The following is a 141,497-nucleotide window of genomic DNA, read 5'->3' as shown; positions in this document are numbered from 1 at the left end:
TTGAAGGGAAAGAGAATTTTTGAGCAAGGTGTTCTGGGACGAAGGAGGGAGAGAAAAGACTGGGATCCATCTTGGGCAGGCTGGCTGAAGGCTGGCTGCACTGCTGTGGGAGATGGACTCCCTCTGTGCATATTGAAGGTGTAAATAGGTGAATAAGCCATATTTCTTAAAGCTATGACAGTCTCTGTCGTGTCTCAGTTCTCCAAAGGAACACAGACTCTGAGTATCTGGAGCCCCATGGACTCTTGCTATTGCTCGGCAGTGAGAGTGGTGGCACCCAACTGCAACAATATTTTGTGCTTCTACAAACCTGGGGGGGGGGGTCCCCTTGAGATGATCCCACCCTTTCCTTCCCATTGGCACCATCAAAGGAAGTGATTTGGGACAACAGAAGGAGGTAATCCCAAACCAGCCTCACTCTGAGCAGACCATAAGAGAGCAGAGAAAGGCAAGGGATAGAAAAAGTTACATGAATAAAATAAAATCCACCTTGGAGGGGGGGGGGAAGTTCTTTTAATACCCTGGACACGCCAAGCCATCAAGCAATGGGCAGTGGGCATTTTCCTTGGTATGGCAAAGAACCAAATTAGCAAGAGTCTTGCTATGCAGCGTAAGATAAGCTTCAAATGAAGATGTTTGGGAGATAAGCAGTACAAATGCTTGATAAGAAAGCAATTAGAATTAACAAAGAGTTTGCTAATCACGCACCCACCAGTGACGCAGAAGGAAGGTGTGTGTCTCTCTGCGTGTGTCTAAATATATACCTATGTGGACCCCATGAGAAAGATTAAAAACACATACATTTCCTTCCCCCCCCCCACCCCATACGTTCCTGTTGCTTCATGGTAAACAAATATCCTCACACTGATCCTGGGTGTGCATTGCACATTTGGTACAGGTCACAGGCTGCAAGAAGCACATTTAAAGTTTGGACCCCTCATCCTACTCATCATGGACTAGTTGAATGCAGAGGGAGGGAGGAAGCAGTTGGGGGACCCCCCCCCCCAAGGGAAGAAAGCTCAGAGCCTTGGGAATGATGGCGAGACAATAAGTGACCACTGAAGACGTAATAGGACTTAGTGAGCTGGGAAAATTTGTGGCAGAGAAGTCCAGGATCAGGCAGATTTGTGTGTCGAGGTCCCCAAGCCACCCTAAATAAATTCACACCATAATTTTTTTAAAGGTTTTTGGCATAATTTTGGCCACAACTTTATTAAAATACAAACAAAGTGAGTGGTTGCTTAGGCATTGGTTATGCCTATCTGTCCCCACCCAGGGACAGAACTGACATCTGCAATCCTGCAAAGTCAGTAAGGGAAAACATTTTATGGGGAGTAAATGGAGCTGGGTACCAGACCCTCACCTCTCCCCAAATGCTCCCAGGGGCTCTTGTGTGGCCCTAGCCCCCTTTACAGGGGTGTGGACAAAAGCATAGTGAGCCCCTGGATTCCTTTAACGGAGCCCCTGGATTCCTTTCCTTTGCAGCAACAACATTGTAGGGGTAGGCACAGCCAATCCATACCCCTCCACCAACCCATTTTTCTAAAAACCAATGCCTAACCGCAACCTTACAAGTTGTGACAATTTGCTATGCAAAAACCAAATGGAACCAGCCAGTCAGCCAAATGGACAAAATTCATACCAGGCCCCTGCCCCCAAAGCAGGTGACCCCATGATAGGCATAGCAAGCTCAAACGCAACAAACTCCCTAAAATTAAGGGAGGGTGGGTGGGTGATCCGATGCGCGCAGCAAGAAAGAGGAAGCTCAATGCTGCGCGCAGGGAATATATATCAACCGAGGCTGTCAATCTATATTAGCAACATCACACTCTCCCCAGCAACCCAAGGAGTCCAATCACACAGTGGGCCAACCAAACCAACTTGCCCAGCAACAGGGGGTGTCTGGTTAACCCCACTGCAACCCATGCTCTCCATGAAGGAGAACATGCTTAATAAAACAATGAAAAATGGAAGAGCATCTTTGGTAGGTCCTGGCACACGTAAGGGCGCTGAGCCGACCCAGGGATGGCTGTGGACAGGATTCCTTTATTGCAGAGGGTTGGACTAGATGACTCTCAAGGTCCCTTCCACCTCTACGATTCCATGATTCTAAATCAGGGCACCCTCTTGCCCAGACTGGCTGTCTAGCCATGATGCTCGCTCGCCACACACAGCACCTCCCTCCCCCTGACCTTCTCCGCCATTTATTTAAGGCTACAGCTCTTTAAAAATGTATAAAATACAGGAGTCATGGTGGAACACAATCGGCTCCCCAGTTGGGCTGTGGTTCAGTGATATGGATGGAGTGACAAAAAGCAGCCAGGGAGGAGAGACTTTGGCATCTAAGCCTCCCGAGGGAGCCTCATGCATTTATCGGTGTCACAAGAGCTAAAAAGATAGGCAGGGAAGAGACTTCTAGGAAGGTTAAACCTACAACGTGAATTGTGTTTGGGAGAGCTTTTCTACCATGCCTTGTGCAGTTGAGCACAAAACCCTCTGAATCTGTTCAAAATGCCGTTTGTGATGACAGAGGGGTTAGCTGACAGCGTGCACGCTCTGTCTGGATCAAATAAACAAGGCTTTTAGTGGAAATTCAGAAGGATGGGGAGAAGATCTTCTTTTACTGCTAGGGAGTCTAGAAGGCTCAAGGTCACCTTCTCAGGACCTCAAGGTAAAGCACACTTTCAGGCTTGATCTCGCAGCAAGGGTTGCCAGCTTTTCAAGGGGCCCCTGCAGAAGTAGCATGAGCAATGGTTTATATGGTAGCACCTTGTTGTTGTTGTTTAGTCGTTTAGTCGTGTCCGACTCTTCGTGACCCCATGGACCAGAGCACGCCAGACACTCCCGTCTTCCACTGCCTCCCGCAGTTTGATCAAACTCATGCTGGTAGCTTCCAGAACACTGTCCAACCATCTCGTCCTCTGTCGTCCCCTTCTCCTTGTGCCCTCCATCTTTCCCAACATCAGGGTCTTTTCCAGGGAGTCTTCTCTTCTCATGAGGTGGCCAGAGTATTGGAGCCTCAGCTTCAGGATGTGTCCTTCCAGTGAGCACTCAGGGCTGATTTCCTTAAGAATGGAGAGGTTTGATCTTCTTGCAGTCCATGGGACTCTCAAGAGTCTCCTCCAGCACCATAATTCAAAAGCATCAATTCTTTGGCGATCAGCCTTCTTCATGGTCCACCACTCACTTCTGTAGCAGGAAACACCCCCCCCCCATCATTTAGTTTGTACAAACTTCACACACACTCACACTCACACACTACATACGCTACACTTCTGTTATAAATTCATAGAAAATCAACCATACATCGGATTTGCACTGTTCCACTTTTATTTTACTCCATGAAGGAAGGACTACAAAATGGGGAAGGTTTGATGCAGGCCAGCCCAGCACATCCACAGAAGCCCTGCCCAGTTGCTATGTCAACCTTGATGGTCCTAGACAGAAGACAATCAAGATCACAAAGAACTTGCACATGGGAGTGGATTCAGCATGGACTGGAACAAAGGACAATGATCAGATCTTCCCTCAGGGGGCAGGAAACTGTGACTACCTTTTGTCTTCAGAAAATGACTCATGGGGAGGAGGAGAAGGGAACCAGCCAGGTGACAGGACACTCAGGTTACCACCACAACTCCTCCCTCAACTCCTCCTTTCTGTAATGTATGCATGATGTTTCTGGGGGTGGGCTTGACTTAGAGGAGGGGAATTTCAAAAGTTTTTATAAGGTCTTGCACACCATTTTTCTGTGTCTTTCCTCTCACCTGCAAGTGAGGGGAGCACCCTGTTGCAACAGTCAATAAAGGCCAAGCCTACAGGCTGCTGATTTGCTCCAATTTACTCTGGTTGGTGTCTTTACTTTTTGTCCAAGGGAGCCCTCGGATTTTTCCGGTAACACTTCCATACATCACTACTGGGAAAACCATAACTTTAACTATATGGACCTTTGTTGGCAAGGTGATGATGTCCCTGCTTTTTAAGATGCTGTCTTTGTTTGTCATTGCTTTTCTCCCAAGAAGCAGGCGTCTTTTAATTTTGTGGCTGCTGTCACCATCTGCAGTGATCATGTAGCCCAAGAAAGTACATCTTGGCAAAAAAGAGGAGGGGCATGACCCCAAAGACAACAGGTACGGGGGGGGGGGGAGAGGGAAGATTCAATACCAAAAGGGAAACCCCTTCAGTTTCCCCTTTCCAAAACAATATGTGAACCAAAACACAGCCACCCTTCTTCTAAACTTGCGCTTCTCTGAATTTGGCAATGTGGTTCTTTGGCCAAATATTTTTTTTTGCAGTATTCCATATACTAGCGTAAAGTGTGCATAAAGAGGCATGGAGAAATAGGAGAAATTCGCTGGTGACTTAAAGAGAAAACTGCAAGAAAACTGAACTTAATTAATACTGGGAAAATGAGAAACCAAAGTTGAAAGATTTGTCCAGCCCTATTGAGAAGACATATATTTCTTTCACATATTCCACCTCAATCACTGAGATCAATGGGGGTGTTTCAGTGCCGCCCCCCATGCCTTAGATGCACATCCAGAAATATATTTAAGGTAAAGTTAAAGGGACCCCTGACCGTTAGGTCCAGTCGCTGACGACTCTGGGGTTGCAGCGCTCATCTCGCTTTATTGGCCGAGGGAGCCAGCGTACAGCTTCCGGGTCATGTGGCCAGCATGACTAAGCCACTTCTGGCAAACCAGAGCAGTGCATGGAAATGCCATTTACCTTCCCGCCAGAGCAGTACCTATTTATCTACTTGCACTTTGACGTGCTTTCGAACTGCTAGGCTGGCAGGAGCAGGGAGCGAGCAACGGGAGCTCACCCTGTCGCGGGGATTTGAACCTCCAACCTTCTGATTGGCAAGTCCTAGGCTCTGTGGTTTAGACCACAGCGCCACCAGCTTCCCCTAGAAATATATTTATGAGAGGGAAAATGGGGCGATTTCCCAGGGCAGTGAATTTGAAGGGGCATGATTTGCAATACCAGCAGAAGGGCCTAGAGTCTTAGCCTTCACTTAAAAGAAGACGAAGAAGCTGCTATTTGCTATATAGGACAAAACTACAAACCTAAATCCTGTGTGTTTTTACTCACAAGTAAGTCTTACAGCAAAAGGGACGCGGGTGGCGCTGTGGTCTAAACCACAGAGCCTAGGACTTGCCGATCAGAAGGTCGGTGGTTCGAATCCCCGCGATGGGGCGAACTCCTGTTGCTCGGTCCCTGCTCCTGCCAACCTAGCAGTTCGAAAGCACATCAAAGTGCAAGTAGATAAATAGGTACCGCTCCGGCGAGAAGGTAAACGGCATTTCTGTGCACTGCTCTGGTTCGCCAGAAGCTGCTTAGTCATGCTGGCCACATGACCTGGAAGCTGTACGCCGGCTCCCCCGGCCAATAAAGCGAGATGAGCGCCACAACCCCAGAGTTGGTCACGGCTGGACCTAATGGTCAGGAGTCCCTTTACCTTTACCTTTAAGTCTTACAGCATTCAATGATGCTTACACTCAAGCAATGTACATAGAATTTCAGCCTCAATCTGGGGAGAGAGGGGCATGTTCTGTACCCATTGCTGTTAACTAGGTTCCCTGCTGCCCAATTTATCCTCATCACAGCATTGTGAGGTAGGCTAGGCTGAGCAAGAGTGAGATTTGCCCAAGACCATCCAGTGAGCTTCAGGGCTGAGTGGAGATTTGAAGTCTTTGTCTCCTGGGTCCAGCTTACCTACCCCACAAGTCTTGAAAAGAAGATGTGGAACTGAACAAGCTGGAGGAGTGGGAGGAGTGAAGATGCTCTCTCCCCCCCCCCCGCTCCCCAGGGCGTGTTCCCCATTTCCTGCTGTGTAATTAGAATCTTGTACGCCTGTTATCTTCTGCCACAGCTCAACTGCGTCTGTTCGGCTGGTTCTGTCTTGGATATCTTGCAGATGCATCTGGCTCCCTGGCACAATTGCCTGTATGTTTAGGTAGCTTGCAGCTCTGTCAATTACCACTTTTGGATACTAAAATCCAAGGCTTTATTTCAGTCAGAGCTCACCGGAGCTCAGCTCAGGTGTGCGCCATTGCCATGCTAAGAGGACGAGGGAGAAGTTCATGGTGAACTCAAGCAACTCTTTTTCTAGAAAAATAGCTCTGCTAAAATCTGTCTCAACCATTCATTATACACCTTTAGGTGAAAGCATTCCTTTATAACCAAACTTCTGACTGGTTTAGGTAGGTAGCCGTGTTGGTCTTACGCAGTAGAAAAATACCGTATTTTTTGCTTTATAAGACGCACCAGACCACAAGACGCACTTAGTTTTTGGAGGAGGAAAACAAGGAAAAAAATATTCTGAATCTCAGAAGCCAGAACAGCAAGAGGAATCGCTGCGCAGTGAAAGCAGCAATCCCTCTTGCTGTTCTGGCTTCTGGGATAGCTGCGCAGCCTGCATTCACTCCATAAGACGCACACACATTTTCCCTTACTTTTTAGCAGGGAAAAAGTGAGTCTTATAGAGCAAAAAATACGGTATATATAAAAATAAAAAAATTGTCCAACTAAGTGTGTTCTTGGTATGAGCTTTCGTGTGCATGCACACTTCTTCAGCTACAGTACACTGAAACAGAAGTTATCACCAGACCCTTATATATAGTGGGAGGGTGGGGTGGGGTTTTTCTCAGGAGGGTAGTAGAGATGGGTGATTGACTCTGCTTTTACACATCTTAATAAGTATTTCCTAAATCATTTGTGTCATCAATAACTGCTGCTGCTGCTGTTAGAATTCTAAGATTGTTCTTTGGTTCAAAATTTTCAGTGTATCTGAGATTTCAGGGCCAAAATCTGAGACCTAGGGACAGTACCCTGTGATGCCTTGAGGCAGACCTTGGAAACAGAGGTTAATTAGGAGAGGAGGAGGGCAGATCTCCCAAGTGCCTGTGCTATGATTTGCAGCCAGCTCCTGCATGCACAGTCTTCTTAATAATAATGTTTTTTATTTTATTATTAAAGCAACTCTCACCCACCTGGACATTCAAGCCCTCTACCTGCCACCTGGAAGAGGTCAGGCAAACCTGAGGACTTCAGGTCAGACTTGGAGGTCTGGCAACCCTAATTTAATTCAAGAGGAATCAACTTAATTCAAGAGGAATCTGACTTAATGCTAACTACTCTTCTTGCCAGCTAAGTTCTGCAGGGTTCCCAGGTCATGTGACAATTAGGAGATAATAATGTTGATCTCAGGGCTGTAAACAAACAAACAAACGAAACACTGCTGACATTTGCATGTCAAGCTGCAAACATTTTGTTTTTCTGCTCAGCAAGCATCACTCGGTGGACAGCCACTGCAGCTTTCTAGTAATATATATTTTGCTTTTACAGTGGCAGTTTGAGAAACTTTTCACATCTGTAAATTGGGAGTGAAACAGGCACATACTTTTCTTTGAATTGGGATTTTGGCCCACAGCTCACTCCTGAGGGTGGACTTGGTGACACTTAATGTGCGAAATGGTTCTTAAAACCCACAGGACTGATGATGGCCGCAGAATTCTAAGTTGATCTCTGCAGATTAACTTGACACCTGCAGTTAAACCACGAGGAAAACCAGCTTGCTCCAAAGGCCACGCATTTGAAATATGCATAGCCACACTCAACCACCGTCCGCAGGAATAATTGTACCGACACCGGTTCATTATTTAATACCACATATGCATGATTTAAAATTGTCCTAATAAAAAAGATGTTGGGCAGGAAAATTGAAAATGCATACCTAGATTGATTGGAAGTGTGTATGTTTTGAACATCTGAAGCGCAGAACAAGGAAAATGGGATGGGGGTATAGGAGGTGCAAGGGGAGGAGTTTGGTAAGAGGGGTTGCCAAATTTTCACAACTTGCCCTTGGGAAGAGCAACTCTGCCTGGACTGAGAACAAAGTTCTACCTCAGTTCTGGGACTGCACAACTGCTTAAGATCCCTAGCCCAGGGCAAACTGAGCAGCAGCAGAGTGGAAATTACTGTTTGGGATTATAAATTTCAGCCACAGGGACTTTACAACCGGATCCCTCCCTCGCTCCACCTCAATAAGCTATAAGAAGGGAGCTGCTAAAATGAGAAGACAAAGAACCCCCATCTTCTGTGCGGTACCTGATGGGCTGAGGCATCGCTGCGCCCATTATGGCTGCAAATTGATTGCCTTGTCTATCATAAAATGAGCCTCTTTAATACACTCAGACCATTTATGGCCTCTCTTTCTCCAGGCCCAGGAATGAGGCTTCCCGTTACTTGGTCTGCATCTGTCTGAGACGGCTGGAGGACCAGATCAATTGCTTCCTCTGCCGTGGAAAGTTTGCCCTGTAGACTAATACAATCCAAAGTGACACTACGTTTTGGTGAGATGAGTTTTTGTGACTTGGGCTGGGGTGGAAGAGAAAGGATGCGGGGCCAGGAGCCCGTAATGGAAGAGAGGAAGTAGCCAGACCAGGAAAAATGTGCAAAGACTGCTAATGTCGTCCACGAGCACCGGAGCGCATAGGTTTCCAGAGGAGTAGACTCCGCTCCAAAGCCTTGTGCAATTAACTGCTACGCAACAGGTAGCAATCCAACAGGTGCAGATTTCTCCTCAGTGGACAACACCGCACTTGTAAGTCCTGGCTGTTCTGTGGTTGTTAAAGGTGTAGGATCTCTGTTGGCAAAGTGGGGAGGAAAACCCTAGGAGTGCCCCACACTTGTTGGGATAAAATGTGGTCATGCATGCAAACTCATACCAGAATGCAGGGGTACCTCCTGGCCCATCTCAGTGGAGAACCCGAGGCTCTTCAGTTGTTGTTGGACGCCAGCTCCCATGATGCTGAGCCAGCTCGGCCGACAGCCATGGATGATGGGACTTGTAGTCCAACAAGATCGGGCTCACTACAGGCCCCTAAACCCTGCTGTGGGGCTAATGGGTTTGCAGTTGAGTTGCTGACAGACAAGGCGGCTTCTTCTGCCCACTCCAACTCCTCCTGTTGTTTCTAAGACTGCTCCACAGGGGCACTCTCCAGATTGCAGAACAATAACCCCATATCTCTGCTCTGGGATTAAGAATTTCGCAGAGCACCACAAGCAGGCAGGAGGGGAGGCGGTGGGTGGGGGAAGGAAAAGTGACTCTTCTAAGGGAGCAGGGCAGGAGGCCCAGTGCCACCTTGCAGCCTCTTCCAGAGGTAAGCGGAGACTCCACACTTGTGCCTGACTGGCACGTATAGTTGCAACGCCAACTTTTTGCTGGCATTGTTACTGTGCCTTTATCAACAACTCCACAGACAAGAATTTAGCAGCCGCAGAGTTTCCTTCTGTGCCAAGGAAAGCTCCTGCTGCCAAATTTCTGCATGCTGGGCTGATGAGTAAAGCTAATACAAACAAATAGTGCTAATAGAAGTTGGCAGGCCTCCTGGGAAGCTGATTTCAAGACTTAAGATGCTCTCCCCAACTTCCTCCTGCCACCCCGCCAGTACAGTTTCTGGACTTTTAACAGAAAAACCTACAAAAATACTCTTCTGTTCGCTGAAAAGTAAAGGGTCCCTGTGTTTCCCTGTCAATATTCTAGTTGACTTATTTTTTCCCCCAACTCTTAAGTTGAACTCCTAAGTAAATGTTCAAAACTATGACATTTACTTTCTTCCTTTTCTTCCGGTTAGTGTAAACTTTCCTCTACCCTCCTTTTGCCTCATTTTTTTAAAGACTGGGAGTCAGTGGACAGACCTTAACTTGTGTGTGTTGCTTGCACGTTTCCCTGAGCCACTGGACTGATCCAGGCACAGCACCCAGCATAAAACAAACAATAATAAATGTGGATGATGCTCAGGCGTGGCTGGTGCCCACTGGACTGGTAGGGCAAAAGGCAAGGAGACCGACAGCATTTGGCACCAGCGTGAATGACAGACAGAACCATTTCCTGGCCAGTTGTAAGGAAGAAGGAAGGCGGTTGGGGCATGGAAAAGTGCAGACTAAGGTTGGTGGGGCCGCACCCTCCTTGCCCTAACAGAGTAGCCTCCACGGATGATGCCCAAGTCTGCATCCAGATCTCTCCTTTTTCTCCCTCTTCCGAAGGACAATCAAATAGTGTAATGGAGGACTAATCCCATATACCGTATTTTTCGCTCTATAAGACGCACCAGATCATAAGACGCACCTAGTTTTTGGAGGAGGAAAACAACAAAAAGAATATTCTGAATCCCAGAAGCCAGAACAGCAAGAGGGATCTGGCTTCTGAGATAGCCTCTTGCTGTCCTGGCTTGTGGGATAGCCCCGCGAAGCTTCTTGAGGGTAGCGGAAGGCTCCCCCAAGAGCCGCACTCCCTTTAAGAGCTTGTGGAGCGCGTGTGCGGCTCTTGGGGGCCGCACACATGCTCCACACGGCTCTTTAAAGGGAACGCTGAGCAGAGCCTCCTGCCTGCATTCGCTCTATAAGATTCACACACATTTCCCCCTTACTTTTTAGGAGGGGAAAAGTGCATCTTATAGAGCAAAAAATACGGTAAGTAGCAAATACTCTGGATTGATTTACTCTGGATTGATTTACTTGGATCAAAAGCCACAGGTCTGCAGGGGATTGAATTGAGGGGGGAAAGGTTTGTCTCTTTGCTCCTTTAAACATTCTTCAATAATTCAGGGTTCAATCTATGAACGGAGGGTGAGCTGAAACTGATCTATGAATCTATGAACGGAGGGTGAACTGAAACAAATGATCTCGGAGTTTCCCTTATAAAGTCCAGAGAGTTGATTGTAATCCTCATTACTGGAAGCGAGAACAGAACTAGGGAGTGGTGTTTTTAAAACTAATCTCAAACCAAATAATCTTTTCAGCATTATTTATGTCTCTTGCACCTCCGACTGTTGTATACATGGGGCCATTCCCACATACACCTGCAGGAAGGAGGATGGGGCATAAGGAGTCAGCTGGCTCTGCCTGTCCTGGGCTCAGTCTGACCTGCCTCCTGTTGGCTTCTCTGCCTTCTGACCCACCCATCCCAACACACACCAGTTCCCACTGAGCTAACCTCTTACCTGCTTCCCATGCCCCATGACATATAGCAATAAGGCCTCACACAAAAAAGGACAACAGATTGCTCTGCATAAAATGTGCATATTCCAATTCATGGGTGTAGATGAAAATTGAGAAATATTTGCCACAATTACAGCAGTGCACCTTATTATATTGGGGGAAGGTTCTTTCCCTTGACAGGCAGGGGCCAAGGGTAGATGGCTCCCACAGAAGACTTGAGCCGCAGCTCCAGCCTCTCACTGCTGGAAGACACTGAAGCCTGGGTGGGGGGCAGGTCGGGGTGGTGGAGGGGGCCAAGGAGTGGTGGACCTGCACCTTGCTAGACTGAAGGGTGGAAGTTGAGGAGGAGCACCAGCAAGAGGAAAGGAAGGAGAGGGCGAAGGAGGGAGAAGGGAGGTTGCTCCTTCCCCCATCTCTCTGTTGTCACTCACACTGGGTCAGGCTCCTGGTCATCTGCACCAACGGCAACACAACTGCCATTTTGGGTTGGCCAAACTCGAATATGGGGGGAAAGGCATTCCATTTAGAAATATACTCTGAGTCGAGAGTGGATTTCATATTCTTTATTCAGCTCATAGTGGTGAGGAGGAATGGAAGTTCCCCCAGAATGTCTGCTTTATATACATTATTTACACAATGGGCCCCACGTGATTGGCTAATTCCAGGATTCATCTGTAGGCCAATCAGGTTGCGGATTCACTTCCACCTGGAACTGGATTGGGTGGCTCCTGTGGACCATCAGACTGCTGCATTCTGGACCCTATTGTTCTAGGACCAATCAGACTGCTGCATTCTGAATCCCACTGAACTCAGTACATAACACATTTGAAGTCCAAACAGGACACTTTTGTCCAAAAATGGGGCGATCCTGTTTTTCTAGGGATGGATGGCAACCCTACTGTGAGGTAAGGTAGGCCGAGAAGCCTTGACTGGCCATCACCCAATGAACGCAGTGTCTGGCTGGGGATTTGAGCCCCGGTCTTCCATGTCTAGACCCCTCAAACAGAGGACTGGCCTCTGTACAGTGGGACATGTTGGCAACCCCAATGCTGAGGTAACCAACTGGCAAGGAAGAATATACCTGGCTTGCTCTCCACCACAACTTTTAGGAGAGGGCTGGCAATAATACAGAGATCAGCAAGCGAACATTTACTTGCTTGGAGTTAAATATGCTCACCTGCTAAATGTAATCACCTGCTAATTGTTGCAGCTCAAACTGCTGCTGGAGGGGCAGCCAGAGGAAGGCAAAGCTGGCAACATGACTCTGGTTTCAGAACTACTGGGCCCTTGATTTATTAGGCTGGCCAGATGGAAAGGAGGCTGGGGCTGCATCTTGCACCTTTTAATAGTTGCAGAAATGAGGGGGATCTGGCTGGTGCTGCTTGCCAGGTAGATACAGAGAGAAGCCAAAATCCCCTAGTCTGTGTAACCGCTAGGAAAAGTATTAGCCCAGAGCCCTCACTTTCAGCATAGATAAGTGGGCAGGTAATTTGGGGGCTTTATCCCTTCTTGATTCAGGATCGTGGACCGGTTCTTTCTCTGTCTCCTTCCCAGCGTTTGGGAAAGGGACGTGCGTCAAAGCCGTCCAAAGCCCTGCCAAGTGTACGCAGAGGCTCCAGGGGCAAGAGAGACGCTGATGATCTCCTATTAAGGTCTGTCGGAGCAGATGGCCTGTTCTGCTTGCTGATTCTGGAGAAAGCAGCAAAACGGCTTGTGCCTTGCCCAAAAGCAAACAGGAGTTGTCAGCTCAGGAGTTTGCTCCCTTGCCTGGTATTCAAGCGGGTTCATTTTAGCAAGGCTCATTGACCGAGGGTAATTACAATGGCCCAGCAGCTGCAAAAGGGCCCCCACACCCCAGCCGGCCGCTGTTCAGGGAGCCGGCAGAGATGGCAGAGGAGACGCACAGCTCTGCGTGTTATGTGATGAGCTTTTAGCGCATGCGACAGAGCGAGGGTCCCAGGCGGCCGAGGGGGCTGATTTCCACAACCGTTTTGACACGCAGGCGACACGATGGAGTGGCTGCCGTTGCCAAACTCTCACTTTACTGCAGCCGAGGATATCTTATTATCGCTCTGAAAGGGGCTCTACGGCTCAGGCAGTCGTTTGCCAAGCCGGGCAATATGTTGCCAGGAATGTCTCTTCCTCCTCGAATGGGTATGTAAGGGGGAGCAGGGTTGCCAACTGGCTGGAAGCAACAACAAAACACTGCTCCTGTGCCTTTTGCTGAGAGCTGATGGTGCAGAAATCAGCATTAGCCAAGTATAGGGATTTCCTAAGTGCTGCAGAATGAAACTGCTCCCAGAGAGATGGGGACATGCAGTCAAAGCCTGTGCTGCTCTCTCATTTACTGTGCACTCAGTGCATATCCAGTGCTGGGGTTTTGGTCCATTTTCACATGACCTTATCTAAAAGTGCATATGTACCTTGTACTTTGTTACAGCAGTCTGTATTGAGCCATTCCTAATTCTAGCAAAGGTGTGGACCACCTTTGCATAGGGTAAAAACATCCCTGCACTGTCAGCTTCCTCTGGTGTCTACACAACCAAAAATAAACCTCAAAGCAGTCACAGAATTGTTGAGTTGGAAGGGACCCCAAGCTCCATCTAGTTCATGGGTAGGCAACCTAAGGCCCGGGGGCCGGATGCAGCCCAATCACCTTCTCAATCCGGCCCACAGACGGTCCAGGAATCAGCGTGTTTTTACATGAGTAGAATGTGTCCTTTTATTTAAAATGCATCTCTGGGTTATTTGTGGGGCCTGCCTGGTGTTTTTACATGAGTAGAACGTGTGCTTTTATTTAAAATGCATCTCTGGGTTATTTGTGGGGCATAGGAATTTGTTCATTTCCCCCCTTCAAAATATAGTCTGGCTCCCCACAAGGTCTGAGGGACAGTGGACCGGCCCCCTGCTGAAAATGTTTGCTGACCCCTGATCTAGTGCAACCGCCTGCAATGCAGGAATCTCAACATTTGGTCCCGCATCCAAACCATTAGCTTGCACTGATGTGAACAACTGGGGGGGGGGGGAGGGAGAACTTTGAAACTGAAAAAGCAACACTGTGCCCTAAAGGGGTAACTGAGGTTTTTTTTATAAACACACATGGTCAAGTTTCCAGTCCTCTTGATCACACGGCGGGCAGGGGAAGCTGAGTGTGGAAGCATTGTCTTCTGATGGCTCAGAAACTCATGGGATTCTTGCAGGGGTGCAAAATAGCATGATATTCCCTCATCTGCACAACTACATATAGGGGCCCTATACGTAGTGGCAAGGCTGATAATTCAGAGACATAGACTTACACCACACTATTATGTTTTTTCTAGTTTATGGCATGTTCTCCTTAGGGAGGCTCACATTTTGGTTTTCTGGCAACATTATTGTTTTCCTAGCCATTTGGGCAATACCAGTACTATTACATTGTTAAATCTGTTTTTAATATTTTTTCTAGTTTTATTATTGTATTGTATTTTTACTTGTTTGCAAGCATTGCTTCGGTACTTTTAAAAATGCAAACCTCTTAAGGAAATGACCATTTGGATCCCAAAGCATTATACTGTCTTCCTTTGCATCTGGCCATCCTAACCCGACATGAAAATGTGATCTGGGGGCAATCTTGCAGTGTGCAGAAGTATCCCACATCTCATGGCTTGGTGTTCTAGTTTCACCTTGGATACTTGAGGAGAAGACATTGTCCCAGGATATGCAGACTGAGATGTCTTAAGTCCTACCACTGAGCTTCACCTATTACATATCAGGCTTCCACTGATGGCGTAGCAGTGAGGCCATTTGTAGGGTGTCGTGGGTTAGCCTTGGTGCTGGATCACAGTTTTGTGGTTGCATTAAGGAATAGTAAAACACATATAAGCAGTAGGGTGCTCTGTTTGTAGGCATCCTTGATTTCAGGTGTTGCTAAAGTGGGACTCTACTTTTGAGCATGCAGGAATACTGTGAATATGTTGGTCTGAAGCGTTTGTGTAATAACTAGCATGTCCCCTACAAGGGAGAAGCAACTTCTCTTCCCCATTTCTTCCACACCTGCTGCAGCTCAGGGTAAAAAAATTGCAAACTTTTTGCTAGCTGGCTTGATCATAGCAGGGTTGCCAACTGACTAGAAAAAAAGCTCTTCGGTCTGCTCTTGCACCATTTAACAGCACCTTGATGTGCAAAAATCAGTGCAACTTTTTTTACAGTTCGGGAATGATCGTTATCTTCTGCTAGTGGCTGTGTACAACTTCCCATTTACTCCACATCCAATACACTCCTGCTTCTGGTTCAGGAAGCTGGTGTGTACACACGGCATTAGCCACAATCCGTATCGATCCTGCATCCATCCTGTCCTTTCAAATGCTGCGTTTTGATGCATTTTCCCCCCACCCACCCCCAGCTTCAGTCCAAATGGAGACATAGAACAACCCAGCTGTGTTTTAAGCTAGTAATGTGTAAACAGCTTTGTGTTTCAGGCAGCTGTTACAGGCACAGGGACGGTGGCATGTTAAAAAGTTGACAACCCTCGTCCAAGCAGCTTCCCTCCCCTCTCCATTAGTATTCAGAAGCCCGAGAGGCTGAAAAATAGTCACAGTTCAGCTGGAATGAGAATTTGGCCCGTACTGGGGATGGAGGCAGTAATTTTTGGAGAAAGCAGATTTGTCTGCCAACTTAAAAGCACAGTATTGGTCCCCAGTACCCCTGACAAATGAGCTGTCTTCCCCTCTCCTTGATACGGTGTCATTAACCAAGGAGATTGAAACCTTTCCATATTCTCGTGCCCCGGGGGGACTTGCATTTGCAGTTCTATTAGTTCGGCAGAAGGTGGAGTGCAGCGAGCAACAGAACTCACACTTAATTGAACCACAGCTTAGTAGTTTTGCACGAGCAAATTTATTTTTTGGGGGGGGAGGGAGGGCAGGGAAGTACAATTTCTGCACAACAATCAAGTTCTTAAGCAGAGAAATAGAGGGTTTGGGTTGGTGGTGTGGTTTTCTTTTGTTTCCATGTGGCAGGGATGGGTGGTGCTGTGGAATTCACAGCTGTAGCCCTTGGTAGTTCAGTGGTGGCCACTGGGTGGTCAGTCTGGAGTGAGGGATTCAGGTTTGGGGTAGGATTTCCAGCTTTTAAAGGGTGTAAAAAAGATAGGCTCACAAACCGTTGGAAGTTGTTCTAGTTTGTTTGCTAGCTACCCTGATCTCAAGAGTTTTGCCTCTGCATAGCACCAATAAGGTCTGAAGCCCAGAACATCTCATCTAACCTGGCCAGCTGCTGGTGGAGATCTGTGTTTAGAAATACACAGGCTCACTGGCTAGATGTTTAAGGTTCCAGTTGTGCAAAGATTTGTGTGTGCGCTTAAAACTTGTTCACATGGACCCAGCACCAGGTTACAGAATAGAGGGGTCATGAGCAAACCATAATCTGGGGTCTCACATCTTGTTACCTTCTCTGTCTAGCCACAAATTTCCTGCCCTGTGATTAGGAAGCTGCCCTCATGGGTTGCAGTGTGGGTAAACCTCACAGAAGCACCTGAAGGCAGAAAGATGCTGTAGCACCACTCACTGAGTTACTGGGTCACAAGTCTGTCATTGCCCGTGGACCTTTAAATCTCCTGCTAAATCAGGGCACGGCACAGTCGTGACTTCTCACATTCACTTTGCCCTCCTATCTTTTTGTCTGTTTTTCTCCTGCCCTGGTTGCCCTGCTGCTGTCCTCCTGGTGCCCTACTTGCTTCAGCAGACAAAGGAGAAGGCTACACAAAAGGATCAGGAGACCAGTGGATGAGAAGCATCAGGGCTTCCTGACTGCCTGAATCAGCAGTGGATTTAAAGCCACAAGGGACATTTCTGGGTTGCACAAGAAGGTTGCTGTCTTCTTTGGTGACCCTTCTATAGCCTGACATACTTCCATGCTTCTGGCTATTTAGGTGGCAACTCTAATGCAGAGGCGCTATAGCAGAGGGCTAGCTTCCTTTGTGCCTATTCCACAGTGCCCTCAAGCTAGTGGCTAATTATTCTGCACAGATTATTCTGCGGACCCCAATAAGACACATTATGGTAGTAAAGTTGTCGGTGTGCATGCAACTTTGCAGAATCATCTGGGCTTGTTTGCTTATTTGCACGTGCTCATGCTGGCTGTGAGCCTGTTGTCACAAAATCTGGACGCATCCTTTTGCATGGCAATCCTGGAAATCCGGGACGGGACAGATCAGATGTCCCATCCTGTTTCTTGTTTGTTGTTCCCCCTCACACCATAGACAACATGCCAGTTTACAACAGCAGCTTAGCTGAGACCACCAGTGGACCAAGGCATCTGCCACGTTTTGCATGACTCATGCTTTGCCATGCTTGCTACAGCTACGACCAGCATTTTCTTGGCATCAGGGGTAACGAGTATACATATAAAGGAAGCTCCTTCCATCTCGATGGATCCCAAAGTGCTTTACAAGCCTCTGAGCGACGGGCTGGTACATGAAACACGTGCAGCAGTCGCTTTGCAAATGCTGCAGGAGTGTCAACGCTCCCACAGCGAAGTGCAGCAAACTGTCTGACAACTCAGAGCGACACTACATGCTAGGTTTTTTTCTTTTTTCTTTTCTTTTTAGGGACAGCAAGCGAGGAAGAACACTTTACCCAATGGAAACGGCACGAGGGAATTTCAGGTACAAAGCATCTAAATGGCAGCTTGGGATTCGATGAATTTGCCAGCACGAATACGTGAAGTGTCTGCGTTATTGGTCTTCCTCTTTCAGCCTAAATGAGACTAAAGCACGCGAGAAATACCATGGGAAGAACAGCTCAGAAGGGGGAAAATATCAAGCAATCAAAGCTAGGTAAAGTTTTTGTTCTTTCATCCGATACCTTCTGGGAGTGGCTGAGCCGCACGCTCTACTTGGACGATTGCTGGATGGGCTGCATGCAGCGAGCATATCCAGGTTACATTTGAACTGGGGTTGCCAACTGATCTAGCGAAAAAAATCGCCCAGTGGTCTGCCCCAATAGCAAGTTTGGTCTGCAGCAGAAATCGGCAGATAAGGTTATCCGCAGCATGGAAGATAAACCTTCTGTCACTTGTCGTTCCTGTTGCAGTGCATGGAGCAGAGTGGCTGGCTGAACAGTTGGCAACCCCAGCCACTGGTCTTATTTTAACCGCATGCATGCAGGCCCCAGTTAACCCTTAGGTTGCAATCACATTCAGCCCCAATCACGACCCCACAATAGGCAGGCAGGGAGTTGAGAGAAGGAATCTCCATTGCATTTATACTGCCCATGTGGTATCATGGAAGGAAGACTGTGTCCACTTCCTGTCTTGGTTGCCAACCAGAAGACAGCTCACCCCGGTTTCTTTTACAGGGCCCGATGCCCTAATTCAGAAGTGTTTCCTGTCAGTCCATTTGATGTCACCAGTGTTATCACTCTGTGGGTGTTCCTTTCCCTCCTTTTTTCTTTTTTTGCATAAGCTAGTTGCATATTTGCATAAATATTTGCTTTGCAAAGAGGGTGCAATAGCATATTAACCTAGCTAAGAACTGAAACGGCTAGCAAATGCCCAATAATATATTGCACAAATAGCTGGCCCTCAGCTGGCCTTGCTTTGAAACATTGACAAGATGGAGGAACCACCGGAGCGGTGTTGCTCCAAACTGTGCCCCTCCACTACAAAGGGCAAGAGAGGAAGGTTCCTATCCTGATCATCTTAGGTTGACGTGTGTCTCATGTGTCTCGTAGACGTGTTCCCAATAGCGAAAGCCACTGGTTTGTGGTTGGTTTTTGTTTTTCCCCTTTGTATCCCTTCATTTGTCTTCCTTGGATGTAGCTATTCTTCTGACATTATCTCCCCTGTGTAGAGAAATGCTTCAATGAAGCAGAGGAGATTACTTGCCAACAGTGACGTGCTTACAGATCTCTTGCTCTGTGTCCCAGTTAAACAAGAGGAAAGCACTTCAGATATTGTCTGGGGTTTCTCTTTCTCTTGGCCTGGACTGACTCCCACTGCATAGTTTCTTTTTCTTTTCCTTTTTCTTTAAAAAAGGAATCTCCATTTCCTCTTCTCAGCCTTACTCAACACCGCATAAGCACAATGAACTTAATCAAGTGGAAGCAAGGGCAGGTTGTTGTTGTTGTGTGTGCTTTTGTAAAGGGCAGTTGTTCAGTGGGAGAGAACATGCTATGCATGCAGAAAGTTCCAGGTTCGATCCCTGGTGTCTCTGGTTTAAAAGGATCTCAGGTTGCAACGGGGCTGAGAGTGATCCCCGCCCGAGACCTTTAAGAGCTGCCACCAGTCAATGTGGACAAGTGCTGGGCTTGGTAGACTGACAGTCTGATGGAGCAAAAGGCAGCTTGATAACCTTTGCTGTGACATCCCAAGTTGGCAGCCCGTCTGGCTTCTCTGTCTGTGTCTGGACACAAATCTTTTTGTGTGTTGCATCGTCTCTGGTGCCCTGGTTTGTCCTTTGTTTTTCCTAGCTTCGTAGAAGTGGTCGATTAGCAAGGTTTTTCCTCCAGCCTGTCTGGAATAGAGGGGACTCTTGGAGAGACAAAACTGTGGGCTTATCGCCTAAGTATCTCCCCGACAGCCTGCCTCCCAAATTCTTGTTTGGTGGTCTACACGGAAAAAGGTACAGTTCCAACATTCCTCCTTCTTCTACCGGAGTTCACTTGGAGAATAGCAATGACTGTATCTCCAGAGAAGGAATCCAGCAGAAGGAGATGAGAATCAGATTATAGAATACAGAAAGACAGGTAATTTATCCTACCCTGTGCAAAGAATATAGAGTAAAGTGGTATGGCAGCCGCCTAGGCTGTGGGAGAGACTCTGCTCTTATGGCTCACTACGGAGCAAAGCTGTTTCCCAGCTTCTTTCGTTAAGTGCCTTATTCTCCCTCCAGGGCTCTCAGATAAGCTGCACGTGTGGAGCAGCACAGCTGCTAATGATACCAGACAATTGATAGGATACACAGTGGCAACATGCATCTCATTCACCATCGGGGTGCTGGTTCTGGTGCTGGTGGGAGGCAGGGAGGCGAGCCCAGGCTAATGACCCCTGGAAGGCTCTGGCTTCCTTTCCCCCCATCTCTGGCCCAGACTTCATTGCAGTGATGCTGAGAAAACTGCTGGATCTCCCTGTGCAAACTCTGCTCGCCCACCTTCCCAAAATGGGGAAGGATAATAAGCCCACCCACCTTGCGGCAAAGATGTCAGGACATGTGATGGATTGCTGACTGCAAAGCAATCTTGAGATGGCGAGGATGAAATGAGATGTGCAAAAACTGCAGAGGAGGCTTATTACAACCATGGTAATTGGGGGCGGAGTAGCAAAAAGGGGGGGACACAAAACCCACCAAATTTGAGTTTGCAATAATGTTATGGGGAAGGATCATGGACATTGGGTTTGGGGCAGTAGCTTGGGTCCATGGACCGCTCTTGAGCTGGGTTGAAAGCATCGTCTTGTCCCAGATGTACTCTGACCTTTCCCACTGTCAACTCAGAGGTCAATACCAAATCATAGGGGCCACAGCAGAATGCATGGTTTGCATGCAGAAGGGCCTAAGTTGACTCCCTGGCTTCTCCATTTCAAAGGATCTGGTAGCAGGTGAAGGGAAAGACTTCCACCTGAAACACTAGCGCAAGGGTTGGGATGGGGAACCTGTGGTCCTCCAAATGCCACCGCAATTCAACTCCCATCAGCCCAGCCAGCTTCACCAGGGTCTGAGGATTATGGGAGTTGTAGCCCAGCAATACCTTGAGGGCTCCTCAACCTCTGCTTCAGAGACCTGCAGCCAGTTTGGGTGGCCAAACAGATAAACAGCCTGAACTGGCTTAAAGCTGCTGCTTCCTGTGAAATTGACTGAATGCCTTTCTATCTCCATGGACAGAATTGCTGTGCTAATTTTCATGGGTTGGTGCTAATCCACACTGCAGATGTGGAACAACTCTGCTGACCATGCAGCCCATCTTTTTCCCCTGTCAAAGGAAGGGAAGTGGTATCTGTTGGGGTTTGCAGCTCTTCTTGTGTGACTCTCTTATTTAAAGCATAATGTTGTTTTTGAAAGAGCTGCTCTGCATTTTATTTTATTTTTGTAAAAAAGAATCTGATTCTCAATACTGTATCTCTGTTGGCCCAACTGTACCTTTTCACCAGATGGAGCCTGAGGAGCAGGGCATCGCCGTGTGCTAGCCAGAGAGAACATTCTAGGTTGTTAGCAGTCTCTTGCCACGACTGCTTCCAAAAGAGTCCTAGCTAGTTTGATAGCTGTGGTGGTTTTCCTTTGAGGTTAGGTTTCTTCATTTGTGCCAGACTAAAATTGACGGGATTGCTCTCATTGACTCACTGAGGGGGGGGCAAACGGCCTTGTCACTGAAAATGATTTTTCTCACCCCTCAGTTGTTGGGAATGTCCTGCCTTCTTTTATTGTTAAAACGACGGCAAAAACACTGGGCGAGCTCGTCGTGAAACCCAGACAACAGTCCGGCCAGAAAGGATGCTGTGTCCTTGGAGTCCAGTATCTTCTATGCCTTCTTTTGGCGTGGACTATATCCATTGGTCATAATTCTTCCATGTAGAACGAGCCTTTATTTCTGGGCCACAAGCGCTTGTTGCGTTCTACAGTATTGATGGCCTCGGAAAATCAGATGAAGCAATACTGAATGCTGTCGTGTACAAAGCACTGTAAACATGAGGTTGCTTCATCTACTAAACAAGCCTCTCCTGTGAGGTAGAGGAATATCGTCATTCCCCCTCAGATGCAAGAGAGGGAAACGAAGCACCTTCTCTGTGTGTTTCCACAACTGAATGGAGACCACAAAAGTCAGGGTGAGAAGTTGGTTGGAATAGCACCTCAGATTTCTTAGCTTCCCACCCTAATGCCTTTAGAGAGAGTTTTGTTCCTTCAGTTTTTTGTTGTTGTTTTTTAAAAATAACCATGAAAGTGTGCGTAACAGAGGGAGAGGGAGAGAAAGATGTTGCAGGACAGTCTTCGTCAACTAGAGGCCCTTCAGATGTTTTGGACTACAACTCCCATCAGCCCCTGTGCCGGCAGGGGATGATGGGAGTTGTAGTCCAAAACATCTGAAGGGCCTCAGGTTCTCTGCTGTAGGGAATTAGATGAGTACAGGCTGCGTCTGCACCTGCAGCTGGATCAGGATTAACTTTTAAAAGGAGAACTGTGGTGCAGAGGAGAACCTAACGGTGACACCACTGTAGACTTGAACAACATGACTGTATGAGCCGTTGCACCTGCCTGTCGTTCCGAAGGCATGGGTTGGCTGAACGGATGTTCAGCCAATCCACATGGCCTTGTACACCTCTGATGATCTGCATTTGAGCTGCAGCTGATGCAGCTCGATTGGATTAATCTTTTACAGTCCAATTATGCGAGCGGTTAATTGTACCTGCCTCCAATAGCAATTGCTTGGATTGACCTGAACATTAGCTGTGCAAGTGAACTGTAACATGCTGCAGACTGCACAGGTGTGGAACCAAAACTCAAATTTATGCCTCACATCAATACAGGCGACTCCCCACTTATGCAGGGGTTATGTTCCGGGGCCCCATGTGCATAAGCGAATGTGTGTTGTGGGGAGCCCCCTGGAGAGTTCTTGTGGCTTGTGAGGAGACCCTCCTGAGACCTCAAAGAAGATGTCCTTTTCAGGCTCTGGGGAGGGTCTCCACAGGAGCCAGAGGGACAGCTAACAGCCCAGCTAACAGCTGATGTGTGAGGTCAGCTGAACTGCTGTGTGTCCGCTGAGCAGCCTCAACAAAAGCCCCACTGTGCCTCTGCCTAATGAGGAAACCCTCCCCAGAGTCCAAAGAGATGTTGTGCGCATGTGCAGTTATGCACAAGGACATCTTGTGCAAGTGGGGAGTTGCCTGTAGTGGCACTGTGATGTCTTAAATGCCAAATGGAACCTATAAAGAGGCAGGATTTTTATTTTATTTTTGGCTCTGCATTATTGATCTTTTTGGGGGGGCAGGGGAACAGGTGCAAAATTGTTGGCACAAAATTGCAGCTGTTTAAAGAAACAATGGAGGGGAATTCTGAGAGAGGCGAGGAATGCTGGTGTAAGATTTGCAGTATCCCCTAGCCTGCAAAGCACACTTTGGAAACAACTATACATATGGAGAAGAAAATGGATTGAAATAGCAACCAAACATTCCTGATTGGTCTAGGCAGAAAGGGGGCTCCCCCTGCCTTTGAACCCTCGCTTACATGAGATCTCTGACAATATTTGAAGGCAGAACATCCCCAGCCACACTCCTAGTCCCCATCCCGGTCTTCTTCCTCGTCATGAGCACCATGACCTGCACGGTTCTCTTCAGACTTGGCCGGCAAGTCGTTCCGTCTGCCAGGATCGCCAGAGGCTTGGCCTTGGCGGTCATGTCCGACTTCGGAGAGAGCCTGTAGCACCGGGGATAGTTACTGAAACATTCAAAAGTGTCCGTGCAGTTCCTGCAGGATCCACGGTGGTCGGTAAAAGCGGTGGAGAACTTCATGGAGGCCCGGCCATCTCGGGTGTGGAAGGACTGGAGGGTGATAACCCTTGGCCGGCTGCAGCAGAAGACGGCGCAGACAGCTTGCAACAGGGACAGGTCCTTGGAAAGGAACTTCTGGAAGTTGGGCTTGAAGAACAGATAAACCAGAGGGTTGTAGGTTGCCGAAGACTTGGCAAACACAGCAGAGAGGGCAAAGGCCAGGACGGGCACCTGGCTGGCATCGCCAAACGCTGACCACATGGCAACAATAGCGTAGGGGGTCCAAGCAGCAAGAAATCCAATGCACACAGAAACACTAAGCTGGAAGAGAGAGAGAACAACTGTTAAGTTGTGGGTGAACATATCAGACGACACAGCGATTCTTCAAACAGCTCTTGTTTATTCACAGGCCAGAACAGAACTGAACTGAAGGGTTCTGCCAGCCTGCTTATATAGAACTCCACTACAACGCAACTGTGACACTTTCTGTAACTATCCAATCACTGAACGTCACTTTCAATCCCTTATTTGCATATGTGGACCTGAGTGAAAACTATCTACAGTATCCCCCTGCTGGCCCAGGGTGCGAACTTCAGTACATAACAACAACCAATTTAAAAATGGTAGAACAGCCTGCAGGCACTTTCCCCCCATGCCAAGACTCCATGGCTCATCCACTGTCAAATTTGACTCCTGCATGCTCATACACCATTTGCAGCACATGTATTAATCTGGCTCTGCATGTGGACCGTCATGCCATGTTGGTAAGGAGTTACCATAAGATCTGCAGATATTGCGATGAATCAGTACAAAGCTCTGCAGCTCACAACACACAGAGAGAGAACTGCACTCCACACTTATATTAGATACAAAACCATTTAAAACAAAAATGGGTACTTCACCCAGCTCCGCAAAATATAGAGCAAGCAGCCCACCAAGGAACACATTGCGAGGGCAAATAATGTCCAGACAGACAGAGGCTTATCTGCAGACTGGGAAAATTAAAATTTAAGCAGAGAGGAGGGAGTGCAGACTCCTGCTTAGATGAGGACATAATGTGGATGCAACGACAACAAACCTTGAGACACAAGCAGCTTCGAATCCACGTTAAACTCCTGTGCAGATGAGCACTTAGTTTTAAAGGAATGGGATTTTCCCAGCTTCTGCGAAGAATGCAAGGAACTGTGTTTTGATGAGAGTGCTGAGAGTTCTTTGTTAAACTTCCTCACAGAACTGCATCCCCCCATTTCCCCTGGGGAAAGGATGCAGATTAATTCAGTTTTTAGGTAGGTAATATGCCCAAGGAGGTGCTGGTGCGAGATTAATCTGCTGCAGTCCGTATCATGGAAGGGAATTATGCAAGTATCAGCACGATGAAGGAGGGGAGTGAGGGTTTCTCCTTTTTAAAGTGTCGCCTCCATCCAATGTGGGCAAGCCATGAACATGATCTTTCCAGAGGAAAGGACATAATTTTGAAAATCAGCTCCTTGAACCCAGCAGCCCAGTGAGTCCAATAGGAACATAGGAAGTTGCCCTTTACTGAGTCAGGCCATTGATCCATGGAGCTCAGTACTTGTCTACACTGACTGTCAGGGTCTCTCCAGGGTTTTAGGCAGAGGACATTCCCAGCCTTGCCTGGAGAAGCCAGGGACTGAATTTCTGCATGCATAGCAGACGTTCCAACTCTGAGCTACGACCCTTCCTCGTGTATGATAAACAAGTTTGCTTTTTAATTATCTCACCTTAGAAGCAGGATACCATCAAATAGCACGAGCTGCCTGCAAAAAAAGAAAAGCAAGCCAGCAAACCGACCTCTCTCACCTCTGATGAGGAGCTATACATTGCGGCTGCAAATAATATTCTGTGCATGTGTATATTAATTGCATTAGTCTGTAATTAATGAGTTAATTAACTGAACCTGTGAATTGGTTAGTGCACTCGGCTGGATTATAAACAAGCCCTGGAGCTCCTCTTCTTTTTCAGATAAGCAGCCCTTAATCTACCGATGACAAAATGCTTGCAAATCAGGAGGGTAAGGTGTATGCACAGTTAAATTAAGTTGTCAAGTCGTGACAGACAGCCGTGCAACATGAGTGAGCAAATCATCCTGGTGTGATAGAAGAGCCCGGTTATATTTTACTTTTGCTCACTCCAGAGCATGTATCACTTCCCTGCTCCCCCACCCGCCACCATATGGCATACAGGAAATATGTGTGGGTGAAACTTTTTTTTTTTTTTTTGGAAAAAAAGTAATAATACTCTGTGCTGGAGATTCGTTATACTTTGTCCCCAAGGGGGTTCTGAAAGAACAAACTGTCGGCACAAGTAAGGACCAAAGGCTGCATCTCTACTTGTGGTGAGGATGCCATGGAAATCAGGTGCACTATTTAGAAGCAAGCAAATGGCTGCCATCGAACATTATGTGCCCATATGGAAGTTTATGCACTCTAGGTCAGGGATGGTGAACCTGGAGCACCTCCAAGTGTTGGACTTCAATTCCCATCAGCCCCAGCCAGCTCAGTCCATGGTCAGGGATGACCTGTAGTTCAACAAGATCTGGAAAGCCACAGCATGGACTCCAACTAAAAGCTACAATTCTTGATTGTTTAAACCACTCTGGGGATTGCATTTCTCTGTGGAGAACAGGGTTCTCCTAGCAACTCTCAGCACCCTCAACAAACTGCAGCTCCCAGAATTCCTTGGGAGAAGCCGGTGTTTTAAAATGTTTGGTGTGAATGTAGCCTGAGCCAGCACAAACAGCATAACCCGCAAGTGTCCCGCAAAAAAAGGGGGACATTCCGTTTTCTCACACGAGAGCACAGCGGCCATTTTGGGTGCCAAAATCTTGTGCAATTTCACCTGGAAGAAAAGCGTTTTTGGGGGGCCACAATCTCATGGAGCTCCCGAAAATATGCATTTTTGTGAGCACGGCCCTGAAAAAGCACATCTTGTGCAGGTCACATGACTCATGCAGGAGCTCAGACGGGAAGATGTGCGTCCTGGTTTTAGCAGTCAAGTTGTTGGTGGGTATGAAACAGGCACTGGTTGCCATTTCGGCATAGTCCATCAGCTTGTCAAAACTGACTGGAAAACTCAGGAACCAAGAGGTCAAAAACTTTAAAAAAGAATGGGAAAAACTTGCAAGTTATTTAGGAGACCACTGTAAGCAGATGGAAACGTTGGCAGGATTTTGATTCCACTTGTAGTGTAACAAATACCATGGACATTATGGATTGATAGAAAAGTTAGTGTATGGAAGAATGTGCAGTTGCAAATGCTCAAAATGGGACCTCATGGAGGGGGTGAGGGGAAGTCGTGAGATTCGGAGTAATCTGTATATGGATATATGTTTGGATTTTTATAACTTTGTATTTGTAAAATCAAAAAAAAATTATTTCAAAAAAAAAAGCGAGAGAAAGAAACAGGCACTGATTGGAAAGAGAAAGCAGTTTCTCATGCCCTGTGGATTTTCGACATGGTGTATTTACTGAGACCATTCAGAGGCACTGCAGGAGGTACTGGCTGGCGTCACACTGGCGACCCCAGCACGAGGGAGTTTCAAGGCGTCAGGAAAAAACCTGAAGGTTACACTTATACATGGTGATGGTTATAACAATAATGCGCCCACCTATGCCTTTGTTCCCAATCTAGTTCTCTTACCTTAACGATCAGAGTGTGGACGCTGTTGGCTTTGGTCCTTGGGGACATATGCTGCCTGACGGCTCTTCGGGACACTTTCACAGTCCAAAGGATGAGGGAGTAAGAGATGAGGATCAGGAGGCAAGGGATGATGTAGCAGAAGACAAAGAGGGCCCCGATGTAGAACTTCGTTTCTCTGGTGGACACTTTCCACTTGATGCAGCAAGCTGTCCCGTAGGGCTCTGGCCCATAGCTGCCCCAGTTGGCCAGAGGGGCCACTGCAAAGATGAGGGCGTAAACCCAGACACAAGATAGCAGTGCCCCAGCACATGCAGGAGAGAACTTATTGCCTATAAGGACAAATGAGAGAGATGGAAAGTGAGAGCCCGTCTGCTCGCAACTTTCCTTGACAGGAGGTTTTCGTTCTTTCAAAAATGATACTGCTGAGATAATGTGCTCCCCCCCTCCGCCCCATCTGCACTATACATTTGAAGCAGCACCATACCACTTCAAACAGCCAGGGCTTCCCAAAAGGACCTTGGGACTTGTAGTTTGCTGAGGGAACTGAGAGTTGTTAAGAAACCCCTGCTCCCCTCTCAGAGTCACAGTTCCAGGAGCCGATTGGTTGTTAAGCCGTTCTGGGAACTGTCACTCTGCAAGATGACTAAGAGCCTCCTTTGTTAAGCACCCTTAACAAACTACAGTTCCCAAGGATCTTTGGGGAAAGCCATGACTGTTTAAAGTGGCACGGCACTGATTTAAATGCTTAGTACAGATGGGGCCTGGAATTCAGAAGCAAGGTGAGTGCAAATGGAACTAGCCATCTAAAATATGGATGGAAACAGGGCTGTTGTTAAGCCTCTTGTGCCAGAATTGGTTCACTGGGTGGCGACTAAAAATCCCTGCCTTCCAACAGCTGCCTAAGTCTCCTCCTCTCTAGGGTTTTCCCCAAGCAATCTGAGACTCAGCCTTTGCTCCTCCTGCTTCATGCCTCTCCTGGTTCTGGAGGGGAGCTTGTTGCAGCAGGAGGGGGACACCCTGGCTTCTTCACCAGCCTGACTTATCTCTGCCTCTTGGCCTCCCTCCTCTCCTGATTCTGGACATAGAATCTCTGACATAGAATCTCCCTGCTCACTAAGCCCTGTTACCTCTTCAGCTTCCTACTTTGCCAGTCTTCTTCCGCTTCATCCTCTGACCACTCATTGTCGTCCTTCCTGGCTCTGAGCCTTCTTCCCTTGGCAGCTCTCCAACTGGTTCCTTCCACCATTCCTCTGTGTCCAACCAATCCATGACACATCTGGAGGGCAACAGGTGCCCCACATCTACACTGACTGGCAATGGCTGTCATCTGGAGTCTTTTCCAGTCCTACCTGGAGGAGCCATGGATTGAGCCTGGGATTTTTGGCATGCAAAGCATATCCTCTAACACTCTGCTATGGCTCTTTCTGCAATTGTTGGAAGTTTGGCTATCCTTGATCTTAGGGGGGTGGGGAAGATTCAGAGAAAACAAAGTAGGTATATGAATCATGCCCTACAGAAGTTTGATTTTGTTGAGCAAATGTCACAAAAGAAGGCCACTGGTTTTATTATCTAGAACAAAGGAGAAAGAAGACCTTGAAGGTGCTCAGCCAACGATAGATTAAGGTCCAGCGCTTTTATTTTCCTGGCTAACAATAGGGTAACTTTTAAAGAGCAACTTCATGTATTACACATAAGTGGTTGAGACCTGTGAGCTTCAGAAGTCATTTGAAGGTTCTTGCAAATTGTTGCAGGTAGGAAGGGCAAATCAGTCAAACTTGACTTCCTCCAAGGTGTTCATTCTTGGACTATAAAATAGTACCTGTGGTTATAATATGGGAGGAAGCCATTGCAATGTGGGAGGGCAGTAATTCTACACATAAGGCTGTACATGCACCGGCTCTAGGCAGAGGTTCAGATCAGCCTGCAGAACAGCAGTGGCTAAACTTTCTTGACCCAACGCCACCCTTGGCCGATACTCCATGGGCTGCGTGACTCTGATGGGTGTGTCCAAGATTGAGTGTGGCCGCTCCCACACTTATTTATTATTTTTTGTTGGATTTATTTGCCGCACCTTCTTCCAAGGAGCTCAGGATATCAATAATAATACAATTAAAATTTCTAATAATAATAATAATAACTTGGGGTGTGGGGGGGAACAGTTTAAAACTTGCACTGTTTTCCATTACAGTCCCTGAAGAATATAACGTGGAACTTAACTGTTAGGGGAAAGCTGTGAAAATGGAATAAATAAACTGTTGAACAGATGGGAAGGAGGTGGTAGAATTCCTTGAGGTGGGGGAAAGAATGGAATGTACTAGTTAAGACTACGGGTTGGGGTGGGGATTCCATTTTTAAATTCTTCCTCTCTGTGTGTGTGTATTGCTTGCTTGCAAGTAGAACAATAGTATAGTAAGCAGGAGTTTAAGAGAAATACTTTTTCTTCAAGTGTCGGATCTGCCTTTTTTTTTTTAACTTGCAGGCTGCCTTTTTTGTGGGGTGGCTTTAAAATGGCCCCCTCACCTCTAGTCTGACCCTCGGTAGAGCACGAAACTCTTAACCTCAGCATTGTGGGTTCAAGCCCCTCGCTGGGCAAAAGATTCCTGCATTGCAGAGGGTTGCCCTAGACGACCCTCATGGGTTTTTCCAACTCTATGATTCTAGGATGCTACAGGTTCTACCACCTCAGGGCCTCTATCAGCTCCTGCTGAATCTACAGACCAGGTCTCAGGCCAAGTATCAAGGACAAGCCTTGCCAACCTTGTGTCCACCAGATATACTGGACTACCGTTTCCACCATAACCGCAGTGAAGTGGTGTTCCAAACATCTGGAATGCACTAGGTTGGCAAACGTTAGCCTAGAGAATATAATAAGGGGAGGTTTTTGGAACCAGTGTTGCACCAGGAATCATACCAAGCCCTTGGCTACCAATTGCCTGTTCTTAGGGCAAACTCACATTTAGATCTCTCCCCACCCCCCAGAAAATACTGTTTGAGATTAGGCTGCTTGCATCCAAGAAGTGGTTTGTGTCATGTGCCCAAATTCTTGGTAGAACCCACCCACTCCCTTATTGGGAGTGACTATGACTACTATGGGATGCAGGTGGTGCTGTGGGTTAAACCACAGAGCCTAGGACTTGCCGATCAGAAGGTCGGCGGTTCGAATCCCCACGATGGGGTGGGCTCCCGTTGCTCGGTCCCTGCTCCTGTCAACCTAGCAGTTCGAAAGCACATCAAAGTGCAAGTAGATAAATAGGTACCACTCTGGCAGGAAGGTAAACGGTGTTTCTGTGTGCTGCTCTGGTTTGCCAGAAGCGGTTTAGTCATGCTGGCCACATGACCCGGAAGCTGTACGCCGGCTCCCTTGGCCAATAAAGTGAGATGAGCACCGCAACCCCAGAGTCAGTCACGACTGGACCTAATGGTCAGGGGTCCCTTTACCTTCACCTTTATGGCTATTATATGACTATTCTTAGTTATCAAGGATTATTTGGGTTGCGGGAGGAGGGGAGAGAGGTGTTAGCAGCCCTATTCGCTTAGGAGTTGTTTCCCTCTTCCCATTCTCAGTTAGGGCCATTATTTGAAATAACTATTATTTTCCATTTTTGTTTCTCGGAGAATTGATCTCGGGGAAACGATAACGAATGTTCCGCTGAGGGAAAAAGATTTACATTTGAAGCCCTGAGATTTATGTTGGCTCTGAATGACCTTTTCCAAAGAACTGCTGGGAGAAAATAGAGCGGGGTGGGGTGGGGGCACCACTATTTGCATTTGTGCCCTCCCTCCTTCCCCTTTTTTCCCCGCAGAAAAGCTGCAGCAAACAGCCTGACAAATAGCCCTTTGAGCACGAAACTGCATATTTACACGCACATGCAGAGCTGCACTGGCAAATATTTTCAGAAGCCCTTTCAACACATTACCTTTAATGTCAGGTCTGATAGAAAGCTTCAGATGTGAGGGCTGTATTATCCTCTCAGTATGCAAGAGTAACTCCCATTTGCTTCGAGATGAGCGATCATACAGACACATCAGCGCCTGCCTCACAAAGCAATGCACACCATATTGACGCTGCCCTTGTTAACAAGGAAACATCTGCCCTTCCTTCAGACATGCTTTTTATCCATGCCATAATCAGAAGCAGTAAATGGACTACTTGGAGTCAAGTTGCCGTGTGGAGACAGATCAGCAACCCATTGATCAAATTCACATTTGCTTCCCTTTGACACTAGAGCAGAAGCAGCAGTAGCAGCTTTAGGGTATGTAGATGCTGGAAAAGAGAGCTTTTCCTGGTCACTCCACAATCTAGACATATCTGTGCTGCTATCTATCTATCTATCTATCTATCTATCTATCTATCTATCTAATCTATCTATATCTATCATCTATCTATCTATCTATCTATCTATCTATCTATCTATCTATCATCTATCATCATCTATATCTATCTATCTATCTCTCTCTCTCTCTCTATCTATCTATCTATCTATCTATCTATCTATCATCTATCTATCTATCTATCTATCATCTATCTATCTATCTATCTATCTATCTATCTATCTATCTATCTATCATCTATCTACCATCAATCTACCTACCTGCCTACCTACCTACCACTTATTCATCCCATGTCTGGAGCAAAAAGCAATCCCATGAATGTGATTGTTACTTGCTGCTGCTTTCAGTCCGCAAATGTTATGCAATTGATTATGTTCCCCCCCCCCTGCTTTGTTTGCATTGCATTTCCTTTGCACTGGAATGAACGGGGTGGAATAACGCAACAACAACGTAATTGCATATTTTACGCCATGAATTATGTGAAAAATACGCAGGTCACGTCGTTTTGCCAACCAGCGAGCCGAATGACATCGCTTTTGGTGGAAGATGAACTGCAGCGGAAGAGAAACAGTGCTGCAAACACCAGTGTTACATGGGGTGGAATGCATGGGATGAAGGTGGAATGGAAAACAATGTTCTAGTACAGCCACGTGTGCATGAACAAGACACACACTCTCTTCAATGCAGTTCTCCACATTTCAGCAGCAACTTGTGAAACTTTATCAGCATTTCAGTGCAATTTCCCCTCCTGAAACGCAGGACAGGCTTCAGTTAACGAGTCCTATCAGCGGAGCCCTGTACAAGGACTTCCATGTGGGCAACAGGACTCTCTATCCCCGTGTGCAGTCCCTGAAATAGGCTTGAGGGGTGTCAGGAGAAGCTCCAGAACAGCACACAGGGCAGATGAGGAGAAGGGAGATGGTTCCTTCTGACAAGGCTGAATAGTTGCTCCGATGGAACAACTACCTTGGAACAAAGTTGAATCCCTCCCACACATTTTTATATGCAGTTTTGAGTAATATACACATTTTTGCAAGCAACTTCCCCCTAGTACACATAAAACTGATACATTATTTTCCACTAACGTATGCATCTTTCTGTACACTTTCTCCTGATACAGTGGTACCTCTGGATGCGAACAGGATCCGTTCCAGAGCCCCGTTCGCATCCTGAAGCGAACGCAGCCCATGTCTGCGCGTCTGCTTCCGCGCATGCGCGTGACGTCATTTTGAGCGTCTGCGCATGCGTGAGCAGTAAAATCCGTTACTTCCGGGTCGCCACAGAGCACAACCCAAAAACGCTCAACCTGAAGCATATTCAACCCGAGGTATGACTGTATGTGCATTTGCATACGCATTGATTGGCTGGCATACTGCTTTGCAAAATTAGGAGAAATTTAGCGAATTTCTAAGGAGAGTTGTGTTTTGGTTGGTGCATTGGCTTGAAATTAGAATACATGGGTTTCTAATTAAAACGCAAACAAAACCAAATCCCCTTCCACATCTCTAATACATACACACTTAATATATACTACACACTTGTGTAATGTGTGTGCGCGCGCACTACAATCCTATATTGCTGGTGGACTTCAATTCCCATCATCCCTGGCCATTGGATGTGCTGCCTGGGGTTCATTGGAGCTGGGTTCCAACCACATCTGGAGGGCCACAGGTTCCCCATCCCAGCTATATTGGTTTTAGGCCAGTTTGTTATGTTTCCCCAAAGGGAAACCCAAATGAACCTGGTAACAGCAGTTTAGAGATACCTCCACAGGCAGTGAAGGGACGCGGGTGGCACTGTGGGTTAAACCACAGAGCCTAGGACTTGCTGATCAGAAGGTCAGCGGTTCGAATCCCCGCGACGGGGTGAGCTCCCGTTGCTTGGTCCCTGCTCCTGCCAATCTAGGAGTTCGAAAGCACATCAAAGTGCAAGTAGATAAATAGGTACCACTCTGGCAGGAAGGTAAATGGCGTTTCCATGTGCTGCTCTGGTTTGCCAGAAGCAGCTTAGTCATGCTGGCCACATGACCCGGAAGCTGTACGCCGGCTCCCTCGGCCAATAAAGCGAGATGAGCGCCACAACCCCAGAGTTGGTCACGACTGGACCTAATGGTCAGGGGTCCCTTTACCTTTACCTTTACCACAGGCACTGAACAGGGCAAGTGGGCATTTGATGAATGCTGCTGTGGTAAGGAAACTCCCCTTGCTGTACAAGGCCCCATGCAGAGGTGTATCTAGAAACAGTGTTAATCCAGCTGTTCCATTCTTCATGAGATGCAGCATTGGACAAAGTGAAAGCTTAAGTTGTAATAAATTACCTGCAGGAAATTGGTAAGGCTTCCAAACTGAGCAACTAGTAGTAAAGAGTAGAAGTCAAATATAGCAAAGGAATAGGCTGGAAATTATACTGGGGTGAAGACGCTAGCCAAGGGACATAAAAGCGGTCCATATATTTTATATTATTTTACTTTCAATCATTTTTACTGCTCATGTTTGGCATTGAAGTTCCATTTGTACATTTGGTAAAAACGCTTTTTTTAAAAAAAACAAAAACGTGGAGAAAGATTTTGCCTGCTGAGATGCAAAGTGACAGAAGGGCAACTTATTATTTTTTTTAATGTAAAATAAAATGTTTGTCTTATCAGAATTCCCCTCCTCTAAAAGGCACTTTGTGCTAGGCAAGCTGGATTTTTCTGAGTGCTCCCTTGCCTCCCTTGCTTAAATCCTAAACTCTCTGATCTTCTAAAGGCTTAATTTTAAAAAAACAACAACAACCTTCAGACATATGCAAGGCTAACATTTCTTTGAAACCAGGCAATTAAAGATATGCTGAGATTAGTCGTTTCCTAGTGGGGAAATGCAGTAGTGCATTAGAGGAAAGATAAGATTGTGAGGCGGTGGAACTGTGTTCCATAGTCCTTGGGAAAACAGAAGCCGTAATCGCAGAGGGGAGGCAGAGCTGCTTGTTGGCTGAAGCTTAGTAGCTAAAGGTAGTCTTTATCTTTCTTCCACCTTCTCTAGTAATCTGTCCAACTAAGAAGAGATGTCCCTTGAGCTCTGTGTTGGCTGCACACAAAGCCCATGTGCTTCAATGTATAGTGGGGGGGGGGATCTATAAATGGCATACCCTCCAAGTGTCTTGATTTTCAAGGGACAGTCCTGGAATTACGAAAGCCCCCCCAGGTTCTGATTTGATCCCAGGAGGTCCTTATTTCCTCCGCCAGTGCCCCCACTGTTGAGCTGGGGAAGGAGGACGACAGCGGTGGCTGCAAAGGCGCATCCCGTTGCCTCTCCATGGCTGCCACTGCCACAAGCTCCTCCCTTGGGCAGCTTGCAATGGCTGCTGGACAGCAGGCAAGGAGGAAGAGAGGCCACCACCGCCAAGGCCCTGCCCCACGTGATGAGGGGCAGGCAGAAGGCAGGACCACCCTGGGCAGGAAGAAAGGAGGAGCAGAGTGGAGCGCAAGGAGTGTTGAGATATTTATTTTTAATGTTTGTGTGTCTACGTCAAATCTTGCCCTGTTCTAAAATTTATTTATTGGTACATGTTTTTCTTTTTGTAAATCTACTGAAGAATAAAATAAAAGAAGGATTATGGGTTTTTTTCAGGTCAGTAGAGGGTGCATGTGCTGTGTAGTTTTGGTGGCAATCACCCCTTTTCTGATTGGAAATGCTCTGCAGTGCCGGGATGACGACAAAAAAATGGGGTTTAAGGAGGGTCAGTTGCAAGGAGTGAGAAATGTCCATGTTTTCACCTGAGGAATGGTGGAGAGTATGGAATGGCAGTAACATGCGCCATCTTTTGTATGGCCTTCCTATTTCCTCTGAGAACAGAGCTGTCAGTAAAAGCATTTAGCATCTCGGCCCCCGATACACTGGCGAGATGTCTGGAAGCTGTGGCTGGATGGTTACGTGGGAGCCGGTTGAAGTTAAATCCTTCGAAGACAGAGGTCCTCTGGCTGGGGGCGGGATGATATGGGATTGAGGGGGCAACTCCCATCTCTTGCGGGGGTGCAATTAGTGCCAGCACCGTCCGTTAAGAGTTTGGGTGTAATCTTCGATACCTCCCTCTCTATGGAGGCGCAGATTACAGCTATAACAAAGGCGGCATTTTTTCATCTCCGCCAAGCTAAGCAGTTGGCCCCTTATCTCTCTCGCCCTGACCTAGCCACTGTGATCCATGCGACGGTCACCTCCAGACTGGATTATTGTAACTCGCTCTACGTGGGGCTGCCCTTAAGACTGACCCAGAAACTCCAGCGGGTGCAGAATGCCGCGGCGAGACTCCTTATGGGGTCTTCGCTGCGAGATCACATTCAGCCGGTACTATACCAGCTGCACTGGCTCCCGGTGGAGTACAGGATCAGGTTTAAGGTGCTGGTTTTAACCTTTAAAGCCCTATACGGCCTAGGACCCTCGTACCTACGGGACCGCCTCTCCTGGTATGCCCCACAGAGAAACCTACGGTCTGCAAATAATAACATCCTCAAGGTCCCAGGCCTCAGAGAGGTTAGGCTGGCCTCAACTAGAGCCAGGGCCTTCTCGGCTGCGGCTCCAATCTGGTGGAACGCTCTGTCACAAGAGACTAGGGCCCTGCGGGACCTGACATCCTTCCGCAGGGCCTGCAAGACAGAGTTGTTCCACCAGGCCTTTGGTCAGGGCGCAGCCTGACTCCCTCCTCTGGCAACCTGCTTAGAATCTTGCTTAATTAGTTGCCATTAATTTGATTTTAATTGATTTTTATAATGTAATATTTTTAGAATGTGTGAATATCTGATTGTTTGATTGTTGATTGTTGTTAGCCGCCCTGAGCCCGGCTTCGGCTGGGGAGGGCGGGATATAAATAAAATTTATTATTATTATTATTATTATTATCTCTAATAGCATATTGGATGTGGCTGGATTTCAGCTTTTTGGGGAGAATCTGGGTTGGAAGAGGAAACAGGCCACATGTTTGGAGGAGCTGGAGGAGAAAAAAGGTGCTGCTACTGATCCCTTGTGCTGCAATCTCTGGGCCCCTTCAGACTGTTGTGATGTTGCCGGCGCATTCTGCCGTGCGCTCGTGACAAAATAATAACAGTGCATTAGCGGTGGATTTATTCTGCTTTCATGGGGTGCATTCAGACGTAGAGAACATTGCATTAGTTTTCCTGATTATGAAGCTACTGCTTCTCTGCAGTTTTCTAATGTTCCTTTCACACTGCAGTACCTGTTGAATTACCAAACTGTGAGTTTTTGACCGAAATACAAGCAGGTCATGCTAAATTTCGTTCACACAAAGTGGGCATGGAGTGGCACGACAACAAGTGTCCTACAGCCATACACACACACACACACTTTACTGGTTGTCAGATGAAACAGAGCTAAGGAAAGGCCTGATTTATATTTACATTTTATATTTTGTTTGTTGTTCGGTACCCAAAGCTTACATGGTAGCACACAGATACTGCCAACAAATACAGTGGTACCTTGGTTTAAGAACAGCTTAGTTTGTGAACAACTTGGTTTAAGAACACTGCAAACCCGGAAGTAGGTGTTTTGGTTTGTGAACTTTGCCTTGGAATAAGAACATGTTTTACTTCCTGTTGAGTGTGTTCCATTTGTAAATTGAGTCGCTCGCTGCTATGGGAAAACACGCCTTCGTTTAAGAATGCTTTGGTTTAAGAACGGACTTCTGGAATGGATTAAGTTTGTAAACTAAGGTACCACTGTAAATGAATAAAAAGCAAGGCAGTCTTACCTAGCCAGGTGCCCTCCAGATGTTTTGGACTACAACTCCCAACAACCCCAGACCAATAGGGCCAATGGCAAGGGATGATGGGACATGTAGTCCAAAAAAATCTGATGAGCACCAGGTTGGGGAGAGCTGAGCTAAGGGCTAGAATAATCCCACACTGCCCAAAAGGAAGCTTTTTCTTTTTTCTTTTGCTTGCTGAGAGAGAAAATGCACTTCTTGGCTGGGTTTAGGGATGGACCTGTCAATTTCACTTCTTATTTTACACATTTCTGCAAGCAGTTTCCCCCCATATAATGCACATCCGCATGCTGATTTCACCAATATAGGCATTTATATGCACACTTTATGCTAGTATACACATTTCTGCACACATTGCTTGGCTGGAGAACTGCACTGGAAAATTTGCAGAAGTGCAAATTTCAAAGAAAGCCTGTATCTTGGTTCTTGTACTGTTTTGGAAAGTGTGGATTACATCAAGTTCACCTTTAAACAAGAACTGAATCTAATTCTTCTCCCATCCCTAGTTAGGCCATAGCAGCATTTATGTGCTATCTGGTTCAGCTGAGCATATTACATTGATCCAGTCCCACCGGCACTTGCTACCAATGAGTTTCCAGGCCCAGGTTTGGGTTTTGACCTATAAAGCCTTAAACAGCTCAGGACCGCAAAACCTCAAGGACTGCCTCTCTTCATATGAGCCCACTTGGACCCTGAGACCATCATCTGAAGCCCTCCATGAGAGGTCCAGAGGGTGGCAACACGGGAACGGGTCTTTTCTGCAGTGGCTTCCTGTTTGTGGAATGCTCTCCCCAGGGAAGCTTGCCTGGTGCCTTCACTATGCATTTTTAGATGCTGGACAGATATGTTTCTCTTTAACCAGGCCTTGGGCTGATTGACATCTGATCCCCTTTTAAAATGTGTTGTGGAAGCGGGGAAATTATTGGGTTGTCTTTGTTTATGTTTTTATTATGTATTCTGTGTATGTGTGTGTGTGTACTGGTCATGTTGTGCGAATGCCTGATGATCGTCTTCCAAAGCAACTACTCTATTCCGAACTTAAAAATGTGAAGCGTAATGCTGGTGGTCAACAAAAGAGGTTTAAAGACTGTCTCAAGGCAAATCTAAAAAAAATGTAGTACTATACACACTGACAACTGGGAAACACTGGCCTGCAAGTGCTCCAGTTGGAGAACAGCCTTTACCAAAGGTGTCATGGGCTTTGAAGACACTTGAACTCAGAACGCAAGGGAGAAACTTGCTAAGAGGAAGGCACGCTTGGCAAATCCACACCGTGATCAGCTCCTGCTCGGAAACCAATGTCCCCACTGTGGAAGGACTTGTGGATCCAGAATTGGCCTCCACAGTCACTTACGGACTCACTGTTAAAACCGTGTTAATGGAAGACAATCTTACTCGGCTACGAGTGATCACCAAAGAAGAAGAAAGATAGTAATTTTATGTTGTGAACCGTCCTGAGATCTAAGAGTATAGGACGGTACACAAATTTAATTAAGAGATAGAGAGAGAGAGTTGTGTTTCTGCATGTGCTGTCGGGGTGTGTATGGATTTGCATTGAGTGTTATACATGTTCGAAGGCCACCTTTGCTACAAACACCAATTGCATACAGCTGCAATTAAAACATTTGAAGTGTGCTTTAAGCACAATATACAATGTGATGCTAGATGGCAATGGGGAGCCTTATGGAAAATTCAATGTATTTTTAAATATGCTTTTAAAAAAGCATTTTCAGAACTTTTTTTTTATGTGTGTAGATTCCACCCCAGTCTACAGAACAAGACGAATAAAAAGAAAAAAAGAACACCAAAAAGGAGAGAAAGAAGATACCGTATTTTTCGCTCTATAAGATGCACCAGACCACAAGACGCACCTAGTTTTTGGAGGAGGAAAACAAGGAAAAAAATATTCTGAATCCCAGAAGCTAGAACAGCAAGAGGGATCACTGCGCAGCGAAAGCAGCGATCCCTCTTGCTGTTCTGGCTTCTGGGATAGCTGCGCAGCCTGCATTCGCTCCATAAGACGCACACACATTTCCCCTTACTTTTTAGGAGGGAAAAAGTGAGTCTTATACAGCAAAAAATACGGTAACTATAAGGCCCTTTATCATATTTATATTATGTATATCCTATCCCTTATCCACACAGAGCGAAGTAGACCCTCCCACTGGCCACCTGAGAGCCTACTTCTTCTCCAAGTCTCTCACCATGGGAGACTCTTTCTACCAATTCAACCTTGAATGCCCCTCTTGGGCTGAAAAGGATTAGCCAACCCTGCTTTATGCTTTCAGATTATGCGATTCTGTCATCAAAATGCTAATTTGCGTGAGCAATTTTTATTTGCCTCTTTCACCATCGTGAGCATTTATGTCCTCCTTTACTGATGTACCAAAAGGTTCTGAATTGTCTGAGTGCAGGAAGGAGACAAATAATAATATGCCCCCATGACTGGCAGCGGTGAAAAATAAGTTGTCTCCCTCCACAATCATATATCTTAGGACTTAGAAGTTGGACAAAAAATAGCAGACAGGCTGGTGATTAATCTACATATGCAAATGAAAAGGGGAAAATGGGTAGCTGCTGTATTATTTTTTGTGTGCTAATTACTGCAATTTCAAACCTTTGATGAATAGGCTCCCTAATGGACAGTTCTCCTAGGAGGGATGTTGCTAAGAGATTCACGACTTTCCTAACCCTGTGAAAGAGTTGCCAAGCCCTGGGGTGGGGAAGGGAGGAGAGGAGAGAGAGGAACAGAACAGAGACAGAGATGCTCAGCAAGAGGGAGGATGTTTACGTTGTGTACCCCAGCACCTACCATACGCCGGATAACAGACTTTCATACAGCAAACGGTACTCAGGGCTGTCAGGCTGGTAAGACTGCACAGGCCAAAGAGAACTCCACAAAAGGCATAGAAAGTGCACATAGCATGGTTGAATAGCCACCTGGAAGGGAGAGATAACTAGGGGAAATAAATGATTTTCCCACAAGGCCTTGTGTCCCAGGCAACCCAGTCACAGAAAGAGATGCTTGAGCATCACTGGTCCAAGCAGGACTTTGCACAGCAGCCAATAACAATGATAAAAAGCATCCTAATCACAGAACCGCGTGTGCTCCATGAGATATCCATCCAGCCATCCCGCAACAGGAAAAGTTGAATTCCGCAACCTGTGTAAAATCAGTGTTCAACATACAGTTACTTGTTATTTTCTTGTAATTTCGAAAACATAGAATCAATAAAAGGACATCATAATTGCATCTTTGCAACACGGACCCACACTAATTATGCAAACGGAACAGATTTGCAGATATATACTGCTTTTGCGTGATTTAATTTGAACCCGGGTTATCTGAGAGTAAGTCGTCTCAAATTCAGTAGGGCCTACGTCTGAGTAGACTTGGTTAGGATTGATCCTGCCAGCAATCTGTTTCTGCTGGGCAGGGAGAGCAGGAACGAGCTATGGTGCCAAGGCAGCAGAACACCACCCCCAGTCCTCTGACATGAGCCATGGATCGTCCATGCAATTTTACCCACAAGGATTAGAAATTTGGTTTTACTTCAGAATGAAAGCCAAGATGGCCAGGATGCAGCTTTTCTGAACTTTGGCTGGATTTTGCACAGCACTTCCTAAGCACAACAAGCAAAAACCAAACACCTCTTGTCATTAGAAAGTTCCAAAATGCAGAAAATTTCTAGGTGTGGTGGTGTTCAAGCAGTGGTGGGGTCAGAGCTGAACTTTCTTAAACATGGCAGATGGTTCAGATGACCCATTTAGATTCAAGAAACGTACAGTTGGATCCAGTTGTTAGCAGAGTGGTCTTACGAACCATTCCAAAGAGTGGAAAGTGGGTCAAACTATGCCACAAAAACTCCAGAAGGGTCCAGTTTGGACTTTGGCTCTACAGCATTGCCCTACTTCAAAATCCAGCCTTCCCAAAGTTGCTTATCAACTGCAGAGGGGGAAATATGCAGGCTTAAGAACTGAAATCCATACCTTTTTCATTTTGTAGTTGATAGTACTTTTGGGGTAGGAAATGCAAATGGGGGGGGGGAGAGATAGCTAACCCCCTTTTATGCCCTGCAGCACCTACCCAAATTGCCCCCCACCTGCTCATAGCTGTCAACTTACAGATTTGAAAATAAGGGACCAGCAGCCAAAATAAGGGACCTGCAGCCTCACCTGTTCCAGGCACTCCAGTCTTCCTGTCCTCCTGCAGTCTGGTCAAACTCATGCTGGTAGCTTCGAGAACACTGTCCAACCAACTTTGTAACCAGAGGTTCAACTGAATAGAATCTGAATCACATGCACCACAAGGCCTATGCAGCCTCAACTTAAGATGGCTCCCCGGCCTGGCTTTGCACTGCAAAGTTTGCAGCAGCACGTGCAACAAAATGGCGTCCATCATTCAAAAAACCCCTCAGCTTGCATTAACTAGCCACACACAAGGCATGCAAGCTCCACCCCCCAGTCGTTCTTAGACTTCTTATTGGGTGAGCAACACAGTTGGAGCCTCCCTCCTCCCTGGCCGGCAGGGAGGGAGGGAGAGGAGCTGCTTCCTTTGAAATTTAAGGGACATCATTTAAGGGACATTTAAGGGACATCCATCAATAGGGGACAGCAGCGGGACATGACGCTGGGATAAGGGACTGTCCCTTCAAATAAGGGACATTTGACAGCTATGCATCTGCTTTTCAAGAATGAAAAAGATGCTGGGAGCTTCAAACATGGAGCTCTCATGCCAAATGTAGTTTGGCCCTGATGCAACATCATCGCTCAAGATAAGCCAAAGAGGAACCTGATCGTTGCTTAGAGAGGAAGGGCTGTAGCTCAGTGGTACAGACTCTGCTTCACATGCAGAAAGTCACAGGTTCAATCCCTGATGTCACATATTAGGAGCAACTTCTGTCGATTGGTATGGACAAGACTGAGCCAGACTCAGTACCAGGCCTAGCTTATGGTATGCCTGTGTTCTTAGGAAGCCATTAGCTGCTCTGAGCTTTCAAAACGGAAGAGTCGAACCCAACAACATGAGCAAATGAGCAAAGCAAGCTACCTGTGTGCAAAGAAGGATGGCGTGGCCAGAGGGAAGAGGGTTGCGGTCATGCCCACATCGCTGATGGCAAGGTTCACGATGAAGAATTCGGCAGGTTTCAGGACGGCTCTCTTCTGATAAGCTACCAGCAGCAGGAGAGAGTTTCCAAAGAGAGAGACTACACCTGTGGGAAAAGAAAAGAGTGAGCCGTACTAAATCCCACATCCAGTCAGTGAATGGCTGGAGAAAGAATGGGACAAAGGTGTGTCATAGCGACATCCACTCGCAAATACCTAGTTGAGTTTCAATACCCAGTCTGCACATTCGTTCTACATGTTACTGTAATATGCTACTTATTTGTTACCATTATAGGGACGCGGGTGGCACTGTGGGTTAAACCACAGAGCCTAGGACTTGCCGATCAGAAGGTCGGCGGTTCGAATCCCCATGACGGTCCCTGCTCCTGCCAACTTAGCAGTTCGAAAGCACGTCAAAGTGCAAGTAGATAAATAGGTACCGCTCCGGCGGGAAGGTAAATGGCGTTTCCGTGCACTGCTCTGGTTCGCCAGAAGTGGCTTAGTCATGCTGGCCACATGACCCGGAAGCTGTACACCGGCTCCCTCGGCCAATAAAGCGAGATGAGCGCCGCAACCCCAGAGTCGGCTACAACTGGACCTAATGGTCAGGGGTCCCTTTACCTTTACCTTGTTACCATTGCTGCTGCTACTAGTATTATTTAGGGCAGCTTTTCCCCAACCACTGTGGGAGCAGGGTACTGAAGTAGATCATTGAACCATAGAATTGTAGAGTTGGAACTGACCCTCAGGATCATCTAGTCCAGCCCCCCTTGCAATGTAGGAACATGCAGCTGTCCCATATGGGAATCAAACCTGCAACCTTGGTGTTACCAGTGCCAAACTCTAAACAACTGAGCTACCCAAATCCTGATCAACGGCTACACTGGTGGGGGCTGGTGAGAGTTGCAGTTCAATATCATTTGTAAGACCACTAAATGCACCTTTGGTTGGATCCAGCAGCACATTTTTCACATTGTCTCCCCGTTAATGTCAGTGATGCATAGGGGTATTTTGAGCCGGAATAATGCCCTGTGTGGTTTGAATGGCGGAACCCGACCTCCATGCTGGCAAAGCAGGAGACGCCGTTCTCAGCTGAGTTTCATCCTACAAGCTTGAGAGCAGCGATGTCCAATTCCTTCTCCTCCCCCCCCCCCGCGTCCGCCTCCCCCCCCCCCCCAGACCTTCCTGGCAATCTTCCTCACATATAGATTTGCTTTCTACAATAATATATTGTGTGCACAAAATAAACAGGAGAAGGAACATTGTGGAGATTATGCAAAATCCAACGGGGGCTGCAGGGACAAGCTGTTCTTTTGTTTGAACATAGTTGAGACAACAGTGGTAATTAAAATTTAATGCCCTGGATTTTCCTTTTCTATTAAGTCATGCTAATTTCATTTAAAAAGAGTTTTCCTGTGTAACCACCAAAGAGATCCTGATTACTCCAAGGGCAGGCTATGGGCGATTGGAATGACTTCTTGATAGATTAGCTTGCAAATTAAATATTATGATAACAGTAACATGCTGGAGGTGTAGAACGGCCTCGATAGCCAGTTTTCCTGTGCCAAGTCCTCTGTGGCCCTAGATCAGTGGTAGCCAACATGGCGCCCTCCAGATATTTTGGGGCTCCCACCAGCTAGTAACCGTCAATGGTCAAGGATGATGAGATTTGGAGTCCAGCAACATCTGGAACGCGGGTGGCGCTGTGGCTTAAACCACAGAGCCTGGGACTTGCTGATCAGCAGGTCAGCGTTTCAAATCCCCGTGATGGGGTGAGCTCCCATTGCTCAGTCTCTGCTCCTGCCAACCTAGCAGTTCGAAAGCACGTCAAAGTGGAAGTAGATAAATAGGTACCACTCCGGCTGGAAGGTAAATGGCGTTTCTGTGCGCTGCTCTGGTTCGCCAGAAGCGGCTTAGTCATGCTGGCCACATGACCCGGAAGCTGTACGCCGGCCAATAAAGCGAGATGAGCGCCGCAACCCCAGAGTCGGTCACGACTGGACCTAATGGTCAGGGGTCCCTTTACCTTTACCATAACATCTGGAATGAGCCACATTGGCGACGCCTGCCCCAGCTTGTTCCTAAGCGACACGCATTTAAGTGTGGAGTGTAAATCACATGAAAGAATATGAAACATATGTCCTTGTTTCCACTCCTCGTCCTGATTTCTAGTGCAAAGCTTTTTTCTTTTTCTCCCTTACATGGCGTTTTATTAACCATATCCATTACGCATATTATTTTACAGGCTGTTTTATTAGCAGTGCAGAAAGATTGCTGAGTCAGGTTTTCCTCTGCCCCGTGACCTGACGAATCATCCTGGATGAGCTGACGAAACGGCATGGAGAAAACAATTGTGGTTGTAAAAAGCTGTACAGTCACTGGCGAACACGGGGGGGTTAAAGGGAAGAAGAGAGCGTGTGCTCTTCTGTGTATGCTATAGGCAAAACATCTGGGAGTTTCTCTCCAGTGTTCTGATGAGGACTAGAGAAACACAGGATCCTTGAAAGTTGCTCAGTGTTCTCTACACCTCACTGCCAGCAGCTATCCAGGGTTTCAGAGACAGGTCCAGAGGGTGGCAACACAAGAACAGGGCCTTTTCTGCACTGGCTCCCCATTTGTGGAATGCTCTCCCCAGGAAGGTTCACTGGGCACCTTCATTATATATCTTTAGGTGCCAGGCAACAATGTTCCTTAACTATTTATTTGTGCTTTTATCTCGTGTTTTTATCTTGTGACCCTTAGGTCTTTTTATCTTGTGACCCTGAGGTCTTTTGATGAAAGGCAGTAGACAGATCTAATAAATAAATAACAACAACCTGAACTGGAGAGGCTGGGGATGGAACCTGGGACTTCCTGCATGCAAAACTGATGCTCTACCACTGAGCTATGGGGTGGGCGTGTCTCTTGGCCTCCAGTGATGAGCCCTAATCAGATGTTCAAGAGGTCACATGGGGCTGCAGGGCTGTGCATCTAGCCCTATTCCCTGATAGCACCTGTTTCCTCGCAGCTCCTCCCCCGCCTTTGCCCGCACAGGTCCTAAAGCACATGAGCTTCCACGGTGGAGACCCATGTTAAGAACATCTGCAAGGCCGCCTTACCTGCCATCTGCCCACTTTTCTGCTTTGATCAGTGGAATTGGTGCTACTGCAGGTGCCACACAAAACCCTTACAAGCCACATTTGCAAGAACTCGATTGCTTAGTGTTGCAGCGCCTACACTTCAGAACTCCCTGCCTATCGAGGCCAATCAAGCACCTTTACTGTACTCTTTTTGGCATCTGCTAAAAACAATATTTTCTTTTCTTGAGAGAAAAGCAATGACAAACCTAGACAGCATCCTAAAAAGCAGGGACATCATCACCTTGCCAACAAAGGTCCGTATAGTTAAAGTTATGGTTTTCCCAGTAGTGATGTATGGAAGAGAGAGCTGGACCATAAAGAAGGCTGATTGCTGAAGAATTGATGGTTTTGAATTATGGTCTGGAGGAGACTCTTGAGAGTCCCATGGACTGCAAGAAGATCAAACCTATCCATTCTCAAGGAAATCAGCCCTGAGTGCTCACTGGAAGGACAGATCATGAAGCTGAGGTTCCAGTACTTTGACCACCTCATGAGAAGAGAAGACTCCCTGGAAAAGACCCTGATGTTGGGAAAAATGGAGGGCACAAGGAGAAGGGGACGACAGAGGACGAGATGGTTGGACAGTGTTCTCGAAGCTACCGGCATGAGTTTGACCAAACTGTGGAAGGCAGTGGAAGACAGGAGTGCCTGGCGTGCTCTGGTCCATAGGGTCACGAAGAGTCAGACACGACTAAACGGCTAAACAACAACAACAACAAAAACCAATCTTGCTTAGACAAGCCTACCCAGGTGCTTAGAAAACTCTGGTAATTGTAATCTGTTTTACCATTTGTATGTTTATAGTAGGGGTGTGATTTTTTTCTCAGTTTTACTGTTTGATCTTTTGTAAACCGTTTTGAGGGTTTTTTGTTTTGGTTTTCTGTTTTGCAACCAAACAGCATATAAATTTATTACATAAATAAAAGTGAAACATGTCCAAAGGATTGCCATTCTTAAGCAGTACTGAAACTCATCGAGTGAAAATTCAAATTTCCGCAGTTGAGATGCATTATGTGAATGGACAATTTTGAGCAGGTTGGCCTGTCTTTGCCAACATGCTTGCAGCACAGTTAATGAGATAGCATTTATCTGCCCCTCCAACCCCACCCCACAAGCTAGGAGTAAATTGGCATCACCATCAAAAATCAATCAATCAATCAATCCTGCACCATCAAGCTTCTGTGCCGTGCGAGAGTTTGCAGGACAGGGTTGGCTGTTCCCCTTTTCCTGTAACGCAGACCATAATATCTGGTCAGGTTCCCTGGAGGAAGCCTGCATTTTCTTTGATTGACTTCAGAACAAACTTGTCACCAAGAAAGCATGGACTGGCAGTGCAAGGGTATTGCCAGACCAGCTCAAAACATCAGGATAATTGCTAAGGTTTGGCTTGATGGTCAAGGACAAAGCAATAATTTAGGACAGTCGTAGTGATGAGGTGGCCAGAGGGGGATTTCCAGCAAATGGCAATGGCTTCTCAAGAAACTTCCTGCATGTCTATCTCGCAGCCACAGACTTATTCCAACTTGGCATTGACAGCGTAATGCAAAACTGATGCTGAGTTATTCCTCGCAAATGAGTGCTAGTTATTTAGAGCACTTCTGTGTGACACTTTTGGAAAGTGTTTTGAAAGTGCATTAGATGCAGTTCTGGGATCCTCCGACACAAAGGATCGGAGTGCTGATTTCCACCAGAGCCTACAAGCCCCTGGAGGTCCACAGCAAAGAAGGCAATTGGTCCAGTGAGTCACGCTATGACCTCCAGTTGCAGCACTAATATGTGGACCCCAGACGTAGTTTTGACATACAAACCCACATTTTCTTCTTTTTTAATTAGAAATGCATGGAGTTAATGTGCAGAAAGTGGAATTAAGTAATTAGGCTTCTGGAGAACCCCTGCTTTCGTTTTTACAAGAGGTAGTGGAATAGAATTCCTAGTAGTTACAGATGGGGCTCCAGGACTAATATAGCTCTTTACTCCTCCCAGAACAGATTATACATAATAGGACTTGCTTTTTTTTTAAGGCATGCACATTAGACAAAATAAACGAAGTTATGCAGATTTATCCAATTTGCATACTTTATGCAGGTTGCAGAATTTAGCTTTGCTAGCTGCAGAATTTGGAGTTGGAGTTTTCTTTTATTTGAAAGATGAGAAATAAGCATAGCCTTGATCAGAGGGCATGGGAGCCAACTCCTTTTGCCCCCCCCCGGTAAAATATTTGAGGGAGCTGCCCCCCCCCAGTTGATGCCATTCAAATGTTGTGCATGCACCATGTTACCTGATCAATTATGTGGGGCAGGGCTTACCTGCCCCCCCCCCAATATTTTATTCAAGTTGGCACCCCTGTCAACTGAGTGTGTACGAGGCAATTTTCTTCCAGTATGTTCTATATGAAGGTATGTTAACATTCATGAACACTGGTACACTTAAGTATTCTTGTGACTCATGCAGTGAAATGTTTTCCACACCCCATTTTGCAGTCTCCTGGTTTAGGAATAAAAAGTGAGAACGTGAGAGCATGGGACTGATTTGACTGCATCTCCGAGCTCAGAGCACTTGCCTGATAAGACACCCAGGTTGATCCCTTCATTTTCCAAGTTATTTTTGCCAAGGGACCATCAATCCCCTTTCACTCTGACAGCAGTGATCCCTTTTTCAGTGCATCATTAAGCATCTCCAGGAACCAGACAGGTCTGACACTGATTAATTTCCCCTGCTGCCTTTGGAAGCCTGAAACAGACAAGTCCCCGGCAAGGCAGATGGCTGGGATCGTGTGTATCGAGTTTCTGTTCTCGTGCCGCGCTGTTAGCCCCGTGCTGAGAGTGGCTGAAGTAGAAGTACCCCGCTTTTGGAACTGTGAACAGGATCACAGTCTGTGAAAGCTGGGTGAGGGTGTTCACTTATGTATCACACACGCTAAAAAGGAAACGAATAGTGCAAAAGGGGGCACAGATTTGCATAAAATGTGAATGTGGCCATTTATATGCATGGATGCAAATTTAAAAGTAATTACTATAATTTAAATAGAAATAGAATCCATTTCACCATAGTGGGGGGAACTGCAACCAGTTGTCCTTTGTGTCTGCTCAGTCTGATTTCCAGGTGCAAACAACTTCAAGACCCTTTTCTCCCTTCTTGTGGTTATTTACCCTATACCGTACATGGTACCTGGCAAAGCATCCTTCTAACAGCCCCTTGTTGTTCCATAATAATAATAATAATTTATTAATTTATACCTCACCCATCTGGCTGAGTTTCCCCAACCACTCTGGGCAGCTCCCAACAGAATATTAAAAACACAATAAAACCTCAAACGTTAAACAGGACTGCCTTCAGATGTCTTCTAAGTGTCAGATAGTTGTTTATTTCCTTGACATCTGGTGGGAGGGTGTTTCACAGGGTGGGCGCCACTACCAAGGAGGCCCTCTGCCTGGTTCCCTGTAACCTCACTTCTCACAGTGAGGGAACTGCCAGAAGGCCCTTGGAGCTGGACCTTGGTGTCCGGGCTGAACAATGGGAGTGGAGATGCTCCTTTGGGTATACTGGGCTGAGGCCGTTTAGGGATTTAAAGGTCAGCACCAACACTTTGAAGTGTGCTTGGAAACGTACTTGGAGCCAATATAGGTTTTTCAGGACCAGTGTTATATGGTATTGGTGGCCACTCCCAGTCTGGGAAATGAGCCAGATGAGTTGATTTAGTACAGCAGACAACACTACCTTGAAATCTAAGGAACACCCAATAGGGCTCCAGTCAAGGAGTAGGAGGTGGGGCTGCATCTCAAGCCCTGGGATAAGAGAAACAGTCAATGGCTGCATAGACCCAATACATTTAAAGCACATTCTCCACCCCCCCCCCCCAAGAATTCTAGGAATTGTAGTTTATTTAAGGGTGCTAGGAATTGTAGCTCAGTGAGGGGTGGACTACGATTCCCAGAATTTGATGTGGGTGGTGGTGGAATGTGCTTTAAATGTATGGTTGTGTAAGCAGCCTTAGTCTTTCATTCCTTCCGTTTGGGCCAAACTAGATATGCTGAAGGAAATCTGTGAACAGGATCTCTTGTGCGTTTTTAAAAGTGTTAGCAGCAGCAGCAGCAGAATTCAGATCTGTAACAGCTGGACCTCTGTATTGTGAGGTGCAGCTTATAGTGCTCCTCTGGGTGGCCTCTGTGATCGAGCTGAGAAATAAGGACTCAGGCGGTCCCTTAAAGTATCCTGGCCCCAGGTTGTTCAGTGATTTGTACATTAAGGCAAGAGCCTTGGTACAACAGTGGAGTTGATGGGGAGTCAGAGTCCAGCAGCAGAGACACAGCTTCCCCATCCTCGCTTTGAATGAAAAATAATACCTATATCCAGTGCCAGGATTTTAATTCCCCAGAGGTTTCCAGTTTTGGATTCCTGCCTCAGGTAGCATTTCCCTGACACATGAAGCTGTAGTAGAATCTCGTGACTAGAGCCAAACAGCAAAGCACTTCCAAGCAATAAAATAACGCTGGTTCAAGCAAACTCCAAGGTCCTCGCAACATCCCTGTGCTAGATCTGCTGGTAGCTTGCAGGTTTTCGCACAAAGCTACGCCTCTCCCCATCCCTACTCTTACCAAAGAGAGTGTAGAGGGTTCCAAAAACCAGGTCTTCTCCTTCAGATAAGGTTGACAGGAATGCTGAGGAACTGGAGGCATTTTCCATCTGCAAAAATGAAAAGGGGAGGGGAGAAAGAAAATGTAAGTCAGGATGAATTTGGGTTAGCCGCTGAGCCATTGGTATGTGTCTCCTTCAGAGAACAGGACGCCTGTCGGGAAAGATGGCATGACTTTGGCCACGTGCCTTTTTTCGCAGGCTGCTGCCAAAGCAAAGTCAACTGCCGGAGCTCTGAGCATGTTGCTATGAAGAAAGGAACTGACAGTTCCTATTGCTGGTGCCGATGCAACTTGGACTGTGCGTTGGGTTGATAATAGGATCGGGCTGGTCCGCCAAGCTCCCGGTAATCCCACTTGATTACAGGCTGGCACATTTAATTACAGATCGTGCTGATTAGCTGCTGAGTAATACTTTCTTCTCCTTCTTAAGTTTTTTACTTAGGTACTTTACAGTAAGAAAAGGCCACTTAGCGGGTCCAGCTGTTACGCTTCCATCAATACTATTTGCCGAGGATGTTGTGAGATTCTGATCTCCCCGGCTTGCGGCTCCTCTGGGGACAGCCAGTTTGAGCCTTAATGCTAATTGCAACGGGCTTTGCCAGCTTAATCACAACAGGAGCAGCCAAAGATTACATTTTCCGCCAGGTTCCAGGCAGCCTCTGCGTCAGGTCCAGTTTAAATGACAAATTAAAGCAACCTGGCAAATAAGGACAAGCAGAGTACTAGTCCACATTTTTATTGGCCTGTTTGCCATTTTCGCTTGCCTGTACATCGGTTATTTGCAATGCAACAACAGCCTAAAAGGAGAATAAAAACAAAACGAAAATATTAGTTCTGTTTTAAATGTTCAACTGTTTCTTAGTTTTGTCAACTGGAGGCCATTTCCCACCTGCTACTCTGGCTTTTGACACCTGTGATATGTATTTGTAAGACCTAACTTATGTGATTGCAAGCTGTTTTAAATTGTTTTTAACATTGTGTTTTAATTGTTGTAACTCGCCCTGGGACCAGTACATTTTTTTCAGGGGGTACTCAAGGGTACGCAGTACAGTGGTACCTTAGTTCTTGAACTTAATCCTTTCTGGGAGTCCATTTGTCTCCCGAAACCATTCGAAAACCAAGGTGTGGCTTCCGATTGGCTGCAGGAGCTTCCTGCACCCAAGTGGAAGCCACGTCAGATGTTTGACTTCCCAAAAGTGTTTGCAAACCGGAACCCTTACTTCCGGGTTTGAAGCATTCAGGAGCAGATTTGTTCGGCAACTAAGCTGTTTGGGAAACAAGGCTTGACCGTACCGGCACCTCTTTTTTTATTATTATGAAAAAGTGTTGTGTTTACTGTAACAACTTCATGGTGAGTACTGACACCTATTTTTCTGGAGGGAAAGCACTGCCTGGGACCTTAGAGTGGAGGGTGAGTAAATACGTAGTAATAAGGAGGTGGAGAAGGAAGAGCAGGGACTGATTACATATATGAAAGAACATTTACAGTTTGGAACCTGGGAATGCAAAGTGGGGGTGGATAATCTGTGGTCCTCCAGATGTTTTCTGACTTCAGCTCCTATACTAGGGGTCCCCAAACTAAGGCCCGCAGGCTGGATAAGGCCCAAGGGACTCGTTTATCCAGCCCGCGGCAACCCCCACCACCCACTGCCGCTGCCCGCTCTTACCAGCGCTGCGCTGCACGGCTGCCCACTTCCGGGTCAGAGGAGCACCAGAAATAGCTTGTGCGCATGCACAAGCGTTACTTGCACATGCACAAGCATTATTTCCAGTGCACATCTGGGTCGGAGGAGGCCTGTGCACATGCGCACAAGCTATTTCCGGTGCTCCTCCGACCCGGAAGTGCGCCAGAAATAGTGTGTGCGCACGCGTATGGGCACATGCTTCCCTGCCCTCCGGCCCGCTGCACAATTGGCACTGGAGACGCTGGCCCGAGGCGTGGTAAGTTTGCTGACCCCTGTCCTATACCTTTGGCTATGCTGGCTGGGGCTGATGAGAGTTGGAGCCCAACGATATCTGCAGGCCACAGATTTCCCATCCCTGATCCAAAGGAGCACCTACTGCCCCATGAACCTGTCCAGATATTAAGGACATCTTCTGAGGTCCTTCTTCAAGTGTCTTCTGAGGTTCAGTGAGTGGCAGCAAGGGAATAGGCCTTTCGGTGGTGGATGGATCCCGTATGTATCTGCTTGGCTACTGAGATCAGCTGGGGAGGCATGACTCCAAGTGGCCTCGTTTTTTGAGGCAAGGTTGGTAGCTACCAGTGGACAAAGAGCAGCTGTAGACCCAGGGAAAGAGTGTTTGGCTGCTGCTTTTCTGCCCTATCTGCAAGTTTCCAGAGCATTTGGTTGGCTACTATTGCAGATGGACTTTTAGTCTGATCTGGCAAAGATCTGCTTTTAAAACCCAGTTGAACACTCTGGCATTTGTTTCTGAGTTGACTTGCACAGAATTGAGCTGCCCAAATCTCTTAACTGAATGGGGGAGGGAAAGGAGGCCTTTGTGATATAACTTTGGTTTTGACAGAACAGAACAGTTTTTGGCTCTGTAAGGTTTCACATCTGTGACGCAGAAGTGTTGCACAACGTCCAGAGGAGGAAAGGTTTACTGTAAAATGTAATCCAAGGCTCAAGAGAACGGAGATGTGAGGGCTCTCGCTCTCTTTTTGCTTCCTCCAACCTGGAGCAAACAGCTTATCGAAGGGCTTTCTATTGGTTTACTTTCATTAAACTGAAAATGTGAACTAATCTTAGTTGGCTTCTTTAGAACAGAGATGAAAGGAGCTTTACTCAGAAAAAACAACTTAACAAGGTAATCGTTAGGTTCTACCCATGCACATCCTCCAACATTACAAAACCATAAACAAATAATAACAATTATGGAAGCTATCCTTAATTGGAAGGATATAACCTAGTGCTAGTCAGCACTCTACATGCAGCGAGTTCGGATAGGGATAATTTTATAATTTCCCTTTTAGTATAATACTTTTCTATTCCCCCTGTCTCTAGGGGTGGATGAACCTGGAAAGTTCAGTTGCTCACTTTCCCAGTCTTAAGTTAAGTTCTGCACATTTCCACATCAGTTTGGAATTATGTTTTTTTTTTTTTTAAAAAAAAAAAGAAAATCCCCTAATTTACACAGTTCTGTACTGTTGCATGCTGCCCCAATCTCTGACCGGCGCAAGATTTCAGGGGCTCCAGGCTCTTAGCCAGGGTTTGTGTTTCCTTTTGGAAATGAGGCACAGGGGAGACCATGGTAAATGCTAAATCGTGTGAATGTTGTGTACAGGGCTTTTTATTCCGTCAGAACTCACCAGAACTCAGTTCCAGCACCTCTCAGGTGGGTGCCATTGCCACTATAAGAGAACAAGGGAGGAGTTGAAGAAGAAGAAGAAGAAGAAGAAGAAGAAGAAGAAGAAGAAGTTGTTGTTGTTGTTGTTTGGATTTGATATCCCGCTTTATCACTACCCGAAGGAGTCTCAAAGCAGCTAACATTCTCCTTTCCCTTCCTCCCCCCACAACAAACACTCTGTGAGGTAAGTGGGGCTGAGAGGCTTCAGAGAAGTGTGACTAGCTCAAGGTCACCCAGCAGCTGCATGTGGAGGAGCGGGGAATCGAACCCGGTTCACCAGATTACGAGTCTACCGCTCTTAACCACTACACCTTGGCTTATGGTGAGTTCTGGCACCTCTTTTCCTAGATAAAAAAGTGTCTTCTTTTGCACTTAGTTATAGAAGAACGCTGGAATTGGAAGGGTTGTGCCAAAGTCTTCAGAGAGAAAAAATGTGTATATTGAGGAAGGATTGGAACGAACCCTTATCCCTGACATCTAAGTGTAGATGATGCATGTAATGCTGTTGTTGCTGATGATGAGGATAAAACAAATAAACAGGAAACTACCAAGCAGAAAACGTATGTCCTGTTATCGCCAATGGCCGAAACAAATCAATGGAGCAGAATCGAACAGCAGATGTTCCTCTAATTGAGAATACTTAAAGTTATTCCAGTGCAAAACAAAAGAGACCCATCTCTGCAACAGTTCATTCCAATTTCCATTTCCATCCCAAACTCCAAAATCAGAAAAGCATGTAGGAAGATAGTCTGCAAGCAACATCTGTGCAAGGATTTACACTTGTGCAATGGGACTTTCCCTCTTCTCCTCCCCTTGCACGCCTCCCCTACCATCACCAAAATTGCTCTGGAAGGCAGGGGGAGAGGAGAGGAGGAGGAGGAGGAGGAGGAATGGATGTGTTAGTTGCATCCTACCTTGAGTCTTCTATATGTGAGTCTTCTATATGTGAGCTCTTAAGGAAGGCGTCTAATTTTCTATATGCAGGACTGAAAGGTTGTGTGCATGGAGAAGCACTGAATTATGATGTTATTGTCTTGTATTTTGCTGCTTTCTGCTGCTTTTACGGGATGTCACCAGCTGCCTTGCGCTCCTTTGTTGCAGAAAGGTGGGGTAAGTTTATTTCAATAAAAGAGAGGAAGAAAACCTACCTGTGCTTGAAGGCCTTGACACAGTTACAGTGAGAATTCCCATTACAATGGAGCAAGTTAATTGTGACTGTGGCATTTCTCTCAAGGGCCCTGTGGCTGATGTGCAGAATATAAACTGCCTTTGTTTCAACATTCATTTGCCTTCAACCTGCCCCTATATTCTGCCCAGTGCCTTAATGACTCACCAGGCACTTTTGGACTACAACTTCCATCAGCCCCAGGCAGCATGGCCAATAGTGAGAGATGCTGGGAGTTGGAGTCTGATGCCAAATGAGGCCACTCCGTATGTAAGGATATTGAAGGTACTTCATTTGGTATCAGAGACCATTAGTCCATGTAGCCTAGCACAACCCACTCTGTTGATTTGATTTAGTGACGTATTTCTATGTTCCATGAATAACAACAAGAAGGTGGTGTAGGGAAAACAGACAAAAGTTAAATAAAATGACAACTCAGAATGAAACAGCAGCCTTTTGGTCAAACAACTGGAAAAGGAATAAACTGGCATTAGTGGATACCAAAAATAAACATTATTTTCCATCTTACTGTAGGTTGCGTTTCGAAAAATAAAAAACTACAGTTTATTATGTTTATGTTTTGAAACAGATCTATATGGGGGCACCAAATTCTTTTAAGTGCTTAGGGCCTGTGAAGGTCTTCATCCAGCCCTGGAAGGATCCCTGCCTGTAACCATAGGTATTCTCCATGTATTGCAGACTGCAGTTCTCATCAGTGCAGCCAATGGACAGGGATGATGAGAACTGCAGCCCAGAATAATATGAGATTATCACCGGGTTAGGGAAGGCTGCCCTAGAGAGGTGCTTCCCATCAGTGTAGGCAAGGACCAATGGTCTGACTCTGGGTAAGACAGTTTTATTCATTCATTCATTCATTCATTCATTCATTCACACACACACTGCATTTCAGTCATTCGCCCTTTCTCCTTCTGCCTCCCTTTTGTCTTCAAGCCTTGCACTTCTGTTTTTGACTGCAAAGCAATTTCTCATTATGGAGTCTGGCAGAGAGGATGGCAAGGAACTCACTCGCTAATGTGTGCGCATAAAAAACAATAAAGTGGAAGTTGGAAAAGTTATGTTCACTTTCTCAGAGTGTGCCTGACAAAAAACATCATGCTTTATTGCCCTAATTAGTTTTCCTGGTATTTCATGCAAAGGTTCCAGGGTGTTTAGAAAGTTAATAGGGGGTAATAGAGTGGAACAGTGCCGAGTGTTTTTTCCCCCTTTCTTCAAAGTACTGCTTCCTTCTGCTGATAACAAGTAAGTTGGGGAAAATATTTTGCTTGCTTTATAAGAAGCGGAAGTTTACAGTGGGGAGGGTGGGTACATCTTAACGGCTGTTTGCTAGCTTGCAACTGCTATACTTAATGCCCACTTTGCTCCTGTGTGTTTCCTGAACACTTGCGCAGGAGGTGAGTCTCTGGTTTAAAAAGAGTCACCCGTGATTGCTGTATAATAACAAGAGCCGGCACGGCACATAGGTCAGAGCTGAAAATGTCTCCATAGTACAGGAGCTCTTTGCAAGCACCTCTGTTTGTTAGCGTTGCCCTTGACGTGGGCATCATTAACCTTGCAGAGTACCCAATTTCACTATGGAGAAGGGGAACTTGCATCAGGTAAAGAACAGCAATGATTCCAGTGATCCAGTGATCCAGTGGGGTCATGCCAGGTGGGCCCTTGGAGTCCATTCCAATTCTACAAGTGTCTGGTTCTATATGAATCCATCATATGTGGAAGAATGTCCCTGTTCACCATCACCCATGAGTCAAATATTCAGATATCACATTGGCCTGCAATCATAGGCTGGAATGATCCCAGTCTTGCAAAGCAGCACAGGGCCCTAGGGTGGTTTGGGAGACTAGGATCAGATCAGATCCCAGCCTCGCAAAGTGGCTCAGGGAGGGTGGCATGAGAAGGATGCCATGTACCCTTCGATCCCAGCCCTCAAAACTGAGGCATCTGTTCCCTGTTTGTGGATAAGAGTAATAAACTGTCTGTTAAGTTGTGGGTGAACATATCAAACAACACAGCGATTCTTCAAACAGCTCTTGTTTATTCACAGGCCAGAACAGAACTGAACTGAAGGGTTCTGCCAGCCTGCTTATATAGAGCTCCACTAGAACGCAAGAGTAACCATTTTTTGTAACTATCCAATCACTGAACGTCACTTTCAATCCCTTATTTGCACATGTGGACCTAACTATCTACAGTATCCCCCTGCTGGCCCAGGGTGAGAACTTCAGTACATAACACTATCCTTCCAGGTTTTCGGTAGCTTTCCATTTGTCAGAATATTATTCATTAGGTCTTTCCTGGGAAGAAATAGTGATTGTTCTAACTTTTTATAGTAATTAGCTGGGAGACCATCTGGGCCCGGTGACTTTCCTAGTTCTGATCTTTGTATAGCTTGTTGCACCTCCATAGCTGTTATTGGCGAGTTCAAAATTTCAATTTTTTCCTTAGGTATTATTGGTAGGTTTTTTTTGCCCAAATAATCAATTATTTTTTCTAGATTCTCTGGACCTTCTTTATATAGATTTCCGAAAAAACTAGTAAAGTTTTTACTAATTTCATTCGGTTCTTGAATCCATTTGTCTTCAACTTTAATTTTATTGATAATTCTATCTTCCTTTTTCTTCTTTAGTTGCCAGACAAGGCATCCTTCTCACGCCACCCTCCCTGAGCTGCTCTGTGAGGCTGGAGTCTAATCTGATCCCAACCTTACAAAGCACCGCAAGACTGGTTTGCGACCCCCCAACAATGCTCCCAGGACGACTGCCTCAGCAGCAGCCCACCACTCTATGCCATGTGACTGAGCTATTAAGGCATTCAGTTTCTGAAACCAAAGAGCAGAAAGCTAAGACTTCTGAAAAACCTGAGCAGGGTAGCTGAAATTTTATGCCCCCAAACCATGTTATGAAGGAGATCTGTTACTGATTTCCTCCCTTTTTAAAAAGAGCCTTAAATGCAGCCACTGCAGGCTGCCAATTTGTTTACAGCAGAGACAAAGGGGGGAAATGGGTGTCCAACTTTCCCCCATGCCTTTTCACATTCAAAGCTGATCTCTCCTCAAGCGCTGATATTTGCCCTGCAGAGATTAATGGACCTAAGTTAGTCATGCTCATAAATTTTCATGGGCCTGCTTTGAATAGGACTACTTTTGGATGCAACCCTTTGACTGTAAAAGTGGCCCATAAGAGAAAGGGTTGAACCACACACACACACACACACACACACACACACACACACACACACACACACACGGCTACTCCAATTAATTCAGCAATCCCCCCCCCCGAGGCTGCATTTCTTTCTTTCTTTTTTAAAGTCAAGAAAAAAGATCAATCATGGATCTCCCCTGTCTCGGCCTTAAGCTGAAAGTGTGGTAATGTCTCAGAATTCATTCTGACATCACTGAAGTTAAGAGAGATTTAGCTTTGATAGAATGATAGGTGAACATTCATTCTTCATTTATTTGCAGAAAAACGGAAAACCTGTCCCTAATTTTAGGCAAAAAAGGCACCGGGGGAATCTTCAGACCAGGGAACTGAATGTCAGGTTGGGATTAAACCTGACAAATTCCTGATTCCCAGGGCTGCATTTAGCTCTCTAGGCCATGCTACTAATTATACACTTTGATGAAACTTGTAATAGATGCTAGACTACCTAGAGAATTTCCTGAAGTGTTTCTTTTCATGAAGTGCTGATGACATTGGCTCTCACAAATGGAGCAACCACAAATTGTTATCTTGATTTTCTTTCTTCTTTTTTACAGCCATGCTCACATCCAACACTCTAGTCAGACAGATGGAGCTAATTACTTCAAGTGGCAAGTAAATTGGCTTAGAGAGTAAGTGTATTTTAACGTGCTAATTGGTGCTAAACTGCCAATACACCCTGCCAATAGATTTTAAGTTCCCTGTGAAATTGGACCCCATACACTCTTGAACTGATTAGCCTGACCAGCTACTTGGCTGTGCAATGACACGTTGGCCTGACTTTTGCCTCTGAAGCAAGGAGTATTTATAGTTTTGTTGCCTTAGCTGTCCTTCAAGCCATCTTGAGAGCCAACTGGAGCCTGTTAGGAGACTCTGAGTCTGGGGATAGAAAAGGAGTCTATAATCTAAAGAATGCTAAGAATTTTTTTTTGTAGATTTTGAACTAGGAAATTTGCAAAGATGATGCCAATTTTGAACTCAAATCAGGTTTGCAAATTTAGGGCAAAATCCTACCTTAAATCAATGTTCACGATTTCCTCTTGATTAAGAGGAGAGAGTCTATGATATATGCAAAAACATGAAGATCAATAATACCAAACTGGAAATGAAATTCCTACCATGTTGGATAAATCAGGATATCTCTTTATTTATTTGAACCATTTATATGGCTATTATGTTGACCCAGTTAGGGTCTCCAAACCAACTTCTACTATATTTTGGGAAGTTGTTTTATCTGTTCTTTATGCATTCGGACACTCCTAAGATAACATAATAAATTTTTGCGGGATGGGTGGTACATGACCCCAGTCAAGCTTGCAAAGATATATCATTTGCCCAATAACAAATGCTGGAAATGTAACGAATGTGAAGGAACTTTCTACCACCTTTGGTGGACCTGCCCAAAGATTAAGGCCTACTGGGAAATGATCTATAATGAAATTAAGAAAATCCTTAAGTGGACATTTGCAAAGAAACCGGAGGCTTTTCTCTTGGGTATGGTCGGCCAATTGGTACCAAAGAAAGATAGGACTTTTTTCATGTATGCAACTACAGCAGCAAGAATTCTCTTGGCAAAGTATTGGAAGATGCAAGAATTACCTACTCTGGAAGAATGGCAGACGAAGGTGACTGAATTTATGGGACTGGCAGAGATGACCGGCAGAATCCGTGATCAGAGGAGAGAGACAGTGGAAGAGGACTGGAAAAAATTTAAAATATATCTTAAGAACTGCTGTAAAATTTCAGACTGATAAAATGTCAAGGGGTAAGAAACAGAGAATTATAGCTGTAAATGTTTAAGTTAAGAGAACCTGAGGGAAGTTAAATATAGAAATGGAATGAAGGATTGCTAAAAAATTGGAAACAAGGGTGCAGTGAAGGGGAGGTATGGGGAAGTCATGTGTTGTTTGTGAATGTTTTTCTTTGTGTGTTTTTTGTTTATGAAAATTAATAAAAAATATTTAAAAAAAAATAAAATAAATTTTTGCGGGATGGTTGGTTCCTGAGACCAAGAAGCAGGTTTCTGTGTTTGTTTGGATACTGCTGGCTGTCATTTTGAATCAAGATGTCAGACTGTACCTTTAAAAACTGCACTGATTTTAAAACTCTGCAGATTTTTTTGGTTTCATAGACTTCCCAAGCAATGCTGACTATGAGGCTGCATAATGTAAAACAATAAGAAATGCCTGAATCAAGGAAGATTTAAAACAATGACTGGCAAGGTAGAATTATATAACTTTACCATCAACAGGTACCACGAGCATAAAATGGTTATAAGCCACTCAAGACTCTGGTAAGCACTGAGGTTTTGAGTTGGCACCCCCCCCCCAACAGTCAGCTTCAAGTTTTCGGGGACCCAACACTCTCGATGCCCCCTGTTCTCTCCATCAGTAAGTCTACTTACAGTACATGTGAAAAGGATTTAGGGGTCTTAGTAGACCACAAGCTTAACATGAATCAACAGTGTGATGCAGCTGTTGGGAAATTATGCTCTTTAAATTATTCTGATAATGATTTTAATGGATTTTAATCATTTTGTTAACACTTCTAGCTGAGCTAAGTTTGATGTGCAGGAAAATATGGATTTTGTTTATGATGGATTTTTATGTATGCTGTCCATGCACACTTTATTTTGTAAATTATCTGTTTGTGGTATGACTGGAGGATGTGAGCTTTGCAGTGGTCTTTGGCTCTGTGCAATAAAAGCTTGTGACAGTGTACGAGAGATGGGTTGAGCTGTCCGTATAAATGCTAGATGTGTAGAGCTGCAGCGGTGCACCAACTGTTCCCATGTTATCCCAGTGGCATCCTGATATAGTACTTGTCAGGTGATGATGATGAACATGATGGTGATCATAGAATCATAGAATTATAGAGTTGGAAGGAACGCCAAGGGTCATCTCATCCAACCCCATGGAATGCAAGAATCCTTTGCCCGACTGAGCTATATATGATGATGATTTTATTTCATTAAATTTATATCCCACCCTTCCTCCCAAAGGAGCCCAGGGTGGCAAGCAGCAAGTGATAAAACAATAAAAAAAAAAAATTTAAACAGTTAAATCTGTATTCCCCAATACAGGTGGGAAAGGTATCAACTTAGAAGACTTGTTGGAAGAGGAAGGTCATCTGCAGGCACCAAGAAGACAACAGAGATGGCAGCTGCCTAATGTTCAAACAGACGGCATTCCAACGGGCAGGTGTCTCAACACTAAAGGCCCCATTGCTACAATGTCAAGAATGGGTATATAAGGGGTGAGATGAACTTTCAGGTATCCTGGCCTCAAGCCATGCAGGGCTTTATGCACCAAAACCAGCAGCTTAAACTGAAAACTGGCAGCCAGTGCAATTCTTTCAACAGTGGGAAAATGTGTTGGCAATATCTTGCCCCAGTGTGTCCTTGAGCTGTTGCATTTTGCACCAACTCCCAGACCAACCTCAAGGCCAGCCCCACAGAGAGCTCATTTCACTAGTCCAGCCTGGAGGTTACCAGCACATCGGTGACAGTGGTCAGGCTATCCCAGTCTAGAAATGGTCACAGCTGTCTTGCCAGCTGAAGCTGGTAGAAGACACTCCTAGCCAGTGGGGTCACTTGAACCTCTAGTGGCAAAGATGGATCCTTGGGCACCCCCTCCCCGACTACAAAACTGCTCTTTCAAGGGGAGCATGACCCCATCCAAAGCAGGGAACTTGAAATAGAGTCGAGTGTGGATTTCATGCTCTTTATTCAGCTCATAGTTGTGAGGGGGAATGGAAGTTCCCCCAGAATGTCTGCTTTATATACATTATTTACACAATGGGCCCCACGTGATTGGCTAATTCCGGGATTCACCTGTAGGCCAATCAGGATGCAGATTCACTTCCACTTGGAGCTGGATTGGGTGGCTCCTGTGGACCAATCAGACAGCTGCATTCTGAATCCTATTGTTCTAGGACCAATCAGACTGCTGCATTCTGAATCCTATTGTTCTAGGACCAATCAGACTGCTGCATTCTGAATCCTATTGTTCTAGGACCAATCAGACTGCTGCATTCTGAATCCTATTGTTCTAGGACCAATCAGACTGCTGCATTCTGAATCCTATTGTTCTAGGACCAATCAGACTGCTGCATTCTGAATCCTATTGTTCTAGGACCAATCAGACTGCTGCATTCTGAATCCTATTGTTCTAGGACCAATCAGACTGCTGCATTCTGAATCCTATTGTTCTAGGACCAATCAGATTGCTGCCTTTTGGATCCTATTCAACTCAGTACATAACAGAACTGAACAATTATCTAGACTTGGAAATTACCCACCCACAGAGTGGGTTTGCGAGGTTCGGGAGCCAAGCCATTTGGGAACCAAGGTACCACTGTAGATGCTAAATAGCACTGGGGACAAGCTGATGCTTTGTGGCACCCCCATAGCACAATGACCAGGGGGCCAAAAGACAATCACCCCATCTCTGAAACTGACCCTGGAAATGGGATTTGAACCACTGCAAAACAGGGCCTCCAAGACACATCCCACTAAATCGGCTCAGAAGGATCCCAGGGTATCAAAAGATAAACAGGGTTGCATTGTCGTCGTCCCCTCCTTCTCTGAAGGAGGAGGGACAGTAGAGGGGATCAAGGCTGACTCAGTCCTGTAACTTGGCCTGAACCCAAACTGAATAGGTTTGAGATGATGATGATGATGATGATGATGGAACACAGGAAACTGTTTCCTGCTGACTGAGAGTGTTGATCTACCTAGTTCAGCCTTCTCTGCATTGAAAGGCAGCAGCTCTCCAAAACTTCGGACCAGAGTCCTTCCCAGCCCTATGTGGAGACGCCAAGGACTGAACCTGGAATCTTTGGTATTCAACGCATGTGCACAACCAATGATATATGGCCCTTTGCTGAACATTCACTGCCAGTTTTTAGATTTGGGGCATTGTGCTAATAGAGCTGGAAGTGAAAAGTGGACGGACAGGACTGTCGCCACTGTATTTTCAGGTAACATGTTCACGAAAGAGCAAAGTAACCCAGCAAATCTTTATTAGCGATTTTTTTTTAAAAAAAAGAAAGGGATCTTATGACACTGATTTGTTTTCTTGCTACATCATGACCTCTTGCTGCTCCAACCTTAAGCTGCATTGATTTTTCCAGAGGGCTTGCTGTCATTCAGTTTGGAAAATAGCATTGCCCCTTATGAGAAGCAAGGGAGGAGCTGCCTCTTTCGATTAACACACATTGTACAAAACAAATAAAAGCAAATAGAACATTGCCACGCAGAACCTGCCTTCAAAGGATAGATCAGCGGGACTCACCATGTGCCCTTCAGATGAAACTCCAACTGCCAACGACCCTGACCATTGCCCATGCTGGCTGGGACTGTAAGGGAGTTGGAGTCAACGTCTGAAAGGTACAATGGCTTGCAGATACTTGACATCATCCATTCATCCAAGTCAAATTAGAAGCTACATTTCCCCCCAGAATGGGAACAGCCTAATACTTTGCTGGATCATATATTTTAAGCTAATCAACAAGGTCTCTCCCCACAACTTACCTCCATGTGCCTACCGTGCCCAACCACCTCTTGAGGGTGTCTGTTCTGCTGTCAAAAAAGCTCTTACTGTCAGAAAGTTTTCTCCTAAATGTTTAGTTGTAATCTCCTTTCTTGTAACATGAAGCCATTGGTTCGGGTCCTACCCTCCAGAGCAGGAGAAAACAAGCTTGTTCCATCTTCCATGTGACAGCCCTTCAGATATTTAAAGATGGCTATCATATCTCCCCTCAGTCTTCTCTTTTTCAGGCTAAACATACCCAAGTATCTCAACTGTTCATTGTAGGCTTGGTTTCCAGACCCTTTATAATCTTGGCTGCCCTCCTCTGCACACATTCCAGCTTGTCAATATCTTTCTTAACTTATAGCACCCAGAACTGGACACAGCATTCCAGGTGTGGTCTGACCAAAGCAGAATAGAGTAAGACTATGACTTCCCTTGATATCGACACTATGCTTCTGTTGATGCAGCCTAGAATAGCGTTTGTTGTTGTTTTTTGCTTCTGCATCACACTGTTGACTCATGTTCAGCTTGTGGTCCACCAAAACTCCTAGATCCTTTTCCCACATACTACTGGCAAGCCAGGTGCCCCCCATCTTATATTTGTGTAGCTGGTTCTTCCTTCCCAAGAGAAGAACCTTGCAAATTTGCCCCTGTTGAAATTCATTTTGTTAGTTTTGGCCCAGTTCTCCAATCTGTGCTGGTCATCTTGAATCCTGATTCAATGCTACCCCTCCCAGTTTAGTGCCAACTGCAAATTTTATGAGCCTAATCTCTCAGCCTAATCTACCTCACAGGGTTGTTTTGAGGAATAAAATGGGAAAGGGGATATCTGTTTGTGCTACTTTGAGCTCCTGGGTGGAGAGGTGGGATATAAATGAAACAAACAAACAAACAAACAAATGCTAGTGTAGTGACTCTGGGTGCATAAAGTGTCCTGTTGTGCAGGTCAGTAGACAGGGAGACAGAAAGGGAGACAGACAAACAAGCATATGCACCACAAAGAGACACACATCTATCTTTTATGACAATACTATTATAGGACATCAATGTCATGATACTATGGGTGACGTTATGTCATCCAGAACATCTGGGGTTTCATTCGCCATCTTCCAAAGTGATATATGCCATCATCTGCCAGCAATTCCTTTCTGTATAGGAGAAATGGGACAGTCTCTATGCAAAAGAATTCACACAAGACTCTGTTGTTGTTTTACTTGAGAGTAAATCCAGTTGAACGAAGCAGGACTTACAAACACACGCACAACTATGCATTACTCACATATGCGTAAGATGCATAATATGACTCATGGCTTGGTAAGAATTGATATGCAGTGTCGGGGACCAGAAGAAATCTACTTTCCAGAGAAATTTCGATTCAGATCTCTGCCTAACCACCAAGTGCTCTCAGCAACGGTGGGCATCTCATAATTTCTCAGCCCAGCTGACTTCATAGGCTTGCTGCAAGGATAAAGTGGGATAAGCTATGTCTGTTTCCTTGAAATCTTTGCAGGTCAGGAAGGGTACAAACACGATAAATAATGAAACACAAACAGCTGCAGTTCAGCATTCAAATCAACAGTTTGGCATGTACATGTTCGGCATGCAACCACTGCCAGATACCTTCGCCTGCATCTGTCATTTCGGTGGCCAAGACTTGTAATTATCCTCAGCACTAATAAACTGGCATTATAAATGTGCAAAGAACAGAAAACCACAGGTCTCTCTCTGCATCCCACCCAGGAGGAACAATGGGATTAGCGACTACCCAAACAGCCATTTATTCCACTCAACCCCCTCCCTCCGCCTGCTTTTTCATGTAATAGGTACTTTACAGTTAATATACATGTAGCTAATATTCTCTTTTACTGCCCTGTTTTATGGCTGCTGTTTTGTTTGTTCAGCTGCAGTTATTTTGGCATTAGATTACTTGCTAGTGATAATCCATCCCATTGCATTATGCTTGAATATATCCGTTTTGGGACTGGTTGGTTTAACTGTATTGATTTCGAGAATGTTATTAATTTGCAAGGCTTCTCTGAAACTCATCCCTCTGATCTCTGCCCCCTGACCCCCACCACTTCGTCTTAATTGCCTGGAATGCAGTGGAAGATATTCATGCCACAAAGGGGGTATTTCCTTCCTCTCAAATCTTTTCCTAAATGTGTTGGATTTTATGTGCGTGCCTGCATCCATACTTTCATTATTTAGAAGCCAGTGTACCCTCTGTGGGACGCGGGTGGCGCTGTGGGTAAAACCTCAGCGCCTAGGACTTGCCAATCGCATGGTCGGCGGTTCAAATCCCCGCAGCGGGGTGCGCTCCCGTCGTTCGGTCCCAGCGCCTGCCAACCTAGCAGTTTGAAAGCACCTCCGGGTGCAAGTAGATAAATAGGGACCGCTTACCAGCGGGAAGGCAAACGGCTGGCAAGACTGGCCCAAACGGGCAGGGGTACCTTTACCTTTACCTTTATACCCTCTGCCCACTCAGTGACATTTGGTAGTAATGGAGGAAAATTCCTGGCCTTCCTTCAGCAATTGTAAACACAGCATAATTAATTTTTATATAATAAACTGACAGCCTTTGAAAGAGAGCAGAAGTCGGGGGGGAAAAAAATCTCTTCGTGAGCTTTGCCCATGTGACAAACGTTGTTTGCACACAAAGAAAATGATCAAACCTCACGTCAGACACATGAATTTGCATATATTGGTTTCTAGCATTTGCTAAGTAATCAAGGAGAGCTGCGTGCTTTCACACCTACACCAGGCAAAAGTGCACTGCGGAATCCTCTGACTCACTCAGATTTCACCTCTGCAATCGAGCGCTTGTTTTCCATAAATGATGCCTGGGTCACGATCAATCAAAGCGTAAGGCAATGTTTGCTATTTCCCCTGATAAGCTGCATTTCTCTTTGTCAGGGTCAGCTCGAAATTTGAGGGGGCCCTCAGCAAAGTGTCCACTGGGGGCCCCCCAGCTGCAGACTTCCCTAGGGGCAGAAGTATGGGCAGCTATCAGCCACCATTTCCCATTTCCCACAATGCTTCTGATGTGGTGACACTCCAGGGCATTGTGGGAACTTTGGGCAGCTTGTGCACAGTGACGGTTGGTGGGGCCCAAGTGTTTAAGGTGCTGATCCCTGCGTGCCTGTTATCTACCCAGTAGCTGAGTACAACTCCAGGTCTGTAGTGGTTTCTGCTGCTTGACAGAGAATTTCCATAAAGACCAACTGAACGTTCTGAAAATACCTCTCATTGACAAGTTATATAAGAGTTTCTTCCACTCCACCATGGATCCCCCAAATCAATCATTTATGCCTTGGCCAAACAGCACATGTCTTTCTTTCCTCTGGTTCCCTTTCCTAAAACTTTCATCAAGGGCTGCACAGTCTTTCCGTACTGAACAGCACTTCTCTCCTATTATAAGAAAACAAAACAGCACTGAGCAGATAGCCCTCCTGTAGGAAGGCTGTCGTTGTTCCTGTCCATCTCTTGGAGACACCAGACAGGGTATTGCATGACTGCATGGGATCAGGGCCAGGCCTAAAATAAACAATAATAATCCAGGGAGCTTGTTGCCATTTGGAAAGGCCCTAAAAACAGCTTTTAATCCATAATGTATCGCTTCAATCATTGTTATGCGTGGCAGCAAGTGAAGGGGGGGTTTGAGAGAGATGGGAAACCTGGCATTCATTCGAATCAATGTCACTTTATTATTCGGCTTAAACATGTGGGGAAGTGGAAAATCTGATGTAAGCATCATTTGCGGAAAACCTGGCAGCAGCAGACCCAAAGAAGGCTGTTCATGTCTCTTTAATGGTTGTGTTGGCAGCGAGGGCTACAGCAATTATTGCTGCTCTCATGAGTAAGACGCAGCTATTAAAAGCACCAATGCACTCTTCCAGACCAAACATTGGCAAGCCTGTTCCATTCAGATGCATGAGGTTTACAAAGACTCCGTGTCCTCTGTTGCAGCATTGGTTATCTTACTCTAAACCATGGGAAACAAATTGTGGAAAATGATGCAGAGACAACACATTTCCACTCTTATAAAAGCCATGTATTCGGTTCCCCCAGGTCAGTGGTTTTCAACCACTGTGCTGTGGCACCCTGGGGTGCCTTGAATGTTGGTGCCATGGGAAACACTGGCCTCTGTCCCTTTTCCGTTTCCTCCCTCCTCTGATACCCTCTTGCGTCTCTGCCTCCCAAAGGCTTACACAGCTGTTTGTTGCAGCAGCCCTGGCTACAAGCTCCCCAGGCGAAGGGTGCCTCTGGGGCTGGCCAGGGGGTGCTTCCCAGGCCCCTGTGGGGCAGTGTGAGAAGGCACCTCTCTTTTGGGTGGGGGAGGCAGCTTAGGGATATGCGCTGCCCAGAGGACTCTTAAGGAGAGGGGAGAGGAGAGGAGGCTGAGGGGACACTCCAGAAGGGAGGGTGTTCAAAAAAGGGTGAGAGGCTGCCAGCTCTGCAGGGAAGGGTGGGCATAACTGGGCTCCTGAGCCCCACAGGGGTGCCACAGAAATAATGCAGTTGGTCAAGGGAGCCGTGGACTCACAAAGGTTGAAAACCTCTGCCCTAGGTACCGGATGTGGCTCACCCATGGGTGCAGAAACTGTTAAGAGTTTGACTGACATTCTTGATTTTAAAATAAATCATTGTTATTTGAAGTTTACTCATACATCTTGTGTATCTTTTTTTTAATTGTGTAATTATTGTTTGCTTATTTGCTAATTTTCCTTTCAGTACTTGCATTTTCAATGTAAAAACAAATAAATGCTAGTTTAATGAAAAAAAGAAATTGGACGGGCAGTTTGGATACGCACAATCCTCTCTTGACCTAAGAAACCCCCATATTAAGTTTGCCAGATTGCAAACCAGAGAAGCTGCAAGCAGGACTCAGCTTTCATCCCCCTTGATAGGCATAAGAAGCGGATGGGTAAGAGAACTGGTGAATAAATAAGGCTCTAGGTGCTGCTGATTCATAATATCCTGCAGCACTGCCATTTTTGGAAGGTAGCACAGGAATTCTTGGTAGCAGCCTGACCACCATATCCCCTGAGGTGCCTGAATTGGGTGCTTTGACTGTGTCAGTCATACCACAAAGCCAGAGCAACACATCTCTTGGCCCAGCCAATTCTTCCGTTTGTGTTTGTGTGTACCTTTGGACAGCACTTAAAGTGCTAGCAGCTAGGCAAATGATAAAGATGCAGGAGTCGAGGTTTTGCTTCTTCCTTGTGTGAACAAGCACGCCACCTCCGACATTCCCCACCAGCCCCTTTGCTGGTGACAGCAAAGCAAACAGTTTAATAGCCGCAGCTTGTTGAGCAACAGACTGGCCCATTTTTCTTCTCCGTTGCCCCCATTTGTCTCCCAAAGAAGCGGATGAAATTGTTCCTGGGCAACAGGTAGGAATGTTTCCATTGTACTTAACCCAGACTCCTGCCTCTGTTGTTTTTAAAAATGAAATTTCATTGTGACACAGACAAGCTATTGACTTTGAGACGTGAGCCAACTGCAAATGAGCCGCCTGCTTTCGCAACAAGTTTGCTTCACGAAGCAATTTGACTCTCTTTCCCCTTGCCCGGCACTCCATTTTGATTGAAACTGGGCTTTTCCTTTTTGCAGTGTCCATTCCCTCCTGCCCCAAATCAGCCAGAATTGCTGAATGGATCTGTATCCTCCCTTTCCCACGCACCCCAGATCAGCCTGAACCCCTTCATCCACCACTTATCTCTCTTGGGGCTCATCTGCTTGTCCCAATGCTTCCACCCTGGAAAACCTGATCTTTACCACTGAATCAGAGGAAATGTCATTTAACAACAACCCTACAATTCGGGGTCACTATTGAGGCAACTGTGGACGCAAGGGTGCCTTTGGCATCTTCCCCTGGTACCCACAAAGTGTCAGGAGTGCATGCAGGAGCCAGGCCCTGAGACCAGTAGGACTTTGCAGGACTGGGGCCTTTCTAAGTTTGTTCTGAAGAGGCAAGGCGCGGCCGCACAGGTGAGGCCAATTAGTAACTCACAGCACCTGGTGGCAAGAGCCAGGAAGGTATATAAGGTCAGCATTTCCCTTTGGCTCTTTGCCACAGCAACGCGTTCCCTGCCTTGTTGCATTTGGCTCCTTGACTCCTTGCTTCCTGACCCTTGGACCCTTGGCTTCTTGACTCTGTGACTCTTGGATTTTTGGCTTCCTGACTCCTGACTTCTGGACTCCCGTTCCTGCTTCCACCCCGCCATCTTGCCCCTGGTCCCGACGTCCCCAGCCCGGACTTCGACTGCTCGTGAACCAGACCGTGACACAAAGGCTCTGAACTACAATCCCATTCGCTGCCCTCCTGGTCGCAAAGTGGTGAGGGTAATTATTTAAGCACGGATCCTGCCTGGAAAGAATGGAGGAGAAAGGTAAGTGTTGATAAGCCAACACAGGAACAGAGTGGTTTTATTTTTGGTTTTAAAAAAATACTGGCAAGCCCATTTGTACCTCAAGCGATCCTGGAGCACACCTCTTGGATCACATAATGCCATGGAGGGAAACAACAGTCCAGAACAGCTTCTGTTCTGCTGGCATCAAGGCTGGGGACAGCTTCCAACTAGAACTGTCACAAAGGGAACAATTGCTAGGGCCCTTGCACAGATTTCTGGAGGCTGGGAGCTGAATTCAATATGATGTTAAATGCATCTTTGCGTTTGAAGTACGAGTGATTAAGAATACAGATAGCCTCAATTGGGATGCAGCTGAGAATTAGAAGGATCATGGCATGCATGGACGGAGAATGTAAGCCTTTTGCCAAGTAATCCTGAAGCTCGTGTTTGCATCAGAAGGAAATCATCCATTGGCACGTCCAAAGCAAATACCTGCTTCAAAAGGAGGGTTTTTCCTCAGAACCACAGCTGAGGAGAAAAGAGTTAAAGTTCCCTTCCTTGCCTGATGTGTTGCCAATAATTATAAGCCCCCCTCCCCTGGTAATTTTCTGGTGCTATTTGAATTGTTAAAACACCTGTATGTCAAATGCAAAGCTGTGCAGTCTGGCTGTGTTGTTTATAGTATTGATAACCCACCTGTCCACTATGGGATAGCCAGCCTCATGTAACCAACATGCTTAATATAATTAATGCATGAAGGGGTTAGTACCATAGAGTAAGCTGGCCTGCCAGGCTTAGCTATGTCCAGTTCCCTTACCTTGGGAAGAAATGGGTAATCAAGTCTATTGTTTTTCCCGGTGTGAAGAGGCTTACAAGCCTCTCTTAAGTTCCTGTACCAATAATTTAGGAACTTTCACCACTTTGCAACAAAGCCAAGTTTTACTCCCTATGCAACTTTTCTGACTGACATATGAAAATGCACATGAACCTGACCTTTCAAGAGTTTATAAGTAAAAATTTAACTTGCCAAATGTGTGGTCTTTTCCTATGCTGGGGGAAGATGGAAGTTTTGGAACTTATAAGGGCATATTTTAAAAGATCTAGAAGCCTATATTTCCACACTTTGCTGCATGTTTTGTCATTTTAAATCTCACCAAAGGGTATTTTCCCCAAACCTGGATCTTGGCATCCTATATTTCTCTCCCCCCCCCCCTTACACCAACATCCACCTGTATTTCCAAGGCAACTTAAGAAGCAGTTTATATCATACAAAGAACAAACTCCTAAATCAAGCAATCAGCAGCAGGAGCAGGTAGCAATCAGTGACATTCTTTATGCTTAAAACGCATTAAAAATTTAAAAAACGAAAGCTAAAAAGCCCTAAACTGGGGTGTTCAAAGGCCAGACAGAGTGGGCTGGAAGGCCACATTCAGTAATAGAGCTGAGGTTTCCCACCCCTATGTTAAACAGAACTGTATTGTCCAGTAGGGCCTCTGTGGTGTTGCACCTATATTTGAGAAATGCTTGCATTGTCAGCTCCAGATTTTGGGAGGGGGTGGCCACTGCGTGAGGTGTCCTCAGTGAACTCCCTCCCTAAGTGGCTCCACCTCCTTAAGCAGATCCCTCCCTAAGTGGATCCACCTCCTCATCACTGCCTATTCACCTGCTCTCTCTTGCAGCAAGTCCAAACCACTGCATAGAAGGAAGTCAAGACAAGTGGAGTTTGCTTCTTGCTTCTCCTTACTCTTGTCAATGCTTGTATAAGTGAACAAGAAGGAAGAAAGATGAAGAAGGCTGGGGGGGGGCACCCACCTGGGGGTGGGAGGGTATCAGTAGGTGCCCACTGGTGCCAGCACTTGGGGCTAGGTCATGGAGGATGTGCCAGTGTTGGTGCTCTCTCATTTTTCTTATCTTAAATTCAGTTCTCCACATTTCTCCAAAAAGAAGTGTGCTGCCACCTGCTTTGCTGGAAGTTTGGGATATGTGATTCCTATTATTATTCCCCCCCCCCAAAAAAAAGCATTTGGGCACACTTCTTCTTCTTCTTCTTATTATTATTATTATTTATTTATTTATTTATTTATTTATTTATTTATTTATTTATTTGGTGTTTGTTGGTACCCTTAACAAATATGAAAGCTGCAAAATATCCTTATGACTGCCTCTCTTTTTGTGATGTTGTTGTATTTTCTATTTTTTTGCTTTTCTAAACACTTTATCTGAATGTGTGTGTGTGTTAGTGTTTAAAAGGGCAAACTAATATACCCATTTTCCCAAGCAAACTTTCCTAATATAATGCAGTTTTGTATGCTAGTTTAACCAATATGTTCATTGTTTTGTCCACTTTCCCCTAAAGCTTGCTTTTCTTTAAACATTGTTGGGTTGGAGAACAGTAGTGCAAAATTGGGATAAGTGTGAATTGTGAAGAATTGTTGTGTTTTTGTCTCAGAAAGTGTGAATTTGACAGGTTTGGATTCAAATCCTAACTGCAGCGATTTTCTTCCTTATCCCTATCTGGGGCCATCCCTGAATATTTCACCCACAACATTAGCTCATAGAATAACAGTATATATATATATATATATATATATATATATATATATATTTGCTTTCGTAGATTTTCACGGGTACAGGAATGCAGGTTTTGGTGTCCTCGGGTGTCTTCCCGTGTAAAAGTTGGGGTGTCTAGGCGACGTTTCGACGAGGTCTCACTCGTCATCTTCAGGCTGGTGCTTTCGGCTTCTTGTTACTGGAACAGAGCAGGATCTCAGTGTTTGAGTTCCTATAAATACTGTAGAGGGGGTGTGGTGTATAGCCTCCAATGTTCTGGGCAGAGAGGAAGTTCCCAGGCTAGTGTGCCTTTTCTTCTTTTGTTCCTTAATTACTTGAGAGATATCTTGAGTGATTTCTTGAGTGATGTCCTGAGTACCACTTAGGTGGGTCATTAGGTGTGGATTAGTTGTTAAAGTCTTTGTGTCTTGACCTCTTGAACTTTGTGAAGAGTTTTCCTGAGAAGATGGCTGTACTGTACTTAGTTGTGCTCTGGCTTGGCTTCGTGTATAGGGGCGAGCTGTGGTTTTGTGGCTTGTGTCAGCCAGATCTGTGTAGGGATTGCAGGGGGGTGCAGGGGATTGCAGGATTGCTGTGGTTTTGTGGCTTGTGTCAGCCAGATCTGTGTAGGGATTGCAGGGGGGTGCAGCATCCGGAGGTGCCACCATGGATTGGCTACTGGATGGTGTCTGTAATTCATCTGTGGAGAGGGTCTGGGTTTGGAAATTAGCCCTCCCCACAAAAACTGACACCAGATCCAGAGGCACACAGAATGCCAACACCAATCAACCACACCAGACCCAAACCCAGACCCTCTCCACAGATGAATTACAGACACCATCCAGTAGCCAATCCATGGTGGCACCTCCGGATGCTGCACCCCCCTGCAATCCCTACACAGATCTGGCTGACACAAGCCACAAAACCACAGCTCGCCCCTATACACGAAGCCAAGCCAGAGCACAACTAAGTACAGTACAGCCATCTTCTCATGAAAGCTCTTCACAAAGTTCAAGAGGTCAAGACACAAAGACTTTAGCAACTAATCCACACCTAATGACCCACCTAAGTGGTACTCAGGACATCACTCAAGAAATCACTCAAGATATCTCTCAAGTAATTAAGGAACAAAAGAAGAAAAGGCACACTAGCCTGGGAACTTCCTCTCTGCCCAGAACATTGGAGGCTATACACCACACCCCCTCTACAGTATTTATAGGAACTCAAACACTGAGATCCTGCTCTGTTCCAGTAACAAGAAGCCGAAAGCACCAGCCTGAAGATGACGAGTGAGACCTCGTCGAAACGTCGCCTAGACACCCCAACTTTTACACGGGAAGACACCCGAGGACACCAAAACCTGCATATATATATATATATATATATATATATATATGGTTTCATATAAATGCATATACTGTGTGATCTTGTGCATATATTTTGCAATTCAGAACTGAAAAAGCCAGAGACATTCCCTATGGATGCTAGAAACTTGCAGAGATAAAGTTTCAAGGACCTATGCTGTCTTAAGAGAAGAAAAGCGAGCACTAACCCATTTGACAAAGGTTTCCTTTCCCCAGAATGATAATTAATCTTTGGAGGTAAGTGGGTTTTAGGAAAGAACAGCCTACAAGCTTGTGCTTTAAATAGGCTTTCCATACCCATTCAAATAGACCTGAAACAAATAGTTCAGCAGCCCCACCAGATAGATCATATTTACATTTTCTTGATTAATTTCTGGGCACCTACTTTGATCCTTTATGAATATATCCTTCATTCATTTCTCTCTCTCCCTCAGCTTGCTTCTCTTGCGATATGGTAGCACATGACCTGGTTACGTGATGGAATCAAGTCATTATCATTTATATTTGTCATTTCTCATTCCATTGTTCTGCTGGGTTTCATCTTTTATGCACTTGGGGCATGATCCAGATCTGGTCATGTACAGTTAACAGGCAGTGCAGTGTTGCACTTAGAGTTGTGTTCCTCAGTCTGGAGACCACCCAGTGCTGTTGGACAACAACTCCCATACTCCTTGCCTGTTGGCCATGTTGACTAGGGCTGATGGAAGTAGGAGTCCAATGACATCTGAAGGCTTGAAGAAGGTTGGGTTAGAGCAGGCATAGGCAAACTCTAGATGTTTGGGACTACAGTTCCCACCATCCCTAGCTAACAGGACCAGTGGTCAGGGATGATGGGAGTTGTAGTCCCAAACATCTGGAGGGCCGAAGTTTGCCTATGCTTGGGTTAGAGTGTTTGATTAGAACCTAGGAAACCTTGGTTCAAATCCCCATTCAACTACAAAGTCCACTGACCTTGCGCCAACTGCTCCATTTCAGCCTAGCCAGGAGAAAGCAGCAGGGCAAATGGAAAACCACTTGGACTCTTGCTTAGAAAGCATGGGACAAGCAGAAAACCTCCCAGACTCATGCTTTCTAGACACAAGGCAAGTGGAAGTGTGGACAAGCCCCCAGTGTGCCACTGAAGCAAGAAGAAGAGGAGGAGGAGGAGGAGGTTTGGATTTGATATCCCGCTTTATCACTACCCTAAGGAGTCTCAAAGTGGCTAACACTCTACTTTCCCTTCCTCCCCCACAACAAACACTCTGTGAAGTGAGTGGGGCTGAGAGACTTCAGAGAAGTGTGACTGGCCCAAGGTCACCCAGCAGCTGCATGTGGAGGAGCAGGGAATCAAACCCGGTTCACCAGATTATGAGACTACCGCTCTTAACCACTACACCACACTGGCACAGCCCTGCCCTGCCTATTTGTTCCCCTTAATTCTCTCAACAGGCCAGGAAGCAAAGAAGGCAGGCAAACAAATCATGGCAGGTAATGGAAGCATAATGGTATGTTCAGCCTGGAAAAGAGGAGACTGAGAGGTGATACGACAGCCATCTTCAAATATCTTAAGGGCTGTCACAGGGAGGAGGGAGCATGCATGTTTTCTCCTGCTCTGGAGGGTAGGACTCGAACCAATGGATCCAAGCGACAAGAAAGGAGATTCCGACTAAACATTCGAAAAATATTTCTGACAGTAAGAGCTGTTCGGCCGTGGAACAGACTCCCACGAGAGGTGGTGGACTCTCCTTCCTTGGAGGTTTTTAAGCAGAGGTTGGAGGGCCATCTGTCGTGGATATTTAGCTGAGATTCCTGCATTGCAGGGGGTTGGATGAGATGAGCCTTGGGGTTCCTTCCAACTCAAAGATTCTATGACCATCTGCTAATAATTGCTGGAGTTCAATCCACTGCTGAAAGGAACAAGTATGGAGCTCAGCTGGCAACCAACAGCAGAGGAGTCCAGGTGTGCGGTACAGCCAGAAGAGAGGGGGGTGGGACAAGACAAAGAGAAAAGACCAGTGTGTGTGTGTGCGTGCGTGCGTGTGTGTGTGCATGCATGTGTGCATGCAGAGAGAGAGAGAGAGAGAGAGAGAGAGAGGGAGAGGGAGTGTGCATGGCTGGCTTGCCTCTCAGTTCATCAGTGTACTAAATAAGGTTGCTCTCTTTTGAACTGGTCCCTGCAGCTATTCCTTTAATAGTCATTTGATCTGCAGCTAGTGGGCCAGGTGACTTCTAGCTCCACACCACGAAAAGCTGGCCCTGCTGATTTCTGCACGTCAAACCCCTGTGAGGAGCAAGGCAGGTTGCTTGTTCATATGGTTTCTGTCCAGCTGGCATCCGAGGACTGAAAGATCAAATGGGAACATCATTGTGACAGCCCCGTCTGGGAGCTTGCTCTCATCATGTTGGGGGTAACTTTACCCTGAGCAGATCTCTCACTCCAGGAAGTGGGCTCCATCTCAGGTAGGCAGATGGAGAAGGGAAAAAAGCAGACTGCCTTCACCTATAATAGTGGCATAGAAGGAGGCCTTTTAGCAGGTGGTAGCTTTGAGGTTTTCCCAGCAGTGATGTATGGAAGTGAGAGCTGGACCATAAAGAAGGCTGATCGCCGAAGAATGGATGCTGTTGAATTAGGGTGCTGAAGGAGACTCTTGAGAGTCCCATGGACTGCAAGAAGATTAAACCTATCCATTCTTAAGGAAATCAGCCCTGAGTGTTCACTGGAAAGACAGATTCTGAAGCTGAGGCTCCAATACTTTGGCCACCTCATGAGAAGAGAAGACTCCCTGGAAAAGACCCTGATGCTGCAAGGAGAAGGGGACGACAGAGGACCAGATGGTTGGACAGTGTTCTTGAAGCTACTAACATGAGTCTGACCAAACTGTGGGAGGCAGTGGAAGACAGGAGTGCCTGGTGTGCTCTGGTCCATGGGGTCACGAAGAGTTGGACACGGCTAAACAACTAAACAACACAGATTTGGGGAAGGGCTGCAGCTCAGTGGTAGACATTCCCAGGTGGAACATCTGCATGCAGACATTCCCAGGTTCCAGAGAGAGACTCCCTGTTGTAAACCCTGAAGAGTGAGCACCAGTCAGTGTAGACAACGCTTAGCTAGTTGGAGCAATGGTCTGACTCGGTGTAAGTCTGCTTCTTATTTTCCTAGGTGTAGCTTGTCATGCGAGCTACATCTGCTGGAATCCCATCTCATGCATGACTACTAAAAGTCCTTATTTGCATCTAGCCACAAAAGCTCCAGGACAATTGTTATTGTAGCTGGATAATCTATAATATTGGGTCGTTAAATTTGGCTAGTCCATTGAGTTAAATATGACGATAACTTTGCTTGTGAATGTTGTAAAGGAAAACTGTTATGCAGCCTGGTTTTTATTATCTGAAACCTACCACTTTTATGACCTGAAACAAAAGTTTTTACTGCAAACACTTAACTCTATTTTTCAGCCCTCTCTCTCTGACATTTTTGCATCGCCTGACCTCAAAATGAGAAATACCACAAAACTTTTCCCAGAGGCAAGTGGCAGATCTTTAAAATCTAGTTATATCTAACTTAAGCCAGACTTCCTCACTGCAGGAACTTGCTCGCCTCAAGCCAGAGTCAAACATTTGCTTGTTTTTGAAAGCAACTTCCCCCAGGCCAGGAACGATGGTTTGATTGTAGATGCTTATGTGCAGCTACCTATTTGAATTCAGGATCTATCTTCTATTCGTATTAAGGATGGGAGAGAAATTGGATCCAGTTGGCATTTTAAAGGCAAACCTATCTAATCTGCACTTTCTGAAAAATACAGAAACACTCATTCTTCAAAATTACACTGTTTTGAATTTTGCAATATCTTTCTCACATTAGATAATGCATGCAAAATTGTGTGTGCATGAAATGCATATTAGTCAAAATAACAAAAATGAATTGCAGTATTAGAAAACAATGTGAAAATTTTAAAAATAAATTCACACTTAAATGATGGTGAATTTTCACAAGGATGTTGCATCATGGACCACCGAACTTGATTGAAAAAAATGAGAAACTGAGACAAACTGAAATGGACAGGTTCACCAGTCCCACATTGTGATGATCACATCTGGCTTCTGTATTTGTATAAACTTTCACTTTCACAGAACTTTAGCTAGCAGGAACACAAAAAGGGAGGAACAACGAAAATGGTCTTCTGCTCCTCCTTCCTCCTCCCACATGGAGGTCATGCTCAAGGAGGCTCTGGAATGCAAGCTCTTTGTTGCTGCCTTATATTAACTAGCTAGAGCCTCCTAACCGGTGCGTGGAGAAAGGCACTTGCGAGCATCATTCTCTTTTGATGTTTCCGTAATTGTCAGGATGAAGAAGCTGCTTTGCAGTGTTTAATTTTACAGCTAATGAAAATCCAGTCTCCGTGTGCTCTATATGATGAATGTCTAAGGGAGCTCACCTCTTGCTTCCTCTTGTGTCTGGCTGATTTAAATTGATGCTAAGTTTAAACTTATTAGACCGTCACTAGGTCATTAGATATACCGCACGCTGGAAGCACAAGGGCTCAAACCAAAATAACTGTGCAATCCCGAAGTATGAAATTGCCAGGTAGGTTTGCTCAAGTTGGTTCAAGCCCTCAAATCCCTATCGGAGAGAATAATAGAGTTGGAAGGAACCACAGGGGCCATCTAGTCCAGCCCCTGCAATGCAGCTCTGAGCTATCCCAAATGAGGACATATTTAGCAGCCTGAGGGTTGATCAATATTGCACATTCATCAGGTCCTAAATTTACTCTATGGTATCCCCAGTTAAATGAAGTCTCTGGATTAAAAAGAAGTCAGGGCTCCTGCACCTTTAATTTCAGCAGGTGTAGGCTTCATATGACCATAGGTTTAAAGCACATGGCACCTGTGAAAAAGAACCCTGGGAACTATAGTTTACCCCCTCACAGAGCTGCGGTTCCCAGCACCTTTAGCAAACTAAAGTTTCCATAAGAATCAAATTGAGTCAGACAATAGGTTCAGCTAGCTCAGTCCTGGCAGCACTGACTTTACCTAGTTTTCAGGGAAATTGCAATTTTCAACTGACAAATCAGAAATTCTGGACATACGGCAGCCCTGCTATAGATGCTTAGGAGTGAACCTGGGAACTTCTGCATGCAAGGCAGATGATCTACAGCTCTTCCCCCAGGATCCTCTGAGGGAAGCCATGTGCTTAAAATGCATAGTGCAAGGGCAGCTATAGCCTGCCCTGCAACCCGCACCTGCTGAAAGCCTCTGTTCTACATCCCTGTTAAAGATGCCCTGGCCTCTTTTGCATCTCAGGTAGCAGAACAGAGAAAGAACTCAACCTGAGATCATAAGGAATTTCTGCTGGTTGAGTGGCCAGTTCTGGGTTAGATGAACCAATCGTCTGAGCAAGGCAGCTCTGCAGTGGTGCAGTTAAGTCACCTTAGACTCTGGACATCAGAGTGTCTTTACATTGCAATGCAGGGGATGTGGCTGAACTACAACTCCCATCATCCCTGCCCACTGACCATGCTTGCTGGGGCAGATGGGAGTTGCCAATCAGCAACATCTGGAGGGCCAAAGGTTCTCGTCCCCCTCTAGTAATGTGCATTACTTCAAAGGGTGGGCAGCAGAGCAAGCTGCATGGGGGGGGGCTTTCTAGCCCACTCTCTGAGTTGTGCCCCAAACATCTGCTCCAAAGCTCTGCCCTGCCAGCCCCACTGCAGCTTCACCTGTTCATTTCATGCTCAGTGACCCAGAGACCAAGTCAGAGAAATCAAGCTTCCTACAACCATTGAGAACTATAAGGAGAGGGAATTGAGGTTTCCAAGAACTCAACAAAGACTTAGCACAACAAATCCATTAGATCAAGGATGCGGAACTACAGCAGGGTGCAAATATGGCCCTCCGTTCCTCAGTATCTGGCCCTCAGAACCCTCCCAGGCCCAACCTAGGCCTCTGGGCCTTGTTGACCCTGTTTTGCACTCCAACTGTTTTTGCCTGGTTTTAATGTACCCTCACATTAATGCCTCTTGCTCGCCTAGATGAAGGATAGAGAAACGTGCGCGCAAAAAACCAGACCCTACTGTGCAATGGAGACATTTGCATTCCTTTCTCCACCCACTTTGCCCTCTGGCCCCTCCCATCCCTGGCATGTGGCCCTCAGAAGGTTGACCAGAGTGGAAGGTTCCCCTTGGGCTGAACATTCCATCCCCTTGGAATGTTCCTGCAAGCTCTCTCAACAGAGCAAGCCCTCTATAGCGGAGGTGGGGCAAGAGTTATATTACCCCAAAATCCACCAACTGGAACCAGCCACAGAAGGCATCCACTTAGAAGTAAAGAACTCAGAGCCCAGGAGTTTGCTTTGGCACTAGGTCTAAGCAGAGCTCACAGACCTTTCTACACAAAACACCCCACTCTTGGGTAACACCTCCCCTTGCTTTCTTGCTTTGTTTTTATCAAAGGTTTTCTTGGTTTACAAAAGTACATACATTGTCTATTATCAGATCATAAAGTCCTTTATACATATCATTTATATTCGATGTGAGACTTTAATGTTGCATAAAGTATAGGTTTGAGGGAGAAGAGGGGAGGGGAGGTCTCCATGATATACAAAATACTACTCCAGAAACCCACAACCTCCCTCTTCTCAGTCAAAAATAACAATGGGAGCTACAAAATAAACTCTACCCAATGGACTAAACTGTGGTCTAAACCAGAGGTATCATTTGAGATGGGGAAGGAGGTTATTTGGGAGCCAGGAATCTTTGATGACCAACTTCAGATCACCCAGAGATGAGTAGATTCTGATTTGCCTTCTTCCCAGCTCTCTTCTACGGGCTGCATTTTTCTTTTGCTTTCACTAGGAGCAACCCTCTTTAGGCGAAGGACCTCAGGTGCAACAGATGTGGAGAGGTGTGTTTTATAACTCTTGGCAACAAAAGAGAAGACTGTGGTCCATCACATTGCTCATTGCTCTCTTCTGTTTGTTTCCTGCTTCTCCTCCTCTGACTCAGGTTCCCAGGCAGCCTTCCATGGAGGCATTGACCAGACAGCAATCTGCTTAGCTTCATCAGGTTACAGCATCATATGTCTTCAGCTCATGCCGTGCCGCAGGCTCACAATGGAAAGGTGTTTTAAGGACTCGGCCATATTTGCTGCAGACCTCGGTGCAATAAATAAACTAAACCTGCAGCCTCATTACCCTAATTGGACCTAACCTTTATTTAGTTCTACACTGGTAATTTCCGAGTTCTCTGGTTATTGGGAGCTGTGTTTTATTCTTCCTTGAAACCACGGCACAGAACAGGAGGCAGGTTGTATGTCTGCGCACTAATTCAGAAAACATTTTCTATTTAACAAAGGAGGAAAGGGGAAAGCAGGGAACTCTCGAGGCAGAAAAATCCAGAATGCCACCTTACCATTCATTCATTCATTCATACGACGCACACAGGCTGAGGGACAATTATTCCTGTGCAAAGGCACATTGAGGAGAAGGGAAACTGCAAGAGCTTTTAAAACTGTCCCTTGCACCGAGTGTTAAAAGGCATTTGATCTGTGGCGATAAACTGCTCTGTGCTGAGAAAAAAAGTCACCTTCCAATGTCTGCAGAACAAGCGGAGGCTTAAAGGAAGAGCACAACAGCCCATTTAAAAAGTTGCCTTCCTGGCGCTGTGGTCTCACTCTTGCTCAGCTCCCAGTCATTTGAGCAGGGCTTACAGAAGACAACATCTTACAGCCTTGTGCCCCATGGGTCAGATCCATCTGTTCTCAAGTATTCTGCTGCCATCAAGTATGTCTTTCAAAATCTGCTGCTGGACCACCTCTCTGCCTGCCCATCCACTTAGAGCATGAAGAGATGTTTCTTAAAAAGGTAAAGGGACCCCTGACCATTAGGTCCAGTCGTGACCGACTCTGGGGTTGCGGCGCTCATCTCGCTTTATTGGCCCAGGGAGCCGGCGTACAGCTTCCGGGTCATGTGGCCAGCATGACTAAGCCACTTCTGGCGAACCAGAGCAGCGCACGGAAACGCCATTTACCTTCCCGCCGGAGCGGTACCTATTTATCTACTTGCACTTTGACATGCTTTCGAACTGCTAGGTTGGCAGGAGCAGGGACTGAGCAATGGGAACTCACCCCGTCGGGGGGATTCGAACCGCCGACCTTCTGATTGGCAAGCCCTAGGCTCTGTGGTTTATCCACATAAATTATTGTGAAACCTTGGGATTTTCTTCTAGGTAAATCTCTCTCCCCCCCCCCTTCCGTCCAAGTTGCCATTTAAACCTTTGATTCAAAGCAACAAGTGTTGAAGGGGTTGGGGGCAGGGAGGGAGTAGTATAGCTGTAAAACCAGGCAGGCCAAAAAAGAAATCCAGGAGATGAAGTTTTATTTCTGATAGATTACGTCAGATGTGTCCGTTTTTATGGTTATGCCGAAGCCATTTGTAAGGCGTTCATCTATCACTTCAGCTATTATAATGAAAGGCATGTCTGGATCAGAGTGATAGATGTGCTGCTATCATTAACAGTAAGGTACGCTTACTGCAAGTGGTTGTGCAGAAACAAGGAGATTTGTCAATTTTTGCCATTGAAGGGAGACCATAAACCAGGTCCTTTAAATTCACCTTGCACCGGACACAGGTACATCTAAGGAAGTTACAGTAATATTGCTGGAGAAACGGTTAAAATAAAATAAAAAAGCATTCGCGTATTTAATGTGCCAATTCTGCTGTGTGCTTTGTGGTGGGTTTTTTTAATATATTATTTTATTTTAATATAGCAGATGCCACAGGGTGTTGCTTTTGAGGGTGGGGAGGGGGCTGTTGTTGTTGTTGTTTGTTGTTGTTTTAAAGAGCTCATCCCAACTCCTGCGGAAATCTGCCCTGAGAAATAAAATGGGGCACAGCCCTTTGGAGAAACCTGACCTTGATGTTAGCATGAAGTAATGGGAACAGAGGATATGGTCATGAGGTCTTAGGTCAATGTGCCTCCTGACGCCATTGAAGCAGATAGATCCAAATGCCATGGGTTTATTTTCTTCCATAAATAGCACGGCACGGTTCTGCTGCTGCTGCTGCTGTGATGTGATACAGCATTGCCTGTGTACCAAGCGCAGAGCTTCTGAGGGAGGTTCTTGGTGGATCCCACAGTCTTGCGCAATAGTCACAATTGTCTTCCAAGCCAGGGTGTCTGGAGCATCAGATGGGGGGCTGTGGAAACCAGGGTTCAAATCCCCACTCAGGTGAGCTCTTAGGCCAGACACTATCTGTAAGCTTAACCTACCTTACAGGGTTGTGGTGAAGATATCATGGGAATGAAAAAGGACCGTGCACAGTGTCCTGAGCTGCTTGGAGGAAAAGGTGGGGTGAAAAGGTATGACATAAATAAAATTCATCCCAGAGCTATGGTGACATTTCCCTTCATTCGCCTCTTTGAAAGGAGTCTGTGATAATATGTGCAACTACAGGCATAGACAAACTCGGCCCTCCAGATGTTTTGGGACTACAGCTCCCATCATCTCTGATCACTGGTCCTCTTAGCTAGGGATGATGGGAGTTGTAGTCCCAAAACATCTGGGGGGCCGAGTTCTAGCACATAGATTTACAAGATCACAATGAGGCCACAGGCAGGCAACACTTAATATGAGTGCAATTATTTTCCTAAGTACTTCATGCAAATTATGTCCCCCCTAGTGGTGCAGCAATAAAATTACTAGCACATTTGCAAAGTTAAGCAGGACTTAGTACGGTTTAAAATTGAATGGGAGGCTGTGTGTTAAGATTTCTGCATTGCAAGGGGGTGGGGGTGGGCTAGGTGATTCCTCAGGGTCCCTTCCAATTCTATGTAGGGAATTTTTTGCAATAGCTTTGCGAGCCTGGCCAAGTCCCCTTATGGCAATTTGGGGGAGGGGAAGAGTTAAAAGGTAAGAGTTTGTCTAAAGCCACCTTCTGAAATAAACATATAATGCACATACAAGGGCATGACTTGCCACTCAGAGCAAGGGGAGAATGGGGGGGGGGGACAAACTTGGCATAACTACGGCCCTCCATTTTGAAATGAATTGAGTAATATATGTTGCTTTTTTAAAGACATAATTTTCTTGTTTGGTAGGCCTGCCCAGACACAGAGGGCTGTATCCAATGCTCGCCCTACTTAGAGTAGACCCACTGAAGTTAATGGACATGACTCACTTAGGTCCTTTCGTTTCAACAGTTCTACTCTGAGTAGCACTGACATTTGGAGGAAGCCCATGATTTGGCCATACCTGCTCTTGAGTTCGTTCTAAATGCTTTCTTGTTTTTTAAAGAATGCTTAAAGCAATTCTAAGTATATATATATTTTTGCATTTTTAATTTGGGGTGTGTGTGTTTGTTTTATCACAGAAGTGTTTGCCGCCCTGGGTTCCTTTCTCATTCGTCTCCGGACTGCTTTGCTTCAAAAGATAGCCAGGGTGTTAGAGCAAATTGAACTGGACTCGCATTCAAATCTCCAGTCATGGACTTGGGAGAATTACACACTTGCTCAGCCTAGCTTACCTCACAGGGTTGTTGTGAGGACAAAATGGTGGTTGTGTGTGTGTGGGGGGGGTGAATTAAAGGTGCTGGCCTCAGCTCCTTGGAGGAAGGGTGGATACAAATGCCATGCACAAGCTATCTCTCCATGCTCTGGTAGCTGCTACACCATGGGGCCTGCTCACCAATTTGAGGAGGAAATCAGTCTCTGGGCCGTCTTCCTACTGCTCTCATCAGTTCTAAGCTTTTAATGGCATTTTCTTGCCCACCACTGCAATAAGACCTTCTGTGCAGTGTGCCAGCTCATTACAGAGACAGTATGCAGTACTGCTCCTCATGCCAATGCTTCAGTATCAGGGGTGCCTTTTGCAAATATAAAATGCATACTGTACATTTGGAAGCTTGCAAGCACACACACACACACACACACACACACACCTTTAATGCCCTAAGCCTCCAAGGGTAAACTCATTTTGACCTTTCTTCCCTAGCGTGAAACTGTTCCCATTTTAAGCAAAAAATAAAACTGCTTATCCATGGACTCTGTAGATGTACAAATCTGCTGCTGGATTTGATTTAAGCTCCATTGCTCAAGCCGGTTGCAGGAAAAGATACAGATACACATCTTACCCACTTTAAAAAAAAGTTTAAATGTGTCTTTTAAAAAACAACAACTTGAAGTTTTTCAAGAAGCCGCAACTGCAACTCCTATGCTGGAGAGGCTATGTCTTCTGGGTTTCTATTTGACTCTCCAAATCTGTGTCTTGGAATTCAACACAGACAAAGTACAGAGCACCATGGACTTTGAGATGCCATTCTGTGAAATTGCCAGATTCTGCCTTTTCAGCCAAGCTGTCTCTGAACTTAAATTTGCACAATTTTTTTACCCCAAGTTTGGATTTGAACCAGCAAGATGTGAGATCTGAAGAACGCCGTTCAGCTTTGAAACGTGGCAGATTTTCATCTTATCTTCTGCTGCTTTGAATGTCTAGTATTTCTGAAAGGGGGGTGGGGGAAAAGGGTGTCACTGATAAATATGAAGTTCTATATTTAATGGAGAGTGATAGAATGCCCTTAGGCAGGGGAAAGAGGCCATAGTTCAGTGGGAGAGCATGGCTCTCGCATGCAAAACAGCCTACATCCAATTCCCAGCTTCTTTAGCAAGGCTAGGAAAGACCCTTGCGTGAGACCTGTATAGAAAGTCACTGCCAGCCCAAATGGACCAGAGGTCTGATTCAGTAAGAGGCAGGTTCATGTGCTCATAAGAAGAGGGAATCTGCACTATGTGTCGACATAACGACAAGCAATTTCTACGTCAGTCACTTCTTCTCAAGTGAATCCACCTGCTCAGCTAATGACAGCTATTCTCTAGAGTGCTTTCTCCCATCAATAAAGTCCGTCTACAATAGACCCACAGCACTAAACAACCTGAACACAAACGTAATGGCTATACGTGCATATTCCACCCACAAAAGAAGAATGCTTCGCTCACAAAAATATAAGCTGTATGGTAGATCTTGCTGTAAAGAGGTCACCCGAGTTCTAGGAAGGAAGAATAGTGTGGGAAGAAAATGCTAGGTCTGGAAGCTTTCGTCAGCTGATTCCAATCAGCATCACATTTTTAATATATTTTTCCTCCTGCCAACATCTTAGGGAGGCTTACATTTTACTCTCACAGCAGTCCGGTGAAGCTGAGGCTATCTGACCAGTCCAAGGTCACACAGTGAGCTTCATAGCTGGCCAAGAATTTGAACCCAGCTCTCCTCAGTCAAAACCCAGCACTCTATAACCACTGCCCTATGCTACATTCACCAGATTAATTGGGGGGAACAAATTTCATTCAGTGAGGCAAAATGCTACTCGGATAAAAGATTCACAAGTTCTGGGGGTGGGGTGGGGACGACTGTTGGTAATGGCAAAATGAAAAGGGAATGAAAAAGGTAATATTTAGAAGTTTCCCTTCTAGCAAAGAGTGGTAACTTCTTCTCATTAAAATTGCAGGTATCTCAGACAATTTGAACTATATTGAGCTATACTGAAGGTTCAGGGCAGGGATGGGGAATTTAACTTCCCATCATCGCTGACCATTAGGCATGCTGGCTGAGGCTGATGGGAACTCGGAGTCCAACAACAGGGCCCCTAGCCCTGATTTAAGGATATGCAAACTGAATGAAATGTAAACCAGTTCATGAATTGATTGATCATTTGAAAGACAGAAGAATAAGCGATCCTTTTATCAGTTTCCATCCCTAGAAAACACAGGCACAGCCCAAATCTGAGGGGTCCTAACAGCAGCACAAACAAACTGACAGAAAGGTCCAATGATTCTGAACTTTGGGTCTAGGTCTGACTTGGATGTAGCAGATAATGAACAAGGAATGGGCCTGTTTTGAAAGAAGCACTTGATTTATGTCTCCCTCAAAACTTATCACTGATCATTACCTCCCCCCCCCCATGCAGTCAGATGTCCTAGAGTAAGACCTGCATTGGATAAGGGTGCGGATTGAATGATCTCAAGGATCTTTTCCAGTTCTATGATTCCACGATCACTATTCCTATTGTAACTCCCACTGGAGTAACTTGTTCATTCTCATTCTCTCTCTCAGAATACAACATATTTCCCCTTTGAACACTGATTATGCATTGGGGTATAGTAGCAAACTCTTAAGCCCACAGTGCAAAACCTGAAGATTTTCCTGACATATCCCTGCAGAACCATATGTAGATTTTCCATCCTGCCACGACGTTTTCAATATATATTCCTTCAAATCATTGCGTCAGAACTGGCCCTGAGTATGCCTCTTCTGTGTCTCTGTCGCATGAGGAAATAAAGAACAGAGTGGGGTGGAGGGCAAGAGTTTCTCTGACACGCAGCCTTTGCTCGTGCAAAGAAAAAAGAAAAAAGGAAGTGTCTGTCTGAGGAACGTACGTGTGCACACAAAGGCATATCTGTGTACCCCGAAATCGCACACACATGCCACCCACTCAGTCTTTGCTCTGAGATTTCTCCCACTTATAGCTCCTTCTCTGAGGGGGTGTATTGAACATAATAGCAATGTTATGAAGGGTCTTTCTGATACACAGTCACAGCAGGGAGGATTTGCAACTCAAAAGTGGAAAACATCCTTTGCATGCAGAAGGTCAGTCCTCAGCATCGCCAGGTAAGCCCAGGAAACTCTGGAGGCTCCCTGTCTGTCACTGTAGACAATATTGTGCTTGATGGACTAACAGCCTGGCTTAGTATACCAGAACAGCTTCCTATGTACCTTCCCAGGGGAGACCCTTTTTCCATCTCCATTTCTTGCCTTTGGGCTAAGATTTCCTAGTCTTATGCATTCCCCCCCAACCCCTTCTCCCACACAGCTCCTGTGGCAGGGGGGAGGTTGTTCTTGTACAGAAACACAACCCTCTTGATGTGTTTCCCTCTCGATTCCTAGGCAGAAGGGTTTAGGAGAAGACTTGTGGGTCACAGACTCTTATATGGGTTTCAGAGACATACCGGTCACAACCAAACTGTACAGTTAAAGTACACCCCTACCAAAGAATCCTGGGAAATGTAGTTTTTTGAGCTAGCATCTCCAGCACTCTTGGCAAACAACAGATCCCAGGATGCTTGGGGTGGGGAGAGATGTGCTTTGAATGTATGGTGTGGTTGTGACCAGTCACAAGAGCTGTTGTCTGTCTCTCCCATGCATACACAGGAAGTGTATTCCTGAGGTCCAGTTTGGTGCGATGGAGAGAGCAGGGATGTAACCTGTGGCCACACAGATGTTGCTGTTCTGCAACTCTCAGCACCCCTGATTATCCCTGGCTGGGGTTGATAAGGGTTTGAGTCCAACAACATCCGGAGGACCACAGGTTAGCCACTCCTGGGTTAGAGTATTGGACTAGGACAACAGAGACTCGGGTTCAATTCCCGATGCAGCCATGAAGCTCATTGGGTGTTCCTGGACCAGTCAGTATTTCTCAGCTTAACCTACCTCACAAGGTTGTTGTGGGCATAAAACAGAGGTGAGAGAATCAGGTGCGCCACCTTGAACTTCTTATAGGAAAGATTGGGAGGAATGCTATATAAATGCTTCCGAAGAGAAAAGATCTCTCTCACCACACACTCTGGCCTTGGAGATGTCTTTCTACCTTTGTAAAAGGCTGTTAGAACATACTCTGTTGTTGGACTGAGGGTCATACTAAGCTCCCAATTCTGGCTGGGTTCGCACACATACAGCTCATGTTGATGCATAGCTTCTGATCTGGGGAGCTGAGATGGTACAAAGAAATGTATACACACCTCCCGTTGGAGAAAATCTAACCTTTACGCTTGGCACTAAGGACAACATTATTTGCTCTGGTGTGTTTGTGTATGGGCATATATTTGAGAAAGGGAGGAGCTCTTACACGGACACGCACACACAAACACACACTACTTCTTCTCCTTGCCTGCTTATTTTGGAAGGAATACTGTATCATGCAAATCCTTTTCTAAAGAAATATCTTGCAGGCTTTGGAAGAAAGCCTGTACACACAGCCATGATCTCTGAGCAGGAATCACACAACACCTACTGTTTGGTATTCCCTCTCCTCCAGCTCACAAATGCATACGAGAATTTCAGATCGAGTGTTTGCACGTTACAGGAGTGTACCTGTGCACACAAAGAGTTTAGCTGCACACTTGTAGAGTTATTCACCTATAACATTCAATGAATCTGCAATCTGGGTGTTTTGGGGGGGGGGAGGAGGGCCATAGCTCTGCCAGGGAGCTCCTGCTTTGAATGCAGAAGGTTCCTGGTAAATCCCTGGGGCATTTCCAGGCAGGGCTGGGAGAGACTGAGACCCTGGGGAGCTGCTGCCAGTGTTGCAGACAACCCTGAGCTTGAAAGACCAACATCAGGCACAGAAGCTGGCCGCTTCCTTTGTTCCTCTGTGCACCTGAGCAGTACAAATCAACAAGTGTGCACTTTCAAACAAACCCGTGTACCTGCAGCTTGTACCTGTGTTCAGTGCAACATGTGAACATGTCTACAGTCCGAGACATGTTCCTTCACAGGACAGAAAACTTATATGCATACTCCTCCAGCACAGTTTAGCTTTCAGCTTCTGCTTTTAAAATAGTGAGGTGAAATGCATAGTCCTTGGGTGGAGGGTAGTACTTATTTTTATGTATCTATTTATTGTATTACATTTCCAGCCTGTGCTTTCTCCAAAGAGCACACGTGGCTTTTCCCTCTACTCCTTGTGAGGGGGGTTAGGCTGAGAGTTACTGATTGGCCCAAAGTCACCCAGTGAGGTTCATTCATGGCTGTGCAGGGATTTGAACCTGGGGTTCCTGAGCCATAGTCCCAGCACTCTAACCATTACACCACACTGGCTTTTGATATCATATCCCTTGGTTGGTGGTGCCGCATAGCGCACAGCCACTACCGTCCAGAGTATTATCCCACCTGATTCTGTGATGTGTCTGGAAAGATCCCCAACTCACACAAATCTTCTAACTGGGGGGGCAGAGGAATCTCTAACAGCACCTGCTCTGCAAATTGTCTCCCTCTTTCTTCTCTCTCTTTCTCTCTTTCTCTCTCACACACAAACACAATTGTAATGTAATAATCTTCACAGAATCACAGAGTTGGAAGAGACCAGGAGGGTCATCGAGTCCAGCCCCCTGAAATGTAGGAATATTTTCCCCAATGTGGGGCTCAACCTCGCAACCCTGACATTATGTGTCTCATGCTTTACCAACTGAGCCATCCTCAGTTGTTGTGAAGTTCCCACACACACAAACACACAATCCCTGATTAAACTGAGTCATTCATTCATCTAGCTCAGTATTGCACTACTCTGACTGGCAGTTGCTCTCCAGAGTTTCAGGCAGGGGACATTTGCAGCCCTACCTAGAGATGCCAGGGACAGAACCTGGAACCTTCTGCATGCATGGCAGGTGCACTGCCACTGAGCTATGGCTCTTCCATAGCTGTGGATATAGCCCTTAGTCTTGAGGACTAGTTACCATACCTACTCTGGAGGTAGTGGTGGATTTAAAAAGAAAAAAGTATCGGGGGTAGTTACAAACACACAATCTCTGCTTTGCCAGGGTGTTTCTATCCCACTTGCCCCCTATCCCAGTACACAGTCTCTCTCCCCCCCCCCCATGTAATATCCAAACGGTGTGGTGGAACATTACCCGAGGTAATAGCACACAGAACCTTGCCCCTTCATACCCAGCATTTATTAATCCGGACGAGAAGCTACTACTCAGCCTGCCTCTGTATGGCGGGCCATCCCTGCGGATCGGAAATCCCGCTTTTCCACCCTCAACATGCATTGAAGCGGGTTGCAAAGAAGACGACGACCCCCCCCCCCCACACACACAATGACTCCATCAGAGCGAATAACCCAGGAAGTAACTCGGGGCAAGTGATTTGCAATAGGACAGCGCTGCCGAGTCTCTCTCCCCGCCACCCCCTGGCGCTTTCGTGTGGACTGGAGGTCAAGGCACCCCTCTACCCGCGCGTATCAGGAGCCCGTGGGCGTCCGCACGACTTTGCCTCGACTTCCCTTTCCGCACCCTCCCAAGCTCAGGCAGGACCGGGCGAGCCCCGTTTCCCCTTACCTTCTCCGCGCGGAGAGGCGTGCAGCGTGTGGGCAGGGGGACTCCCGGGCGCTTCCTCCTTCAGCTGGGCTCCGTCCTGTGCACCGGCAAACTTTGGAGAGCTGCCGCGGCGCCCATGGCAGCGCCCTCCTGCCGCCGCCCTCCCTTACCCCGCGGCTGGGCAAGGAGAGCGCGGAGAGGAGCGCTCAGGGGCTGTTCAGCACCAACAGGGGGCGGACAGCGCTCCTCGACAGCGCGCTCGCACCTTGCTGGCTAGCAGGGCAAGGTTAGCTGGCTGGCTGGCTGGCTGGCTGCTGCTGCTGCCGCCACCACTGCGGCGCCGGACTGTGTGTCTGATGTAGGAGCGGAGTCGCACGCAGCCCTTCCTCTGCCTGCCACCCACGGAGAGCCGCGGGTGAGTGCCGGGACCACGAGGGGGAGGGACAAGGCGCAGAGGGTGGGGGAGAGAGGGGGAGAAGGAGGGCCGGCCCGCCACGGGGGTGGGGGCAGGCGGGGTGGGATGGGATGGGGAGAAGAGAGGGGGACAGCTGGGACGTGCAGCGCTTGGGAAACATCTCCATTACAAGGCACCGAGAACTTCAATGCCATCACTTGTGGGTTTAATGAGAGAAAGGATTCTTCTTGAAAAATTGCACTCCTCATGTGTTGATTGGCTTCCTAATACCAGGAGATCTGGGCTATCGACACTGTTTCTTGCTCCGTCAGTAGTTCCCTGCCCGGCTACTGTGTGTTCCTACAATCATCTCAACAAATACCACCAATCTGTGAAAGGTTATAAAGCTGTGCCAAGCCAACATATGTACAGCTAAGATTTCTGACTGTCATTTTTGCAGCTCCTTGCCATTTGCCCCCACCTTATGATTGCCTCCTTTATGTAACTGAAGAAGTGGCTTTGAGTCCATGGGAGTTTCTGCCACAATAAATGGGTTGGTCTTAAAAGGTGCCAAGGCACTCTGTCGTTCTCTTTGCTGCAAGAGGCCAAAACTCTGTGGCTGTCGGAACTTTGAGTTACTCGAATGAAGATGGATGCGGATTGAATCATTAATTGGCTAAAGAGTCACACAATTAATCCATCGTAATTGTGTGACTTTTTAGCAGAGGTTAGGTTTTTTTCCATAAATTAACCTGCACTGTACTTGTGCTGCTGGCTACTGTCTATGATGCAGCGTCGACTGTGTACCAAGCGCAGAGCTTCAGGGAAGGTTTTTGATGGGTCCCAGACTCCTGCAAGTGAAGGCACAATAGTCAAAATTGTCTTCTAAGCCTAGATGGCATAGTGGTTAAAGTGACAAACTGAGGCTGTGGAGACCAGGGTTCAAATCCCCACTCAGTCACTGGGTGATCATAGGCCAGTCACTATCTTTCAGCTTAACCTACCCCACAGGGTTGATGTGAGGATAAAATAGGGAGGGAGAAGATAACACACACTTCTGAGTTCCTAGAAGGAAAGGGTGGGATGACCATGTAATCAACAAATAAAATTTAACCCAGAGCAACAGTTTAGCAAAGGTCTATTTCCCTTCAAATCTCCTGTTTGAAAGGAGTCTGTGAGCATGTGGGCAGATGGCATGCAACTGGGTTGACAAGATCACGATGGGGCACAGGCAGACAGTGTTTAGTGGGTGCAGTGATTCTCCTAAAAGCAGGAAATACTTCACACAAATTATGTAGGGGGGGGGGGTTGCAACAGCTTTGCAAGGCTGGCCAATTCCCTGTAGTGCAGATTTTGAGGAGGAGAAGGGTTAAAAGCAAATATTTTTTAAACCACCGAGATGAACATTGAAGGCACATACAGTGGTGCTATCAAGGTATGACTTAGGGATCCCACACAGCAGAACAAGGTTTTGATCAATTAACTAATCAACTGACATTCATTGAATGTTATAGGTGAATAACTTTATCCATTGTAATGCAAGCAACTCATAGTTATGGAGAAAGAACACAATTTCATTATTTATTTTTAGATGTGAGGCATTGTCAATCTCCCCTGGCAATATTGGAAGCACTTTTTGTGAGTACTTGTATTAAAAATGATTTTTGGGTAAGGATAGCAGAGTCAGTGGTCCTCCAGATATTCCTAGATGACAGCTCCCATCATCCCTGATCATTGGTGATGCTGACTGCATGTGAAGAGACTTGAGAGTCCATCAACATTTGCAGCCTCCTGGATTTTGGACACCCTGAACAGGGGCACCTTTTAAATCCATCCGGTGATGGCTGGTGTCCTTTGGGACATGAAGAGTGGAAGGCAGGGAGAGGCACAGTGGGTGACAGGCACAGCCAACTAACTTGGGTTCCCCTCCTGTCTTTCCTGCTAAGTTCTAAAAGGGGTGACACAGAGACTAAGAAGAAGTATTAAGTAAGTGGCAGGGAGGTGGGGGGAGGTGGCTAAGAGCAGGCTGAGGTTGGTGGGGCAATCCCCCCATAGCTCAAATGGACCAGCCTCAACTGTACAAGTCTACCTCTGAATTACTAAACATCAGGGATGCTAACAGAAAATTAATTAGGTGGCCAGTACAGTTGCATAATTCAGGCAACATATTAACAATGTGTTTATTGGTCAGAGGCAACCAGTTATAAGGAACATTAAGGCTAAAAGATAAGCAATCATTTTTTTTCCAGTTTTACTACTGAGATTTGTTGCCAGATCCCCCCAGAGATGTTTCTGTAGAGCCTAGTCTACTTTATGCCATGAAGCATACACAGAGTACCATTTCCTTACCAATGAATAACCACAGCTATGAGCTCCCACAGATCTGGGCTTAGGAATAGCGGTGGGGAGGGTTTTTTTTACAAAGCAAGCTTTTCAAGCAGCACCAAGATTGCTCGTTTAAGATATAATAAAGCTTCCACAATTCTCTATTTCACTTTCTGACTTGGGGTTGGGGAGAGTCACATGTCTCGTACTTCTGCACCATGTAGAATGTTCTTATCACCCAATTAGGGCCAGTTTGGAACCTCTGCATTAGAGCATTATTATTATTATTTGCATTTATATCCCATCTTTTCCTCCAAGGAACTCAAGATAGTATACCTGGTTCTCCCCCTCTTCATTTAATCCCCACAACAATCCTGTGCAGTAGGTTAGGCTGAGAGGCAGTGACTGCTCCAAGGTCAGTGAGCTTCGCAGCTGACTGGGGGGTTGAAACCTGGTCTTCCATGTCCTAGCCTGACACTCTAACCACTACATCGCACTGCCTTAAGAGTCCTCATTTAAAAGGAAGAAGTTTAACAGGCAGTTCTACATGAACTCAATATTCCACACCAGTAGATGGTCCCCCTACCATTACTTTTGTATAAGCTTTCTCGGTGATTTTTATGCTGCTCCTAATTGTACTCCAGCACTAACTTCAGTAGCACTGCTCCATTTTCCCTCTGAACCTGACGCGCTGAGAAAACAGTCAGCTGAGATGGTTTCATGCTACTGTGATGAGGTGCTAGTTGCAGTCGTCGTTGGGATTTCCTCTGCCACTGTCACAGCTTATGACTTTATGGATTGTTGGGTTTCTCTGTTTTATGCTGCTTAAATTTTAGTGTGCCGATTTGTAAAAATGCTTTACTGCTTAATAGCAACAGGGAGCCTTGGGCATGTGGAGCAAACATGGCTCCCTAGGCCTCTCTTATCTGGCCCCCAGGACTCTCTCCAGGACTTCCAGGCCACCAGTGCTTTTGCCTGGCTAGAAAGTGCTTCTTGCTTTCCTGGATAGAGGCTAGAGAGGGGTGTCTTAGTGTGTGCAGAAACCTGTCTACTGCACAAAGGTAAAATTCACATGTAATGCACGGCCCACTTTTGCCTCTGGTGTGCGGCCCCCAGGAGGTTCCCCAGAAAAGACTGTGGCCCTTGGGATGTTCCCAGCCCCTGTTGAATAGGGATGTTGTGAACTATCTTAAGACTCCCCCCACCCCCCGGAAAGGTGGAGTATAAATTGATCAACTGATTCATTAATAAATGTGGCTATCCCATACTTCTTTGCCACGAATAAACAGGTGTATGAAAGATGCTGCTGGTCTGAGCACTCTCCACAAAATAGGAATAACGGCTTGGATCCAGGGATATCTTGCATGAGTGGAAAGGCGCTTGCAGTTCTGCCAGGTTGATTGGCACCCCCCCAAATCTGCTCCAGGAGGGGTTGCAGGAAAGAAACGAAGGTTAAGTCCTGCTGTGCAAGTGGTACTCTTTGCAGGGATGTCGTGACCAGGGATTCCATAATCACCCATGCTATGCATCTCTGAATCAACTTGTGGGACTTTGGGGGCCAGGCTAGGTATGACAATAATTGCACCACTTGCAATTGTGCTGGATTTTCTTTCATTTTCTTTCTTTTTTATTGTTAGTAGCAGCCATATGTTGGCATGGGGGTGGGGGAAGCACCTGAAATGGGAATGCAGCTGGAGCAGAGAGTCTATTTTCCTCTCCCTCCCCAACTGTGGTCCCAATCCACCTATTTCTTATCAAACAAACGAATCATCCATATTTCAGCCCGGACACTGAGGTCCAGTGCCAAGGGCCTTCTTGTGGGAGAAGTGAGGTTAAAGGAAACCAGGCAGAGGGTCTTCTCGAGAGTGGCACCCGCCCTGTGGAATGCCCTACCATCAGATGTCAAGGAAATAAACAACTATCTGACTTTTAGAAGACATCTGAAGGCTGCCCTGTTTAGGGAAGTTTTTAATGTTTGAAGTTTTATTCTGTTTTTAGTCCTCTGTTGGGAGCCGCCCAGAGTGGCTGGGGAAACCCAGCCAGATGGGCAGGGTGTAATTAATAAAGTTATCATCATCATCAACAACAACATCATATCTAGTCTGACCTGTAGGATATCAAAATGCAAACAAATTTTTTATTTATTTACTTTCTTCATAAAATGTATATGCCACTTGACTTTAGTTTGCAAAAAGAGAAAAATAATAAAACTATCAGTAAAAACTGTTAGAACAGCAATTTAAAACATTTAAGTACTGTAATAATTTAAATCAGCAATAAACTAAGCACAGATTAAAACACTTGTACACATTCTATGTAAGGAAATAAAATAAAGACCAGTAATCAAACAAGGTATTAAGCTTGTGGCAGCATACACACAAACACACACCTTAAAGCCTTTAAGCAGTTTACAAGAAATATCAAAATTATTATTATGTTGTTGTTGTTGTTGTTGTTGTTGTTGTTGTTGTTGTTGTTCTTGTTGTTCTTGTTGTTGTTCTTGTTGCTAATGACCGCTCCCCACTTAAAACGGGGGGCGCCTTTTGCGTGGACGTGTGCAGCCCTGGATCTGGAGTGGCCCCATCAGCATAGGCTTTGCCTTCCCTCAGGTGGGATACCTGGAGGTCCCCGCCTACCCCAGTGAGTTGTCCAATCCCACCTGGGGGAAGAGTTGCCAGGGAAACCAGGCCAGGTAAGGGGGGGGATTACCTGCCCACACAATAGAGGGTGGATCTTAATTGGTAATCCTCACTTGTTGTTGTTGTTGTTGTTGTTGTTGTTGTTGTTGTTGTTGTTGCTAATTAAATTTATATGTTGCCTTTCATCTGAGGATCACAAGACATTTTGCAATATAAAAACACAACAATACATAATATAGTTAGTAACAAACAAACACAATAATATTAATATTATTTATCATATTTCTATAATTACCAATAAAGACCAAAAAATATGTAGTAAAAACATTATGGAAATAATTAACATTAACAGTAGACTAAAAAGAGCTGAAAATACATCACTGTCTATAATTCTGGATAGCCCTGCCTAAACAAAAATGTTTTAAGCAGGCAATGAAAAGAGTACAGCGTAGTCACTTGCCTGGTGTCAATCAGCAGGGAGTTCCAAAGTGTAGGTGCTGTCACAGCAACAGGCCTGTTTCCCCCACCCCAAGTGCAGAACGAGTATTATGCAGCACCTGTAACAGCGCCAGTTCCACAGACCAAAGTGTTTGAGTGGGGCAAGTAAACTGGGCCCAAGCTGTTAAGGGATTTCCAATAGCAACACCTTGAACTTGGCTCTGTAACAAGTGGGCCACCAGTGCAGATGTCTGTAGAATTGCAGTACTAGCTTTCTGGGTCAAGTGCAGGGGAAGCCCCCATAGAATGCATTGCAGTAATCTGGTCTTGAGATCTCCATTGCCTGAACTACTGTGGTTAAGCTCTCCTGGTCTAGACAGACGGACGGACGGACGGACAGACAGACCCTTTTTGCTATGGAGGCCAGGAGCTATGGCTAATGCACATATTTCAGGTATTATTCGCACTCATGTAAAGGGAAATGCCACCGCAACTAAATAGCCACATTTGTTAAGGGCTTTCCATGCAACCCCCTCAGATGTTGATGAACTGCAACTCCAACCATCCCTGATGCTTGACCATGCTGACCTTGCGCCTGATGGGATTTGGAGTCCCAGAATATCTGGAGATCAACAGGTTCCCCATCCCTGATGGAAACGGCTTCCTCTGTTGCAGGCTGCAGGTCCTTGCACTCTGTTTCTGTAAAATGAATGTCAGATAGGAAAAGAAGGAATAATAAAACATTCATGATGGGAATGCAGTTACCTCTTTTTCGCTGGTCCCTCTCCTGCAGGGAGACAGGCTATGTGAGGAGCGTTAGTGATGGGCTGTTCTCAGACAATGCAGAAAGCCATTGCAAGTCTCCACTGAAATCTGGCCCTGTTTGTGTTTATTAAATCAAACCAGTCGTTGGCTCTGCCTGGCTTGGCAAGTCTCTAGTCACGACAGTCACTTATGCATCTATTGTTCATTCCCTACACATGAAAATGTTTTATTTGGCTGCCAGCGAAATGTAAGAAGACTGGCTTACACACACACACACACACACACATGTTGACTTTTTTGAAAAAGCTACTTGCAGTTTAAATAGGTGTGGATATGTATGGCATCTGCTAAAGTAAACCAAGGGAAGACATGCTGTGCAATCTTATACATGTGTGCTCAGAAGTAAGCTTCCATGTATTCACTGTTGGCATTGCCTGTGGGGGAGAAAGTTCTGCCATTACTCCCAGGTCTAATGCTCGGTTAAGGGTTTGTGTCTACCAGCTTTCAGAAGCAGATTCAGGTCATCTTGTTTGTTGCTGTCTGTAAATGGCAGAGAGGTAGGGCCTCAGTTGTCTTACAGGCTTTTAAGGGCTTCTTTGAGTTCCTAAGAAAACACAAGGATTAAGCATTGCGTTTTGGCTATAAGTCATGGGATGAATAATACCCCTTTCACAGAAAACAATTGCAGCCTGTTGGAAATGTTACAAAGACAATAGACAATGGGGCAATGGGGCAGATTAAGTTGCAGTTTCGCACCACACCTCCAGTAATGTAAACTGCCAGCTGCTGTCAAGCAGAAAAATCTAAAACAGAAGACTCACCAAGCAGGTTCCAGATAGTTCCTCTTCCAGATAGGAACACACATAGCTCCATACCCTCTCAATGCAAACATTATATTAACCCTTTAGACTACATACTGTGCTTTCCACACACCTGAGAATGAGTTTGGTCTGAATAGACTCCATTACTTTCCCCTTACATAAGGACATGGATTGTATGGGATTTTAGGGGAGGGGTAGTTTGTCTACCTTTGGTTCCCCTGCCCTCCTTTCACTCAGCTCTCACCTGTGGCTCCTAGAAGCTGTCAGCATGAGACAGAGGCCACACCCCAGGAACAGCCTCTACAATGGGTCTCAAGCCCTCCATGAGACTTCCCCTGCATGTGAAGACAGGCCCCGGCAGATTAAGCAGGTCATGACCAATAGTGGGTCCCACGGCCAAGAAGGCAGTTTCTGCACATGCTGTAGAGCAAAGTTTTCCAAACTTGAGTCTCTAGCTGTTTTTGGACTACAACTCATACCATCCCTAGCTAGCAGGACCAGTGGTCTGGGATGGTGGGAATTGCAGTCCCAAAACAGCTGGAGACCCCAGTTTGGGAAACCCAAACTGTAGAGGGAAGTGAGGGGCAGATGGGGCTTGTCAACCTGCTGATACATTAGCACTGCATCAAGCTTCCTGCTGCCTTGCCCTTCCCAGGAAGCAACAGTGATCCCCCAGCCTGGAAGCTAGAGTAGCAGCAGCAAGCCGCTGTATTTTTCATGGTGGCAAAGTACCTGGCATTCCGTTGGCATAGCAGCACTTCTGCCCAATCTTACAGCCCATCACCCAATAAAAAACTCTAATATAGCATTGCACCCTCCAAGCTGTTTGAATTATTATTCTTTAAATGCAAAAGGGGTTGCAAGAGGCAGAGATTACTGCAGCATTGAAATTTTACAATTTGATCCCTTTGATGAGTGTGTGTTTAATTTGGTACCAGACAGAAGAAATTGTTTTCTTCTAATTGAACTTGTTCTTCCAATGTATTTTAGAAGTGAACCATTAATCATGGCATGTGTTCTTTTCCTGCCATGTAATAGAGATACTTGTGGATGTTTAATGTGGGCAAAACTCAGGGCATTTCTGAGCAGCCCAGTTTTGTGAGTTTCCCATTTACTGTGCACAGTCAGCATACCTTCCCTCCAGATTAAGCTTTTGTCGCAGGGATATTGCAATTTCCAAGGGCTCAGTCGGTAATATTTTATATCAGGGAAAATGCAATTCTTCTCCTGGACAGCAGGTTCACGTATCAGAAGAACCTACTGAATTTCATTGTTGGTTCTGTGGAGATGCCCTGGAGGGGCTGGTTGGATTAGGACAATGGGTGGGAGAAGCTTAAAGAGTTGGAGCTTGACAGTCCCATGGCGGGATCCAGTAGATTGGGATGGTAAGTCTGAAAATGATGCAGTGGGTGGTGAATCAGATCCCAAGGAGGGACCTAGTCACTGTGCGAGTCCAAATCCACTCCACCTTCTTCATCACCAGATATCCCCCCCCCCCCGCCAGCACCTGCTACAGAAGAGGCTTCAGGTACCAGGACTGGTTCTGAGGGTAGAAACTGCAACCTGTGTTAGAATTCTTCATTCAGCAAGAAATTATAGGTTGGATCCAGATTTCATTCCCACCAGCAAGAGCATCTCCTGTGAGGAGTCCTGCTCAGCAGGTGTTGCCACTGGAAGAGAAGGCAAATTCTCTCCCTACAGTCCCCAGAATGACCTCCCACAGTGCTCTAGACAACGAAATCTCTCCACCAGACTATTGATATATTTATGTATTTACACAAATATCCCACCTTGCTCCTCTCATGTAACCCAGGGCAGCGTACAATGCTTTCACCAATCTGATACTGTAAAAGTGAGGCCATTTAACATACATTTGAGCTCCAGTCATCACTGACTGTAATCTTTTGCATGTCCTTGCCACTCAGCTCCCACCTTTTCTCCTTTATCTACCTGACAACAAAGGTTTCAGTTCATGCAAATGAAGAAGTCTATGGAAGTCGATGCCATAATAAATGGGTCAGTCTTTAAGGTTGCTGCAAGACACTTTGTTATTGTTATTTTTAACTTTTTGTTTGGTTTTATATTTTGTCTGGTGCTTTGATGAACTCCTTTGGGGGGGGGAGGGAAGAAGACCAATATACATTTTTTTGTATAAGAAGAATTTATTTTGGAAAAATGATGAGCCAAGCAATAAGGAATGAGAAAGTGGAGCCCCTTTAGGCAATTACCAGCTAGCACACTAGAGACACCATGAAAGAAAATTTATTCTGTAGTTCTGACTTCCAGGAGCTAAAGGTGCACACGATTCCAGTGTCTCTGGTGTCTTTGTGAGTGTAGACCTTTGCAACACTGAGGAAGATCAGCTGAGAGGGCAGTCGATACCTCTCCTTAAGCATTTTTCTTTCAGAGGATCAAAAGGAAGATGGGAATTCTGAATGGCTTCACCTTTCCCACCCCTTAGAGAAAAGGTGCATCGATTTTAATTTTGTTTGCACCCACTGGTATCCTCCTCTGATGAAATAGCTGGCTTCTCCCTAACCTTTAATACAAACTGGGGCAGTGCAGTGGGCAAGTCAGTTTGTGGTCAGGTGTGGCTATTTGCGTGGCAGGGTCCTGAACCCTCCCCCATTGTAGAATAAAGACAATTGACACCAGAATCTAGGTTAGGTAAAGGTAAAGGAACCCCTGACCATTAGGTCCATTTGTGACCGACTCTGGGGTTGTGGCACTCATCTCGCTTTATTGGCCGAGGGAGCCGGCGTACAGCTTCTGGGTCATGTGGCCAGCATGACTAAGCCGCTTCTGGTGAACGCCGTTAATCTTCCCGCTGGAGCGGTACCTATTTATCTACTTGTACTGTGTGCTTTCAAACTGCTAGGTTGGCAGGAGCAGGGACTGAGCAACGGGAGCTCACCCCGTCGCGGGGATTCGAACCACTGACCTTCTGATCGGCAAGCCCTATCCTCTGTGGTTTAACCCACAGCCCACCCGCGTCCCAGAATGTAGGTTAATGGGCTGAAAAAAGGCCACAACTTTATTGGTTACAGAATTAGGATAATTAGGATAATTCCCAAGTTATAGAGAAGGCCAGTTGATGCACATCTGCCATCCCTCTCTTCACGGTGGGGAATGGGCTTTGCTTCCTAGATTCTACCATACGTTGGTTGTGCTTGAAGGGTGCAGAGGGGGGTTTGCAACTAGGTGCACAAGAACAGGGAAGGGCCTTGGCTCAGTGGGAGAGCATCTGCTTTGACTGCAAAAGGTCTCGGGGTCAATCCTCAGCTTCTCCAGGTAGGGCTGGGAGAGAACCCTGCCTGAAATACCGAAGAGCTGGTGCCACAATCAGTGTATGCAATTCTGGGTTAGATAGATATATGGTCTGACTCAGTATAAGGCAGCTTCCTATGTTCCTATATTCCACATCAACCTACAAGAGTTGTGCATAAATGGATTCCTCAAGGTGGCAAAATATTGTCCTTTATGTAGGGAACAGGTGGGAGACCTTACTGGACTACATCATCCCTGATCATTGGTCATGCTGGCAGCATGAAATATTATATTTATATTTGTTTATGTTTATAAATATATATATTTAAAAACAACAACTTAAAACCAGTTCAGTAAACGGCCATTTTCCATTTTCAAGGCAGTTTAACTGTCAATCCCTCTTCCCAGGGAACTCTGGGAATAGTAGCTCTGGGATTGCAGCTCTGTTAAGCACCCTTAACAGTTCCCAGGATTCCTTGGGGGAAGCCATGACTGTTTGAAGTTGCCTACCTAGCGGGACCAGTGGTTAGTGATGATGGGAATTGTAGTCCCAAAACAGCTGGAGACTCAAGTTTGGGAAACCCTTGTTTAAACCAAGGAATGGAAGCAACGTTGGGTAGACAAACTTAGGATAGGCATGTAACACAAAGAAGGATTTTGTATTGTTTTAGTCTAATGCTCAGAAACGCAGGTCCTTATGAACCATTGCATGTTTAGCAGTTGTAAGAGCATCATGATTTGTTATGGGTTTTTATTATTATTATTATTATCACCTTGGAACTATTAGTAGCGAATAATAGTGTGCGGTAAAGATCCTCCGGCTTTAAAACAATGGTTGGCTGAGTCCTGGAGAACTGCAGAAATGGCACAGATAATTGAATGAATACATTGGAGAGACTGAGTCATTTCAAAGAGCAGGGTTGCCTTTTATTAATTTTATGAGAAATCAATGCAATTTAGACCTTCATTTGTATAGATTGCTTGCAGCAGTTTAATTGCTGTTGCTTTTGTAACTGCGTATGTATTTCAGAGCAGGATCTTACGTATACTTAATAGGGAGATGGCTTGCGCATTGCCAAAAAGAAGAACAAAAAGAAAACACAGAACTGCAAAAAGAAGAAGACGAAGAAAGTGTGTTGTTGGTGGTGGTATCCTTCTGTCTTGAGAGACAATGGAGTGCGCCTCTAGGGGTGAAGTCAAAAAGTTGAACCGCTGTGTTAGCAGCACTGAAGTGACCTCCCTGGGGCGCAAGCCTGGGCAGTGTGTATGGAGGTCCTGGACTGCCCAGATGACAACCCCCCCCCCTCTTGGCATCACGGATGTGGTCCAAAGGGAATCAGAGCAATATGTTTGGCACCAGCTTGGCTACAATAGTTGCTAGAAGGATGTATACGAGGCGTCATCTTAGGGACTCCAGATTTACATAGGTTTACACCTTAGCCTTCTGGAGGCAGTGGAGATTTTGGATCACAGTTTTCCTCCTTCTAGACTGGCTACTTTTTGGGGTTGCTGGGCCCCATCTGCCCCTATGTGTGTCGTGATAGATAGATAGATAGATGCAAATTTTGAAACAATTTGTTGTTGTTGTTTAGTCGTTTAGTCGTGTCCGACTCTTCATGACCCCATGAACCAAAGCACACCAGGCACTCCTGTCTTCCACTGCCTCCCACAGTTTGGTCAAACTCATGCTGGTAGCTTCGAGAACACTGTCCAACCATCTCGTCCTCTGTCGTCCCCTTCTCCTTGTGCCCTCCATCTTTCCCAACATCAGGGTCTTTTCCAGGGAGTCTTCTCTTCTCATGAGGTGGCCAAAGTATTGGAGCCTCAGCTTCAAGATCTGTCCTTCCAGTGAGCACTCAGGGCTGATTTCCTTAAGAATGGATAGGGTGACTAGATGCTGCATACCTGCTCAGCACTACTGTATAGAATCTAGATGTTCTGATGATGGGCAACTTCCAGACTCTGCAACCCAGTCTCCCTTTTCACAGTTCTTTATATTTACACAGGACTTCAACTGAGGAACAAAAAGAGTGTATAATCAGAGAAGCAGGGAACAAGGAGGGTTGGTCTTTCTTACTTTAGGCCTTGTACATAGCCAGGAGGCAACCAAAAATGCAGAGGAACACTTCTTCAGAGATACAGAGCCAATCAGGGTACATCCTGCCTCAGCCAACAACATTCTGCTCTGCTTGGTCACTAAGCAACAGCACCCACCTCTCCCCCATCTTGGCTTGTTGACTTCAACAGAGTTAACCCTTAGCTGCACACAGAATGGTCTCTGCTGCGGCACTTGCAACATGCTCTTCAGGTAGAATACACCTTCAAGTAGAACAGGAGCAGGGAATCTTTCTCAGATCCAGAATTGGCCCACCCACCCTTCACAGGTCATTCTTGACAGCTGGGATGTCAACAGGGATGGAGGAAAGATTTGATTCAGTTTGCACTTAAAGGTGAACTTACCTAATTTATACTTTCTGAAACAATATGCAAACCAAAGCACAGACTTCCCCCTGAATTTGCACTTCTCCAAATTTTGCAGTGGTGTTTTCCAGCCAATAAATGCATACCAAAATTCATATACTACAGCAAAGTGTGCATATAAATGCATCTATTTTTTGGGGGGGGGAACCATATTTATTTAATGTTTTTATTTTCCAATGGGTATTTTTTATTTATAAAAAAAAACCTCAAAGCAGTTCACAAAAAGAATAAAACAATTAAATTATCATATGAAGACATATTATATGAGGGGAAATAGCCTTGCAAAAATGTGTATTGGGAAAAGTTACATGCATATTTGGTGTATATTTGGTGAACTTTGCAGTGAAAGGCTAGTGAATTTTCATGAGGACTTTAACAACAACAACAACAATAATAACAATAATTCAAATTGTTATAGAAATGGGGAGAACCAAACCTAAGGCTGGAAAAATGAGAAACCAGGAGGAACTGAAACGGACATATTCACCCATCCCTTCTAGTCAATCACCTGACATCCTATGTTATCAGGTCAGCACAGAAGAAATGAACTGTAATTAGAATATTATAGTGAGGGGGGAAAGTATTTGATCCCCTGCTAAATTTGCCCGTTTGCCCTCTGATGAAGAAATGACCAGTCCATAATTTTAATGGTAGGTTTATGGACTGGTCATTTCTTCGTCAGAGGGCAAACGGGCAAATTTAGCAGGGGATCAAATACTTTTTCCCCTCAGAAGCCATTCAGGGTGTGACCAAATTTGATACTTTTCATATTGCTCTGTATTTTTAAAGATATGTTAACAAAGGAGACAGCTTCAGATGGCCTCCTGCGTCCCATTCTTCTCAACGGCTGGGCTATTTGAGTATCTAAATATATGCTGAGCTATCTTAGGCTTTTTTATGTCTATTGGGCTTAATAATTGAGCTGTATTATTGAAATGTTACTGTATTTTTCTGTGTATAACACTACCCCCCCCCTTTTTAAAGTTTGAAATTGGGGGTCATCTTATACATGGAATGTTGCAATTATTTATTTCTTAATTTTGGGCTCAAAAAAATAGGGGTCGTCTTATACATGGGGGCGTCTTGTACACGGAAAAATACGGTATATTATACCATCTGTTGTGCCAATTTTATGTTAGGCAAAAATTGCTTCCCCCCCTTCTTCTTCTTCTTCTTTGGCCTTGACTAATGGAAAAACCAATAAATGTTTATATATAGAATATAAGATTATAAGATTGGAAAATGTATCCTCATCCTGTTCTAAGCTTTGCCACAGGGGGGATTTTCCTGTATCAAATGAAGCCAATGAAACAGGACTAATATCAGTACAGCAGAGCTGTTCAGTGTAACTCACGAACGTTGCACTGTCATAATAACCTTTTCTCCAGTTTTGGGGATAGCATAGCTCCTGTGCTGTATATTGAGCAAATATACAGACTGGAAGGAGAAGTTGCTGAATTGCAACTTATTACCAAACTTAAATTGACATGGGTGGCACTGTGGGTTAAACCACAGAGCCTAGAGCCTAGGACTTGCCGATCAGAAGGTCGATGGTTTGAATCCCCGCGACGGGGTGAGCTCCCGTTGTTCAGTCCCTGCTCCTGCCAACCTAGCAGTTCGAAAGCACATCAAAGTGCAAGTAGATAAATAGGTACCGCTCTGGTGGGAAGGTAAACGGCGTTTCCATGTGCTGCTCTGGTTTGCCAGAAGCGGCTTAGTCATGCTGGCCACATGACCCGGAAGCTGTCTGCGGACAAACGCTGGCTCCCTCGGCCAGTAAAGCAAGATGAGTGCACAACCCCAGAGTCAGTCATGACTGGACCTAATCGTCAGGGGTCCCTTTACTTTTTACCAAACTTAAAACCATGGAGAGACCTGGTCTGAATAGAGACATTGGATTCTTATCTCATTATACATGATAAAGCTATTTTTAGCCATCTCACCCCTTGCTGTTTCCTGTAAGACCAAGTGTAGTCATTAACAGCCGTCAACAGGTTTACTATCAGCCAATCACCCACTCCCACCGCTCTTCTGAGTAATACCCCTCCCCACCCTCTCACTATCTATAAGGGTCTGGTGAGTTCTGTTTCAGTGTATCTGAAGAAGTGTGCATGTACACGAAAACTCATACCAATTACAAACTTAGTTGGTCTCTAAGGTGCTACTGGAAGGAATTTTTTTTATTTTGTTTCGACTCCGGCAGACCAACATGGCTACCTGCCTGTATATTGAGCAAAGTTCTTCCTAGATTCCTAGCAGGCAAACTTCATCAGCTGAATTTGCATATTTCCCGCCCCCCAGAATAGAGTTGCGGGCTGAATTCAGCAATGCCATTCTTCCATAAATGGAAGGAGTCCTTCTGTTAGTGAAAGTGACTTATCCAGTGCAGGCTACTGCTCAGAGAAAGGAGTGAGGCCATTTTCAATTATTCCTAACCTGCAGCGCCCCCTGCAGGCAACCTCCCACAGTGCATTTGGAAATAGGCCTTGGGGAGACAAGGGGAAGACCCTGTAAGCATCAAGGATGTTCACAGAGGGAACATCCGGTGAAACTGATGGTTGGAAGAATGGATGGCATTAAAAGAGGACTAGACAAATTGATGGAGAATGATTCTATCAATGGATAGGTTCTACCTCTATTGTCAGATGCAGTTTGACTCTGAATACCAGTTATTGGGAATCATGAGGGCTGTTGCCCTCATAGAATCATAGAATCATAGAATCATAGAATCATAGAATCATAGAATCATACAGTTGGAAGAGACCAGAAGGGCATCGAGTCCAACCCCCTGCCAAGCAGGAAACACCATCAGAGCACTCCTGACATATGGTTGTCAAGCCTCTGCTTAAAGACCTCCAAAGAAGGAGACTCCACCACACTCCTTGGCAGCAAATTCCACTGTCGAACAGCTCTTACTGTCAGGAAGTTCTTCCTAATGTTTAGGTGGAATCTTCTTTCTTGTAGTTTGGAACCATTGCTCCGTGTCCGCTTCTCTGGAGCAGCAGAAAACAACCTTTTTCCCTCCTCTATGTGACATCCTTTTATATATTTGAACATGGCTATCATATCACCCCTTAACCTCCTCTTCTCCAGGCTAAACATGCCCAGCTCCCTTAGCCGTTCTTCATAAGGCATCGTTTCCAGGCCTTTGACCATTTTGGTTGCCCTCCTCTGGACACGTTCCAGTTTGTCCGTGTCCTTCTTGAACTGTGGTGCCCAGAACTGGACACAGTACTCCAGGTGAGGTCTGACCAGAGCAGAATACAGTGGCACTATTACTTCCCTTGATCTAGATGCAATACTCCTATTGATGCAGCCCAGAATTGCATTGGCTTTTTTAGCTGCCGCGTCACACTGTTGGCTCATGTCAAGTTTGTGGTCAACCAAGACTCCTAGATCCTTTTCACATGTACTGCTCTCAAGCCAGGTGTCACCCATCTTGTATTTGTGCCTCTCATTTTTTTTGCCCAAGTGCAATACTTTACATTTCTCCCTATTAAAATTCATCTTGTTTGTTTTGGCCCAGTTCTCTAATCATATTCTGCTTGGGAGTTTCTCATACCATCCAATTAGCTCCTGTAAAAACAGGATACTGGACTAGGTGAGTCATTTGCCTGACCTAGCATGGCTCTTCTTTTGTTCATATTTACAGATGTATCTGAGCCACAAAATCCATATTATAAACACAGGTGCTCCACGAGCCAGTGTCTTGTTTTTCTTCATTCTATCCTACAACCTTTTAAACAGTTAAGTCTAAAGGTAAGGGGACTGTTAGTCACCTTATTGTATTCTCTCCCTCCCGCTCCTGAAATCTCTCCATTTGTCTTGCATCTCTCTAATTGCCCATATTTATTATCCCCTATTAAATAATGATAGGGCAATATGATGCTAAGGACGGATGTGGGAATTATTAAAACAATAACATTGGCCAGGATTCAAGCAGGTGCTTAGCCTTATGCAAGAGGGTTGTGCTAACCCAGATTTTTTTTTTAAAAAAAAATCTTTTATTTTCTTTCACTGGCAGACACCCCCCCCCCCCCATGCTGTCATTTCACAAAGTGCTTCTGAATTTTCCTTCAATCTCATGAGCAGCTTCCTATATAGGAGTGGGGGGGGGGTGCCACTTAAGAAAAATAATCTAAAGCTCCCAATGGGCTCAACCAAACTAGGTTCGCATATATTTGGATCCCAGCCATGAATAATATCAATGGGAACCAGGAGTTCTTTGCATTTAAACAAGCATAGCATTTAGAATTAAAGAAGGGCTTTTCTTTCGTTCGTTTATTGACATGGAATGTTTCAAGTAGAATTTTAATTTCTCTGAGATGGGGGGGGGGATCTTAGCAACCTGCAAGCAGTGTCTGCAAAGAGCGTACTAACTCTGAAGGACATTATCAGTACAAAAGGTGTGCTAAGTAGCATTATAACAAAACAGACGAGCTTTATTGTTTGTTTGTTTTTTCACATTGTTCATTAGGGGCCTTGAACGCACTTTCAGGATTTGCACTCAATACTCTTAGTGTAGCTTAATTACTTCTTAGCAAACAGGCCCTCTTCAGTCACTTCTCAATGTAACTGTGTCACACTTCCCATGAGCAGAACACTAAAGGAGATTCACCAAAGGCTAATCCGTCGCTCAGCTGTTCAGCGGAGCCAGATTGTCAAAGGGACCTAACATTCACATTTACTTCCGGTAAGAGGACCTGGCTCACTGGAAGGACAGATCCTGAAGCTGAGGCTCCAATACTTTGGCCACCTCATGAGAAAAGAAGACTCCCTGGAAAAGACCCTGATGCTGGGAAAGATGGAGGGCACAAGGAGAAGGGGAAGACAGAGGACGAGATGGTTGGACAGTGTTCTGGAAGCTACCAGCATGAGTTTGACCAAACTGCGGGAGGCAGTGGAAGACAGCAGTGCCTGGCGTGCTCTGGTCCATGGGGTCACGAAGAGTCGGACACGACTAAATGACTAAACAACAACAACAACAACAACAGCAAAGATGACCTGAGATCTCAGTGCTGTATCTTTTGCAGCACCAGAATGTTGTTCCTGTCCTGTGCCACCCCAGCCCAGCTTTCCACCTGCAAACTGGTCCCCAGGACCAAATATTCTGACAAACTAGTGCAAATGTACTGGTTTGAAACTGCTTGGGTATTTGGCACTTGGGTTTTGTTTTTCAAAGTTTAGTGAAATGTATGTGATTGAAATTATATAATAGAGACCATCATATTAAATACATAGCAATTTAGGCTTTTGCTGTTTCATGTGGACTTGCGATACCCTCATCCTATGAGACTTTGAGCCTTCTAAAAACAAGGTGTGGTTAAGAAGATGAGGAACAGCTCATCTTCATGAGCTGAGAGGTGTTGAACCATCCAGTGGGTGCATAAATCTGCTGTATATCACCAGGCTCATGAAGCTGAAGTTTTCTGCATGCTGAGAACCTACAAGATTGCTCCTTGAATTAATCTTCAAACATTTCCCCTGCATTTCGCTATTCATTTTTCTCTGACACTCATATATCAGGATGCTGGAATATTTTTAGCAGAGGCCAGTGCACCACCAGGAAAAACGTACTGTAGTTGAATGAATGGGGAACACTGTTTTACAAAAATGTATGTATTAGGCAATATTGCATGCAAACGTGTGTGTATATTAAGAGGAATTCACACTAAAATGCTGGTTAATGTGCAGATGTGGAGAACTAAACTTAAGGTTGGAAAAATGAGAGAAACCAAATTTGACAGATATTCCTTTCCATGGGCATAGCCAGATGGCAGCTGCCCCCCTTAAATCAAGTAAATAAATAAAAATACTTAACGAAAAGTAGAAATAATCAGAATATTTGAAATTGAAATGCTCACTTAGATCCCTTGGATGATGTTGTGGTGTTTTCTAGCAACGCAACTGGCAACTCGACTGAGCTTTTGGCTCTTATCATGTTGGAGATTCAAGACTTCAAGATGAAAGCCAAGCAGTTCTCAAGTTTTGTAAGTCGCAAGACTTCGACTCCGAAGCCGAATTGTGGTACACCATGTGGAAGGAGAAGAAACTCAGCAAAGAACAGTTAAAAGAGCTGAACGTAGCAGATCTAGTAAAAGAGGCAGAAATCTTCTTACCCTACCCTACCCTCAGTTGTGCACCACTTGACCATAGAGCAGAGAGTAAAGACCTGGCTCAGGCTGGTGATGACAGGGGACTGTCTCAGTGGGCTTTGCTTACTGAGTGTGCACAGAAAAACTGCATTGGAAAAAAGGAGGAATTTGAGAAGGAAGTGCTGAAAAGGTTTTGTTTTTTTATTTGTTTTCAGCAAATCCAAGTTTAGATTTTAAAAAAAAAATAAGATGAAAAAAGGAGTGCTCTTTGTAATTTTGCAAAATGTTAACCACATGAAAAGCTAAAAAAAAAAAAAACCACTTCCTAGTTTTCAAATGACAGATTTTGACCGTTTTTTCTGAGCACTTGGGATCAAAAGAAAGTAATTTGAAACAACTGTTGTTGAGACATTTCATTCCAAATCTACTAGACAGAGCCAGACAGAAGATGATGACAGGTGGGTGTCCTAACACCCCCCCTCCCCAACATAAATTCTGGCTACACCCCATCCCCAGCAAATAGTTCCCTGTGAAGTTAGGTGCCCACACAGTTTTGACTCCAGTAGGTTTTGTTTTTTTTGCTTGAGTGTGTTTGCCAGGGAATTGTGGCATAAAACTGCCTCCCCTGGTTTGGAATGAGAAACCTAGTTGCACAAGGGCCTTTGCACATAAATCAGAAAAGCACATGAGGCGATGGTGCAAACCAGAACCCAGAAAGCCTAGGAAAGTTTCCGAGTGCCAGAGCTGGAGATCTCTGAAGGTGTGAGTTTAAAATTTGGAGCGAATAAATGGGCTGTGTTTGCAGTCTTGCAGAACTGACTTCCAGAATGAACTGAAGTCCTAACAGGCTCTTTATGGGTTCTGTCGTTGAGAGAGTGAATTAATCAGGCATTACAATACACCTGGGCTGCTTAAAACGAGTGAAACGGAGTTCCCGGCTCCTGCCTCTTCAGCTGAGAGATCTGCGTACACCTCGCCACCCACATCTGCAAGCAACGGCGGCTACTGTATAAAAATGCTATTAGGCTCCCGAATGCTACTGACCCCTCCATGAGGCAGCCGGGGCTGGTTTTTATTACACGTACCTCCCAACCTTCCCCTCCAAGTTTCATATTGGATTTGTTCCTCTTTTTTTGGAAGAAAGGAAGAGGCAACGGAGTCCAGAATTACATTAAGGTGTTTTATAGTGTTATGGCTGGGAGGTAATTTGTGAATTTATTGGATTTTAGCGGTTCACTTGTACGCATGTTTTATTTTTAAATTAGATGAGGTTATCTAGTGCTCCTCTGAGCGCACTTTAGTCATTGTTAAGAGCATTGATTCACTGCAAGCCAGAACAGGAGGCAGGTATTCGCTTGATCTGCTAAGGCAAGATTGGCTTGAAAGCGATGGATTTCCCATTTCTTGGGGGAGTTTATTTAATGGCTGGTTAGCGCGTACTAATGGTATTTGATTAATCACTAATGATCTTTGGGCCGTCGTTCTCTATTCCCTCTCCTCCTCTTCCTCACTTGCCACAGACCTGTTGTCCTCTCTGGTACAGAAATCGATATGAATGTCATTGTGCAGCCCCCGTTAGAGGACTTGTAGTGCCATCATGAATTTGCATGGGGAACAAAATGGTGGTCGTGACAAGGGACACAAAGAGGGAGGGATGTGTTGGGCTAAGAAAGGATTCCCTAAAAGTCTCTGACCTGGTCAATTGCAGGGTGAGCTCTTAGCTGAGTGAAAACATGACCCAAGCCTGCTCTTGCTCCCATGGTCGCAGCATGCCAGTCTTCAGTCCCTCCCTCTCAAAAGTCTATTTCTGGGTTAGGAATACAGGTGGCTGACTTACAATGAGTTATCAGGTTGGTCAGAGCTGTTTTACAGTGGAACAGGTTCCCTTGGGAGGTGGTAGACTCTCCTCCACTATAGGTTTTTAAGCAGAGCTTGGATGGCCGTCTGCCAGGGATGCTTTAGATGAAATTCCTGCATTGCAAGGGTTGGACTAGATGGCCCTAAGAGGGTCCCTTCCGACTCTACAATTCTGATTCTGTGGTCCATCTAATTCAATTGGCTGGCAAGAGCTCTCCAGGCTTTCAGACAGTGATGTCTCCCAGCTCCACCTGAGATTGCACCTGTACCATTCTGCACCACTGAGCTATGGCCTTCCTGTTCACAGAATACCAGTCGCTGGGAGTCACAAATGGGCAGAACACTTTCACACTCATATCGTTCTTGCAAGCTTCCCACAGGTCCTGGGTCGGCCACTATGGAAAACAGGATTCTGAACTAGATGGACTGTTGTTCTGATCTAGCAAGACTTGGTCTTATGTTCACCCTGGGCTGTGTCATAAAGACATACACTGCGCTAGTACCAAAGCTAACCCCTTTCCAAGGCTGTACGCTTTGAGAGCACGATGGGATTCTCTGCAGACTTCAAGGATACTTTTCTATCTGACGCATGAAGGATGACTTTGAGTCCGCAAAGTTCAAAACTCCACATGATGAGAGCCTCATGTGATCAGATGTTTTGGTTTTAAAAAAGGAAAGTCATTTATTTCCATTAGAAAACTTGTCAAAAGAGCAACCCCGTTCTCCATGAGCAAAAAAGATGTGGAAATTAACTCTTAGGCTACCTGGGCGTTTTGCAGCAAGTGAAAGATCAGCACAATATCTATGTGTGTGACTGTTTACTGGGAAGGTTTGTTTGTTTTGCTTTAAAATACTGCTCTTGCTCCCAATGGAGCAAAATAAAAATTGTGAATAAATGGGAGAGGGGATGAGCAACTGTTTGGAGAGATGTTGCAGCGAAGGTGTTATGCAAAACCTGGTTTTTATATGATGCAGCCATCACAATTTTTTAAAATAGATTAACGCAAATACAGGCAGCATTTGCAAGCCAGGAATCTATAGCTGCTACAGACACACTGATGGTGTGCTAACCAGTTAAGTTACTAGATTGCTCAGTTAGTTGGAGCATGGTGCTGGGTAACGCCAAGGTCGCAGGTTCGATCCCTGTATGGGACAGCTGCATATTCCTGCATTGCGGGGATTGGACTAGATGATCCTCAGGGTCTCTTTCAACTCTACAATTCTATGATTCTGTGAACAAGCTGACCATCTAAATGTGAGGCTGAAGACATGGAGAAGGGTCATAACTCAGTGATCAACCAGCTGCTCTGCATGTAAAAAGGAACCAGGTTCCATCCCTTGGCACTTCCAGGTAGGCCTGGGAAAGCCTAGAGAGTGACTGCCAGTCAGAGTAGACCGGGGTCAGCAAACTTACCACGCCTCGGGCTGATTGCGTGGTGGGCCGGAGGGCACATGCCCACTTCTGGGTTGGAGGAGCACCGGAAATAGCTTGTGCACATGCGCTAGCATTATTTGCTCATGCGCAAGCGCTATTTCCGGCACACTTCCAGGTCGGAGGAGCAATGGAAATAGCTTATGCGCATGTGCATGGGCCTCCTCTGACCTGGAAGTGGACCGGAAATAACGCTTACGCATGTGCAAATAATGATCGTGCATGAGCACAAGCTATTTCCAGTGCTCCTCCGACCCAAAAGTGGGCAGCTGCGCAGCGCAGCGCCGGTAAGAGCGGGTGGCGGCAGTAGGCAGCGGAGGTCGCCGCAGGCCAGATAAACGAGTCCCTCGGGCCTTATCCAGCCCGCGGAGCTTAGTTTGGGGACCCCTGGAGTAGACAATACTGAGCTGGAACTTAAGAAGGAACTTAAGAAGAGTCCTGCTGGATCAAGCCAGGGGTCCATCTCCTCCAGCATCCTGTTCACACAGTAGCCAACCAGCTGACTGTGGCAAACCCACAAACAGGACCTGAGCACAAGACTTCCAGCAATTCCTTCATTCAGAAACTGAGCGGAGAGGGGTGGTTCCACGATAATTACTCAGCATTTCAAAGAACTGTGGCGTTGGAAGGGACCTTGGAGGTGGCCTAGGCCAATCCCCTGCTAAATGCAGGACTCAGCTACAGCATCCCAGACAGATGACCACCCAGTCCCTGCCCAACACCTCCCAAGGCAGCCTGTGATCCACGGTTGAAGACCTTGCACTATTACAAAGTATCTCCTACTATTTAGCCCCAACCTGCTTCCTTGGGTGTCTTGATTCTCGTCTACTCTTCTGTTGCCCAAACGTCAGGTGCTATTGAGGCTTTCCACACTTTACTTGCGGTGTACCATCCTGAACAAAATAAAGGTACTAAATTTTCATAGTTTTTCAGGGATTTTCCAAAGCACTTCAAATGTGTTGTGTTAGTAACCCTGACAACAACCCTGCAAAGTAAACCAGTTGCAGTGCAAGTAGGGGGGGGCAGAAACGACTTCCCTCAGGACTTTCTGATTCACAACTCTGGCTCTCAGCCATAATTATCAATTTAAATTAAATAACTAATAATTATTGCCTTCTCAAAACAGCCCGAGGTGACCACCTCACTCTCTCTAATAGTAGGTAGGGCTGGAAACTTCCCCACCTTTTCATAGATTCCAGTTATCTTTAATGGAAAAAAACCTAAATGCTATTCTTCCTAACGATCTTGCAGTGACCCATCATGAACCTCTAAGCCTCTGGCCGTGATTTTTATTCTGCAACAAGAAGAAACCAATAAGAAGAACAGCAGCTTCTCTTTCCTAATGCCTTTTCCCCTAGTGGGCATACAACATTAAAGCTAATTCTCACAATATCCCTCCTGGACACTTTATTAGAATCTGTTGGCAAATGGGGAAACTGAGGCTTGCAGAGACTTAACTGACATTACAAATGCCACTTCCCTGGTATCCTATTAGCCTGCCCTGAAAATACAAACAGTTGTGAATACTCTGCTTCAGTGCTCCAAGGACCTGATCAAGCTGTCTGGATGAGATAGAGCATTTCATAGAACTGTAGAATTGGACAGGAACATGAGGGTCATCTAGTCCAACCCGCTGCATTGCAGGAAACTTTTACCCAACACGTATGGGATTATCTCCTTTGTTACAGAATTCCTGCCTAGAGGAGGCAAAGAAGAAGAAGAATTTGGAATTTGATATCCCGCTTTATCACTACCCTAAGGAGTCTCAAAGTGGCTAACAATCTCCTTTCCCTTCCTCCCCCACAACAAACACTCTGTGAGGTGAGTGAGGCTGAGAGACTTCAGAGAAGTGTGACTGGCCCAAGACGCGAACCCAGTTCACCAGATTACAACTGTACCTCTCTTAACCACTGCACCACACTGGTGGCAACACAGAGAGGCCTCTCTAGGAAGTAAGAACTCTCTGTGTACTAGCCCTGTGTTTGTCTAGCAAAACATGCAGTTGTGATTTGGCTGCAAACCACATGCAATGTTCCAGGTGTGTTCATTTCATCCTGCTTTTGGTGTGCTATAGCACAAGAGTGCCCCTATAGATGATAATAATGCAGTAATGCTGGGGAAGCATCTCAGAACAACAAAGCAGAATGGCCTGTGGATAGTAAAGGTAAAGGGACCCCTGACAATTAGGTCCAGTCGTGACGGACTCTGGGGTTGCGGCACTCATCTCGCTTTATTGGCCAAGGGAGCCAGCATACAGCTTCCAGGTCATGTGGCCAGCATGACTAAGCCGTTTCTGGAGACCCAGAGCAGCGCATGGAAACGCCATTTACCTTCCCGCCGGAGCGGTACCTATTTATCTACTTGCACTTTGACGTGCTTTCAAACTGCTAAGTTGGCAGGAGCAGGGACGGAGCAACGGGAGCTTATCCTGTCACGGGGATCTGAACCGCCAACCTTCTGATAGGCAAGTCCTAGGCTCTGTGGACTCTGTGGACCCACAGCGCCACCCACGTCCCTTGGTGTGTGGATAGTCCAATATAAACTCAACACTTATGCACTATTATTGCATCAATGCTACAAGAAAAGGTTGCTGTGGTTGGGGGTTATTTGGTATAGAGAAAAGGTGAGCAAAAAGAGCTATGATAGAAGAGCTATGATAAAATTATGCACGGTATGGGGAAAATAGGAAAAATTTTCTCCTTATCTCATAGCACTAGAACCCAGGGACACCCAGTGAAGCTGAATCTTGGAAAATTCGGGGAAAAGAAAGTTCAGCACTTCTACTCTTAGCAAATAAACTATGGAACTCACTCCCAAGGGAGCCAGTGATGAGCACTATCCTTGATGGTTTTAAAAGAGGATTGGGAAAATTCACCTAACATAAGGCTATCAATAGCTACTAGAGTAATGATGTTTATACCAGTTGCTGGAAGCCACAGGAGGGGAGAGTGTTCATGCGCTGGAGTTCCTCATGTTCAGCCACTGTGAGAAAAGGATGCTGGACTAGATGGGCCCCTGGCCTGATCCAGCATGCTCTTCTTAGGTTCTTATTGTGGCATGCCACTCCAATCTGAGCGGTGCAAAATTCCAGGGATTCCAGGTACTCAGGGGCCGTGTTTCCTTTTGGAATGAGGCACAGTAGAGATGGTGGTGCCTTTATGATATATGGTTTAGTTCCCTGAGTCTACCATGGAGGGGTTCACAGCATTAGCACCCCGAAAAGGTCTTGCTTGTCCCATAAAGGTAAAGGGACCCCATTAGGTCCAGTCGTGGCCGACTCTGGGGTTGCGGCACTCATCTCACTTTACTGGCCAAGGGAGCCAGCGTACAGCTTCTGGGTCATGTGGCCAGCATGACTAAGCCGCTTCTAGTGAACCAGAGCAGCGCACGGAAACACCGTTTACATTCCCGCCGGAGCGGTACCTATTTATCTACTTGCACTTTGACATGCTTTCGAACTGCTAGGTTGGCAGGGGCAGGGACCGAGCAACAGGAGCTCACCCCGTCATGGGGATTCAAACCGCCAATCTTCTGATCAGCAAGTCCTAGGCTCTGTGGTTTAACCCATAGCGCCACCCATAGTAGCAGCCTTTTCAAGGAGAAATCAGGCACGACCCTCTTTCTCTGGCTTCCCAGCCTACAGTTAGCTTCTAGCTCACACAACTCTCAACTCTGGTCTTTGTCTTTCTAATTAACAGACAGTTGAGGGAGGGTGCCTCACCCATTTGTCTTCTGGCACAGAGCCACTTCCTTTGTTACCTTAAGGACCCATACTTAGGAGGCCATTATGGCCCTTGCCTGACTTATTCAGCTACTCCAATTCGTGCTGGTGCCAGGAACTGGGTTTCGGCATACGGCCAACTCGGAATACACCCCCCACAAAAAAAAAAACTACCAGTCTGCAAGGACCACCTAGATAAGCTCAGGCTGCTGTCCGCAGCCACATGGAGGGACCAACGGGAAGCTGTATCCGCTACTCTGGCCAAGACTTCGGCAGGGATTTTCCCAACCCGAGCAAAGATGAGGCGGGCTGTTGGCGCTTCGCTCGCTCGCGCGCCCCTTCGCTCCCTCCCTCGTAAGCCTCGTTTGTTCCTTCTGAATAAAGCATCACGTACTGCAAATTGTTCTCATCAATAATCAAGACAGGAGAAGGCAAAACAATGTAACGAAAAGTGCGGAGGCCCAGCGGCTCCGCCGGTAAAACAGCCCTAAGGATTTCGGCGCAGTGGGTTCTGCTCTGCTCTGTTTTCTGCGGTGTTTTGGTTGCGCGCGCGCGCGCGTGCTTTGAGCCTCCCTAGCAAAGCGACGCGCTCAGTTTCCAAGATCGCTCTGAATAATCGCTCGGCGTCGCTGTGGAGATGATGGGCACTTGGCGAGGGGGGGGGCTGGGGGCGGTCGGCCTTGTCCTTCACGTTGAGTAAGGCAAGAGTCCTGCTGTCTCTCCCTTTCCCCCTCCCCACCCGCCTTGCCCACGGACGCTTCCAGGCAGGTGGCAAAGCTAAGGTAGAGAGGGGGGGTACGGAAGGGGGGAAGAGAGGCGGCATTAGAGCTGCTTAAGGCGCGCAGTCACTCGCCGCGATGATGTAAGAGGTGGAGAGACCGAGAGCGTGGACGACGTGAGTGGGAACACGCAGACTAAAGAGGGTGGGCGGGTTGCAGCAGGCAGGAAGCGAAGAGGTGGACATTTGCAGCAGGCAGGGATTAAAAATCATAATAAAAAAAATTAAGCGGCTGGAAACATAATGAGAACCTGGAAAGGGTCGTAAGAGAAAGCCAGGAGGCCGGGCCGGGCTAGGCTGGGTTATGAATGAAAGTCTGGGCGAATGAGTGAATGAATGAAAGGGGGAAGAGAATCCGGAGCAGCGTCTGCGTCTGTGCGCGCACGGCCCCCTGCTGCGTTCCGAACGTGCCTTGTCTGCCAGATCAAAGAGGAAATGGAGATCAGGGCGGGGGCGCGATCCGTCCCACGGCGGGATGCAAAATTAATCAATGGGCTTCGTGGTGTGTTTGCAATCACTGCTCGCAAGGAGCGCGGAGGACAATTGCGTAGAAATTTCTTTCTTTTTCTTTCCTTCCTTCCTTCCATGTAGAATTAATGGGCTGGAGGAGCTGTCTAAACAGCTGCTCCTGATACTGGGGATATTATCTATAGGTGAGCCAAAACCTCCCGCACAAGCACCTAACTGGGGCGGGGGGAGAGAGGAGGGGGAGAAGCAGACCCTATCTCCTTCTTGCAGGCCCAGGAGATGGCGTGGAGCAGAAAGGGCAGCGGAGTTTCGATTCAGCAAGGCTCGTTGTTATAATAAAATATACCGCAGATCCAGCGCAGCGCTGATGGCAAATACAGTATTTTTTTAAAAGAGAGAAGGGAGGGGGAAGCCTGTGATGGATAGCCCCGTCGCAGCCACCTAAGTAGCGTGGCTGAAAATAGCAACACTTAGCACATGTATAACGTCTTTAGGCCGTCAAGGCAATTTTATTGTAATTATTTGTTTGTGAAGCATGAATGGATGAAATTTCCCTGGTTGGAGGGGGCACACGCACGCACTGTGAAACAAGAGAGATAAGGGCTCTTTTATATAGCCCGCCATTGTCCGCGATTCGTGCTCGGTTTTGCAACTTCTGGCTGAAAGGTCCAGCCAGAAAAAGATCAGGGTGAGGGGATATAAAGGATAATGCGCAAATTTCCTTATATCTAGCCTTTGCCGTACGTGCAACACTTACATTACTTTCTTCTCTGTCGTCTTTACAACAACTCTGTAAGGCAGGCCAGTATATCGGAGTCTCCTACTGTAAATTGCTGGGTGTGCATGCAAAGAGTATTTTCACTCTGACACTCTCTCCAGACACTCCTTTGACTGATCTTTCAAGATGATTCGTGTTCGTTCAACACTGTTTGCATCTGCAAAGGACATGGTGCTTTCTTTCCAATCGCTACATGTCCCGAGCTGTAACTTCCTGCTGAAGTTCTGGAACTTCTTATACCACAAATGTTCCAGGGCGGTGGTTGCTTTCGTCCTGTTTTTGTTGAGCTACAGTGCAAGAATGAGTGACAGCGCAAGACAGCAATATTGAGTAACTTTGGGGAATGATTGCAGAACGACTAATAAAAATGAATGGTGTGTGTGTGTGGTCCAACATGAATGCACAGTTCTTGCATCAGTGTCATGTTGCACGATCCACCTACAAAAAACACCCAAAAGGAAAACTCAACAGTTTTAAACCATAAGGTCTAATTAAGGGCTATTTTCTTGTGAAGGAGCAGGCCAGAACCCAAAAGAAAATCAAAACATGTTCCACTGGTGTGTTCTTGGCATTCTTTGTAAAGAGAAGAACTACTTACCTTCTGCCCCATGTTGCTCAGCAATGGAGTATGCAAAGTGCGGGCTTCTGAAGCAGCCTATAAGAATGGCTTCTCTGAATGGGATGAGAGTGAAATGGCCTAACTGGTCACACTCCGTGTGCAGTGAAAGGTAAAGGATAATGGGACCCCTGACCATTAGGTCCAGTCGTGACCGACTCATCTCGCTTTATTGGCCGAGGGAGCCGGCGTACAGCTTCCGGGTCATGTGGCCAGCATGACTGAGCCGCTTCTGGCGAAACCAGAGCAGCACACGGAAACACCGTTTACCTGTTGATATAGCAGTGTCCCGTGCACAGCGGAATGATGAGGAATACGTGCACATACTCTAAGTTGCTTTATTTACCTTTCAAAGCTGATAGATTACAGAAAAACATCTTGCCTCTGCCGGAGCAGAGAAAAGCATCCTCTCTCCTCTAAAGCACGGAGAGAGAGAAAAAACCACACTGAACTGCAAAGAACAGTGAAAAACAGGAAACCAGTGTACGTCACATCCAGTCTCCTTTCCCGTGGGAAAACCCAACAGCAATTGACTGTGGAATGTAAACATTGTCTTGTGACAAGCATTTCGCTGCACAGTGAAGAGAGCAGAAACCAACATCCTCCCCCTTTCTGTGAACATCACTGGGCAGCGTGTTCGTACAATATCAGTACAAACCCAACTTCTGCACATAGGTACAGTGTTGATCCCTTGATACAATCTTGGACAATACATCAGCAGGAATTTCATTACCTGGCATATAGGACACCGTTACGAGTCCCTTCTGAATACGCTCCCTAGCATGTTGCAACTTCAATTGCAAGTGCTTCGTGCTTTGCTTACAACCTTCAGAATTCAGCAAAGCCAAACATGCTTTGTTGTCCTGGTAAACCTGGATTGGACATTTGACAGGAATTTTCATGTCTTTGCACAATTGTAACAACCATTCACAATCCTTAAGTGAATAAGACAGTGCATTCAGTTCAGCTTCACAAGTACTTAAGCTAACTGTTGTTTGCTTCTTGCATGACCAATCAAATAGACCCTGATTGTACATATAGCAAACTCCAGACGTACTTTTCCTGTCTGTAGTGTCACTTCCAAAACTTGCATCTGCAAATATCTCAAGACCACCAGACTTCTGATTGTTAAATCTCAGTCTGTAATGCATAGTGCCTTTTAAATACCGCGCTATGCGTTTCAGAGCTTTCCAATCCTTAACAGTAGGATTGTTGACTTGTCTGCTTAGCAAATTACAGCTAACAGCAATGTCTGGTCTTGAACACCTGGCAATGAAGTTTAGCTTGCCTAGCACACTTCTGTACAGTGTAGTGTCAGAAAATGCTTCTTCAGTGTCATCTACCTGATAACCTGTTATCATCGGTGTGTCTACAGGGTTAGCATCCATCAGGTTCAGTTTGCTTAACACATCAGCAATTTTCCGTGACTGGTGTACTAGAATGTTACCATCTTGATCTCTCTCTATTTCCAGAGATAGGTAGTTGTTTACCTCACCAAGATCTTTCATGTCAAAGTGCTCTTTCAGTTGAGCTAGGGCGTTATTGTACATTGTGACATCCTTCCAAAAGAATAAAAGATCATCAACATAAAACAAACAATACAGTTTCTTTTGCCCCTCCTCTTTGACAAATACACATGGATCAGCTTTCCCTTGTTTAAAACCTAGAGAAAACAATACTTCAGTGAGTTTTGTGTGCCAACACCTTGCACTTTGTTTGAGACCATAAAGGGACTTATTCAGAGCACAAACAAATCCCTGTTTTACCTGTACGCCATCAGGTGGAAGCATATAAAGTGATTCATCTAGAGATCCATACAGAAAAGCTGTATTTACATCATGGTGACTAATGTGTAGATTCTCCTCTGCAGCTAGCTTGAGCATAAGCCTAATGCTCTCATACCTCACTGTGGGTGAGTAGGTCTCGTGATAGTCTTCACCTGGTACTTGTGCAAAACCTCTGGCTACCAATCTGGCTTTGTGTCTGACTATCTTGCCATTTTGATCAGTCTTCGCTTTGAAGACCCATTTGCTTCCAAGCAGTTTCATTCCTGGAACTACTGGAACAAGGTCCCATGTTTTGTTCCTTTCTAAGGAATCAAGCTCAGCCTTCATGGCATTTAACCATGGCTCAGCTTCCTTTGAATCCAAATCCTGGATTTCTTGGAAACTTGAAGGTTCAAATACCTTCTTGGAGCTTTTAACAGCTGTTACTGCTATCTTAGCAAACTCATCAGCAAATCTCTTTGGAGGTCTGCCTTTTGTAGCTCTTTGTGACCTGCGAATTAGCCGTAGATCTTCAACACTCTCCTCTTCCTTCTTAGGAGAAAAGTGGCCTATTGTGAACAATGGTTCCTCCAATTCTTGATCAGAGCTTTCAGAGGGTCGCATAGAGGCTTTCGCACTCTTGAAATCCTCTGAATCACCCGATTCAGTTTCAGACCTTTCTGAAACTTCATCAGTGGGTGTGGGTTGTTGTGGTTGCTTTTGACTATCCTCAGTCTCATCACTGTCATCAGGATAACATTGGAAAATTCCCACATTCTCCCCCCCACTTGGCATTGTACTCGACACTTCTTGTGAGCTTAATTGCCTTTGAGTCAGTCATCATTATTCTGTAAGAACCTTTCTGATAACCTAGAAAGATACCATGCAATCCACGCTTGTCTAACTTGGAGTTTTGTGGTGAGTGAACCCACATGTCAGAACCAAAAATTTTCATGTGTTTGATGTATGGCTTCTTGCCAAACATCTTCTCATAGGGGGTACAACCAATCGCTGAAGATAACCTGCGATTATAACTGTAAGTGAAACATGAGAGAGCTTCGGCCCAATAACTCTCTGGAAGATTGGCATCATGCAGCAAGGTTTTTAACCCTTGAAGCAAAGTCTGGTTTGCTCGCTCCGCAAGTCCATTCTGCCATGGCGAGCGAGGACTAGACAAATCGTGTTCAATTCCTTTCTCAGTCAGAAAAGCTTCAAACTGCTGAGAAGTGAATTCTCCCCCGCGATCACTGAAAAGAGTCTTTACCTTCTTACCATGCACATTTTCCAACCAAGCACAGAATTCCTTGAACCTTGGAAAAGCCTCTGATTTCTGCTTGAGATTGTACACATAAATTTACCTGGAAAATGCATCAATGAGAACCATGAAGTACCTGTTTCCACCCAAAGAGGGCGCTAGTGGTCCAACCAAATCAGCATGAACAATTTGGTATGGTTCTGTAGCTTGCCTACTAGACACCTTACCTTTCGCAGCCATTTTCACCTTGTTTGCTGCGCATGCCTTGCACTTCATGTGGTACCTGCAGGGTTTAATAGTCATACCTTCAACCAAGGCAGGCATCTTAGATACTGCCTCAAAATGCAAATGACCAAATTTTCGATGAAAATCATGAATACATTCTGCATGCAAACTTTTGTTAGAACCTGCAATGCAACAAGTTTCATCCTGCACAACATCATCAAAATACAAAACATATAAACGATCAACATATTCAGCATACAATACGTAATCATTTTTCTTTGTGATGATGCACCTTTTGTTCTTAAAGGAAACGTCAATATTCCGCTCATTCAGCTGTCCAATGCTGAGCAGATTATGTTTGGCATCCGGCACATAAAGTACATTCTGTATCGATAAGTCCAAACTGTGAAGAACAACAGTTCCGTAGCCTTTACTGGGGATTGTGTGGTCATCCGCCTGGTGAATCGCACCTTCCTGCGGTGTAAAAGACACGAACAGTCGCTTATCGTTGCACATGTGGTGGGTCGCAGCCGAATCAACAACAAAGAAAGATCTAGACGTCTTCTGGACCTCTGCAACCTTTGGAGTGAAGCGTGAGACCATTGCCTTGTACTGCGTTGTCCTAGACACTGGACCTTTGCCTTTGCTCTGGCCTCTTCCACGCGATGAGCTTCCACTGCGCTGCTCTGTCTTGGCCCTGGGATATTTGCATTCCCTCTTCATATGGCCTAGACGTCCACACGAGTAGCATTTCACTGCCTTCAAAGCTTTGGCACCATCTGGTGGTTCCACTGCACTATGGGATGACGTCTGTGAAGTCTCCCCCTTGCCCATGCAGCTATCACCCTGGCGGTCTGCTTCATTCTGAATCATGGCAGTATCATAGGCTACTCTGAGCTGAGCATGTGGCTGATCAGTGGTAACAGATTCCCCACTTGCCTCAGCCAGCCTTCTGCAGCTAGCCATCATGACTCTGGCATTAGCCTTCTGCGTCATCTCTGCTGCTTTAAACCATGCTGCTTTATACAAGCAAACCTCATTCCAAAGGCAAGTTCAAAAGTGCTTTGTCTCTGCTGCCTTAAATCATGCTGCGTCACTATTTTCTGCAGCTGCTTTAGTCCAAAAGCACTTTTAAAAGTTACTTTCGATTTCCCCAGCATAGGAACTTGATCCTTTGAGCCCTTGCCTACGCCCGGCAAACGGCTTTAAAAGTTCAAAGTCCAGCCATAAAGCCACTAATTAGAAGCTGGCAGGCTGCCCGGAGCAGTAGCACATACCTCATCAATCATCTTGACGCGCAGAGATATCGTCCGATCTGTCCCTCTGCCGCTGTTCCGATATCTGGAGCCCATTCTTATGATGACTGCGTTTTTCTGGGCCCGGAACCAAATAATGTTGATATAGCAGTGTCCCGTGCACAGCGGAATGATGAGGAATACGTGCACATACTCTAAGTTGCTTTATTTACCTTTCAAAGCTGGTAGATTACAGAAAAACATCTTGCCTCTGCCGGAGCAGAGAAAAGCATCCTCTCTCCTCTAAAGCACGGAGAGAGAAAAAACACACACTGAACTGCAAAGAACAGTGAAAAACAGGAAACCAGTGTACGTCACATCCAGTCTCCTTTCCCGTGGGAAAACCCAACAGCAATTGACTGTGGAATGTAAACATTGTCTTGTGACAAGCATTTCGCTGCACAGTGAAGAGAGCAGAAACCAACATTACCTTCCCGCAGGAGCGGTACCTATGTATCTACTTGTACTTTGACGTGCTTTCAAACTGCTAGGGACCAAGCAACGGGAGCTCACCCCGTCGCGGGGATTTGAACTGCCGACCTTCTGATCGGCAAGTCCTAGGCTCTGTGGTTTAACCCACAGCACCACCCGTTAGGTCATTTGATATTCTGACTTTAATGGGGAGGGGGGTGCATAGGGATATATCTTTCAATGGTCAGGTGCATTTCTTTGCTCACTTCACAATGTAGTAAGCCAGCCCTGCTCCATTTGGGGGGCCTTGTGGCTCATTCTGCTGAGTGGGGGCTCTGGACTTCTGCCCTAAAGTCCTTCTTTGGTAGCACCACTAACTGCCCCCAAACTGTGGAACTCTCTTGATGCCTGGCTGGTGAAGACTGTTCTTTTGTTGTTACCACCGGCTTTGGCCCTGCTAAGTATTACAACTCTTATTGATTTCATAGAAATCAGAGAATTGTAGAGTTGGAAGGGACTACAAGCGCCATCTAGTCCAACCCCTGGCAAGGTAGGTATCATTTGCCCAACCTGGGGCTTGATCCCACAACCCTGCAGTTAAGAGTCTCATGCTCTACCAACTGAGCTAAGTGCCTGATAGGTTTAAAATAGTTCTTAACTGCTCTTGACCAGAAGGTTCCAGGACAAAATACATAAGAGTGAAAACAATTAACACAAGATCTAAACCCAGTAATTTTGGAGAAAGCACACACATAGAAGACAGGCAAAGACAAGAGTGGGAACTTAACTCCTCTTCCCTTCATGGGCCAAGTTTGACAGGTGGGCAACCCCGTGCACAACACATTGCAGTAATCTAGCCAGAAGATTAGAGAAAGAGTGAATCAGACGGTAAAACTACCTCTGTCTAGGAATGGCTGCAGTTGGTACAGCTGCCATATACATTCCAGATCACACACTAGCAACCAGTGATGGGTTAGATCAGGCATAGGCAAACTCGGCCCTCCAGATGTTATGGGCCTACAACTCCCATCATCCCTAGCTAACAAAACCAGTGGTCAGGGATGATGGGAGTTGTAGTCGGGCGGGCCGAGTTTGCCTATGCCTGGGTAAGATAGGTATTTTCACATTTTTCCTTGGCCTATGTAAACTTCTATGATAGGCCGGCACAGACTCATTTTAACACCGAAACAGAAGCTTTTTGGAAGAAGTCGGCACACACACACAATGCATAATTCCTGCAACCTGCTGATTCAGAATTACTCTCTGACCATTTTTCACTGGCTCGTTTGCAGTTAGGAAATTTTCCACTGAGCTGATAACGGATGCACACCTCTCAGGATGTAATGGGCCGTGGTGAGGAGCCGCAACTAATCAGTGCTTTTTGAATTTCTGGCTGAAGTTTGTGGTTGCACATTTTAAAATTATGTTACATTATTTTATTTTAACTTTGCAAACGGCTGCCCCAGTAACACATCTGAGGGGTAGGGTCAAAGTGCTGTGGCTAAGGATGGTGAGTTGCTTACTTCAGAAAATACCAGTGTAGTCATGGCAAGTGTGACTTCTGTATCACAGTCATGTTGCCCAGTAGTGGGTCCAACAGTCAAGAAGGTGGTTTCTGCATGTGCTGTAGATGGAAGTGAGGGGCAGATGGGGCTTGTCAACCTGGGAAGGTAGTCCATCTAGGAGAAGGAAAACTCTGATCCTCAACCTCTGCTGCTTTGCAGGATATCTTCAGGAGAAGAAATGACTAAGAAGTAAACCCTAGTAGAGTCCCTAAGACAGTTGGATGGTGTCTTGTAAGCTTCCTTCCAGCAACTCCTGCTGCCAGGCTGGTGCCAAATGTATTGCTCTGTTTTCCTCTGGACCACATCAGCGAGGCTGAGAGGGAGGTCTGGTTGTTTGGGCAGCCCAGGAATTCCATATATACTGCCCAGGCTTGCACCCCAGGGAGGTCGCTTCAGTGCTCTAAACACAGCGGCTTGACTTCACCACCAGAGGCACATTCCATTGTCCCTTGAGACAAATGAATGCCAGCACAGTTGCCCTAAGAACAAGTACAATGTTTTCAGGCAGAAGATGCACTTCTTCTATGGAGCAAATAACCAGACACAAATTTGTCCTGTGCACAAATCACAAACACAATAGATGCAGTGTGAACTAGCTCTGTGGAAACAAGAAGCAAAGCTGCCCGGATACTTTAACCACTAATCAACATTGCCTCCACAAAAAAGAAAAGAAAAAATCAGACCATCTCTTATCTTTCATTGACCCCCCAGAATCCTGCAGAGGTGGGCTGTACTTCTCCTCCAGGTGGGCTGTACTTCTCCTCCAACCAACATTGAGTTGTGCTGTCCATTTCCAGCACTATGTAAATATAAAAGCATTACCTTGAAATTGGTTTCCCCCTTTCCTTGGTTTTCACTTAGAAGTTCTGCTCCATTAGGTTCCCCCTAATGTTTATCGCCTCTGTAGAACTATTTAATAAATCCTTTCTTCCTTGTGCACTTCAGCCCATGCTGTTAATTCATTTTCTCTTCACAAAGTCATTTCTCCCTACCCTTCACAAAGCAGACCTTTTCAGATAGGTGAATTGTGCTGCTTATGGCACAAGCTACAAATGTCCTTGTACTTTTGAAAAAGTAGTTAAAAGCAAAAAAAATACTGAGATCCAGGACTCACGAGTTTCTTCCAGAGATGCTGGTAAAGACTGACTGAGCCAGGCTCAGCTATAAACTAGTGGAGCTTGAAAAAGCTAAAGCCTTAAAAACCCAAGAAATTCTTCTCCATCTCCAAATAAAATCCAAGCCGGATAAGAACCAGCATCCACTATGTTCATGCCAGCAAACTCCTTTCTTAAGTCCTCCCCAATTCAGAGGGGGGGAGGGGACAGCTCAGAATAATGCCTCCACCCATCCTTTGTTGCCTCCCAAAGCTCACACACAGAGCAGCAACAGTAACCAGACCCCCTCATGCACAATCTTCCTTGTTACTTGCCATATTGCTTTCTCCATCCACAAGTACTGCCATTTTGAAAGAGACTTAAGGAAGATTCTGCCATCTTGGATTTCAGTTTCTCACAGTCATTGCACCAGCTCTGGCTGCTGTGTGATGTCACATATGAGGTATGCAACTGAGAGCTTGCCTTCCTAACATTGAGAAGGAACTGCTAATTATTGTGCTCATTTCTCAGTTAAGGATGTGGCAGGCATCAGAGGCGCAAGCAGTTTGTCTACCTTTCAGTGAGTCACTGGTTAAAGCCCGGTTTAGAATCAAGGTCTCTTCAAAGTGAGGACCAAACTGGAGAAGATGTTTGGAAATCTGTGACTTGATGTTCTGTGTTTGTGTTTTTCTTAAGTCAGAAGTAGCTGCAAGGGGACTTGAATCAATGGAAGCTGAAGAATGGAAGTTTAACCCTTTATTGGGACAATTTAGAACCTCTCCTCCCCCTAAGCTGCTACTTGTATATTTTCCCCAATAGCAACAGGGCAAATAGCAGCTGAGGGGCTCATTAGGTCTGGAAAACAGTATGAGGAGGAAGGTCACCCCTACCCAGCAATACCACAGATCAGAATCAGCATCTCACACTCATCCACACATGTGCTCACTCACACTACTTGTCAGGAGTGAGCCAGCAATAAATCACACGGAGTAAGTGAACTTAACTATTAGAAGAAACAGGCTCTGCTCAGGAGTGCTAGCCCTAATGAGCACAGCAACTCTCTTCAGTAGGTCTTGCCCCTATGAGGCAGTTGTGGAGACTGAAGGTCCCTGCCTTCCCTCAGCCACCTAGCTCTCCTCCTTTCCTGCGTCTTCCCCCAAGTAAATCTGAGACTTCACCTGTGTGCCCTCCTGCTTCATAGCTCTTCTGGTTCTGGGAGGCAGGGGGGAAAGGGAGCTTGTCACAGCAGGAGGGGGAGACACCCTGGCTTCTTCACCAGCCAGATTCTTCTGTGCCTCTTGGTCTGTCTCCCCTCCTTCTGGGCTTCTACCTCATCAGCTTCTGACACATCCTCCTCCCAGTCTTCTCCCTCTGGCCACTCATCATCGTCCCACCATCACTCCCCAGTCTCTGAGCCTTCTTCCTTGGGGGTTCTCCAGCTGGTGGCTCCCAGCATTCCTCTGCATCCAGCCGGTCCATGACACTACTGCTGCTTTTGTGTTTGAAAAACATCCACCGTTTCAACACCTTTTCTATTTTGACCCTACGGCAAGAATAAGTAATTAATTTATTGTTTGCAATGATCAGCTAAAGTACATTTGCAGCATGTAAAAAGGTAAAGGGACCCCTGACCATTAGGTCCAGTGGTGGCCGACTCTGGGGTTGTGGCACTCATCTCGCTTTATTGGCCGAGGGAGCCGGCGTACAGCTTCCGGGTCATGTGGCCAGCATGACTAAGCCGCTTCTGGCGAACCAGAGCAGCGCACGGAAATGCCATTTACCTTCCCGCCGGAGCGGTACCTATTTATCTACTTGTACTTTGACATGCTAGGTTGGCAGGAGCAGGGACTGAGAAACAGGAGCTCACCTTGTCACGGGGATTCGAACCGCCGACCTTCTGATCGGCAAGTCCTGGGCTCTGTGGTTTAACCCACAGCGCCACCCGCGTCTGCTTTTCAAGGACAGGTTGGTATGGAAGGCAGTACATAAACGTTTAAAAATATAAATAAATACATTTCAACTTGAGGGAGAGTGCTGAAAAACCTGCAGATGAGGAAAATGGGCTCATATCTATACAGCCTCCAATAGACAGAGATAAACAGTAGGGGAGGGTTCCCCTCCCAGAATTAGAAAGGCAATTGCTACTTGTGAGTGCACTAAACCCACCTTTGACTCTGGCAAATATGATGTCCGGTTCTTTGGCATTGCTTCAGAGATCTGCAATACCTGTTAGATTGGAGGCAATGATGGGTCAACAGTGATAGGATGGAAACCCACTTTTAGGTTGCAATATAGGCACATTTGTGTAAGGCCCATTAAATTTGGTGGGATTGACTTCTGAGTAAACATGCCCAGGCCTGGACTGCCAAGCACTTTCTAGTCTTTGAAATCCTATCTGCCAATCCATCTCATCATCTAAGCTTATTTGTGACCCATCTTTCCATCCAGCTATGTCTAAGTTGGCTAATAATACAGAAACCACTAGCCTGTATCTAATTTAGCGCTAAGTAACTGTCCCATCTAGGGACATGGGTGGCGCTGTGGGTTAAACCACAGAGCCTAGGACTTGCCGATCAGAAGGTCGGCGGTTTGAATTCCCACGGCGGGGTCCCTGCTCCTGCCAACCTAGCAGTTCGAAAACACGTCAAAGTGCAAGTAGATAAATAGGTACCGCTCCGGCGGGAAGGTAAACGGCGTTTCCGTGCGCTGCTCTGGTTCGCCAGAAGCGGCTTAGTCATGCTGGCCACATGACCCAGAAGCTGTACGCCGGCTCCCTCAGCCAATAAAGCGAGATGAGCGCCGCAACCCCAGAGTCGGCCACGACTGGACCTAATGGCCACGACTGGACCTACCTTTACCTTTAACTGTCCCATCAGTGCAAGGATCTATGCTTGTGAAATGGGGCTTTCTCCCCAGTGCCACCAGCAAATTAATTATGGATGGTTAGGGGAAACCCAGAACAGATTTAGGATATGTTGCAGGGTGGGGGTTAAAGTTCTGTTGTGGAAGCACAAATCTTTGCAGCGATGGGACGATTCTTTGCACTACATTGGATACCAGCCTATCCATCAATATCTATCTAACAAGTTTCCGAACAAATAAAACAAAGAGCAGACGAAAATGACAGGTAAAATACCAGCTACTGTCTGGCTCCATCTTGACCTGAGGCAAGCAGGAAAGCTTTTCAAACCTCCCCAGGGATAACTTAGGAGCAGGATCATATATCTGCTGTAAGGGGAAAATATATGTAAGGTCAAAGTAAGGATTCCTTCTGCGGGGGCTTAAGTTCCAGGTCCCTTTCGTTTTAAAAAAATAACCAGGATCAAGCAGCTACTGACAGCTTCACTTTTGAAAAAGGCAGCCAAATTAGCTCCATTAAATTTTGAGATGGTTCCTTTGTTGTGGTCTTGCTTATGGAGGTTCTTCACTGTGATGCAGCTGAACAAGCCCTGTTCCAGCTCAACCCCCCCCCCCGAGTATGTTCCAGACTTGCGCCAGTTTAAGAACAAGAGGCTTTCTTGTCCCTGACTTTCTGCCATGTCACCTGCGTAGTTTTCCAAGAGGGACTTTCCGGGGGCAAGCTGGAAATATTAGAGAGGTACCTTGGCCAGCCTCCAGCTGAAATTCATTCAGGTTAATCAATGAAAAGAGCTCTAGAAGCTGCAACGGGTCCGCTGGGATTTGTAGATCAGAGTAAGCAATAGGGCTGGCAGCTTTTAAAAATACCATGTCTTTTACAGAGGGGAGATCTATAGGAGCAAACAGTGGTGGGTTAAAAGGGATAATTAGTGGAGGGAAAAAGAGGCCCCGAATGCTGAAGCCGGGGGAATACTACAGCTAAAAATAAAGAGATCTGCAAAATATAAACACAGTGACAAATAGATAATCGATCTGTCGCATAAAAATAGCCAGGGATCAAAGGGACGAAATGGAGGAGTGTCATTCAGAGAGCTTACTTAAGCTATCATGTCTCCCAAGACCCCTTTGGCAAGGGCAAGGGGCCAAGGAAATCTCTGTTGCCGTTGTGTCTGGAAATTGCTGTCCTGCGGAGGCACTCAGGGCAGGAAGTGTTCTGCTGAACTTGCCATTTGTCTGCCCTCCATGTGAGTATTGGGAGTGGGTTAATTTGTGGGAAATGGTTAATTTCAAATTTGGCCTAACATTATTTATTATTATTATTATTATTATTATTATTATTATTAAATATACCAGCCCTTCAAGGGATGCGGGTGGTGCTGTGGGTTAAACCACAGAGCCTAGGACTTGCCGATCTGAAGGTCAGCAGTTCGAATCCCCGCGACAGGGTGAGCTCCTGTTGTTCGGTCCCTCCTCCTGCCAACTTAGCAGTTCAAAAGCACATCAAAGTGCAAGTAGATAAATAGGTACTGCTCTGGCGGGAAGGTAAATGGTGTTTCCGTGCACTACTCTGGTTCGCCAGAAGCGACTTAGTCATGCTGACCACATGACCTGGAAGCTGTACGCCGGCTCCCTCAGCCAATAAAGCGAGATGAGCGCCGCAACCCCAGAGTCGGTCACAACTGGACCTAATGGTCAGGGGTCCCTTTACCTTTACCTTTATCCTGCAACCTCCTTCTGGACTTGGCAGCCTTAGTGGTTCCATTGAGATTTCCTTGCTGTTGTACTGCAGCATCTGGGCCTTGCTGCCTGCTCATGCTTTGAAGCCCCAATTTCAGGATTTCAAAGCACCCAATCCCCTGGCCTCACTTCTTATGTCAGGTGATTGACAGGTGGACAGCCCCACCAATCAAAGTTGGCCTGTGGAGCCAAAAAGGTTCCCCACCCTCAGACTACAGACTCTTTCCAGTCCACACCAATCATAGCCTTGTTGAGTGTTTATGTGTGGCTGGGAAATGATCCTGAACTCTATGATAACGCCTCTTGGTTGCCTGGGTGTGTTCATGGAAACTACTCTACTGTACAAAGTTAAAATTCACATCCATTGCCCCATCTACTTTCGCGTCTGGCCCTGCTCACTATTAGCATGTGGCCCCCAGAAGGTTGTCATTGGAAAACTCCAATGATTATCATCTTGGTCCCTCTCCTGTCAATACATTTCAGCTTGTCATAGCTTTCCTAAATTTTGGCACCTAGACGTAGGCAGTGCTATTGTTGCCGTGTTTCTTTTAGTGATTTTGCCCATAAAGCTCAATAACTTTGGGGAAAACTTTAAAAAGTCCAATAACTTTGGCCAAAAAACCCACAACTTTTCTCTCCAGATTTTCAGTGTTTGAAATATGGCAACCCTATTCTTGCCTAAGTGCAGAACCTTACATTTGTCCCAATTAAAATTCATGTTGTTAGTTTGGGCCCATTTCTTCCATCTGTAGTCATCTTGAATCCCAATTCTGCCTTGTGTGTCATCAGCTACCCCTCCTAGTTTTGTGTCACATGCAGATTTGATGAACACCCCCTCAATTCTTTTGTCCAATTATTTATAAAGACATTGAACAACAATGGGTCCAGGACTTAACCCTGCGGCACCCCACTTGTCACATTTTTCCTGGATGACAAAGAATCATTAGTGAGCACTCTTTAGGTTTGGTCAATCAACCAGCTACAAATCCACCTAACAGTTACAGCCTCCAACTGGAGGGACTTTGCCCAAAGCCTTACTGAAATCAAGATACACTACATCCACAGCATTCCCCTGATCCACCAAGCTTGTAACTCTATCAAAAAAAGAAGTGAGATTTGTCTGGCGTGACTTCTGCTCCTTACGTGGCAGATGTCTCTCAGGTGCTCACAGAGCAGTGCATGGAAACAATATTTCCCTCCCTGAACAATATTTCCCTCCCTGTAGCTCATATTCAGGCACATGGGTGGCGCTGTGGATTAAACCACAGAGCCTAGGACTTGCCGATCAGAAGGTCGGTGGTTCGAATCCCCGCGACAGGGTGAGCTCCCGTTGTTCGGTCCCTGCTCCTGCCAACCTAGCAGTTCGAAAGCACGTCAAGTGCAAGTAGATAAATAGGTACCACTCCAGCGGGAAGGTAAACGGCGTTTCCGTGCGCTACTCTGGTTCACCAGAAGTGGCTTAGTCATGCTGGCCACATGATCCGGAAGCTGTATGCCAGCTCCCTTGGCCAATAAAGCGAGATGAGCACCGCAACCCCAGAGTCGGCCACAACTGGACCTAATGGTCAGGGGTCCCTTTACCTTTACCTTAGCTTGTATTCAGTGGCATAAACATTGGCCAGGGGCACATTGTGGCTGGTGGGGTGGAAAGCAAGGAGGCTGATGGTGGATGGAGTCAGAGCTGAGGGTAGGTGGAGCCAACTCATTCTGGCTTCATTCTCATGCCTTCTGTGCATTGCAAGGACAAAACAGACTAAGGAGGAGGAAGCTGACAGCCAAGGACCAGCTGGCTCTGGGCTGGTTAGCAGTAAGAAGGCAGGCAGGTGTGGCCTGGGTGAGGTTGGTGGGGCAGCACCCCATTTGTCCTAATGGACCAGCTGGTGGCATATCCCCTCCAACCAGTCCCTTCCTATCACATTTCATATTTAAGAAATTTATAATAAGAATTAGAAGGAATACAATTTTCACCCCATTCTTCTTTAAGTCTATATCTTGATCTTTCCCCTCCTTCTTTATTTCTTAAATGAAGCTTCCATAATTGTGCGAGTTTTAATTTTTGCCTTCAGGGCAAAATGCACATTAAGTTACACTTCAGCCAAGCTGGGCTATGAATAGAAAGATAAGGCTGTGCAATTTCGCCTGGAGAAGGATGAGAAACTGTGTGGCTTTTTTAAAAAAAACTTTTTTTTTTAAGGAAGAAAGAAAAGGTTATGATAATGAAGTGGTATCTTATGACTCCAAATGTACGGGCGAGTCTTGCCTGAAACAGTGTATCTCTCTGTTCCAAGGCACAGCAAGCATAGCAGGTGCACAAATTAAAAGAGAGAGAGAGAGAAAATCCACAGATTTTAAAGGGAATATAAATTAGAATGAAACTGTTATTATACAGGCCAAAGTACAATGAGTAATGCAGGATAATTCCAAAAGAAATAAGGTACACTTTCCTAAGATCCTGATAAAATGCCCAAGCTGGAGCTTTGCTTTGGGTGAAGACAGACAGAGGAGCATCCTATATCCTAGTAGCTGCGGGTTTTTCACCTGTGTTGAGAACTCAGCTTTGAAACTTGCCATAGCAAGCATGGTGTCAAATGGTGCACAGCTCAGCCTTAAGCTCACTGGGTGACCTTGGGCCAGTCACAGTGTCTCATGAGGTTGCTGTGATGACAAATATGGAGAGGAAGGGGAAATCATGTAAGCCGCCTTGAACTCCTTGGAGGAACTGAGTTCCTTGGGCTCTGGGTGTGTTTTGCCTGCCAAAATGCATTTTCGATAAGGCCTCTGGGTTGTCTGAATGATGGATAGAGAGGCTGCACGGTGTGTGTAGAAACGAGTCAGCTGCAAAAAAGGAAAACGTAGGAGTTTTGCTCTGCTGACTTTTGCCTCAGATCCTGCCCACCACTAACTAGCATGTGGCCTCAAAAGGTCGACCAGGAGGCAATGCAGCAGCCCTTGGTTAGAAGGGCTCCCCACCTCTGCTTCAAAGGTATTAACAGTTAACGCTCTAATGCAGAGCTTTCCAAACTTTTCATGTTGCTGGCACACTTTTCAGAAACGCATCATTTCACAACACAGTAATTCAGTTTCACTAGCAAACCAGGGGTTAAACTAACCCCTTTCCAGCCCCGGGAGAAGTGCAGGGAGGGTTTGCGTGGCACACCTACACACCACAACATGGCTGTGTCATGACACACAGTTTGGAAAGCTCTGTTGTAATGGCTGGGGGCCTGGAGGTGCCTCTTCCATATACCTACCTGGACCTTTTCATTGGAGGGCCTTATCCAGCTTACTAGAGACAGGGCCTTTTCATTGGTGGCACCCCAACAATAGAATGTTTTCCCCACAGTTTCACCTTTCACCTACATTTAGGAGCTTCTCTGCACCAGGGGAAAACTTTTTTTCTTCTCCCAGGTCTTCTTTGCATGTCTTCTCCGTGCTTTTAGTTCTTTAAACTATAACGCCCCCCCCCCTTATTGGTTTTAGGGTTGTTTCATTTATTTTTCTCAAGCTGCATGGTTTAATGCTAGGTTGGATTTTTTTCCCCTTTGCTAATTCTGTATTGGTGCTGTTCATACACTGATTGCTTTAAAATTATGATTGGAGGGGTTATTTTAATCGATTGTATTTTCAATTTGCAAATTGTCAGGGGATGTAGTTGACTGGACGGTATATAAATGCATTTATTAGTTAATTAATTAAATGCTGTGCATGTGAAAGAACCTCGGTTGAATCTCCATGGTAGGGCTGGGGCAGACTCCCCTTGTCTGCAACCCTGGATAACCTTTATTGCCAGTGTTGATAATGCAGAGCTAGGTGAAGCAATGATCTGACCCCGGATGCATTCACATGGCAGTTTATTCCGTTTCCCCAAGGTTTCCCTAAATGTTAATTTCTGAATTATACTTGAACTTTGATGTCATGTAAAAGCTACTCCCAGAGATCCAGTGGAATCTAGTGGAAGTTTAGTCTGCATTTCTGTGTTAATTGCTGCCAGGAAAAGAAATTCTGTTTGCAAACCCATTAACCCGGAAAATAGTGGGAGGAAACTGATGGAATTCAGGGAGGTATCCTGGCATTCAGTTCTTTCCTGCCATTTCTATGGGGCAATCATTGGGGGCGGGGGGGGTGAGCACAAGCACCAATGTGTGGAAAGGGTTGGGGGGGGGTAGAGACGTGGCCCAATGTTGTGGATTGTCATGGCACGCCGAACCCACTGGTGTGAATGAAATTCTGCACAGCATGCTGGTATTTCAGTCAATAAGCCACAGTTCCATAACACAAGAGTTACAGCACAGTGTGAAAGGAGCATTCGAAAACATAACAGAAGAGCTAGCATTATAACCAGGGAAACTAATGCAACTCTCCCCAAATCAGAATGCACCTGCAGTACAGTGGTACCTCGGGTTACATACGCTTCAGGTTACAGACTCCGCTAACCCAGAAATAGTGCTTCAGGTTAAGAACTTTTCTTCAGGATGAGAACAGAAATCGTGCTCCGGTGGCACGGCGGCAGCGGGAGGCCTCATTAGCTAAAGTGGTGCTTCAGGTCAAGAACAGTTTCAGGTTAAGAACGGACCTCCGGAACGAATTAAGTACTTAACCCAAAGTACCACTGTATAAGGCACACTGCAGAGCTGCCCATTTTGTGAGTGTCGCTATCATAAGTGAGGCTGAATGTGATTAATGGTTCATGTTAACATTGGATACTGGAGCGTCAGGGGTGATTAATTTTTCCCCCCTGGTTAAAATCACCTGCGATGTATCTGAGTCAGTGATTTTGGAATCGAGGTCAGATAATCTATATGGTCCCTCTACTTTGACGTGCCGTGATATTTATAGGAAGCGCCCCAGTATAAATCATCACATAATGCCCATGATAATACATCGCTCCCATGCATTTGTCATGCTCTATTTTACAGATCACACAATTAGCCAGCTTCTAAATTGGTGAAAGAATGAAACAGAGAAAGGAAGCCCATTTGCTGATAAAAGTCTGCTCAAGTTTCAAATGACCCCCGCTCTGCATTGATGTAATTATGTTAAAAAAAAAAAAATCAAACCAGACACAGTCAAGTAATTGAAATTCTCAACTTTCTAGTTTATTTCCCCCAAAGCGGGTGGGGTGGGGGAACTTAATCATTGGGGTGAGGTGCTGGTATGTTGAGAACTAGGGGGAAACAGACCTGGTTCCCATCAGTGTCAAACCATCCATTCCTTAACAGCTGATTGGCTTCTATGATTGTACAGGCAACCAACCACACCCTGGGACCCCAATCCCTCTCATGACCAAGGAAATGTAGCAAGTGAACAGAAAGAGAACCTATCCAGCAAAAGCTGACACAAAACCCCACACATACACTGTAAAAATACAGTGGTACCTCTGGATGCGAACGGGATCCGTTCTGGAGCCCCATTCACATCCAGAAGCGAACACAACCCACGTGTGCGCGGGTCTCGATTCAGCACTTCCACGCATGTGCGTGACGTCATTTTGAGCATCTGTGCATGTGTAAGCAGCAAAACCCAGAAGTAACGCGCTACAGTGGTACCTCAGGTTACAGACGCTTCAGGTTACAAACTCTGCTAACCCAGAAATAATACCTCAGGTTAAGAACTTTGCTTCAGGATGAGAACAGAAATCGTGTTCCAGCGGTGCGGTGGCAGCAGGAGGCCCCATTAGCTAAAGTGGTGCTTCAGGTTAAGAACAGTTTCAGGTTGAGAACGGACCTCCAGAACGAATGAAGTACTTATCGCGAGGTACCACTGTATATATATTTCACCACCACCCCTCCTTCTTCCTGACCTTATAGCAATAATCCTCAAACTTGGCCCTCCAGATGTTTTGAGACTACAGTTCCCATCATCCCTGACCACTGATCCTGCTAGCTAGGGATCATGGGAGTTGTAGGCCAAAAACTTCTGGAGGGCTGAGTTTGAGGAAGTCTGCCTTATAGTGTACTCAACACAAATGTCTCATAACAAATGGAACTGATCTATAAAAAATACTGTACAACCTGAAAAAGAGACAAGAGACTTTTGTAAACCAAGAATATCTTTAATAAAAAATGATTAAATATAAAACATAAGACTGGGCTAAACAAGCACTGTACAATCATTAATACTGTTGTGTTGAGGAGAAATGTTTGTCCCTGTAGGCTCTGGCTTGGCCCCGTCATTGATGGGAGACAATCAGAGCACCCATCCCCAATTAAGCTGTGCTTTTGCCTGAAACAGGGATTTAGGCAACCTGTAGCTGAACCTGTAGTTTTCCAGATGTTGTTTGCTGATTCCATCAGCCCCAGCCAGCCTGGCAATGGTTGGCACTGATTGGTCCAACAACTTTGCATCACAGGTTTTCCCTATTCCTGCTTTTAAGCCACCTTAGAATGTACCTTAGCCACATTCACAAAGGGGTGGTATGTCTTGTTTCACCACTTGAGGTGAAATGGGAAATGCTGTCCCACTCTGCCCACCTCTGCCGTGTCTACTTGCACTTTGACGTGCTTTCGAACTGCTAGGTTGGCAGGAGCCAGGACCGAGCAACGGGAACTCACCCCATCGCAGGGATTCGAACCACCGACCTTCTGATTGGCAAGTCCTAGGCTCTGTGGTTTAACCCACAGCGCCATTTGTGGGATGTAAACACAGGAGCAGTCAATGACAACATTCCTAGAGTGTACATGTTAGAACATGGGGAGGGATGTCTGTCCAGCAAGCAGGTAAACTTCCTGGGGACGGACTTCCTCCGCATGTGACCAGAGGTGGGTGTGGCCTCACCTGTGCAGGTAATGATAAAAGCACAGGGCAGGCAGCCATTCTCTTTCTTGCCTCTCTCTCTGCCATCTTCCTTTGATGAGGAAACATGTAAGGATGCTCTCTTGGCTCCCAGCCAAGAGAGGAGATAAGGACTATCTTGCTACAAGATAGATTCTAAGTGTATGTAACCTTTTAAAGCCTGCCTACCTTCTGGGATCATATTGTGAACAGAACGTGAGTAAACTCTTTTATACTTTTATAAAGACTGTGTTGTGTCTTGTGTTTTAAGAGGGAACAAAAGGGGAAATTACCAGAGTAATTATTATAGAGGTTCTAGCGAACCTGTGCAAGCGTTACCGTTGCAAACTTAAAGGGGAATGTGTATAAACTCTGCTGATATTTTGGGAACTTGTTAGCACAAGTTGGATAAGGATATAATTAGTCAATATATCCTCTCCTGCACCCCAGAACATTCCCACACCATTCACATCCCGTTCCTCTATGTACAGTACAACACTTTTAATTGGGTTAGCGTATGTAGGCAAGACTGTTGCCTGTCCCCAGCCTTTACTGTACTTGGTTCCCAACTTTTCTTATAAGTTTAAAAAAATAAATCAAAACCTTGAAGTGTTTCTGAAGGGCTATTGGAAGCCGGGATAGTATATTAAGCTCAATTTTTGCGACCAGAAGCCGGAGGGACACCCCTCCCCTTTTTGAGAGACTCCCATCTAGGTAACCTCTGAAAGTGATTGCAAGGAGATTGCTTCCCCTTCCATCTTGAGTCTCTCTGGTACAACTGCTTCCAGCAGCTCACCCCTATTAGGAGGTCACTCACTCTGTTCTTCACCAGCTGTAGATGTGGAAAGTCTTCAGGGGCAGCCCCACACAGACCACATTGCAGCCAGCAATCTTCAAGGTTACAAAGGCATGAATCATGCCAATTGCTAAAGCCCAAATCTGCAAGGTAGAAATAAATGAAAACAAGCCAACAGCTGTGCTTCCGTAATAGGAGAAGCTGCGGAGCAGGCCCGCCGGCCACAGGCGAACTGAGTGTTAGGTGAAATGATCTTAAAAATAACAAGAAGGCAAAAGCTCTGATAAATCAGTTTTCATGAATGCAGCTCAGAGATGTCAAAAGGACATTGCTGTTCCTTGCACTCAGAGAGTGGGAAATGAACTGCCGTAAATAACAAACCCAACAAGTTAAGCATCCTTTCCCTCGCAGAGCTGCAATTCTCATGAGTTTCCTGTTAAGAGGGAGAGACAAACTGCTCTGAGAATTGTAGCTCCGAGAGGGGAATAGGGGTCTCTCCTAACAATGCTGTTAGCAAACTACAGCTACCAGAATCCTTTGGGGGAAGCCGTGACAGTTTAAAGTTGGAGGATGGATGGCAGCTAATGGATTGAGGTTGAATCCTGACAAGACAGAAGTACTGTTCTTGGGGGACAGGAGGTGGGCTGGTGTGGAGGACTCCCTGATCCTAAATGGGGTAACTGTGCCCCTGAAGGACCAAGTGCACAGCCTGGGAGTCATTTTGGACTCACAGCTGTCCATGGAGGCACAGGTTAATTCTGTGTCCAGGGCAGCTGTTTACCAGCTCCATCTGGTACTCAGGCTGAGACCCTACCTGCCTCGCCAGAGTGGTGTATGCTCTAGTTATCTCCCGCTTGGACTACTGCAATGTGGGGCTACCTTTGAAGGTGACTCGGAAACTGCAACTAATCCAGAATGCGGCAGCTAGACTGGTAGCCGCCGAGACCATATAACATCTGTCCTGAAAGATCTTCATTGGCTCCCAGTATGTTTCCGAGCACAATTCAAAGTGTTGGTGCTGACCTTTAAAGACCTAAATGGCCTCGGTCCTGTATACCTGAAGGAGCGTCTCCACCCCCATCGTTCAGCCCAAACACTGAGGTCCAGTGCCGAGGGCTTTCTGGCAGTTCTCTCGCTGTGAGAAGTGAGGTTACAGGGAACCAGGCAGAGGGCCTTCTCGGCAGTGGCGCCCGCTCTGTGGAACGCCCTCCCATCAGATGTCAAGGCAATAAACAACTATTTTACTTTTAAAAGACAACTGAAGGCAGCCCTGTTTAGGGACGTTTTTAATGTCTGATGCTGTATTGTTTTTAATATTCGCTTGGAAGCCGCCCAGAGTGGTTGGGGAAACTCAGCCAGATGGGTGGGTTATAAAGAATAAATTATTATTAAATTATTATTATTATTATTACAGGGTGAATGCAGGGTGAAGCAGCCGTCTCAGAATCCCCTGAGATGGCACCCCTGCAGGTACCCTACCCCTCCCAGGACCTCAGGCACTGGCTTCTGGCTCCCAAGAAGCAGGCGTCTTTTAATTTTGTGACTGCTGTCACCATCTGCAGTGCAGCTGAACCGCTGAGCTACAGCCAGATAAAAAACTCCTTCCAACTAGCACACATAATAACAATAATAATTGTACGCTACCCATCTGATTGGGTTGCCCACACAAAGCCCACAATATCAGGAGAACTGCAAATATGCACCACCTCTTAAAGTAAAGCTCTACTTCCACCGCGTTGGGATGCAATAACCGTAGTTCCATTTCTCCAATCCTTCTTCATGATAAATTTACGTTGCATGTCTGTACTCTCCTAAAGCAGAGCTCTAAGCTCCGGACAATTTCTGCAAGGCAAAAGCTGATGCCAGAGCGCCACCTATGGGCATTTTTCAATAACTCCCACAGCATGGCAGAGCCACATTTAATTTTGGGAGAGCACAATTCTTACAGTGCCATCTGCTACAGATCAGATCAGATCAGAAGAAAATCCCCTTGAATTCAGTAAGACTCCCCCCCCCGACACCCAGGTAATTGTATGGGGGACTTTTTCAGCCCAAAAGTTGCACTCCCCTATGAGCAAGCTTTTTTGGGGGTGCATTCCAGGACTGGAAGGCAGAGGGAAAGGGAAGCCCAATTGATGGGGACAAAGGCAAACAGGGCTGGAGATAGTGGCAAAGCTGCATGCTCCAGCACCGG

The 141,497-nt window shown here is 45.9% G+C and overlaps 1 protein-coding gene across 2 annotated transcripts; it reads right to left on the bottom strand.

Moving 5' to 3' along the window:
• Positions 1–22,748: 22,748 nt before the first annotated feature.
• LOC309344965 (opsin-5-like) lies at positions 22,749–91,038 on the bottom strand. Of its 2 annotated transcripts, none has more exons than XM_081867922.1 (6): positions 90,676–91,038; positions 50,024–50,111; positions 42,254–42,416; positions 40,016–40,143; positions 27,118–27,446; positions 22,749–23,778 (listed from the first exon to the last, which is right to left on the bottom strand). In XM_081867922.1, the coding sequence occupies exons 2-6, from the start codon at positions 50,109–50,111 to the stop codon at positions 23,191–23,193; spliced, it is 1,296 nt and encodes a 431-aa protein (XP_081724048.1). In that variant the 5' UTR covers positions 90,676–91,038; the 3' UTR covers positions 22,749–23,190. The 2 variants fall into 2 exon arrangements, with proteins under 2 accessions (XP_081724048.1, XP_081724047.1); XM_081867921.1 differs by lacking the exon at positions 90,676–91,038 and adding an exon at positions 66,124–66,339.
• Between the last annotated feature and the right edge of the window lie 50,459 nt (positions 91,039–141,497).

This window comes from Podarcis erhardii, assembly GCF_964252035.2.
Source record: "Podarcis erhardii genome assembly, chromosome: 6".
NCBI classification, from domain to species: domain Eukaryota; kingdom Metazoa; phylum Chordata; class Lepidosauria; order Squamata; family Lacertidae; genus Podarcis; species Podarcis erhardii.
This window is presented reverse-complemented; position numbering and strand designations above follow the sequence as displayed.

What these genes read in the sequence shown, in the direction of transcription:
- LOC309344965 (XM_081867922.1), bottom strand. Translation starts at nt 50,111, where the DNA reads ATGGAAAATGCCTCCAGTTCCTCAGCATTCCTGTCAACCTTATCTGAA. An exon ending in AACCCTCTACACTCTCTTTG is followed by an intron (nt 42,417 to 50,023) that starts GTAAGAGTAGGG and finishes CTTTTCCCACAG; the next exon opens with GTGTAGTCTCTCTCTTTGGA. An exon ending in TCCACACTCTGATCGTTAAG is followed by an intron (nt 23,779 to 27,117) that starts GTAAGAGAACTA and finishes TCTCTCTTCCAG; the next exon opens with CTTAGTGTTTCTGTGTGCAT.